Source organism: Canis lupus, chromosome 10, assembly GCF_003254725.2.
Source record: "Canis lupus dingo isolate Sandy chromosome 10, ASM325472v2, whole genome shotgun sequence".
NCBI classification, from domain to species: Eukaryota; Metazoa; Chordata; class Mammalia; order Carnivora; family Canidae; genus Canis; species Canis lupus.
The window spans coordinates 10,055,355-10,199,533 of record NC_064252.1 but is presented as its reverse complement, the minus strand read 5'-3'; the positions used below and the strand labels follow the sequence as shown (position 1 = coordinate 10,199,533).

The 144,179-nt window shown below is 44.7% G+C and overlaps 1 long non-coding RNA gene across 2 annotated transcripts; it reads right to left on the bottom strand.

Annotated features, from left to right (window-relative positions):
- Positions 1-62,838: 62,838 nt before the first annotated feature.
- Positions 62,839-128,720, bottom strand: LOC112677895 (uncharacterized). Of its 2 annotated transcripts, none has more exons than XR_003147269.3 (3): positions 128,486-128,720; positions 88,903-89,018; positions 62,839-67,397 (listed from the first exon to the last, which is right to left on the bottom strand). It is a non-coding gene; the product is annotated as an uncharacterized LOC112677895 (long non-coding RNA). The 2 variants fall into 2 exon arrangements; XR_004803204.2 differs by lacking the exon at positions 62,839-67,397 and adding an exon at positions 85,098-86,178.
- Positions 128,721-144,179: the final 15,459 nt, after the last annotated feature.

Sequence of the window (144,179 nt, the reverse complement as noted above, 5' to 3'; positions counted from 1 at the left end):
TGAGGAATATTCCATTGGATACATAGACCACAGCTTCTTTATCCGTTCATCTGTAGATACATGTCCTACTCCCTTTAGCGATTCCCATGGTGCTCTAAACACCCGGAGGCAGTGAGGCTACAGTTTTCTGTGCTGGGAAGCAGAGGCATGAGGCCACCTCTAGGCGCTGGCCGTCGGGAGCCTCTCTCCTGCGGACCCGCTTTACCTGCTTCCAGCCGGCGGTCGACCCTGGAAAACCCTACTCCCACCTGGAGCCCATCTCCAGCCTGCTTTGCAGGCATCATCCACTATGCCCCTTCCAGATCAGAGGGTGCAAATAAGTGAGTTCGTTCTGTGTGTTTCTTCAAGTGTTTCTTTTTAGTGGCAGTGTTTGCTTGTGTTAGATTAGGCCTGGGGTCACCAGTGACCTCATACCTACCTTCCTGTGGCTTCTCACCCTTTTATGTTGCTTCCTCAGAAAATGTTTTATTTTTTATTTTTTTATTTTTTTTCAGAAAATGTTTTGATTAGTTTTGGTTTTCAGTTTTAGCCCACGGTTCTCATTTTACTTCTCTCTTTCTCCTTAAGCCCCGTCCCTCCGCTCTCACTCCTACGCTCTTGCTCCTTCTCTCCTTGCCATCGCCTATTAAATAAATAAATAAATAAATAAATAAATAAATAAATAAATAAATAAATAAATGTAAATAAAGCATCTTTACCTGTCACGATCCCTCTACGTAGCCTAACAACAAACACACACACGTGTGCACACACCTTGCTGTGGATTTCTCCTTTGCCGCGAGGCTGCAGAGCTGGGTAGCTACCCTCCCTCACCAGTGGAGTGAGTTATGTGGCAAGAGTACATTTGGGAGGCCTGGATTCTTTCACATGGTAGCTGTGTGATTAGAGGTAAGTCCACCTCTCTCTATTTTTTTCATCTATAACGAGATGCTCCGCTCCCTGGCTTCTTAGCAGTTTTTTTTTCTTTCTTTTTTTTTTTTTACAAAGATCAAATAAAGGAATGCTCTTGAATTCTCTTTGTGAAGTATAAGCGGCTATGTAAATGTTGTTTCATTATTGCAATCGCTTTGCAAATCTGGTCCCCCCCTTCCCCCCCCCCCCCCCCCACTGGAAGGTGCTAATTATACTGCAGGAGGATCTGATCGCCCTTTGAGGCACCTGGCCAAAGAATGACAGCTTCTAGGCCATGCCTATCCCAAGTAATTCTCACTTATCTGGAATCCTCTTCATCATTCCCAAGAATGTTGCCTGATTTCCTGACATTAACCACAACACAGGCGCTCAGGCGGGAGAAGCTGGTGGGGCCCCTTCAGTCGAGGCAGCAGGATCACCATCAGCAGCGTGCCTCCCGCATTACTCAGGGACTTTTATCTTTGTCATCCGTAATCTTCTTGTGGGTGCAGGTCAGAGATCTCCAGATGCCTTCCAGCTAATTGCAGACAAGACTGTGGAAGAAAAATGTGCTTCCAATGTGGGGATTTCTGTTTGACAGCCTTGTATTTGTATCTCAGTTAAAACTTCTTTGCAAAAAAAAAAAAAAAAAAAACTTCTTTGCAGCTGCATCTGATTTGCCTGATGGATATTAAAGACAACTGGTGGTCTGGCTTAAGAAACTGATAAATTATCAGTGCTATACTGGTTGGGAGCACTTCCCTAAAAATCCCCTCCATGCTTCTACTGTAAAAAATGATTTGCATTGAAAACTCAATGGAAAAAAAAATCAATGAATATTAACATGATGTGTTAGGAGACGACACCCAACTAAAGGCTCAAGTATCACACAATACGATCCATTCCTATTTTCAATACAGTAGTTTCTTGTCAACCGTAGAAATTTAGTTCTGAGAATCCCCAGGGTAGAATTTATAGTCAAGGGGAAAAAAAAGATTGTTCAGAAACAAAACCAGAAAAACAAAACAGGGCTAGTAGGACTAAAGTGCACGTCAACCTTAAAACATTCTTATGAATGTATTTCAATTTCCATGAAACAAAGGCAGCACATTCCATAAAGAGAGAATCAATGAGATGATGAAGTTTTCACTGCTTGAAATTCGTGATGGTGTGCAGAGTGCTTTACCTCCCTCTCCAGAAGGGTTGTGGCAGGAGGTAGGAAAGTATTGCTGAGCAGCAGGGATACAGGCCGGGTGAGTGGGACCAGCTCGGGCTGGGTGCCCTTACCTTAGGCTGGGGCTGCTGCTCATCCTCATGGGTTCTGCTTAAGGACGCAGCCTCGGAGCGGGGCTTGCACGTCTGGAGCCTTGGTGTTCTTTCAACATGTATTTGTAACATGGGCAGAAGAACACCCCTGTGATGTATTGTTGACACACATTGGCCTTGCCCATCTGGCACCATTGTTCCAAGTGGCACAGATCAGACCTCCGGCACCAGAGGAAATCCCATGGGGGGGTGGGGTGACAAGGAGGTCTGGCCCAAGTCCCATCCCCTTTTGCCTTATCCGTGGCCTCAAATCTCAAATCCCTGCTGTCACCACTGCCACCTATGGCTCTGAGGGATATGGCTCCTCGTCTCCCATCCAGGTGTGATGGGTCCTGCTCCCTGGGTCCTGCTTCCTGGGTCCCTTTCAAATGTCTGTTGTCTAGGACCCAAGAACCCAAGAACAAATAAAGTCACAATTGGGCAGTGGAAAAAAAAAAAAAAAAAAAAGCTTGGCCACGAGAGGCGGGAATGGGACAGAAGGCAAGCTGCTTGTCTTTAACGTCCAGCCAGGCTGCCGGAGACCAGGGTGCAAATACCCAAGTGATGCCCTGAAGTGCTAAAGGGAAAGCAGGCAAGGATGTCCCAAATAGAGCAATCCAGGTCATGGCACGTGGGGTGGAGAACAGGGCGGGTTATCAAAGCAGAGGCTTCGAGCCCAGCAGAGAGCTCAGGAAGGAGAGAACGGAGCCAGAACAGCAATGGTGCAGTGCGCGGTCCAGGTCGCGTTGGAGTGAGGCCTCTGCCGCCCTGGGAGCTCCTGCAAACGGGGGAAACCAGCTGCCAAAGGAGTGGGATTTGGGCCTTTCCTGCGTGCACAGCCAAAGAAGTTGAAATCCCTGAGGATGGCATGCCTCTTGAGGAGGGAGGGCAGCCCACAGGGCAGGGAATTCCCCACAATGGACCCGAACTTTCCTTCAACAGTCTGCTCCCCTTGCCCCGCATCCTGTCCTCATCGGCTGCTTTGTAGGTAACATCAGGGCTTTCACGTAGCCTGTGCTTGCAACCAACCTACACCTACTGCCCTCTAGACCCTTCTTAGAGCTCCTTTCCAGAAACCTCTTTCCAGTCTCACCTCTCCTGCTGTTACAGTATACAGCATTTCTTTAATAAACAGCCTCAATATTTTCAGTGTCTCAGCAAGTTCTGATGCAACTTCGTTCATATCTGCCGCTTAGTAACCCAGTTTCCTGCTAGTCCTAATCTGTTCTCGCCTCAATTTGTTACTGAAGTGCCTTAGGTTTATTATTAGTCTGTTTATTTTCTTCTTCAACAAATTCAAAGCTGGAGAAATTAGTTGTCAAGAGAATCTTCTTGGATCTGTCAGACAACTCCCTGATAATTCAGGATAAAGACGGTTTCTTTCTTTCTTTCTTTTTTTAAATTTTATTTATTGATTCATGAGAGACACAAAGAGAGAGGCAGAGACATAGGCAGAGGGAGAAGCAGGCTCCCTGCGGGGAGCCCGACGTGGGACTCGATCCCAGGACCCCAGGATCACGCCCTGGGCCAAAGGCAGGTGCTAAACTGCTGAGCCACCCGGGCCACCCAAAGGCAGTTTCTTAATGCACCTTCTCTGAGGTTTCCACCATGGGAGCTTTAAATGTTCAGAGTAATCTTTAAGGCAAAAAACTAGACGCCTGTCGGTATTAGCCAGCTGGGGAGGCTAGACCAAAATACCATGGACTGGGTGGCTTAAAATGGCAGAAATTTACTTTTTCTCAGTTATGGTGACTGGAAATTCGAGATCAAAGTAGCAGCACGGTCAGTTTCTGTTGAAAACTTCCTCCCTAATTTGCAGACAGCTCCCTTCCCCATATGTTTTCAAATGGCAGAGGAAGAGTGAGCAAGTTCTTGGTGGTTCTTCCTCCTCCTCCTCCTCCTCCTCCTCCTCCTCCTCCTCCTCCTCCTCCTCCTCTTCTTCTTCTTCTTCTTCTTCTTCTTCTTCTTCTTCTTCTTCTTCTTCTTCTTCTTCTTCTTCATCATTGTCTTCTTTGTCTTCTTCTCTTAAAGATTTATTTATTTATTAGAGAGAGAGTGTGCACAGTAGGGAGGGGGAGAGGAAGAGAGAAATCCAAGCAGACGACACACTCAGCAGGGGGCCTGATGCCGGGGACTCCATCTCATGACCCCGAGATCAGACCGTAGCTGAAACCAAGAGTTGGAAACTTAACTGATGGGACCACCCAGGCGCACCACTGGTGTGTCTTCTTTTAATCCCATCCTGAAGGCCCCACCTTCATGACCTCATCCAAATCTGATTATCTCCCCAAAGCCTCATTTCCAAATAACATCACATTAGGGCTTAGAGCTTCAGCATATGAATTTTGAGAGGATGCAATTCTGTTGATGGACCATCCAAAGAGCAGATAGGGTGTATCGCCAGGATTACAACAGAGCTTCCCTTATGCTTTCCATACCAGCCCAAGAGCAGATGTCGCACACAGTAGTTGTTCAGTGATCCTTGTTGAACAAATTGAAGCATGATCAAATGCCTAGACCTATCCTTCTAATATCATGATGCCACATAGCGAGAATCAGTATTCATTTGTTCAGCAAATAAATATATTAATGAATTAATATCTTGTACCCACAAACTCTACCATTGGAGACCAACCCTGAGCTATAGTTTGTTAGCTGGGTGGATCTCATTCCCTGAAGCCGACCTTCCTTCCTGCTCACTGTTCACTGGGTTCTTATTTCCATCGTAGCCATTGGTGGTGACCTGCCCCTGCAAGAAAGAATGACAGGGTAGGGTTTGAATGAAGCGTAGCTGGATTCCAATCCCACAGCAACCATTTTATATTTGGGTGAAAATGAGCATGTCACTGAATAGCCTTAATAACCATAATCTCCCTGGGGATGCAGTTGCTTTCAAAGGAAAAGTTAGAATTAAACGATTTTAAACAAAATTATATTTCATCAGCCTGAAGAAGCAGCATCTCAATAAATGTCTATTCTCTTCTGAGAGTGGGCAATTTCCATTTTCTACAAATCTTGTTTCTTCTGGGAAAGTTTTCTACCTAAAGTTGTGTTCAGTCTTGGGTGACACTGGTCATCCAGGTACTCTGCCCTCTGGAAGAGGTCCTGAGATTTGTTCTGACTCAATCTTATTCCCACTGCCTCAGTGCGTCTGCAGGGAAGGCATGTGTCCCAAGCTCAGCCAGTCAGCCTTTCTCTTAGGACTTTGCTGAAAAGAATGATGTGAAGACAAAAGAAACTTTTAAAAGCTCATGCATTCCAGCAGCTACACCTTTAACAATCATGAAACTTTTATCCTGGTTCTTACCTCATTTCCCAGCCTGATTTTCTGGTCTTCCTTTCAACTATGTGAATTCCCCAATGCCTTTCTGATACATGATTAAGTTAGCCACAGCCTGATTCTCTAGTTTGCCACCACAAAATGCTAACTAAAATTCTATTGTTAAAACTTAAAAAAAAAAAATCACTTAAGGGCATAATGGGAGCCAAATAAAAAGAAATAATTATCTTGTTTGTAGTCAGAAGGATTTGATACTTTAATGATAAAAAAAATTTTCTATAAAATCAATATGATAGTAAACCACCAAAAGGCTTGTTCCCAACTAAAATTTAAAAAGAAAAAAAAGAATAACTCTACTAGATATTGAAAGGCATTATTATACCCCAAGATGTCCAACTGCAGTAGTGGATTATTTAACTAAGGATACATCGATAACTATTTTGGGGGAAAAAAACCCTTCATATATCAAAAGAAATTCTAGAGAGATAGAAGATGTAAGTGTGAAAAATAATCATAAAAATTTTAAGAGAAAATAATATATTAATGTACTTATGTTCTTGGAGTGGGAAAAGCCTTTTCAAGTATGAATCAAAAATTAAAAGTCATAAGGGAAAAGACTGATTAATTTGACTAAATATGTTTTAAAAATTCTCTGTAGAGCAAAAATACCAAACACATGACCCCTCAACTGAATTGATTCCCAGTCTTCCCCCAGCCCTATAATATCACTAGCAATTTGCCATGTTATCACTTTAGTCATTTCTTTTTAAATCATAGGAAAGATACCATACCAGTGCTTAGTTATGTAATATTGATCCAGATTCAGGAATCTGGTGACAGCCACCTTGAACTGAACCACGTGCATTATTGAAATCTGTGTGAAATAATGAAGGCAGTGTTTTAAAATACATATTATATAAAAAAATACATATTATATGTCAAGGCAAGTGCTTTGCATCTATTGTCTCATTAAGCCTAATAAATCTGCAAAGTAAGTACCGCTATTATACCCATTTTACAGGTGAAAAAATCGAGTTGAAGAAATAAAATCACAGGCATAGTTATTAAAATGGCAGAGTGAAGACTTGCACTCAGGTCTATGAACCGAATGTGTGTTCTTAATACCTTTTGGTCCCACTGTTGATGAAATGGAAATATGACGTATCTCTATTTGGGAGGCTCAGTGAGCCTAAGACCAGGTGCTTCCCCTTGTTCTCCTCTTCTGAATAAAAAGCAAGCTTCGCTGCACACAAACACACATTTACTCATTCAAAAACCTTTACTGAGTACCTATTATGTGCCAGGTAGAAGTTGCAGCAGTTAGCGAACAAATCAGTGAACAAATCAAAGTGTCTGCTCTTAAGAGAGGAAGTAGATGGTACAAGACAAACACGTAATATGCTGGATGGCAATAAATGCTATTTAAAAAAGCAATTAAGGAGAATAGAGGGTGATAGAAGGCAGGGTGGGTGATTTATTATAATGGACGATCAGGGAAAGCTTCTCTATTAAGGGGACATTGGAGCGGCTACTTGGGGCATTAGGCAACCAAGCAGATATTGAAGAACAGAGTAATGAGCGTGAGATTTTCAAATGCAAAGGCATGTGCACTCCGGACATGCTCGAGGAGCATGGGGTGGTGGTGGCCAATGAGGTCAGGCACAGAGCAGAGGCTAGAACACCTGGGAAAACGTCCTCCTGCCACATTCACAAACAACCCCCTGTAGGGTCAGTGTCTGCGAGACAGCGCTCGGCTGACTTTCAAGCCGAAGAGTGTTTTATACCGTCACGCTCTGGGAAGAGCTGCACGAACTGATGGCAGACTTGAGTCACCTACCCTGCTGTACCCAACCAGAGAGACACACTGTCCCTTAGAGAATGGGAAGCCAGGAGGTGTTTATGATTAGCGTACACGTCTGCTAGGTAATCTTTCCCATCAGTGTTTTTATCAAGCGGAGTAGACTAAACAGTTGAAATGATCAAGTAGCTTAATTGCACTTGGGGCCTTGACCCCTACCGTGAAATGAATTCTCTCCACTTGGACTAGGTTCTGCATTTGAGATTTACATGTGCTAGTGCTACTGTCATTTGGGTTTAGAATTACTCTGATTGTCCTCCTTGTGGGTTCCTGTTAAAAAGGCGACTCACTTAACTCTCGATAGTTAACACATATTGAGTGGAAGTGATGCCACGGATTCTGTATTTTGTTTCTGAATTCAGTTTGGCTGTCATGAGATGTCCTATAAAAGCTTGTGTTTAGACCCCAAGTCTGATCAAAAATCAATGTCAAAAGATGAATTTCACCAAAACAAGAGTAAGGGATTGAGAAGATAACCTTTAAAAGAGAAGATTGTTTTCACTGCAGTTGAGTTACTGTACTAAGACATGAAATTCCTAAGGAGCAAGGATTGGCAAAAAAAATGTATTTTTTTTTTCATATAAAAGGCCAGAGAGTAACTATTTTAGGCTTTGTGGACCATGCAAATGTCTTTTATAACTTCTCAACTCAGTGTGAAAATAGTATGCAAGTATGCGTAATGGAAATGCATATTTCCATTTCATGCATAGTATGCAATAGAGTGCGGCAGGGCTTGTTCCAATAAAACTTTATTTACAAAAAGCAGGTGGCAGGCCGGATTTAGCTCACAGGACATAGCTTGCAGGCTCCTGTCATAGAGCCTCTGGTTATTTATTTTTACAAGTGCTTAGGAAAACAGGTAGGTAGACAGAAAAGTAGCACAAGTTCTTTCTTTGGTCTCCTGGCTCATGCATATCCAAATTAAATGTAATTTTCAAAAGAAATCCAATCAAGCTAAAACTAAAATAAATACCAAATAGAAATAATAAGTGGGGCTCAGGGGACAGATGACCTTTGCAGTCTTAGGACCATGGAAAATATTTTGGTGCCTAACCATGGCAGGGAGCACCCTACTTTTGCAATGGGTCATAGCAACTGTCTTGTTAAGAAAGGTCTCCGGTCCTATGTCCCCTCCCTCCTTTGTTGTGTGTGTGTGTGGAATTTGATGAAGATTTGGGAGCATGGCTATGGCACTTGCATCAACCTTCTGACCGTCACAGACTTTTCTGTCTAGGGCAGGCCAAACGTACTGGCTTTCTCCGGGCTCTAGCCGTGGAGACCCTCCTGGCTGTCTCCCCAGTCCCATTGTGGCCGCCTTCCTCGGGCTTTCCAGGACTTCTGCACACAGCATATGCAGCAAGTCCCATGAGTCTGAGGCGAGGCCCAGGTCACCAGGAGGGTGCTCCTCCAGAAAGAGGAAAGAGACAGAGGCAGTCCTGTCTCCTATATCTGCTCAACTCAACTATAAACCCTTAGAAGGTCAAGGTTGTAGGGTATATTCCTCCCCTCTGCCCTTTGAGCAGAGGCTGACATGGACCTGCCTACAGAGAGGGTGCCCCATGAGTGCCGGCTGGAAGGAGATGCCCGACACCGGCTGCCACATATCTATTGATCACTCGGGGCCTTTTGAGGTCTTAACACTCAGCAGCCTTCACCGGCCTTTCCCTCCTCTCGCCCCACATATTGCTTCACACGCCAGCCAGGAAATAAGCCTGGAAGTGAGATGCTTTACATGCTGGGAAATCTCAGAATTTTGCTTTAATGGCCCATCGAAGACACATTTAGGATTCTGTACCATGAAATCACACGAGTCCTCATTGACAGTGGTGGTGGAAAACCCAAGCACAGAAATAGAGAAGATGTGGGCAGTCTGGTGGGACCTTTGAAAGGTGCATGTTCTCCTTCACCACTAGTTTTTTGTTTTCCTTTTAAGGTTACAGTCACAGATTGTTCTCAGAAAAAGGCACAGGTTACCCGGGGCGCTGGAGGCTCTGTTGTCAGCAGCATCGCCACCCGTCTAGGGCTGCTCCCTTCTCTGCGTGGTCCAGGTGAGAGTTTGCCCGTGAGAGCAACTCAGGATGTTGGGAACACAGAAGTGAAGCCGAGAAGTGGTTGTCGGCAGATGTGGGGGCAGAGAGGAGATTCCCAGCTGCTTCCAGAGAGTTCTCGAGAACCATCGGCTTCGCTGCAGCAGACTGAGGCTGTTGAAGCTCCTCTGAGGTTCCTAAGAATTGCAGTAGCTTCCAGGCAGGCTTCTGAGAAGCCACCTGCTTAGGTGGTGCTGCCTGAGATCACCAGTGCGACAACCGTGATCTCCAGCGACAGCTTCCCTGATTTCTGCGTCCTCAGAGTCCCCATGAAAACCCCTAATTCCATGTTGAACCCTTTATCTAGCCTGAGCCCTCTATCACCGCAGGTAAAGACAGGGTAGCACATGGGTCACATCACCCTAGCACTTACTTTCCTGTTGGAAATTCCTGGGTGTCACGGAGAGCGGCCCCCGGGAACCAAGTGCTGGATCCCATGGAGTCTAAGATGTGCTTGACTTTGAGCCATACAGGCGCCAACAAGAAGGGAAACGGCCCCGGATCCGGAGGCCCACAGGAAGCCCCTCCATGAAGCAGGGAGAGCAAGCAGCTCTACCTGCGGTGCAGGCATAGACAAGAAATGAACACACCTGACGCCAAAGGAGGGGGAGTCACTGCAAAGGGGGGGGACGCAAATCCCCCCCAGGGGGGAATCTCCCCTGCATGCTGCTCATGTAGTTTTTGCATTCACAACGTCCCCTGCCCCAGCACCCCCCCCAGCCTGGGGCATCCCCCGTGGCTGGCCTCCCCCCACCCCGAGATGGCCCTCCGTCCAGGTGCAGGGACTATTCCAACAACTGGAAGATGCCCTCTGATGGCAGAGACTTGGATCGTGGAGGAAGAACCCTGTGGGTCTTAGGATTACAGAAGACGCTGGAAGCGCTGCCTCCTGGCTGGGTTCTGCAGCTTCCCACCAAGACAAGGCTGGGGGGGGGTCCCCTTTGGATGAGCCACAGAGTCAGCAGGCTCTGCTCTGGGCCCAGACCATCTCCCCTGTCCCCCACCCTCTGAGCCACCCTCCCCGGTCCCCTCCAGCTCCCCAGGCCCCTGAGCCATCACCACCTTGGAGCTTCAGCACCCATCAAGGGATCTGCTCTGGGGTGCCCCCTGCCCCCCCCCGGGGTGAGCCCTTCCCCGGGGAAGCTTTCCCTGGAACCTCGGCTCCGGGGCACCTGCCCTGTGCTTGCACAGCACCTGCCCCGTAGGGGCTGCAGGGCGGCTCCGTGGTTTGCGGAAGCAGAGCCTCAGTGAAGGGCTGGGCCCAGCGGATCACCCTTCTCCCTCCTCGGGCCGCAGTGTCCCGCTCAGGCCAGCAGGCCACTGTCCCCAAGTATGCTGGCCACGGCGCCCCGGCAACAGGCAGGAATAAAACACGGTCCCCGCCCGCGAATGACAGTCCTCAGAGAGAAGAGCAAAGAAAGTCAGCAGGGTGGCCTGACTTGAGCTTGAGAGGCCCAGGAAGGGGTCCCAGGGCTGAGTATCTGAAGAGCCCACCCCCCCTCACCCCCCACCCCACGAGACCCAGTTACCACCAGCCTGGTGGTGCAGGAGGTAGAAACTCATGAACAGAGACACAGGGGCGTGAGAAGAGAGCTCTAAGGAGGGAGGGGCAGGTGCCCCAGAGACCCGGCCTGGCTGCTGGGGGGAGGGAAAGAAGGAAGGGGTGGAAGGGAGGGGGAGGGAGGGGGAAGAAGGGAAGGGGAGGGAAGGGGAGGAGGAGAGGAGGGGAGAGGGTAATGGGGGAGGGAGGAAGGGAGGGAGAGGGGAAGAAGGGGGAGGGGGAGGAGGGGAAGAGGGGGAGGGAAGGGGGAGGAAGGGAGGGGGAGAAAGGGGGAGGAAGGGAGGGGGAAAAACAGGGAGGAAGGGAGGGGGAAGGGGGAGGAGGAGGAGGGGAGGGGGAGGAAAGGAGGGGGAAGGGGAAGAGGCAAGAAGGGGAGAGGAGATGGGGAGGGGAAGGGGGAGGAAGGGAGGGGGAGGAAGGGACAGGGGAGGAAGGGAGGGGGAGGAGGGGGGAGGAAGGGGGACAAGGGGGAAGTGAAAGGAGAGGAAGGGGGAGGAGGGGGGAGGAAGAGAGAGGAAGGGGGATTAGAAGGGAGAGGGGAGGAGGGGGAGAGGAGGGGGGAGGAAGTGAGGGGGGAGGAGGGGAGGAAGGGGGAGGGGGTAGGCGCAGAGGCTGTCTTGCTTTTAATCATCAGCTGGTCATGGGCGGGAGCACCTGTGCTTAGTCACCAAGCACCTAAACCAGGAAGGAGGGAGACGGAGGAAAAAAAAAAAAAGAAGCTAGAAAAGGAGGGGAGGATTTTAAAAATTTTTTGGTCGTTGTTGTCTCATACTCTTGATCTTACGCTCATTTTCTTTAAATTAAACCTAAGCTTCCAGGGTGCCCATCAACCCCAAGGAGACGCCCCCCGCCCCGCGCCCCAGAGCAAGGGCCCGCGTGGCTTCCACGTTGGCAGCTATTTGACAAGCGGCTCCGGCGGGGGGGCAGGTGGGGAGGCGGGAAGGTCTCGGGGGCACAGGTGCAGCCCCCACCTGAGCAGCGCGGTGCGGCGGGTCCTCGGCCTGGGCCACGGCAGGCTGCGCGGGACCCACGGCCTGGCTGCCTCCCCCCACCCAGCGGGGCCTGGTCAGCGCAGGACGCTCAGTAGGAGGCTGGCAGGGACCCAACTCCGGCCGCAGGGAGACCTTCGGGAGGCCCCCTTTTTGCAGGGGGGGCGCACCTCCCAGCACCTGGGGGGGTCACGGAGGTTTGTGGGGGAGGGGGCCGCCCCTCTCTGCACCCCAGGGGGTCATGGGGTTTGGGGGCTGCACCTCTCTGCACCCCGGGGGGTCACGGGGTTTGGGGGCTTCACCTCTCTGCACCCCGGGGGGTCACGGGGTTTGGGGGCTTCACCTCTCTGCACCCCGGGGGGTCACGGGGTTTGGGGGCTTCACCTCTCTGCACCCCGGGGGGTCACGGGGTTTGCAGGGGGTGCTTCACCTCTCTGCACCCCGGGGGTCACGGGGTTTGCAGGGGGGGCCCGGAGGTGGCTGGGACAGAAGGCCTGGCAGGAATGCGGACCCTCCCGAAGGCTCTGCTGCCCTGGGGGTGAATCTGAAGTCCGACCCCCAACCCCTTCCCGCCACCCCAAGAGGCCAGAAGGCAGGGCGCCTGCGCAGCTCCGCGGCTGAGCATCCGCCTTCCGTCCTGGGGTCGAGTCCCGCGTCGGGAAGCCTGCTTCTGTCTCTGCTTCTGTGACTCTCAAGATGAAATAAATTTAAAATCTTAAAAATAAAAAAAAAATAAAAAAAAAAAAAAAAAAAAAAAAAATCTTAAAAATAAAAGCGAGCAAGCCAGAAGGCAGCTGTGTCGCCCTCGCTCTGGCCGGATACTGCGCAGAGCTGAACACCCAGGGGACCCCCGGGAACCTGCGCTGGGTGGCGGCGGGGGGCCAAGCCCCCACGGGGCGGGGGGGGGAGGCCGGGAGGGAGGCTGATCACCAGGACCGCGTCCGAAATACTCGGGAGCATCCAGGGCCACTGGGCGCGTGAAGGTGGCGTGGAGGATGCCCAGGGGAGCGCAGAGGCCGGTGGGCGGAGGAGAGCCTGGGCTCCCGATCAGAAATGGCCAAGGGAGGCGGGGCCTTGCGTCTTGCCCGGTCCTCCTTCCTCTTATCAGCTGGGAGAGGATGCGGAGTGGGCGCAGAGCGTGGGAGGGCAACAAAGCAGTTCTCTGTAGTAAAGCAAACAGGAGGCTGTGGTTCCCCTGCAGAAAGCTGAGATCTCTCCTCCTTCCCCGGGCAAACGGGGCCCCCTCACCCCAGCCAACACTCCCTGGGTGGGATCAGAGTTCAGGCGGTCGTAAAAACGCCCAGAAGACACATCCACGCACAAAAAAAGACTTGCACAGGGATGTTCAGAGCAGCGTTGCTTAAAATAGCCAGAAGGTGGAAACAACCCAAATACCCATCAACTGATTAATGAGTAAACAAAATATGTTATATGCAGACAATGGGGCAGGGGAGCCTAGAAACAGGAGGGCAGTACTAATATATCCTGCCATAGGGTGGGCTCTCGGAGACCTTATGCTAGGTGAAGGGAGCCAGCCGCGGGACCCTGTAGGACCACATGATTCCATTCCTGTGAAATGTGCACAACCGGAAATCTAGGAGCTAGACATTCAATTTATGGTCACCCAGGACTGAGGGTAGGTGGGGGGGTTGGGGGCGGAAGAGGGTGGTTGCTAAGGAATACTGGACTGCCTCTGGGGACGATGGAAATGGTCTCAAATTGGACATGTTGGTGGTTCTACATCTCTATGAACATCCTAAAAACCATTCAATTGTACTCCCTAAATGGGTGAATTCTGTGTCACATAAATTATATCTCAATGAAGCTGTGTTTTTGAAGGCCTGATGGAAGCCGGTGTTTGAAGTCTGACCCCCCGGGCCTCAGTGCCTCCTCCGTGGTACCGTGGTCAAAGCATGGCCTCCTGCAGCCACACCTGCTCAGCTACGGGTGTAGGCCTCTTGCAACACTGAAGCAATGGACAATCAAAGCAAAGAAGAACACACCTAAAATAAGAGATTTAAGGTAAACAGAGCGTGCAGCTGTCACCTCTCCAGTCACCCAGTCCAAGTGCCCAGGAGTCATGCTTGGCACCTCCTTGACCCTCGTCCTCCACATCAGGTCCGTCATTGAGTCTGTAGACGGTGTCGCCCAAACACTTCAAATCTGTCCCCTTGTCCCCTTCTCCGCTGCTGAGCCCTGGTCCGAGTTATCACCTGAGCCCTCTGAGAGCATCCTACCTGGCTCCCTGCTTCCACTCCTGCCCCTTCTGGCTCATGCTCCATTCCACAGAGCAAACTTCCGAAACCCAAATATAACCAAGTCACAATCCCCAGTAACTTCCCACGGCTCTTAGGAAAAAGAAAGATCCTTAAGCTCGCCCACAAAGTCCTGTGGCCCCCAGCCCCTACCTTACCTGCTAGCCACGTGTTGCAAGAGCCTCCCCCTTGCTTTCACGCGCCAGCCACACCGGCTCTCCCTCGTGGTCCTTCAGAGGAACCGTGCTTCCTGATCCCACAGGCCCTTTGCACCTGCTGTTCTCTTGAACAGAAAGACCAATCACTGCCAACTCACTTGGGTCCTTTTTATCCTTCAAATTTTAACCCAAGTATCCCTCCAGTGGCTTCCCGTTACCAAAAGCGCCTGTGCCCCGTCTCCTACCCTCAGTCGTGCAGTCTGTTCATCCCTTCATAGCATTAGCACAGTCTGCCCTGGATTGAGTATTTATTAATTCTCTCCTGGAATGCAAGTCTCCTGATCGTGTCCCAGACTTCCCAGTCTCCCCCACACACCCGTGCCAGCTCCGCGCACAGAACAAAAGCTCAGTGTAAATGTAAGGAATGTGAAGTCCATCTTCAGACTCTTCACAAGTGTTTGTTGTTGTTGTTGTTGTTTGTTTTGTTTTTTGTTTTTTTCCCAGCTCTGCTATTCCCCAGGGCCCTATATCTTCTGGCTGCCCTGGGGCCTCCAGGCATATCCTCTAACCTGGCCTGGCCTATCCGGGAAAAACCACCTTCAGCCTTCCTACTGCCCCTTCCTCATCCCTGCTGCTGCTGCCCTCAACTACAGCATAAAAAGAAATCCCTCCTGGGCGGCTCAGTCGGTTCAGTGTCTGCCTCTTGATTTCGGCTCAGGTCACCACTCAGGGTCGTGAGATCGAGCCCGGTGTTAGGCTTTGTGCTGGGCGTGGAGCCTGTTTCCCTCTTCCCCTACCCTTCCTTCAAATTCCCACTTGCCTGCTCTCTCTAAAAAGGAAGAAATCTATATCCAACCTAATTAACTTCACCAAAGTGAAAACATGGCTAGCCCCTTAAACAGTTGTGGGAGTGATGTTTCTAGAGGAGCATCAGTGCGAGGGCCCCATCTACAGAGAGGGCAGAGGTATGTGAGGGTTTGGCCGGGTGCTAATTACCCCGCTTCCCCAGGGACGACTGTCCTCAGCTGTCCTGGCCTTTCACTGCCCTTCTCCTGCAGTCTCCACGGGGTCAGCAGCTCCCAGATGAGGACAGGGGAAGAGGCGGACACAGCTTCGACTATTTGTACGTGGGGGCATCCTTAAGGCCAGGCTCTGGATTTGGGGAGAGCCTATATCACAGTCCTAATGAACATATTTTTGTTTAATTTTTCCTGAACTCCGCGTCCAAAACTTACCCAGATCGTTGGCTCGTGTCACATCAGATGTTTTATGGTAGAACCGAAAAAAGAAACCACTCTAAACAGCCAACTCCATGCCTAAATTAATCTAGATCAAAGGACTCCAGATTTGGGGGGTTTGCTGGCCTTTGGGTCGGGTCATAAGCTCAGGCTAGGTCTCACCACGCGTGTGTCCTCTGGGCAGAGCTTCCCAAGGTCTCTTCACTCAAGAACCGTTTGGGACACTTATTACAAAGGCATTTTCTCAAGCTGCCAGCTTGCTGAATTATAAGCTTTAGGGCAGGGACCACTAGGTCTCTAGATTTGTTAGAGGTTATGGGGCATCTCCTCCAGGAGAGGCGGTGACTAGAGCAGCAGCGGTGCTTTTGTCCTTGGTGGTTACGTGCCTGTAAAACCCTTGTGGGAGTCCTACTGCTGGAATTGCCAATCCAGCAAGGTGGGACCCATGAAAGTGAATTCCTACCAAGGTCCTGGGTGATGCTGATGCTGCTGGTCCGGGCCCCACACTTTGAGAACCACGGTTTTAGAGCAAAATTCTTTGAAAGAATTGTCTGTGTTTGCTGCCCCCACCTCTCCCTTGCCATGGCCTCCTGAACCCACTCCATTTGGGTTGGACTCCCTTTCACTGTGGTCATCAGTGACCTACTCATTGCTAAGTCCAGTCTTCCTTCATCCTCCTTGGCCTATTCAACATGCCTCATTTCTCCCTCAACTGCGAAATATTTCCTCACCAGATGCCCAAAACACTCCTCTCTCTCACTTTCCTGGTTTCCCTTCTATGTCATTGTCTGCTCCTTCTCAGTCTCCTTGGGTTGGGGACCTCCTTCCTTTATTCTCTATACTCACTCCCTACAAAATCCAACCTATAGCTTTAAATGCCACCTGTATGCTATGGGTTCTCAAATGTACACCTCAAACCCGGCTATCTCTCTAGAACTATGTATGAATTGTATATATTTTCATTTATCCGATTGCCTGGTTAACACTTCTGCCCATTTCCAGATCTCAAACTTACACTCCCATGCGCCTTGCCTCCACCATCCTACTCCTCTCCCCATCTCAATAAATGGCAACCCCATCCTTTTCATTGCTTAGGCCAAAATTATTCGAGTCATCCTCAACTCCTCCCCTTTTTTCACAACTTATACCCAATCTATTAAAAACCTTATTGGACTTCAAGGCTCATCAGCAGTCACCACCTTCACTACCACCACACTGGCCCAAGTGACTCTTGTTTCTTTCCTGGATTCTTGCAGCCACCTCCGAGCTGGACCCCTGGCTTCTGTTCTTGCCTGGCTTTGGTCTACCCTCCATGCAGCAGTCAGAGTGATCCTGCAACACGAAGGGATCAAAAATCATCTTTAGAGTGACCTGCAAAGCCTGTGCAATATGTGCATCCTCTTTGTCCCACGTTGTCATCTGTCACACTCTGCTCACCCATGCAGGTGCGGCTCTATTGGGGTCGCTCAAATATGCAGGACACCTCAAGTCTTAGCACTTGCTGGTCCCCCTGCCCAGAATGCTCTTCCCTTACATGTCTGCACAGCTCACCACTCTTCTCCTTCCAGGCCTTGCTCAAATGTCATCTTCTTGGAGAAGCCTTCTCTGACCAGGCTCTTTCAAATTGTTTAAGAACTCCACCTCTCATTCCCTGTCCCCTCTCATTTTTTTTCAGAGGACTCCTTCACTTAATTCTCTTATGTTATTTATTGCTTTATTCCCTCCACTGGATTGTAGGTCGATAAAGACACAGATTTTGTACATTTTATTGATGTATCCCTAGGCACATAACTGGCATTGAAAAACATTTGTTGAATGCACCAATGAGATCTGATTTTTATACCAGGTGCTCTGTGTAAGTCATCTTACTTATCCCCACTTCCCAGCTGAAGAAACTAAGGTTAATTGCATATGTAATTTGTTTAAGGTCAGTACAACCTTCAGGGTGAGCCCTTATTTGTCCGTGGCCTTGAAGGGTGATGCCAGAACTTTCTGACTGACTCTCATTGGATACTGGAACCTGTCCCCAAATGATGGGTCATTCTCAGTCATAAGTACAGCTGGACGTGCACAAACAGGTCTGTTTGGCTCTAAAACCCCCTGATTTTTCCACAGTGCTACCAAACCCCTACAGTTTCCATGATAGCCACTGAATATATTTAGTTAACTAAAAGCATTCTTTTTTTTTAGCACTTTTTATTTAAATTCCAGTCAGTTAACATAGTGTAATATTAGTTTCAGGTGTACAATTTAGTGATTCAGCACTTCCATGCATCACCCAGTGCTCATCACAAGTACCCTTTAATCCCCATCTCCTATTTCCCCCATCCCCCCACCACCTCCTCTCTGTTCTCTGTAGTTAAGAGTCTGTTTCTTGGTTTGCCTGTCTCTTTTTCCCCTATGCTTATTCGCAGCTGAAAGCATTCTTCATTGATTGCACACTAACTGGTCACTCAGTCCAGTTCTCTGTCCCAACGCTCAATGCTTTCCAGATTTCCTACCTGCAGATTGTTTATTCCCACCCAGAGGCTTGCTGAGCCACTTCTCGATTTTGAGCCTGGAGTGGGGTTTGACTGGAGACAGAGCCTGCTCCTTCAGCCAGTAGGGAAACGGGTCCACACAACAGGGCCACTTCCAGCTTCCTTCTCTAAATGTCTCCTGGTCTTGCTTTCCACCGGGTCCACATGAGGATCTTCATAAAATAAAAGGAAGCCTCATTTTATAAGAAAACACAACCAAAACAAAACGTTTTCCAGGGAAGTTGGCTCTCTCCCTATCTGCCCCCATCTTCTTTTCTGCTTCCTCTTGTGGGGTCTTCTCAGTCTCTACCGAAGTAGTGCTTTGGCCCCATCGACAAGGAAGCCTCAGTTGTGAGACTTGGGATGACTTCTCCTGCGATTCCTTTGCTTTTCCAAAACTGCCTTGCAAAACCTCTACTTCTCCGTCCTTCTTTTTAGCTTTCCAGCTTTCCAACTCTCTAGTCTCCCTTCTTAAATGATTCTTCTTAACAAGAATGCCTCGAATTCCATTACGAGTCAATTAAAAGCCTCGAAATGCCTAAAACTATAGAGAGAATTTAACTTGTCTTAGGAGACCTGCTGGAGGAGGTGTTGCTGGTCCTTGTCACTAAGAATTGCAGTGATTCGGTGACGAATTACATCTATTGCTTAAGCAATGAATCAGAGGATGTTGGCGACACCCTCTTAGATATGGACAAATAAGGAATATTCCCTTGAGGAAGGGTGTACCCGGGCAATGTTCAGAGGAGAGACAAAGGTCAAGCTCCAGATAATCCCCAGGAGCATTGGTCAGCACTGCTGCTGTCCAACAATCAGAACTGGGGTTACTTAGAGCCATTTTCTGAGAAGGCCCCATCTACTATCTTCTGCACCTGGGAAGGCCCTGGGTGAAAATAGGGAAAATACATACAAAAAGAGCAGGGTCTCTGCTCAGAGAGCACATCTGGGCCTCTCTTAGAAACCTTCCCATCATGGCTCCAAGCATGGAGTAACTTTCTAACTTTGTCCTCTTGTCTGTCAACATGATCGAAAGTACCAAATAAGAATGCACCAGGAAATAGCAAATAGGTGGTCTTTCCAGTGCAAGATGCATGACAACTGACCATTGTAGTCAAGGGGCCTGTCTCAGGAGGAGAAGGTCCAAGGAGGGACTAATTACGATTTATAGAGGCCCTAAGCATTAAGAAGGATACAGTGCTCTCCTCCTCGTAAAGTAAATGTTTAAATACAAAATGCAAGCCATAAAATAAATATAATACAGTCTATTTTCCCCCATGATATCAAGTAATTTGAAAAGAAAAAAATACCGTGCCTCTGACGTCCTGGTGCCCTAAAACCACGCACAGGCTTGGAATAACACAGCCGTTCAAGGTAGAGGTTTTCCCCATAGAGGAACTCGCCTGACGGTAGGAGACATTTATCCAGATTCATCTATCCCTTATTAAGTACCAGCTCTCTGCCAGATGCTACACTCAGCAATTTTGCATAGTTCATTTCCTAATCCCAGCAATACAATTTTATGGCAATCTGGGGACAAATTCCATCCATTCTATCCAAATGAGAGTAAACCAAGGAGTTTGGTAACACCTTCCCAAACTGTGGACCGTGTTTCACAAACAAGAGAACTAAGTGTGTTGGTGAATCTACTAAGCATCGAGGTGCCAAAATAGGGTAGACATGTAAGTGATTTCTGAAGGAAAAAACAGGAATAGGCAGGGAGAGCCTCAGACATGATGCAGGCCCAGCCCTGGAGAAAGGGGGTGGGTCAAGGAGGAAGATTTGAGGGCTGCAGCACAGATCTAGGAAGGGCACAGCCAGGCTCAGGGCGTCCTCAAGCCAAAGGTGCTCATTGGAGGAGTCACGGACGTGTCCAGAATGGGTCTGCCTTGACGTCCCACCGTGCATCACTGGTGGGGAAGAGGCCTCAGGAAGTTTGGCTGGGGTGGATCCAGTGACTGGGGAAGGGTTGAGGGAACAGGGCATCTGTCAATTATGTCCCTGCAGCAAGAGAGCTGAGAGATGTTTCCTCAGTTGCCACACTGAGGGATTAGAGAATTAAAATAAGTTTTCCTGTTCCCCTAGCTTGTTTCGGGGTGAAACTGTGATTCACATCCAGGCTTTTTGGATCCATGTTCCAGATTTTTCTCACTATACCAAGCAGATCCCTTATTTAAGATGATGTGGAATTGTGGAATTTTAGGTTATCTGAATTTATCTGTTAAATGTTTTTGTTTGTTTTTAAAGGTCTCCTTTCGACGTGTTGCAGTCTGCTGGCTTCCAAGTTGGGGAGTTTTGCCAACTACCAGGTTGCCCTGTGTAGAATTCTATCCAGGTTTCTGGGTATAAGCTGGAGTCAAGAGAAAACACGACACCCTTGAAAAGTAACCGAGCATCATTGTACCTCAGGCACCTCTGAAATAGAACTTGCATTCTTGTTGGAGACACGGCATCCTGCCCTATAAAACATCTTTTCTGCAGGCTGATGCCATAAGATAATGAGCAGACACATCAGCTTCTAGCTGTGACAAAGATAGGCTTTTCTGGCACGTTCGAGCTCCTCTTTCTCTCCTGCTAAGGAAGAGGTTTGGTAGCACAATAAGCCATCAACGTTGTGTTGTCAATGATAGCGAGAGAAAGGTTTGCTAGGTGGATGCCATTCTCTGAGGAATTCATTCGTTCCACAAATATTTACCGAATGCCCACTATGTCCCAGAAACTGGAAACGTGGTGACGAACATGGGGACAGACAAGGCCCTGTTATGAAATTTTCCCTCTGGTGGGAAGACAATAAACCACAAACAAACAATACCGAATAGTAGTAACTGCTGTGAAGAATATAAAAGATTACAAGAGGCTCAAGAGGAGTGGGGGAAGCTGGGGGTGCTTACGTAATGAGCCAGAGAAGGCTTCTGAGCATGGAAAGGTATGGATGGAGTCATCCACGTGAAGATGCAGGGGGGGAGCATCCCGGGAACAAAGAACCCTGGGGAGGAAGGACAGCACTGGAAGGCAGGCACATGCATCCTCATTTGAAGCCATGGAATGGGGGTCTGTATGGCTGAAGCCGGGAAGGTATGCGGGGTGGGGGCAGAGGGTTCATGGATCAGAGAGTTAGATGGGGGCCAGGTCACACTTTTGTACTTGGAAGCCACTAGAGATTTCTAAGCAAGTAGTGTTAGAAGCTGATTTAGAGTCGTGGGGAAAATGCGTGTGGGAGGCCAGAGTAGAAGTGGAGAGGCCATTTGGCTGGGATTGCGAGGGTCCAGAGGGAGATAATGGTGGCCATGGTGGAGGCGAGGTGTGACCAGGCTCTAAATGCCATTGGCCTGCTCCTGCACAAGCCTCTTGGGACCCAAGCTCATCTACTCAGGATGGAGACTGAAATAATGGTCTCTTGGCCCTGAACACAAAACATGTCATCTGAGATGTCAGTAGGATGCAGTGTAGACCTGGGGTGAGACAGAGGATCTTAACCGAAGACAGAGAAGGAAGCCAAAGGCACGGTCCCAACTCGCCTGTGCATGATTGAAAGGGGATCAGATTCAAAAAGCAAAAAACCTATTAAATTCTATATTTTGGGACTTGGGGTGCATTTGGGATCCACTGTTGCTTCTGGGCATGGCGTGTGGCTGCATAGCCCTGGAGACGCACGGGCGAGTTACGTGCTGCCAGGAGTAGCTACCAATTATACAGCGCTCACTAGGCAGCGGGTGCCAGCTGCTTTGCCTCTCTCATCTTATTTAATTCTCGGAGCAATTCTGTACTGTAAGCTCATTATCCTTACTTCATAGATGAGGAAACTGAGGCACACAGAGGGTAGTATATCAAACCTGATTACTCGGACTTTGATGGGTCTCTTCTGCTAAATATGAGTGGGGCTCCAATGACTCCAAGGACATGGGACCTCAGCCTGCCAACCACAGCTGTCCTGCACTTAAGTGCACCGGGGCCATTTTGAGGGGCATCTTCTAAGACCTGGAGCTGCGGTGCCACAATCACGGAAGTGAATTTTCCCACTAAGGGTGTTGCCAATAGACCCTGGCTATCAGACCCAATAGAAGACCTTAGAAAAGGGTGCTGAGGTCTCAACAATCAGAAATTGTTGGTCCCCGATGTCATGGCCCAGCTCTAACCAAGGTACTGTTGATTCTCATGGGGACGCTTAGCAACGAATTCATTTAGCGATTATTTACTGACCTACTAAACGCTGGGCACGGTGCTAGACACCCAAGGTGATGGGGGAATAAGACCACTCTGCCTTCAAGGTTGTTGCAGGTTAGTAGGAATACCAACCCGGTAGCCCGCCTAACGTTCACAAAACAAGAGAATTAACAACATAAAATATGTGTGTAAATATTTAACCAGAAAACCACGGGACATAGAAGAGAAATGTGTTAGCTGAACAGAAATTAGGATCTAGAATCCATGTGGGTCGGGGCAGGCAGGGAGAGAGGGATTTAAAAGAAGAAAGGGGAAGATTACTAAGGTCACAATGGAGGAATTTGCAGTACATCTAAGGATGCCAGACATTTCACTGAAAAAGGTAGCATCTGGCTGTATTTCTGCCTGAGGCCACTGTCCTCCTTTGAGGCTGAAAGCGCTTGCCATCTGCTGGGTAATGCTAATGTTAATACAAGAAGATTTTGCTTATGACTTGTATTCTGCCCAGGAGAGGTGGATGGCAAATCTAATAACACGTGGAATGGAGGGAAATATGTTCTTGGGAAGCTCCCAGGCTAAAATCCGACTGCTCTTAAGACCTCTTCATGAGACCAAGGGCAAGGTTTGCTCAGGGATCTTTTACCAATAATTTTTGTATTGGGAAAAACACAGATCTGCAGCAGAAGGACAAAAGTTGGGACTTTGAGAATTCTGGGGCTCTAATTACCCTTCTCCCTCAACCATCCCACTCGCTCAGACGAGTGAAAGAGTCACTTGGGTAAAGAGAAGAGGAAAACAGGGAAGGTTCTGGGGAAGGTCCCACCCTTGCTTCTGAGCTAGAATTGCTCATCTGGGTCGTATTACAGAGGTGGGGACAAAGTTTCCAGAGGGCTTCATTAAAATATTTTCTGGGAAAGGGAATTGGAGGCTTCTTTCTTCATTTTGTTGGCATGGATTATTAGTTCTTTGACACTTGGGAAAGAACACTGAGTCTGGGGCTTTGAGAAAGAGAAGGCTGTTCTGGGTAGAGTGCCTCCTCCTGACACCAGCCTCTAGAACAACCATCTGGAACATACCTCTTCATCTTTGCGATGAGTAAGAACTCTCCCACCAGTCATAATACTGGATTTTTGCTATTTAAATTACAAATACTTTTATCTTATTCATCTATATTTATTCTTTTTTTCATCTATATTTATTCTAATTCTTTAGCACTAATCTGTTCTACTTTTATGTATAACTTGAGATAATGATTTAATTTAATTTTTCCACCTGATTAATTTTTCCAGGACCACCTGGTTTTTTTTTTGTCCATTCCTTCAGTAATATGAAATACATCTTCATCATACACTAAATATTTTATATACTTAGGTGTGATAGATTGCAGTACCACAGAACCACAATCCTGACAAATATTTCAGAGCCCCTTCTTATGGTGCCCTGCCTACAGGAAGGGAAGACATATGAATTCAGGGATAGCCATATAACTTGTGTTGGTCAGTGAAACACAAGCAGGATTGACATGTGTCACTTATATACAGGGACTTTGAGAGCCAGTGAGTGGCCCTTCATGGTTTTTTCCCCCTTTGTAACAATACCATTACTGTTTCCAGACAGATACTGCTCCATCAGCCCACGTCCTGGACAAAAGCAGCATGGGAGAGGATAAGTACTCGGGGGGAAAGCTAAAGAGTTGGATTAAAATTGTCTTGTACACATTTAGTTTTGGAGTTTAGGTATTATCTTTCCTCCACTATCACAAGAGCCTTGGCAACACAATGGGTTCTCACGTGATTGTCTGCATCACCATCTCATAGATGACCATCTCTCTCTCTGCCAATTCCTCCATTTGGGCCTGACTCAGAGCTCCATTGTGAAATGGTAACATTGGGCTGCCAGAAATGATGTGGGAAAGTGAAGAATGGAATTTACCTGGGGAAATGCTGAAAGGTAAGGGAGGTAGGAAGCCAGTAAAAATTGGTCAAAATCCCATTTCTTCTAGTCACGGATGCTGTTTATTCCTCACGAACTCAAGAGTGTTTAGAGAAGTTGCTGTGGCAGTCACTCTGTAAGGCATGGAACTTTCTGAAAGGTGGCAGTGTAATTTAAGCACCACCGGGTCTGGAATGGTTGGATGCAGAAGCTGGAGGGGTTTTCAGGGGCAGGAGTTCTTTAATGCTCTCCCTCCATCTCAAAGTCACTTGCCCATCTCCCAAAGGACTGAGTGCAAATCCTTGCACCAGCAACTCAGGGGACATGACACTGAGGCTCTGGAGAATGTTCAGGTTTGCATTTTTCCAACTTCAAAACCTCTTCACAGCCTCAGACTGAGCCAGTAAGAGCTGATGGATTCTAGTCAGAATCACGTCTGAATGTAGTTAAGACCTAATTCTGCACCTTTGCCTAAATTTTGACATTGAATGGCAGCCAAAATGTGACTCTCTTTTGAGCCTGGAGTCAGGGTAAACTGTACTGTTTCAAAGAGCATTCCTACTCCAACCCCCCTCCACAGCCACCTCCACAACTTCGTAGAGATTCGCAGACGTATAAATCAGAGTTGGCTCAGTGTAGAGGAGGATGGAGAACTGGACACCACCCAAACAGAGAAGTCATACCCAGAACAATTAGTTACCAGCAACGTACATTCCAAACAGCACATCACAGAAACAGGAATCCCTAAGTTCAGGGCAATTAAGAACAGAAGCAGCTGGAAAAACAGGGGGAAAAATGGGTAACGATCCTAACATAAGGCTACATTTTTTCTGTTGACTGATTATTTCTGTGTCCTCTAAATTCATATGTTGAAACCTAATCCCTCCAAATGTGCTAGTATTTGGAGGTGGGGCCTTTCGAAGGTACTTAGATCGTGAGAGCAGATCCCTCACGAGTGCAATTAGTGCCCTTATGAAAGAGACCCCAGAGACCACCATTTCCCTCACCCCTTCCACCATGTGAGGATACAACAGACCACAGCCATCTATGGATTAAGAGGCAGGTGTTCAGCAGACACTGAATCTGCTAGCACTTTGATCTTAGACTTCCTAGCCTCCAGAACTGAGAGCCATGAATGTTGTTGTTTATAGGCACCCAGTCTCTGGTATTTTGTTATAGCAGCCTCAACAGACTAAAACAACTTTGAACAGTAAAATGAAGAAACAGAATTCTCTCCAGCTATTACAGGAAGCCCTACTTGAGAAAAGGACATTCAAAAACTGCACTGGGTGCAAGAAAAGTGCATCAGTGAATTAGATTATAGAAAGCCAAAAAAAAAAAAAAAAGAGTACAAACAGGACCAAATCAAAGATATTCTCATTTAGCTCCTTCCTGAGAAGAGGTCCAAAGGAACATGTTACACCTGATAGGGTAGTGGTTATTGGTACCGTCCTACTGATGGGGATGTAGACTCAATGTGGTTCTTACTCCCTAGCTGAGGCTTAGTCATTCTGAATTAATAAAAAATAGCTTTCTTCATAAATTATTAAGGTAAATAATCTCATGAGGCTTTCTCTAGATGGGTATCTGAAGTAGGTAGACCCCACTACCAAATGAGGTCAGAATTCCAGTCCCCAGACTGGACAGCCCAGACAATCAGCACCCTTACAGAACTGCAGCAGAGCAAGGCTTAGTCCTGCCTGGGTGTACTACAAATTACACTTCCCGTCTCTAAACTCCTTTCATCCTCACAACACTGTCACAAGGCAAGCCGGGTCGATATTTTACAGATTAGGAAACAGAGGCACAGTAAAACCTGGGTCACAAAGTTGGCAAATGGCAATGCTTTACCATTGAAACGAACTCTCATGTCCTTTTAGCTAGCCCCTGCCACCCAACTGGGAAGATCTTCCAAAACAAGGTTGCAAATAGTCAATGTTCAAGCCAACAAGGAAAGATGTGTCCTAGACACTTTTGAGGATGGTGTCCAAGATTCTTTGGGATCACCCCTGAGCCCAGGGGTGGGACCTCAGCAGCCATACCTAAAACATGAGATCTTATGGCACCCTGGCCATGGCTGATGGATCCAAGTGGATGCTTGATCTAATGTAGGACATTTTGAATGTGTCGAAAGAAAGAAGAAGAAGAAAGAAAGAAAGAAAGAAAGAAAGAAAGAAAGAAAGAAAGAAAGAAAGAAAGAAAGAAAAGGAACCATGAGAAATCCAGAGAGAGGGAGTCATGGAAGCTAGATTTTATTAGGGGCAACTCTTTCAAACAATTTTTCCTGGATGCTGTAAGATACTTCAGTATCTCCATTCAACTTTTTGGAAAATATAATTTAATCTTTAAGATATTTTGCCTAACTAATCATTTCTTGTGACTAAAGAGTCATAGTTAATAAACACAATTTTCCCAGTCTCTCCCACTCCAGATCTTAAACTTATCTTTCCATGTAACACCTGTTGCTTTTATCCAAACGCAGTTCTCTCTTCACTGATTATTTTCTCTGCGTTTGTCTGACAATTGGAAAGTTGGGGTACTTTCTATTTAGGCCACATTTTCCTTGGACTCACCAACTATTGACCTTCTCAGATGATCATGAAAAAAATTAGAGGCTAGAAGAGAAAAAAACACACTTACGTACTTAGGAGGAATGAGTGGACCGGCAGGAAGCCAATGGGATTGTGAAATCCCTGTTAAATTAATAAACTCCCTGTCAACTTGCCTCAGTTCCTCTGAACACTGAGAAGACACTAGCAGTCTGTCTCGGGCCCACCAGAACCAGCTAGTTGACTCACATTGCAGGTTAGGTCAGTTCAGTATCCTTAAATCACCTCCCTTTTGAGTCAAGTTTGCAGTTCACGTAATACCAGATCAGCAGGCCGGTAGGTAAAACGACACTTCGAAGAGTATTATGAGCTCTAAGCTTGCAAGTGGAGTTATATTAAAAAAAAAATCATCAATTTAAAACTTAATCCCTCTTTGCTTGGACTCAGGGAGACAAGGACAAACTTTGGGCGGCTCTTCTATTTGATAAGGCTGAGTGCAGTGGCTATAAATTAGAAAATAACAAATGGAGTGTTAAGGAGGCACTTGCGGTGCCCTAGAACCTTCCCACTTTTCCAGAGTCCTGCAGGATTATGGGAAAGACAGATTGGGCAGAGACACCAGAAGGGAGAGGCCTGTACAAGCGCCTGAAGGACTTCACACGGAGGCCTTTGCATCTGTAGGTGGTGCCAAGCATGGGTAACCAAGAGTGCATGTTATGAGCCTCCGGTGTCTACTTCAGCATGGCTAAAGGTGCTCTTAATTGGTTTTCTATCCAGAGGCATTAAATTAACTTTAAAAATATTGCTTACTTAGTTCAACGAAGGAAAATTGGATTTAGATTTAAGAGTTGCTGTGCAGATGCAAAATAAGCTCTAAACCTTCACATTTTTTACCACAGCATATGGGCAAAGCAAACTGCAAATGATTTTGCAATTCTTGATTTGAATGTAAGTACTTTTGCGTCTGACACCAGCATACTTTTTCACTCATTCAGGTTGATATTGGGGGGAAAGAGGAGTGTTAGGGAAATAAAGTCAGATTTGGACTCTGCTAAGTTGTTAGTCACCATGCATGGCTAAACCATCTCATTTAGGGTGGGCCGATATCAGAGTCAAACAGATCAGGGCCTTGCTATTTTTTTATTTATTTATTTATTTATTTATTTATTTATTTATTTATTTATTTATTTATTTTTAAAGATTTTATTTATTTATTGAGAGAGAGCATGAGCAGCAGAGGGCAGGGAGATGAGGGTGGAGAGTGAGAGCAGAGGGAGAAGGCAAAGACCAGGTGCTTTGGGGCTTGATCCCACAACCCTGAGATCATGACCTGAGCCAAAATCAAGAGTTGGACACCTAACTGACTGAGCCACCCAGGTGCCCCAGGCCTCGCTCTTTTTGTCAGATATATTCAGATACAGAGAGCACTGAGCAGAGAGCTGGGAGACTCAAGTCCAAAGCTACACTTTGACAAGCCAACTGAAATAAGCTCATGGGTGAGCCTTGAAAAGAACGGCTCTGGAGACCAGAGTGTCTTTAAATCTCCTTCCAAGTCTATATCAGGCTTCTAAATGGCCAATTTCATCATTATTTCTCATTACCCTAAAATTTGGATGACATTTTATCTTCGAAAGTTTTGCACAAAATCCAACCATAGTAAACTCTTATTTCTTAATCCTCAGATGGATTTCCTGGTTGTTCAAAATAGTTCGATGTTGATCTGTGTTCAAGGGACGAGGCAAGCTCCGCCATCTTAACTTCTCCCCCTTAATAAACTCTTATTTATCTAAAATCGAAACACCCCTGGAATTCAAATAATCAGAATAGTTTTAGTCAGACCAAATAATATTCACAACAATGGTTAGTCACTATGTTGTATATCATAAGTCAGCTTCAGAATCACAAAGAAAAGAGTTTGGTTTTATGAAATGTGTTGTATTTCTCTTCGAGGGAAATTCTCAGGAAATGAGAAACCAATCAGAGTAGCTCAGAAGAGACAAAATATCTTCCATTAATCTACCAGCTTCTCTAAACCTCAGTAGTGAAGCTGTGGTTTGCATTGATTTTTTTTCCCTCTTGTAAGTAAATCTCCTTTCATTTTGCACTTGCCTCATTTCCATCAGTTATTCTTGGCATCCAGAAAAGACATAATGCTTTTGGTTTTGTTTTTTTACTGAAATTAGAATCCTGCCAGGCCAGCAACACCAAGAAAAGAGTCACAGTCAGCTTTATTTCCTCGGATCTTGAAAAGAATTGACCCAACTTGAATGAACAGTTCCTTTAAATCCAAAATCACGTTAGAGGAAACTTGTTTTTGTTTGACAATAGAGAGTTAAGTGCAGCATTTAAAATGTTTCTCTCTTCCTGGAGGGAACACAGTTACTCAGGAAAGATGCTCAGACTGGGCCACAGGCTGGTCCCTTACTGGATACTGACGACAGGCTGTTCACCAAGATGCTCTCCCATGTCCGAGGCCACACAGCCTCTCTGGGGACCCAGGGGGGTTCACCCGGGGAAGCCTCTGTCTCCCATAAGCACAACGTGCCATGGAGCAGAGAAAGGATTGGAGGAGACACCTCCTGAGCATTATTTGCCTTCAGGGAAAACATCAGAAGGGGTTTTACTTTAGGGGCACCCGGGTGGCTCAGTGGTCAAGCGTCTGCCTTTGGTCCAGGTCGTGATCCCTGGGTCCTGGGATCGAGTCCTGCCTTGGGCTCCCCACGGAAAGCCTGCTTTTTGCTCTCTGCCTGTGTCTCTGCCTCTCTCTGTGTCTCTCATGAATAAATAAATAAAAATCTTTAATAAAACAAAAAGAAGGGGTTTACTTTAGTTTTCCTTTTCACTCTTTTTTCTTAATTATTATTTTTTAAGGTACTATGTAAAAGTGGCCAAGTCAATCAGACTCCAGAGCTGGACAGGCTGGTTTCAAACCCCGGTTTGGCCACTTACTAGCTGTGTGACCCTGGGCAAGCTATTGAACCTCTCTGTGCTTCCTTTTTCCCTCATAAGATTCCTGTTTCTTAGTGTTGTCTTAAAGATTAATGTGTTCAGACCCATGGCTGGCAGGTAGTAAAGGGTTGCTTATAGATTCTGAAAGATCCTAAAAGTTTTTGGTTGTAATGAATCACCCACTTAACTTCAGTTAAACAACCTCAGTGCTTTCACATACGTCAGAGAATGTGAAATGGCAAGCTCTCCGAAGGGCTGGCTTGGTTTCTAAGCCACCTGGCCCCAATCTACCTTTCCCATCTCTTTGCTCACAGCTCCCCCACCCCTCCCCTCCCTCCCTCCTGCCCTTCCTCCCCACCCCCTAGCCCCCCATCCTTTCAGTGCTCCAGTCACCTTCCTCTTCCCCATCAGAGACCCCTGATCTCCTCAGGCTGCATTGCTTCTCCCTGGGGTGCTCCTGGGAACATCCTACTACTCTTAGGATACTTTTCCGCCTACTAAGTTTCGTCATTAGTATTTTAATGCTTCTTTTCATCTCCTAGCCTTCCTAGACTGGTCAGTCCTTGAAGACAAGGCTACGTGCTACTCATTTTAGTAACTCCAACAGTTCTGCTTCACACAGTCAGTCTCAAATTAGCTTTTGTCAATAAATATACAAAGTAAAAGTACACAAGCAAAAACCACGGCAAACAGAAGTGAAGTAGACAGTGGGCTCCGGAGTCAGAAAGACTTTAATTCTGTCTCCGTCCATATCTACCGGAGAACCTTGGACAGTAATTCTGTTTCCCATCTCCTTATCAATAAAGAGGAGATAATCAAGGTTACTTCTCTTAAAGGGCTGCTGTAGGATGAAATGAAACAATGTGTAAAAGGACCTAGAAGCGCACCTGGAACTTAATAAGAAGTCAGTAACTATCAACTATAGTTGTTGCTGCTATGGTCTCATGACTTCCCTCGTTTTTATAATTAGCCTGGGGCTCTTTTGTTTATATGGAAGCATCCTTCCACCCACCAAATGACTCCTAAGGAGAAAAATGTATTCTGATGCAGTACGATCATTAAGGGTAAAAATTATGATTCTGAGCTAATAAAAAAGAATTCTTAATATGTTAAGCATATCTGTTTAAAAATTCAAGGAAGTAAGTTTGGTATTTTAGAAACATGTCCATCAAACTAAGAGTATAAAATGTCAGCACTTCAGAAGACTTCCCATCTATGAATCACATTGTTAATATGATCTATAGTTCACCTGTATTCAGGTGTGTAAAGGTCACCTGGCTACTTTCCCTTGGTACAGTTAAAGAGAAATGAGGCACAGAGAAATGTTTGGCTCCAGGATAACAGAATTAGTTGCGTTAGCTTATCCAAAAAAATCTATTCATTCTCAAGTCCTTGTCCAAATACCAACCGCAGAACCAACTCTCATTTAGCTGTTTTAAGCATGCCTTTTAAGGCGTATCGTTAAACTGAACCTTCTAAGATCCAAATCTACAAACAATTAAGACGATGTGATTCAAATATATAGCATTCTGGTGGTCTTGCTTGCTGAAAGACCCAGCTTCAATTAATTTATCAATCCAAACGCAGTCAGGAGACACAAGCTACTCTGGTGATTTTAACAGAGAGGAGGTAATAGAAAAATATTGTTATCTAGGTACTGAAACACTGAGAAGACAAACAGATGCTGTGGTGGAAGCAGCAGGGCAGGAAGAGCTACCCTCCTAGGCCTTGGAGGAACAAGGAGAAGATGTGGGGCCATGGGGCCCAGTATGGACATCTCAGAAGGGCCTCTGTGTGGTGGGTTCTGGTTTCTCTGAGCTCCGATGGAGGATGGCTCCATGGGCCTGGGGCCCCTACCTGGCAGCCCTGGGCTGCTGCTCACACCTCTGATTGTGAGCCTGGGGAACCTCCAGCTTGGAGTCCCCCGCTGCTACCAGAATGACGTGAGCCGGTGGGACCAAGAAGCTTGGCGTGGGTGATCCCACAACAACAGGAGACAAATGGCAAGAAGGAAGGCCCTGCTCCCTCCTTTGGGTCTCTATCTAGCACCTGCAATTGGCAGAGGTGAACCACACAGCAGCTGGCAAAGCGGGAAGAGCTTTGCGGAGACAGCCTGCCCTGGTTGGCATCACAGTAAAGAAAAAGGTGGGTTGGGGCTCAGAGGTAGTAACTGAAGTGGTACAAGTGCCCAGGGGAGGAGCAAATTAAAAATACTTTGCTTTGCTTTATCATTGTTTATATACCCAATCTAGTGATCTGTCTTCTATACTTTTCTTGGCTCCTATTTGCATACTTTAAAAAAAATCATAATTGAGGTAAAGAAAGTTGACCTCCCAATCCAAACATGTGTTTTTATTAAAACCTTAGATTTAAAAAAGGGGTGATTTTCTAAAGCCTAACACCAGAGTTTTCACCCGGAAGCCCTACAAAATTATGATTTATCCACCGTGCTTATTTTCGTAAATGTTATTTATCTTCAAGGAAAGAATATATATGAATCTGTAATTTTAAATGATTGAAAGGTAATGACCCTAATGGACTATAACGCATCAGTAAATAATTATAATGGATGACTTTATGTAGTTATTATTAACCATATACATATAGTAATGAGAATCACTAATGGAACCCCCCCCATAACTAGAAAATTCTCCATGTTTTTATCATTACTGTCTTTGTTAGAAATGTTACAAAGGATGAATTGTCCAACACAAGTCATTCCTAACCAAACCTATTACAACTTGATTTCATTTTACTCAAAAGTAACTAAGATGTTGCATTCAGACTCAATGGAGATCAAATCTGAAATACCTGGTCGGAGAATAGTACTCCTCTCCATTGAGGAGTACTATTGATTCAAAAAGCATTCTTGGGGTGGCTATTGCATGTCGTCACTGAACATGACTTTGTAGGTTAGGGTTAAAACAAGGTCTCTAATTCAAGAAGCTGATTGAAATATCGGCTTTAATTGAAAAAATGCTCCTAACACATCTCAATGGGCCCGATGCAGGTGACTGATCACCTCATGGCCATGGGGCATTTGGAAGCTCAGCTGTGGCGCATCTCCCAACATCCCCTCAGCAACCTGTGACTCTGTGATTCATTTCCCTCCGTGGACTGTGACAGAGTTGGGATGCCTGGGTCATACAATAGTCTACACGTGTCTCTCCATGTTTGTCCCTTGCCTTGGGGTTCGATGACACAGACGATGACTAGCGTGACATGAGAGGCCACGTGTGGAGACAAACAGAGTGACATCACTCTTGAGTTTCTACAGATCAGAGACAACCCTCTCGCATCTCCCCCACCGCCAGCCTGGACCTTCTTCCCTGGACTCTAATAGGAGAAACACACCTTGACTACACTTAAGCTAATATACTCTGAGTCTATTTGTCATCAGGGTTTAGCCCACTCTAATACATAGTTGAAGACCAATCCACTGAATAGAAGAATTTCAAGTAGTAGGGTTTGAGTTCCTAGAAGGGATAAAACCTAATCTGGGTGTTAACTAATTACAACCTCAGTTGATTTAGAGCCTTGCTGTGCCAACGACAGTCCCGAGAACTGACAAGTACTGCTAGCTGTCACAACAGCCCTTCGTGTTACGTCTTCTTAAACCTCACTTTGTAGAGGAAAAAATAGAAGTTCAGAGTAGTCGGGGTTCTTCCTCGAAGTCATAAAGCTATAATGAATGGTAGGCCTATAATCTGAGCACAGGTATTTCTTTTTTTCAAATTTAAATTCTATTAATTAACATATAACGTATTATTGGTTTCAGAGGTAGAGCTCAGTGATTCATCAGTCTTCTATAATAGCCAGTTTAGCACAGGTATTTCTGCCTTCAAAACAGCGCACTGGAGTGACAATAGCTGTGGCACTTTTGCTTTCCAGTATTAACCTCATTAAAAAAAAAGTCCACCTTGCTTTCCTGTTCTTCAAACCCATCATGACTTCTGAAATCTGAACCACAGTGCTCTTTTTGTCATCGATGCTACAGCATTGGGAAAGCCCAGAATAAATAATCAAGGCATCTAGGGCTGAAAAGGAAGCAACAACAAAAAAAAACCTCAGCCATCAAGGCCATCCCTAAGCTGCAGCCCAGTGTATCTGAAAGAGGAATAGAATGGACACCAGGGAGCAATAAAGTGAGTGACCCTTCGTACTTATAAGGAGTCCCAGGAGGATGAGAAGGGTGAGAGGCAGGGACCTTGGCCACAGAATAGGAGAAGAAACCCAATCAAAGGCAAATACACATTGCTCAAGATCACCAGCATTTGCATAGATAATCAAGAGCTAACTGTAAGTCATTTGTTTTTGGCATCTGGATGGCCCCAGAGGAATTCAAGGCAAATAAACAAATGTAGGCCTGGGATGTCTACACAAAACCACACCCAAGAGCTCCTGGGCCTTGGGAAACTATTCTGAGCTTTGGATAGGAGAGGTGGGCATGCAGGGGGCTTATGGACAGTATTTCTCATGTTGTCTTTGAGCTGACATGTTTAAAGTGTTAGAACTGGTAGTGGGTTTTTTTTTTTTTTTAATTTTTAATGGAGCACATTTATAAGTCATTTATACTGCAGATGGTCCAGTAGCCCAGATTGCCATGAAATAGCTAAATAGAGCCTTATGTTCAGCCTGCCGTACTCTAAGACACTCTGGAAGCCCTTCCCAGAAGCCTGCAGTTCTCCTTAACCAACAGTGACAGCCAGCAACCAACAAGGTGAAGGTCACTCCATCTGGGAGAGCCAAGTGCTTTCACTGCAGAAGCAGAACAGCCGCAGGAGCTGTGGACGTCCTCAGTCCTGTCCGCCCAGAGCGCCTGCACTATCTCCTAGGCACTGTCTTCACCCACGTCTTCCAGGCAGGGGGTCCAGTGTGTGACCATGTTGCAAATTCTGGCCAGGGAGTCGGGGACAGAAGTGACAGTGGCACTTCCAGCCCGGAGCATTTCACTGCTGGTGCCGGGCCTCCCACAATCCTGTTTCCTTGTGCCCACAGCAACGGGCAACATTTGAGATGGTGGCTGCTCCAGGAGGGACGCAGGTCTGCAGCAAAAAAGGCACATGTCATTTGAAGCCTCTGGGAGTTTGCACTTGATTGTCACTGCAGCATGATTGCGACTTTCATAGCTGGTGCCAGTAATACAGTGTCCCTGAGTGCTCCAGTCAGGGCGCTTCACCCATTGTCCCTTCATTCTCAGGGCACCCGCTTGAGATGACACCTATTGTATCCTCACTGCATGGATGAAATGGGGAGGGACAGAGGAGTCGGAGAAGTGAGGGTGGCACAACCAAAACACAGGGCCGGAGACTTGACCCCGGGGCTGGGCTGCCTCCTGCCCAGGTATCATGTGTTTGCACACCATCGCCGTGACAACACGTGATAAAACTGCGTGTCATCGTCGAGCACATACATGTTAAAACCTGCAGGAAGGACACGGCGACACATCAAAGTCACCATATGCTACCATCGAGTTTAACTCTTGTTTGCGGTGCGCTGCAATTATTTTATGGGGAAGGAAGAAAAACAGAATCCGAAGTAATTGCACCCCAGATGTCACTACGCCAGTCGCCACGTGGCCTGGCAATTTTTAAAAAGCAGTTGCTGGCACACGAAATAAATAACCTGTGATCGTGGAGGCCGCTCAAGATCGGGGTCTACGCCCTTGAACCTGGGCTTCCTGAGTCACAGTAATACCTTAAAAAAAAGAAAAAAAGAAAGAAAATCCAGGAACTGCGAACATTATCTATTTAGCATGTTTCGTTTTAGATTAAACAGATTTTACTCCCTGTTCCCTGGTAATTATATATAATTAAAAAGCACGGAGGAATGTGCGTAAAAGCACAATGAAGTAATAACCATGTGAACAGCGGCTTATTTTAACTCGCCGCCAAGGGGAAGCTGCTTTTATTCAGATTAATTTGTGAAAGGGCTGATGAGAACATGACAGGGAGGCAGAAGGGAGCGTGTTCTTCCAAGTGGCTTGGCTCGGAAAACGCGATTCACCAAACGCGTCTAATTGCACGCGTGTCCACAAGGCATTGCCACTGAACCTGCCTTGGAGGTCACACCCCTGAGGGACGGCAATCCCTTAGGGAGACCCACCCTAGAGAGGTTCTGGGACCTTCCAGAAGCCAGATTGGCTGGGACCACGGTCCTGCAGCAAGACCTGGTGAAGCGCTCCACCTGCCGGGGGTCGGGGCCTGGGCCTGCCCCCCTCACCCCAGCTCCCGCGCATCTTCCAGAAACGAGATCCATCTGCAGACCCTGACTCTGCTCATCAAGGCATTTCCTTGCTAAGGAGCAAGGCGTCGGGCCTCTGCCTGCAGCCAGGAGCTGGGCTGGGCACCTGGGCCTGCAGAGCCTGAGGCAGGAGCTCCCACCCCACAGCACTATCTTTAGAGCAGCTGGGAAATAAGGCTTAAGCTAAGGGATCCGGAGCGCTCTCCCCTGATTCTAAGTGTGAAGACGGAAAATACAGCATGGAAGGAAGGTGGGAAGGGCTGGGGCTCTATCACGCTTTTATTTAGTTAGTTTTTTTAAGATTGATTGATTGATGGATTCATGAGAGCCGCAGAGACACGGGTAGAGGGAGAAACAGGCTCCCTGCGGGGAGCCAGATGTGGGATTCGATCCCGAGACCCCAGGATTGAGCCAAAGACAGATGCTCAAACACTGAGCCACCCAGGAGCTCCCCCATATCATGTTTTTATTTTTTATTTAAGTTTTTTTTTAAGATTTTATTTATTCATGAGAATACACAGAGAGAGAGAGAGGCAGAGACACAGGCAGAGGGAGCAGCAGGCTCCATGCAGGGAGCCCGACGTGGGACTCGATCCTGGGACCCCAGGATCAGGCCCTGGGCTGAAGGCGGCGCTAAACCACTGGGCCACCCGGGCTGCCCTATATCATGTTTTTAAACAGGGTGGCAAGAGAATGTCACTAGAAAGTGACCTATGAATAAAGCCTGAAAGAGAGTGAAGAGGAAGGCCCAGAGCTCCTGGGGGAGGGCGCTGCCAACCCAGAGGACTTGAGGTGGCAAGACCGGAAGGCACAGCAGGAAGGCATGTGTGGCTAGAGCCAGGAGGGAAGTGGTAGGGGGTTGGTCTCTGCGGAAGAGGGCCCGAGTATGGAGGGTCACATAGGTCGCTGAGAAATGACAGCGACGGGGCAAGTCCTCGAAGCATGCTGAGCATGGGAGGGTCATGACCTGACAACGACAGAATCAGTTTGGCTGCCGTGTTGAGAACAGACCCCAGGCCAGCAAAAGAGCAGGGAGGCTGGTGCCCAGGCTAGTGCAACCCGTCAGGCACAGGGTGACAGCGGTCTGGGCCAGGGTGGCAACCCTGGAAGGTAGGGGAAGAGGCCAGATTCTGGATATGCTGTATCTTAAAAGTGGGAACGACAGGATGTGTGAGAGATCAGATGGGGAGTGTCCGAGATGGCGGGGCTGCAGATGGCCCCCCGCCCTTGGCCTGGCACCTGGAAGCATGGAGTAGTCAACAACTAAGGTGAGAGAGACAGAGGAGCCACCTTGGGAGCCCAGTTTGGGGCATTTAAATTTGAAATAACTATCAGATGACCAAGTAGAAATGTCCAAGAGACTAATAGTACTGGGCCAAAGGGATCTAACAGCTAGAAAGACACGCTTAAGCCTCATTAGCATAAACCTAGTATTTAAAGTCAAGGGAGTGAATGAGGCCACCAAGAGGAGTGTAGAGGAAAGGTGCTCGAAGCCTGGATCCTGGGTCACGCTCACGTTCCAGGTGTGGAAGATGAAGAGGAACCAGCAAAGGGCATCTGAGAGAGCCCCACCAAAGCAGGCAGAAAGCCCAGACCGCTGATCTGGGAGTCAACTAGCCAGAGAGAATCACATGATTGCAGCTCTGCCTACTTCGGTGGTGTTTTGAACTACAATGAGAGGACAAATGTGAAACTCTTTAAAAAAAAAAAAAAAGGTCATAATCCTGTATGTCTCTAAGATCCTCAAGAGCGTCCCAAGTATGTATGCAAACTATGCAGATTGACTTGAAAAATAAGTATACACACCCTTATTCTATTGATTTAAAATGCATGAGTTCAAATGAATCAATCAACCAAAGTTTGGGAGGTGGGGCTCTAGGAGTCATAATACATTAAAAAAATATATGCAACGAGTTATAAAAGCCACCAAGATTCATAAACATTGTTGAGTCTCTCTGCATCCTCCAGCCATCCCACCAATCTTTCCGTGGCTGCAGCAGCTTAAATAAGAGAAAAATATTTGCCGTTTATGGGATCAGTGTCACTGTGGGATTTAACTTCCAGTTCTCTACCAGAGGCTACAGAGCTGTCTCTGGAGAGTTAAGAACCAAGGATGAGCCTGTGTCCCCATTTCCCCTAAAGACAATGACATCCTACATCTCGCAACTCTTAACCTTGTGTGGTACCTGTCATATATTTAAGACCTATTTGTAGGATCGTGCTATTTGTTTTTATTGGACTTTGAGCTTATAATGAGCTTATGAGTCTTTAGGTGATGGTGATGACAGATGCTCCTTCACTTATTCGGCAGAAATGCTAGAGAGGCAACATAAAGCTCTTGCTTGGGGCGCAGGCTCTGGCTTCAGACCCCCCAGTTCAGATCCTAACTGCGCATCTATAAAATAGAGGTAAGCCTTGGACCTGCCTCATGGGCTTTTTGTGAGGATCCCATGAGCTGGTATTTTATAAAGCTCTCAGGACGGTGTCTGGCTTGTGGTCAGTGCTACAGGATGGCTGGTTTTATGCGAGGAAGTACTTCACACATGCCCACCATGCGCTCAATACCGACATCACAATGTCAGCCCTGAGGAGACGATGGAGGATAATACAAGATCCATACATGGGTGGTGGTGGGAGGGCAGAAAATAAGCAAGGAGATAGATGAGTGGGGGTGTGAGATAGATAAATGGTAAATAAATAACACGGAGTGTGTAAAGTGCTAAACACAGACATGCAGCGGGCAGCGAGTGGCTAGGAGCAGGGGCAGGTGAGGGAAGGCCTCTTTGAGCAGGAGAAATCTGAACCAAGGCCTGAGCACTGCCGGGCACCGGGCACGTAGAGGAGCCAGGGCTGAGAGGACTCCCAGCAGACCCAACCACAAAAGCAAAGAGATACAGCCATGAAGACGAAATAACCAACTTGATCTCAGAAAATACACCGTCTAATTAAAGGTGGGGAAGGCGGATGAGTCAGACATGCAGCGCCAGATGAAGCCGTCCATTCAGGAATGGGCAGGAAACCTACCCACGGGGAAACTTCCACCCTCATGGGCAAGTCTCAGGATGTCCTGATGAAGCATTGATCAAGCTCGATGCAAGAGCTCTGACGTGATTCACCAGCGCCTTTCTACAGGATTCAGAAGTACGCGTCCTCCTTGTGCCCCCCGCTCATCCCCTCATTGATATGTTCCTATCATCTTTTTTTTTTTTTAAAGATTTTATTTATTTAGTCATGAGAAACAGAGAGGAGAGAGAGACAGAGGCACAGGCAGAGGGAGAAGCAGGCTCCATGCAGGGAGCCTGACATGGGACTCGATCCCGGGTCTCCAGGATCATGCCCTGGGCTGAGGGCGGCACTAAACCGCTGAACCACCCGGGCTGCCCTCATCTTTTGGATGTGTGCTTTGAGCCAAGGCAGGACAAGGGAGAGGCCAGCTCTTTCCTGGGATGAAATGGCTGATTTTGCCCACCTCTAGCTGCTGCTTCACGTCCTTCCTGCCTTCAGGAATGGCATGAATTCAGATAAAAGGGTTACCTGGTCCAACCTTCCCTGTCCAGGACTGTCCTCGAATGCTATCACTCGGGAAGGAAGGCTTTCAGCCTCCCTTTCTGCTGCGCGTTCTGGCGAATGAGCTTGGATCTTCCTGCCATCCCCAGCCCATGGCTTCGCTTTATTTTTGACAGCTATGGACCTCTCAGAGGAGCCAGACAGGTTTGCAAACCAGTTTAGTCCCAGCAGACCGACACAGCGGGAGCTCACCTCTACACCCGGGGATCTGGGGCAGGGCCCGCCCCGCCTGGACTCTAGGAAGTCGGCCCAGGCTCCCAGAGAGCCCTAGGCATCCCGTCTAAACAGATACATCAAGCTGCTCACTCAGAGAATAAAGCTGGCTCTCCCAATATAATTACAGGGCGGCTGATTTATTATTCTGAACTTTGGTGCATGGCAGGGGGAGTGTTATTTGTGCCAGTTTATAGTATTGGGCCAAAAGATGAAACAACACGCTCGTCTGATTGGTTCCAAGAATCCATTTGCACAAACAGAGCTCCTGCTTATGCCAATGTGTGCTCAGGGATTATGCCACGTGGCCTGGTCTCTTTGGCAAAGCCTCTTGGAGAAGGAAATTACAAGTCTCCATATATTCAGAACCATTTAATAGCTGGCAGGCTACTGCCAACCACCTGAGCTACTGCCAAATCTCCTAAAATATCCTAAAGCGTCCATCCTTGTCAGGTTAGCTTTATACATAAATAAATACACCACAAATGACAGCTGCTACATTTTCTCTAAAGGAAAAAAAAAAAAAAACAACCAAGCATTTATCTCTAGCCCTGGTCCCTGTCAGGGTAAACATGCTAAACCCCGGATGGGGAAAGAACTCTTTGTAAAAGATTGTGGGAGGCCCTAGGAGGCCACTGGGGAACCGACCAGGGAATGGCAAAGACCAAGATTAGAATTACAGCCCTTCCACCCAACAGCTTCGCATCCTTCGGCAAGTTTCATGACCTCTACAGACCTCAGTCAACTCATCTGTGAAGTGGGAATTAAAATGTTGTCGTGGTGAGTGATTGGTTCTAGATAAGTCACCTGTACAAGAAAGGTATCCGATAAACGTGTCTCAAAATGGTAGGGGTCTGATGACAAATCTCCTATATTTGGAAGTTCTCTATGAAGCATTTTTATTTTTTTTAATTTATTTGTTTTCTATGAAGCATTTTTGCATTTATGTTTACCTTTCCATCGTAGTTTCAAAATTACTGTAGCCAAATTCTAGATGAGTTGGAAGACCCACCTGGATTAGACTTTAGAGCTCAGTTTGGAATCTGTGCTCGTGATTAGATGGGCACCAAGTAGTACTACTTGATCTGCCGTGAGCTAGAGTGAATAGGAGAAAAGAGAGTCGCTGTAAGGGAAGCATCCAGACCAAGTAAAGGTTCATGATCCCATGCGGGTTGTGTGCATAAAGGTTCTAAGGATTCAGAACAGAGAAAAGTGGTGGGAGAACCAAGTGACCCCAGCCCTGGCCCTATAGACACGAACAAGGTAACATATTCACACCATAGCAGTGAGTTCTAGTTTGTCAGGCTTCATTAATATTATTATTTTGATTATTAAAGGTTGTGTAGGCTTGTTTCTAACATGAAAAGTCGTTTTGATTTCAGGGTTGTTTGTAAGGAGTAAAGACATTAATACCTGATTTTAGGCTTCACATATTTAAGTCAAAATAGAATCAGTTCTTATCGAGAGTGGATATTTACTCAAAATTTTCCCATAGAACGGGTTCACAGATTACTCGATTTTCTGAAACCTGGTAATATCTCATTCACCGTTACTCTAATTATTATGAGGGAAATGAAGAAAATGCAAGGAATAAATGGACTTATGCCATTTTAAGTGAGACACGCAGGCGAAGTGACAAAGCAGGTCGTAACACGGCACATATACTAATGATTGACACGGTGTCGAAAAAATTTTGTCCAGGAAGGACAACATGATGGAGTATCTCAAATAGTAATTATTACGTTCAGGTGATGAGACTATGGATGACAGTGTTTTCTATTAAAAATTTTTCATTTGTCTTTAGTAAAGATGAATTTTATAGTCTTAAAACAAGTGTCTCAAATGCAAAGAGCCCCTGCAGGGAGGGGGTGGGCTTGCGGCTGGTAGAGGCTGATTCCAGGTCAGCTGCTGCAGGAGGTGGGGGGAGCCCCTTCCTCCCCAGCATTTACATTGCCCCCCGCCCCCTGGTTTCAGGAGATTCCTGTACCACGCTCTTCAGATCTTTAAATGCTCCCCTGGTGGCTTCAACAGATGTGATTTACAGGGCAAGTTTCTCGCTTAAAACACCTTTCTGGGAACTCGCATTCTTTTTCGTACTGGTAAGTTCCAGGAACTGTCTATGCAGCTGTGAAGGTGGTCCCCCTCCTCCAGTGTCCTCCCCTGGCGTGTCTCCCTGGCTCACTCCCGGCAAATGAGCAATAGGCCCGCTGGTGCTGCCTCTCTAGCACGACCCTGGTCACCTTAGCCTTCTTTCTGGCGTCCTTCCCCAGGCATTAGTCACTGCACCACGCCTGTGCCAGACCTTCCCCAGCTGGGCTTCCAGTGTCCTGCACCCCTTCCTCCTCCGCACTTGCTTTAGACTGGCATGGTGGGAACCCTGCCTATGCCAGCTGCTCTCTTTACGCGCCTGAGGCTAATGGGGTTACACACACACACACACACACACACACACACACGTATTTATGTCCTTGTTTGTTTGTATTTTAAATACCCCACCACCCCGAAGCACAGGACTCAGTGTCTTCGAAGCTGGCCCTGACATTGGGGATTCCAATGTCCAGCCAAAGTTGGGAACCACCTGATTCCAAAACCTCCCAAAGCAGAGGCAGGACCCTAAAGGACTGAGGACACACACCCTGAAACCAACAGCCTGAAATGAATCATGTCTCCACTGGGAATCTGCTAGCTGTATAACCTTGGGCAATTTATATCCCTTAGTCCATCATTTCCTCATTGGTAAAGTGGAGAAGATGCTGAGAGTGCTACCTGCCTGGTAGGTCGGGGCAAGGATTCAGTGCAATAAGGCTGTGAAGTACTTAGCCCAGCATACGGGGGGTGCTTGGCGCAGGCTGGGTCCTCCTGGTGATGATTGTTACTACTCAGTATCCCGTCATCACATGACTCAGGGGGACCCAGGACGGCAACTTCAGGAATAAAGGAAGAGGAGAGAGGCACCCAGGTGGCTCAGGGGGTTAAGTCTGTCTTTGGCTCAGGTCATGATCTTAAGGGCTTGGGATGAGCCCCATTTCGGGCTCCCTCTCCCCCTATGCTCGCTCTGTTTCTCAAGTAAATAAAATCTTAAAAAAAAACAAAACAAACAAACAAAAAAAGACAAGAAGGTTTTAAAGGAAGAGGAAACTTGGATCTGCTCTGTTGGATCCGGAGGGAAGGCCAAGGCCGAGGCAGGTCCTGCTTTTTCTCGGAAACAAGGTCGGATGAGTGCTCTTGTCCTGAACAGATCTCTGCCGGCCGCCAGGCCCTGCCAGGTGCTGCTGAGAGGGATTCTGGGGAGACCTGAGCATTGGCCACACCCGTCTGGGCCTCCTAAGAGAGGCCCCCCGGAGCTTTAAGAAGCACCTGGTGGGAGCTTTTCATATCTGCAAGATGCCATTTCTGTGACCCTCTCACAAATCGGCCTGATTTTCGGGGAGGCATGTGTGCTGCAGCCCTCCCCAGTCTTGGGCAACCCTCAGGGCACCCGAGACTGGTGAGGCATGGAGGGGTGTGTGCGGCCCTATCCAGCCAGGGCTTACGCCCCCTCCAGTGTACTAACCCTCACCTCAGGATAAATGCCCTCCCACGCTCCGTGCACAGCACACCTGCCAGTGTTTGTTTTCAACTGACAGTGTTGATTGAGCGTGAGGCCCAGTAGGGGATGTGGTTACAGGGTGATAAGGGCTCTGAGCAGCTCAGCGCACAAGAGGAAAATCCCAAGCTGGGTCATGAAAACTGAATAGCCCCCTGCGCCTCTGGCTTAAAAATATCTTTACTGAAATTATGAAAGTGCCACAATAACAATAAAGCACCAAATGTCCCTCTCTCCAAGAGCTGAGTTTCCTTTCGCCACACTCCACCAGCCTGCAAAGCAGTGTGGCTTGGCGTGACACTCAGGGGAGGGCACCCTGTGTTTCTTAGAGACCTTGCAGGTCTCCCTGGGGGGCGTGTGCGCAGAGTTCACTTGGCCGCGAGCCTCCTTCTCTTTCCTCCGCTACAGAGAGGATGATTTGCATGCACGATCTCTCCCATTCCTCCCAGGGAGCCCATCACCTGCCTATCCTGGTGGTGAATTCACTGATGCATCCTGTGTTCAATTCCTGAGCATGAATGACGTGTCAGGCGGTGTGGGAAACCGGGGAGTGGGGTGGGGGACACTGTCCCTGGAAGCCAGTGTGTGAACAACCAGGCACAGCCAAGGAAGGGTACACTCTGGCAGTGACGTATGTTTAGGGGAAAGGAGATTTTCACAAACCAGATCGATTTTTCATAAAGAAGATGACTCTTGAAATGGAGTGTTGAGTGATGAAGAGGTGCTTGCCAAGGTGGGGTGGGGTGACAAGGGTGATGTTACAGGCGAAGTCTTGGCAAAAAGTGAGCTGCAAAAGAGTCTGGTGGGGTGGGGAATTGCTTGCAATTCTGACCCTTTAGGGGGTCTGAACCTAGATTGTGGTGCATGTGAGGGGGCGCGGGGCTGGGGAGAGAGGAGAGACCGAAGCCATTAGAGAACAATGCTTTTGGCTACCAGAGGGGATGAAGAGTGGGTGCATCAGAGCTGTATGATATAAAGGAATTCAGAGTTTAACCTACAAACATAGAGGAATCAACACTGTACTACCAGTTTTAAGCAAAACTCAATCAAATTTGGTCCAAAAGAGTTATTTGTGCAATTAGGAGATGAGAATAGGTGATTTCATCATTTGCTACTTTTTTTTTTTTTTCTTAAACAGCGTTAGATAACAGATGTGCAAGCCCTGGGTACAATCCCATTTCCTTGTTTGCTTCTTAAAGCAGCAGTGCTTGAGGCTTCCGGACATAAGTCGTTGGCTTTAACTGGCAGCCTTCTTCTTAACACCTCTTCCATTTAGACAATACAGATTGGAAAATTATCACTTGCCAAAAGCTTGCTTTCTTTCTTTCTTTCTTTCTTTCTTTCTTTCTTTCTTTCTTTCTTTCTTTTTCTTACTGGCATCTCTATTAAGCTTTGATAAACACGCACCTGGGGTTATGTTGTCTCTCTCTTTTCCCTTGGGCTATGACTTTCTAAAAGCTTTCAAGATTTATTCTGTTGTACTCTTACCACTCCCTTACTTTCCTTTCTCCCTCTATTGTGCATTTTTCTTCTTTTCTTTTTTCTTTTTCTTTTCTCTCTCTCTCTCTCTCTCTCTCTCTCTCTCTCTTTTTTGTGTGGACCTTGGTTATCATCTGGCAAACAGAGATTATATCATGAATATTTTATAACCCCACCGTGCCAGCATAGAAGATACTATTAATAGCTGACTGGCTTAAAAGAATATTTCCACACGCCTAGCACATGCCTGGCATGGAGCAGGTGCAGCATTAGAGGAAAACACATTAGCTGTAGAATCAGAAAGTACAGGAGTTCAGCCCTTGGCTAAGTCATTTAGTCATTAGTGGTCCTGAGCAAGTCATTTTACACTGAGCCTCAATATCCTCATCTGTAAGGTGGAATTAATAATATCATGGAAGGATATTTTTAAAGAAAAGAGAAAATCATGACTCCCCTAGAGAGATCAAATGAACACACGCTAAAGATTTTATTTAACAGATCAATGTTAAATTGGCTCAAAGGCGAAATGAAAGAAGCACAAACTTATACGGTGTAAAGCAATGTCGGAGTGACTTTACAAATAGACAGAAACTGGCTTTTCCAATGAGGGGTTGAGCAGATGTCAGTATATATTTGTATATCTGCAGACAAGAGTCATTTGCATTGCTCTCGGTTGCCTATTACCTACAGAGCAGTAAAATCGCCTAAAGACAATGAAAGGCTCAGAGACCTGAATCAGATCATTTGAAAGAGTGTGCACTAAAACAATGTGTGGTCCTCTACGGAAGCATAAACTTTGTTCTGTAACACCTAGCTGGCATCCTGTGGTCACCAACGATTAGATCTCACATAGGTGGAACACCTTGCATAGGTCCAAGAATATACCAGATGCCCAGCAAATGATAACTGGTTTTATTACTATTATTATAAGTTATAAAAGAAAATTGCTTCTTTGGTAAGTTTTTGCTCATCTAACCAGAATGTGTGCTCTTCCATCACTATTATCTAAAGGCATCCAAGAGGGTGCCCGGGTTAGTACTCAGTTGGTTATATGAAGGATAATATTCCAATGAACTGTGAAATAGAATTTGAAAACAATTGATGATTAATCTTGTGAGTTAAGAGAGATGGTAAAGGAACCTAAATGACTCCTGCCATCAAGCTCTCTTTCTGAAAGTCAGTGGACCTTGGGGCCCAGTCATGTAAAATGAGGGTGGTTAAACAGTCCGACTCGACTCTGCTGGAGGCCAGTGTGAGTTCAGTTGAAATGAGCATTTGCTTTACCCTGGGTCTAAGTCCTTATTCAAACACAGATCTCATTGATGCCAGCCTCGATTTCCCATGTGCCTGCTGTGACATCCAGTAGCATCTTCTTCAAGGCACCAAACCCAGAGGAAGATGGCACCACTGCTGCTGGCAGTTCGGTTCTTGTGGGAAGCAAACTTAGAACAAACAAACTCTGTTTCCTGAACTTACTCATTTTAAATGATAAGGAAGCAGAGACAGAAGGGGAGCTCTGTAGGGTGAGTGTGTATGTGTGTGTGTATGCATGTGATTAAACAGTAATAAATAAAACAGCCATCCCAAATTTAAAACCATGTTCCTTGCATAAAGCTAAAATAATTCTCCGGTGATAAGGAGGAATGTGGGGGTGGGATATGAATAAAAATTGGGTGTATTTTAGAACCGTCTCTGATTTTAGTGATTTGGACCCCAAAGTGGTTTCACTTTTCTGTTCCTTCTTTTTCTTTTTGAAAGCCTTTCATGTTAGAATGGTAATAAGGAATCATCCAATTTGTACTCAACATTGGACTTGGCTTCTAATAATTTTTGGGAGTTAAAGAAAGAAATTTTTCTTTAAGCCCAACAGAGTTTCTGGAGCCCCAGCCCTCCTTGAACACCTTCCAGCACCCTACTTGGACTGTGGAGGAACGCTGACCTAAAGACAAACTTAACCTGTGCTACCCTGATTCCCATAGCTGCTCATAACTCTTCCGTGGATACAAAGAGCTCTTTGACCAGAAGGAAAACTGTTGTGGGAACAGGTAGGGGCCAGGGTGGTGGGAAAGGAATGTTGGCTTTAATCAGGAATACAACCCTCAACTGTGGGTAAAGACAGGGCTGGTCTTTTGATTTTAGGGTTATCTACAATTATTGCATGAGTTCCTGAGAAAGATCCATTCTGCCAAAAATAACTCCACTTTGCAAGAGAATGCCAGAAAATCCACAATTTTGAGTTTTAGTTCAGTGACTCAACCATCTGTTACTTTGCAAGGATGCTTGTCTCCATTTCTTCCTTGGATTTTCAGGGAAAGAAACGGCCATCTAATCTAGTGATTCTTAACTTTTTTTTTTTTTTTTTTTGGATGATGGATGCCTTTGGAACCATCTCTGATTTTAGTGGTTTGAATCCCAAAGTGGTTCCACTTGTCTGTTCTTTATTTTTTCTTTTTGAAAGCCTTTCATGTTAATGGTAATAAGGAATCATCCAATTCCTTCTTTTTTCTTTTTGAAAGCCTTTCATGTTAGAATGGTAATATGGTAATAAGGAATCATCCAATTTGTGAAATGGAGTGGGAGGGGAAATAGATCTAGAAAGCTTTGGGATCTAGAAATCAGGAACTAATTCCTAGTGGGGGTGATTTCTTCTGTGCTGCCTGTGAAATGAATCAGATTTCCCCCCCTTGTTACAAGGAAGATTTCCCAAGAGGAAAACTGGCCTACATTAGAGCCTTTTCCACATCCCCAACCCTCACCTATGGCTAAAAGAAGTGAAGCTTATTACCTGGCAGTACCACCAAGATAGAACACTATGCAGAGGGGATCAAGGTTCTGAAGGGTAATTCGAGTCTTGATGCTACTGAGAGAGAAGAGTAATTTGAGTCTTGATGCTGGGCAGGCTAAAACTACCACTAAACACACTTCTACATAGACATCTGCATATCATGTGAGTGGGGGAGCCATGGACCCTTGGTCTAGACCCCAGCTCTGAAAACCCTATGATCAATATTTAAATATTTAATTCTCTAACATACTCCATCTCCTGAGAGTATGGCTGTTGTTAGAGGACCTAAAACCCAAGAAAAAATAGGGTACCTGACAGAAAAAATAACAATGAAGATACCAAGAAGTGATAAGAAGCAAATAAAGAAGGCGGGAAGAGTAAAACCAAGTTTTTCCCAGGCCTGATCCTAGTAGTCTCTATGTAGAGATGTATCTACTCTGTCACAGACTCTTATATCACAGATCTCCTGGACATGCACTGACCCAGTGGTAATATTACACTATCTAGAGTTTCAGTGAAGATGATCATGAGAGATCTACTGTATGCAGAATAGTGTCCTGGAGTGGGCAGTGCTAAGCCCAGCCTCTGGTCTTGACTTTTGATCTTGCTGGTATAGGTACAGCTCCAGAGAAATTCATGGTGGGAGGGAGTCTTTCATCCATCTTAGCAGGGAAGGGGCATGAACCTGGCCTTGTAGTGGCCTAGGACACATACCTTGAAGACAATGGACACAGTGCATATCTCTAAAACTGCTTGTTCTGTACATAGCTGTGGCCATTAGGGTAAAATGAGATTCTCTTAAGTGACTTCACCATTTCAGACCTTTATAACTCTACTTCTGAATAGGTGGTACAGGTACCCTATGAGGCCCAGTGTGATTTTTGCTCCTGCCTACTTCTCCAGATGTGTCTCAAGCTCCTCTCACTCTCACATACTAATCTTCAGCTACATTGGCTTCCCTCTAAATTTTTCATCTTCCATAAGACCTTCCATAAGGCCCCATCACATGTGGTACCCATGGCATGTACCATACTGGTAAAGTATGTGTGTGCTAATCTATTATACTCCTGCCTCCCTAACCTAATAAATTCTGGAAGGGTACAGACCACACCTGTCTCATTCACTGCTATAACTCCAGTGCCAGGCACATGGTAGGTGATCACTGAATATTTGTAGAATGAAAATTGTACAGTATTACACTGAATGGGAGGAGCTATCAAAGGCAAGTAGTAGAAAGGAAAATTAGTTAAGATAGTAAATCTAGAGAATGATATACATGCTAATAAGTGTGGAGGTGGAAACAGATATAAAGCATGAGATGCTAGCAGAATTGTGAATTATCTTCCATTCTTTCAACCTTAGGAATGAAGGGAGCTGAGAAAGCATATGGAATGTAGCCAAAGAGAATTAAAGTTTTAGTTAAAGCTAAAAGCTCCCATATCACATTTGGATGTTGTCCTGGCAACAGAACTACCATCTTATGATAATGATATTATAATATGATAAAGCAAATACAAATAATTTAACAATTTATCAGTAATGGAGAAATAAATGAACTAGTTGGCTTCACCATTGGGGATAATCTCAGAGGAAAGCTTGGAGGGGTCTCCATGTTGCAAAGGATGCTCTCCTAGAACTTGAGTTATGTACAAAAGGGTTAAACCAAGTCATGGAATCTGACACCGATTTTAAAATCTCTGTGGGGAAGCACATAAAGCTATGATCAACAAAGATGGTTTTAAATAATGAAACAAAATATGAGACGTGCTCTGGATATCAGTTATCTTCTAGCACAATTATGTTGTGGAACCCACAACTACAAAACCTCAGTGGCCTAACACAAAAAACATTCATTTTAGCTCACAAGTTCATGGATCGATGAACAGTTTTGGTGGTCCAAGCCCTGTGTGGCTATTTTGGCTAAGCTCACTCACAAGGGCAGCTGGTGAGTTGACTGAGCACTGGCTGGTCTAAGCTGGTCTCAGCTTGGATTGATGCTACCCTGTACCACGTCATCTCTCATCTTTCAGCACACTAGCCTGAGCTTATTCTCATAGTGAAGGCAAAATTCCAAAAGAGGAATGGAAGCACACAACGTCTTTGGAGGCCTAAGTTTGGCACACTGTCACTTCCACTACATTTTAGGGGCCAAAGCAAGTAGCAAGTCCAGTTCCGATTTAAAGAGTGTAGAAATGGAATCAACTTCTTGATGCAATGACCTGCAAAGGTATACTGCTAAGGATACAAATACAAAGAGGCTATTGATTATGCCCATTACTACAATTAACCTACCATACCAGAAATCAACTTATTATAAGGCTATAGTAACTAATTCTGCATGATACTGGTGAAGAAGTATATAAACAGAATAATTATATAGTATTATGATCCAAAAGAAACTCATATGATAATATCATGACAGAGGTGGCATTGAAGATTCTCGATGGGGAAAATTATATACTTTTCAACAAATGATGCTATGACAATAGGCTATTCAATAGGGGGAAAAATGGATCTTTACCTCACATCATACACAAAAATCAGTTCCAAGTTCATTAAAAATCTAAACGTAAAAAGCAAACTTTAACACTTTTAGAAGAAAATATAGGAAAATATCTCTATGGCTTGAATGTTGAGAAGGATTTCTTAAACAAGACTCAAAAGGTACGAACCATAATAAAAATGTAGGTAAATTTGATTACATTTTAATTTATAACTTCACAATGAGTTATCACTTTACACCTGTCAGAATGGTTAAAATCAAGATCACAAGAAATAACAAGTGTTGGAGAGGGATATGGAGAAAACCGAACCAACGTGTACTGTTATTGGGAATACAAATTTGTGCAGCCAATGTGGAAAACATTGTATGGAGTATGGAGTTTCCTCAAAGAATCAAAAATAAATTTACCATATGGTCCAGTAATTCCGCAACTGAGTATTTACCCAAAGAAAATGAAAACACTAATTTGAAAAGATATATGCAGCCCTATGTTTATTGAAGCACTATTTACAATAGTTAAGATGAGGAAGCACCCAAGTGTCCATCCGTAGATGGATGGATAAAGACAATGTGGTATATATATTCAATGGAATAGTACTCGACCATAAAAAATAATGAGATCTTGACATTTGCAACAACATGGATGGACGTAGAGGGTATAATGCTAAGTGAAATAAATCAGTCAGAAAAAGACAAATACGATATGACTTCACTCATATGTGGAATTTAAGAAATAAAACAAGTGAACAAAGAAAAAAGAGACCAAAAACAGACTCTTTTTTAAAAATTATTTATTTTTTTTATTGGAGTTCAATTTGCCAACATATAGCATAACACCCAGTGCTCATCCCATCAAGTGCCCCCCTCTGTGCCCATCACCCAGTTACCCCCACCCCCCACCCACCTTCCCTTCCACCCCCCCCCCAGTTTGTTTCCCAGAGTTAGGAGTCTCTCATGGTCTGTCTCCCTCTCTGATATTTCCCACTCATTTTATCTCCTTTCCCCTTTATTCCCTTTCACTATTTTTTATATTCCCCAAATGAATGAGACCATATAATGTTTGTCCTTCTCTGATTGACTTACTTCACTCAGCATAATACCCTCCAGGTCCATCCACATCAAAGCAAATGGTGGGTATTCGTTGTTTCTAATGGCTGAGGAATATTCCATTGTATACAGACCACATCTTCTTTATCCATCATCTTTCAATGGACACTGAGGCTCCTTCCACAGTTTGGCTCTTGTGGACATTGCTGCTATAAACATCAGGGTACAGGTGTCTCGGCATTTTACTGCATCTGTATCTTTGGGGTCAATCCCCAACAGTGTAATTGCTGGGTCGTAGGGCAGATCTATTTTTAACTCTTTGAAGAACCTCCACACAGTTTTCCAGAGTGGCTGCACCAGTTCACATTCCCACCAGCAGTGCAAGAGGGTTCCCCTTTCTCCACAGCCTCTCCAAAATTTGTTGTTTCCTGTCTTGTTAATTTTCCCCATTCTCACAGGGGTTAAGTGAGATCTCATTGTGGGTTGATGTGTATTTCCCTGTTGGCCAGTGATGCGGAGCATTTTCTCATGTGCATGTTGGCCATGTCTATGTCTTCCTCTGTGAGATTTCTGTTCATGTCTTTTGCCCATTTCAGGATTGGATTGTTTGTTTCTTTGCTGTTGAGTTTAATAAGTTCTTTATAGATCTTGGATACTAGCCCTTTATCTGATAGGTCATTTGCAAATATCTTCTCCCATTCTGTAGGTTGTCTTTTAGTTTTGTTGACTGTTTCTTTTGCTGTGCAGAAGCTTCTTATCTTGATGAAGTCCCAATAATTCATTTTTGCTTTTGTTTCTCTTGCCTTCATGGATGTATCTTACAAGCACTTACTATGGCCAAGTTCAAAAAGGGTGTTGCTTGTGTTCTCCTCTAGGATTTTGATGGAATCTTGTCTCACATTTAGATCTTTCATCCATTTTGAGTTTATCTTTGTGTATGGTGCAAGAGAATGGTCTAGTTTCATTCTTCTGCATGTGGATGTCCAATTTTCCCAGCACCATTTATTGAAGAGACTGTCTTTTTTCCAGTGGATAGTTTCCTGCTTTGTCGAATATTAGTTGACCATAAAGTTGAGGGTCCACTTCTGTATTCTCTATTCTGTTCCATTGATCTATGTGTCTGCAAAAAACAGACTCTTAATACAGAAAACAAACTGGTGATTGCCAGAGCAGAAGTGCATGGGAGGTGGGGTGAAATAGATAAAGGGATTAAGAATACACTTAAATTGATGGACACCAAGAAATATATAGAATTGTCGAATCATTATACTATCCACCTGAAACTAATATAACACTGTATGTTAATTATACTATCATGTAAAAATAAATAAGGTGTTAAAATATAAAGTTGACTACATTATAATTTGCAACTTCTCTGCAAAGAAACCTCTAAAAAGTTGAGGAGAAAAGCCGTAGTCTTCAGGAAGATATTTATAGAGCAAATAATGGAGAAAAGGTTATAGTATTGGGAACTAATAAAGAACTTTCCAAAATCAATGGGAAAAACATAAGTCAATAGGAAAAAAATGAGTGAAAATTAATAAATGAAGAAAGAGGTAATTCATAGAAGAAGAGACCTGAATGGCCAATAAGCATATAATAAAGGGACTGACCTCATCGGTAAATGGGCAAAGACAAATTGGAACAATGATGAAGTATCATTTCACAACCATTAATTTGGTGAGGATGGTGTAGGCTACTACCAAGGGTTAATGTCAAACCACTAGAAGTCTTACAGTGGAGTGGGTTGGAACTGCACTCAGCATCACTCTGTGGACAGCAACTTGGCAATATCTAGTAAAACTGAGTATGCATATATGACCCAACAATAGATATACCAGAAAGTTTCTCATATTTTACTCAACTTATGCATGAAAATATTCATCATAGGATTATTTGTAATAGAGAATGGGAAACATCCTAAATGTCTACAAATAAGAATATGGATCACTATGTGTTGACTTATTCGCCTAGTAGAATATGGTACTACCATAAAAACAAATGAACTAGAGGAAATATATTAACGTGGAAAAAGCTCACAAGCATCAGATTGAACAAAAAAGCAAGCCCCTGCAAGATGTTTACAATATAATAGTTATATCAAGTTTAAAGACATGTTGAACCCCACATGTTTGCTGTTTAGGAATACATACATATGTAGTAAAAGTTTGAAGATAGGCGTATGAATGATACATAAGACATTAGGATAGTACTGGTAGGTAGTTACCTCTGGGGAGCAGGTGAGGTTATAAAGAAGAGACTGTCCTTGGGAAAGATACAAGGAGGTTTCAACTGTGTCGATAATGTCATATATCTTTTTTTCTTTACATTTTATTTTTAAGTAACCTCTACAGCCGACATGGGGCTCGAATTCAGGATCCCACGATCAAGAGTCACATCATCTACAGACTGAGCCATTCAGAGGCCCCCATGATGTGACATTTCTTAAGCTGAGTGATGTTAACATGAGTGGTTTCTTTTAAAATATTGTTCTCCATATGCTACTTGTGTGTCTGATATATAACTTAAAAAAATCAGTAGATATCTAAGAGTCTTGCCATGAAAGAGAAAAAGAGATGATGGGAAGAAGAAGAACTCACCTGATGTCAGAGCTTTAACTTCTATGTGTCTTTGGGTCTCCTTGCCCCAGCTTCTCTCTCTGGCCCACAGAACTTGCCCTGTAATGTTAGAGAAATACAGTAGTAAAAAGATTCCATGCTTAAGGAAGTTTTTAAAAGTGCTGGGTTAAATAAAGTTAAATAGAGTTGTTTTCAGCAAAACTTGCCAGAGTATTTAAAATGCTAGTGGGTGCCATGAGTCTCTGAGCGGGAGATAGAGTGATCCTTCCTTCCTCCTTCCTTCCTTCCTTCCTTCCTTCCTTCCTTCCTTCCTTCCTTCCTTCCTTCCTTTCTTTCTTTCTTTCTTCTTCTTTCTTTCTTTCTTTCTTTCTTCTCTTTCTTTCTTTCTTTCTTTCTATTTATTTATTCATTTGAGAGAGAGAGAGAGCAAAAACAGGGGGAGAGGTAGACAGACAAGCAGACTCCCCTCTGAGTGGGGGGCCTGACGTGAGGCTTGATCCCAGGATCTTGAGATCATGACCTGAGCTGAAGGCAGACACTTACCTGACTGACGCACCCAGGCACCGCACTGGCACCATTTTTTCTTGTAGGACATCAGGGCAACAGTTTCTATGAACTCTATTTTGGGAAATGTGCCCCCAAAAGTTTCCTTTCCTGGTCATCTGCCTCTATCCCCATGTCTCAGTCTGCCCCCCAAATAATTCCACTTCTTTTTCCACACCTGTGCCTTTTTCATTTCATAGCCACTTCTCCATACCACTCTCCCACATTTTTGTCTCCCTTTCATGGAGGCAGCAGGGCACCATGAAAAGAACACTCAGCTTGAAATCCTGGGCCCTGTGAGACAGGGGAACACTAGTTTCTGTGCCTTGTTCTCTGTCCACAAGATGGGGAGATTAATCAAATCCCTCCTAATAGGAAGACTTGAAAGTATGAACTAGATGCTTTTTTGAACTTACTGTTGACTCTTACTTATAAGAGAGGGGGAAAATAATAGTTTACCTGTCTTACGAGACAGTATTATTATTTTTGGAGACAGTGTTCATTTCCTAGGACTGCCATCACCTGAATGGCATAAGCCCTAGAAACTTACTGTCTCCCAGTCCTGGAGGCTAGAAGTCCGAGATGAAGCTATGGGCAGGGTTGGTTCCTTCCTTCTAAGGATGGAGAAATCTGTTCCAAGCCTCCTGCCTGGCTTCTGAAGGTTTGCTGGCAGTCTTCAGTGTTCCTTGGCTTCCGTTGCACCACCCTGCTCTCTGCCTTCATCTTCACACAGTGTTCTCCACGAGCACAGGTCTCTTTCCAGATTTCTCCTTTTTCTAAGGACACCAGGCATATTGCATGCATATTGCACTCTAGTCATCCAGCATGACTTCATCTTAGCTAATTACATTCACAATGACCATTTTTAAAATGTGGTCACATTCTGAGATGCTGGGGGTTAGGATTTCGACATAGGAATTTTTCAGGGGACACAACTCAGCCCCTAACAGAGACCAATGAAAATAATATCTATGAAAGTACGATAACATTCTTGTAAGGGGTTGCAAACTGTAAGAGTCTGTGTTTGTCACAAATGATCACATCCTAAAGCACCTAGTAAACTACGAGGTTGCAGCACACGGCCAGAACTTGGCTTGGCACAGCTTAGACAGTTTTGGGATGAACAATGTTAACAGAGCTTATCCAGGGACTCTTTAAAGCAAGTGCTCTGTTGGGTTCTAAATCTATCCTCAGTAATTGATTGCTTTACCTCAGCTAACGGAGAAAAATCCATTCTGCGAAGTTACTAGATCCATGGAGTTTATATATAAAAGGAGCTACAGCAGTATGTGGAGAGATTAAATAATTGCTTGGAGGCAGGGATTCGAAGAAATTTCCCAAATTAGCCAGGCTGTTTCATCATTAAACTAAACAGAGAATCCAGCTCTTTTTTAAATGCAGCCTTGTGCCTCACCCGCTGACCCCAGATGCGTGTACTTTCTTAATGGGTGACTTCTACAACATCGTTTACCCTACATAGGAATTCAGAATGACATTAGGGCCACCTTGAACCTAGTGAGACTGTTCGTGACCAAATGACCTTGTTGTTAAGGTGAAACAACATAGCATGGCGGTAAAAAGCATGAATCCTCAAGTTCAGCTGCCTGGGTTTATGTCCTGGATCTACCTGGGAGGCCTCAGGCAAGAGATTTCTGTGACCTTCACCAAATAACCTTACTGGCTTGATAGGGCTATGATGAGGATTAAACCCGACAATCCATGAAACAGAACAGTATCTAGAACATAGACTATGTTTAGTAAATGATGGTTATTCTTACTTGATGATAAAACCTCAGAAAAATCACTTTGAGATCATCTGGCCCTTTTAAATTGTGGATGGTAAAAATACTGATACCAATCATCTCAACCGTCATTTCTGCATATCATCTCGAAGTTCCCAGGACACTTAGAGTGAGATATAATTTTGTGTCGTGCTGTTTAAATATAAGCAGTTTCTGGGTTCCTACATAGTTGTCCGAAATGGTGGTATAAGATTCCATTGAACTGATACAGCAGACCTTACCCAGCAGTTTTCTTATAGTTAAGCATTCGGAATTTTTTGGTTTTGTTACTGTACGTGCCACTGACTAATATCACTTTGTACAAACCTATCATTTTTTCTCATTAAGACAGATTAACCAGGACAATCTCCCTTAAGCTTCTACCTAAGGGCCTTTGCTTCCGTTGACTCCTCCTCCATACTATTGTGACCTAAATTACCTTCCTTATAATTTACTCCCTCAAGCTCCCCAAACTCTAGTTACAATAGCTAAATCTCCATTATTGTTTCTTATTCTCCCTCTACAGATTGCTGGCTCCCCATGCCGCTCCTTGCTCTGTCATGTACCAGAGACACTCATCCTCCCTCCCTCTCTTCCCAGAGCTCACATTCCACTTCCAGGGGCATCAAGTAGGAGGACCTCAGGTTAGGGCCACTTGCTATACCTTAGCCTCCCCCTTCTCACACTGGGCATGTACTCAAAGTCTAAAAGGGAAATAATGTAATTCTTCCTAAAGCATCCTTCCTCCTGTTCTGTGTCTGCCAAACTCCTACTCATCCTTTAGCACTCATCTCAAATGCACCAACCCCCAGGCATAGCTCACTGCTCCATCCTTACTGTTCCCAGGGCACTTGCTACGTATCTTGGTGTTCTCAACAACCAACAGTGATTGCACTGTTGTAGATGCTCAAAAATGCTCAAAGAACAGTGACTATACATTATAGATGAATAAGTCAGTTAAAAACAGATCTGTGTATAAGAAGTTAGAAACTGCTTAAATTGCCTGTCTTGACAGGATTGAAGTATAGTGGCTGATAGAAAAGATTTTGAAATCAGATAGATCTGGGGACGTCTGGGTGGCTCAGCAGTTGAGTGTCTGCCTTGGACTCAGGGTGTGACCCTGGGGTCCCGGGATCAAGTCCCGCATCGGGCTCCCTGCATGGAGCCTGCTTCTCACTCTGCCTGTGTCTCTGCCTCTCTCTGTGTGTCTCTCATGAATAAATAAATAAAATCTTTTTTAAAAAAAGAAAAGAAATTAGATAGATCTTGATTTGAATAGTAACACTGCAATCTAAGTAGGAAGCCTTGAGAAATGTAAACCAAGTTCTCTGAGTCTCAGTCTCCTCATCTGCAAAACAGGATCATTTCTGTCAACCTTCTTGGAGAGGTAATATGCAGATTAAGTGGATTAAGAGACGCAAAGTCCACAACAAACACATGGCTTAAGTGGCAGCTATTAAGACTAGCAAATAAGATGCTGGAAAGTCAAGCTGGCCCAAAGTATTGTTCCCCACTGGATTTTGTCAGTAGACCCCAGGCTCTCATTTCTTAAAATACAAATGGGGGCAGTACCATTAGCTTACCAGGAGGACTAAATAACACATGTTTTCAGTGAGGTTCTGGCATTAGCATTGGTGGGTACATTCTGCTCTGGTCTCTTACTATTTTTTGCTCTTTCTTATCAGGGATCCTCATTTAACATAAAGTGTTGCTAAAGGCATACTCCATCCCGGCCTGTCCAACTCCAGCCCACCTTCAAGCCTTTTCCACAGCTGATTCGTTGTCTGAGATCCATCTCATTTTTGTCTTTTCTTTGAATTCAAAATTGTTTTTAGCCAGTCTGGCCAAACGTGTGAATTCAATTTGTGATCTGGAAGGATCGACATTATCAAGTCACAAACAATCATGACTCATGGGTTACAACCAATAACTATAGGTAATTTAATAAAAGATTAGTGACCCTAAAGAAAGTGGAATTGTTACTAATAGATGAGGAGCAAGCATAGTGAGAAAATGGGGGTCTGAATGGCACACCCAAAATATGGCCCTGAGCAGCAATAAGATAACAGACTGTGGGCATCTCTTGGGGAAGGAGAGGAGCATACACAATGGGGAAGAAGGGAAAAGAAGGAAATCCAAGGGAAGAGTGGTAGCCCACTTCAGGTTTTGTCAGGGATTAGCCTTCCTGTGCCTATTGACAGCCAACACTCACTTGCTAGGTTGGTAAATGGGCTGCTGGCTTAGGGAAGCCAATGCCACCAAGATTGGATCAAGCCTGCAGGCCTTGGTACCACTGGCCTAGTGCCTGGTAGTGCCAGGCATGCTTACTATAAGCTATCAGAACATCCAGGGGCTTGCTGGCCCTAGGAAGGCTCTTTAAAAACTCAAAGCTTTGCATTTGATTAAGGTGCACAAGATACAAGACAGAGTATTAAAATGTAAAAGTCTGCTAAGGAATAAAACCAAAGCAATGCCAAAGAATTTAATCTAAATGCAGACACATAATAAAATCATAACTCTGCATGGCCCAGATGCCTGAAGCATCTTGAAAGAAGGCACATTTCTGCACCTGAGTAATGTTAATCTTGGGTTTAGGAGGACTTGAGGTGAATGTGGAAAACTTTGAGACTGTTAAAAAAAAATCACTTCGGGTTACAATTAGGTCTGCTAGTAAATCAACCAAATATTTATTAGAAAATTGCAATGTAGAAGACATTGCAAAAATGTCTTTTTTTTTTTTTTTTGCAACGATGATGACAACAACCAATCTTTATTATGGTACTTTATAGTTAACACCAAGCTTTTTACATGGTGGAGGATGCTCATTGATCTCCAAATAATATGCATGTGTGCAATCTGGTATGAGGCATGATTTTCGCCCCTAAAAAGCTTACGGTCCAGCAATAAAAGAAAGACGTGACCACAATGTAATATAATACAAGCTGGATGATGATTAAAGCTATAATAAAGATAATAAATTATGATTTCAAGGACTCAGCTACATAAAGGAAGTATAATTTAAAATGTACTTTGAACTTTTGATAGGTAGAGGTGTGAGACAGGCATTTCGAGTAAAGAAAACATCACGTACAAGGGCAGGAAATGGAAAATTGCAGCATGTGTTCAAAGAATGATAGGAAACGCAGGAAGAGTAGGTTGTGGTGGACATCTGTTACTTTTGCCTACTCAATATCCATTCTTTATTCTCTTGACAGTGGTAAATATTTCCTTTGGGGAAACCTATCCATTCTCTATTCTCTTCAGAGTGGTAAATATTTCCTTTGGGGAAACCCATCTACTCTTGGTAACTAATGAGTGGAGTTGACCCTACTGTTGGAGTCAGGACAGTCTAGTGATCATCACTTGACCAATCACTACCTTCCATCTCCCTGAATATAACAATTACTTCAAAGCTGGGCACACATCTCAAGTTATCCAATGTCTCAAGACTAAATCTCAGAAATTTTGTTGGAAGTTTAAGAAAGAGATAGTCTCTTTCCATGAGATTGGTAGCCATAAAGAATAATGAAAAACTAGAATTTCCAATGGTCTCTCTGAGGAGAGTGACTGCCATAGAGAAAAGGCATCACATTTATACACTTGGATCTTGTCACATCTAAAACAATCTGCTCCTTGACTTTTCCAATACAGGAGATAACACTTTCCCCCATGGGTTTAGCCAGTTTGCATTTTTTTTATGCAATGCCAAGCTGAAAACAGAGAGGGCCTTGAGTGCCCCCATCATGGGAGTTCATTCTCTGGTCGACAAAAGTCACAGGATGTTTTGGAAGAGTGATGGATTTTGTATTCCATGCCAAAAAACAGTTGGATGCAGTGTTGCAGATGAGAAAACCAAGAAAGTGACTTCCACAGAGGCAAAGCCAGTGGCAGGAATTGTTGGCTCTTTGTGCACTCCCTGTGTGAGTTCCATGGAATCATCATTGCCTCCATTTCTGAAGCTTAAGGTGTGTTAGCATTTTTCTACGCACTTGCACACATGTTAACTCACATGATGTTCACCCCAATCCTATGAGAAAGGTCCAGTGATGATCATTTAACACTCACACCAACTTTATGAGGAATGTCCAGCTATCATCTCCATTTCTCAGAAGATGGAATTGACACATAGGGAGGTTAGCAAACCTCCAAGTTTCCGCAAATGACCAAATGGCAAAAAGTAAGATTTGGACCTTGGGAATCAGGTCTCAGAACCTGTCTTCAAAGAAGATTGCCAACACCGTAAAGGCTTGGAAGTGCCAAATTATCTTCCCCAGTCGTCTATCCTTTCCTCCCACTAGCCTGAATGCCCAAATTTAGAATCACTTTTTTGACCTAGCGAATGCAGTTGGAGGTGTCGCTTCAAGAACACTCCAATTACACTGTTACTTGAGTAGGAGAATAGGATGCTGGCCTTTTCACATCAAAACAGCAGACCTTTAAGGGAGACAGGTAAGTTTTGAAGAGAAAAATGTGGATGTTGGGGTACTATTTGGGGAAATGTCCATTTTCCCTGGTGCTGGTAGAAGGGCAAATGGTGTGCAGGTGAGCAAAGAAGTGGAGTGGGGGGACAGAGAGAGAGAGAGACTCGGCCTCCTAGCAAAAATGCCATACCTCCTTCAAAATGCAGATTTTTGTCAAAATTCCCAAAAGCACATTCTTGCAATGTTATGCTCACTTCCATAAATGGCCCTTGTCTGTGTTGTTTCAGTCAGTCCCTGGATACGAGGAGATGAAGTCAGGCCTCCCAAGTACTGTCACTGTCAAGTACTTTCTCTCTGCCAGACCTTCCCACAGCCCCAGATGGTCTAGCTTCTCCTTCCCTGTCATTTCCTGAGGGGGTGGGAGAGAGGCAAGAGTTAGAGAAGAGGCAAGAAGTATAGAATTTGCCAGTACCAGCCCTGGCTCTCACGCAACCCACCCAGCAGGGTGGGTTTCAAACAGACCATTGGTTGGGAAGTGGTTGAAGCTTGGCCCTGTGCCCACGCCTCCCTGCCTACCCACATTCCCCTGCAGGAAGTACCACCCACTTCCTTCTCACCTCAGGCTCTCCATTATCATAAGGATTCTCATTACATTTTCATCACACTGATACAAATGATTAATTATGCACAGAAGTCATAGCTTCCTAGGTCACTGGGGTGATCACATCAATGGGAGCATTTTGGAGGAGAACCTGGAGAAGACATCATGCTTCCAGAGTCCTTTGTTTATTCACTCATTAAACAGATATTTACCACGAACCTATAATATACCGGGAGAACTCTCGATGCTGGAGATAGAGGGGTGAATTTTCACAGAATTTTATTCTTGTAAGTATATAAGCTTGTGTCAGGTGGTAACAAGTGCTATGAAAAAGAAATAGAGTCTGGGGTTTTAATTTAGGAAAAGGAGGAGTCCACACAGAGGGGGAAGCACTGAGATCCTGGGCTGAGTGAAAATCAGAGTGAAGATCGTGTCAGGCTGAAGGAAAGGAAGGAGGCAGAGCCATTGCTGAGGACAAGAAGGCTTGTGTGGCTAGAGCACAATGACCAAGTGGAATAGTCATTGGGAAGGAAGGTGGAGAAGGAGCCATGGATCAGATGAGAATTTTGTATTATATTCTTAAAGTAATAGGGAGCCATGGAAACATTTTGCTCAGAAGAGTGATGTGATGTACTTTCAGGGACGCTTGAGGCAAAAAAAAAGAATGTAAGACAAGGAAGCAGGAAGACCAGCTGGGAGGCTGTGTAAAGGCTCAGGAGAGAGACGAAGGTGGCCTGAACCAGGGTGATAATGGTGAAGGTGGGGAGAAGTGCTAAAGTTCAAGACATGCTTTGAACCTAGACACCTCAATCTCACTTTGTGGCTGTGTGGCGGAAACCTCTGGTGACTGTTACTTACCTTTGACTCACGTCTGATTTCAGCTGTGGCTGTGGTGGACAGTTCCCAGGAGCTCGCTCTCACCTGGTGTTACCTCTCCAGTACTGAAGGGGTCCTCTCTACCTGTAGGCAGGCTGGGTGGGGGGTGGGGTGCAGGGCAACCCTCAGCCAACAGGAAACTGGAGTCATATAAACGCTCCAGCTGTTTTTCAGGTAGAAGTTTCTAGAAGGCATTCTATAGACTTCTCAGAGGTCCGCCTGTATCGGTGACCTCGAACACACACCTTCATGTTAACTGGTCCTTTTTCCCTTGCTCCCCCTGCTTTCTCACTCCTGCCTCCTAGGATCCCCTCCCAAATAAACTGCCGTCACTCAATTCCTTGCTGCAGTCACTGCTTTGGGGGAGCTCAAACTAAGGTAGCAAATTTGCCTTCTCTACCTATCTCTCATTTGCCAACAAGTCCAGACATCTATAGTTCTCTCTCCATGCTCAAGGCTCTAGAGAAGAACATCCAGGAGATACGAACCTCAACCTCATAGTCTAGTTTCTAGTTTTCTTCCAGGGATCTGTGAAGTTTGCAAGCAGAAACAGAGCTTTTCCTCAGCTCCTTCAAAACCCCCATCATCCATCCCCACTTCAAAGGTCAACATCTAGAGCCCACCTTGTGGAAATTTAATGCGAAAGCAATTGCGCATTATAGGGAAAAATAATCAGGAATGTCTTCCAGCTGAGAGAATATGGGATACTGTAAGGAAGACATAGTCTTAAAATATGTAAATGACTTTGTAATGGACCTGAATGGACACACTGCCAAGTTTATAAATGATAAAAGGACAGGGATATGGTTGAGTGATAATTCGGCCGAGAGATAAAGTGTTTAAATGAGAGTTGGCAAGAATCACTTAAAGCGCTTTGGCTGGTAGGTTCTGAACATTCTTTATTAGAAATGACTATAGATTAAAGAGATATGAGACAAGTAAGTAATACAAAGCAGAAGAAATCCTTAAATCAAAATAGACATTTTAATAACTATGCTTTAAATAAATCCCCCGTCTGAAGTCTTCTAATGTTTAACAGCTGCAAATAAATATGACACCAGGAGAATCTAATCAAATAGTTTAATAATGCAGGAAACAAAAAGAGCAAAAGGGAAACTGAAACAACCCATTTTCAGTCCCTCCAGGATTTCAATTTCTCTCTTTGGCTCTCCCACCCAGCCTCCCAACACCCTACGGGTTGGGCAGCCTCCTGGTTGAGAGCTGTGGAGCCAGCCAGCCAGACTGGGTTTGAATCTCAGTTCTGTCCTGTTTCACCTCTGTGTGCCTGGGCAAGAAATTTAACCAGCCAAGCCTTAGTGATCATGTCCACAAAATGGGACCAAACTACCTGATAGGGTCGTTCCAAGAGTCAATTGGGCTCCAACCTGTGAAGACAGAGTCATTAGTGGATGAGGTATCAGCTATTGCTTTATGACTACCACGTTGCTCAAAAATAGTTCAAAAAAGAGGGACTAGAGGAAAAGAAAGAGAGAATGAAAGGCAGACAGAGAAGACAACGGATGAGAAGTGTGCCCTGAAGGCACTGAGTCTGCCATCCAAGTAGGGCCAATATTCGGGCAGAGCACCTTGGCAGGCTGACCAGCTGGCCTCAGTTTAAGTCAGTACCAATGCTCCAACGAGTTGATAAATTTTGACTATCATCCCTGCCTTGGCTCGCACATTATTCATCCATAAGATACAAACCTTTAGCATCCTTTAAGAAATCAATACGGTGACACGTATTGATTGTGAGATTGTTAAAGCTTTGCCCCACTCATGGGAATTTATTCAAATACCAAGGAAGAATAAGCTACAGACCCACCGAGGCCTAGGGAGAGGTTATCTACGAAGGCAAAACACCACAAGCAGTGCTAACTTCCAGCAGTTATTGTCACTCCTGACGTCAGTGAAAACCATGTAGCATTAAAATTATAATTGTGAAACTCAGAAACCCACAGGGAACGTGAGGTGCTTATAGTATAATAGTAAAAAAAAAAAAGGTAGCATAAAAATTGTGAATATATTCCAAGGGAACACATAAGTTACACATGGATGGGACGCACAGAATGTGCAAGGATAACCGTGTCCTTCCTTTGTTCAAAACTGTTTAGTATGTTTGTTATAATATTTTAACAATTAAAAAGGGGCTGGGATTTGGGCTTTCTCTTCCCCAAACCCCATGCTCAGAGGCAAGGAATAATATCTGCAGAGCACGGGCCAGAGTTCCTCTCCCAGAGACACTATTATCCCATTCGGGGGGCTTTTGTGCAAATGAGGAAAAGCAGCCCCTCTCATGAAAACCCTCCCTAGAATGCGGACTTTTCTTTCATACTGAGGTCTGTTCCGAGCCTCACCATCCTCCACTGGAGGCTAGTGAAATAGGCTTCTTCCAGGAATGTGTTGGCAGGATTACCAAGGGGTGGGGGACGCTACCGCAGACCCAGAGATTAATTATTTTCGGCGGCCTGCAGGTGAGAATTAGGACGATGGTGGCTGAGTGAACAAACACGAGGGGGATAGAACTGAATTAGATGGTATAGAAGTCAGATCTGCCTCCCCTTGACACCAGCAAGTTGGGTACTTTCTAAGCATTCCTCTCCTGCCTACTGAAGATTATATTTAGACCAACCCAGGAAAGATTGCACCCGAGATCCCACAAAAAGCTGGTGATGTGAGTCCCAGATGTAGAAGGAAGCGAATTTGCCACCCCGGGCTGTCTGCACCTTCAGAGGCAGCGCCGTTCCAGGTCTCCGGCGAAGGGGTGAGGACAGGTGTCCCCGGGGTGGGGGGAGGCACCGGACCCGGGGTCCCGAGTCCACCGGTGAGGGCCTTGGTAGCACTCTCTGCTCCACAGGCATCCAAGGGGCACAGCGTGGATCCCGGGCACCCAGCCCCCCCACCCCGGATGGCTGGTGTCTTTCCAGGGAGACCTCGAATGTGTAAACACGTCCAGGAGCACATCACACAGTTTCTGTCAAAGGGAGCTCTTCAACGCTCAGCAACCCGGGGTCAAGGACTGGGTCTTTGGAGCCATGCCCCCCCCCTCAAATATCTGAACGACATGACCACTCAGGCGTCCTGAAGAGAAGCAGGAGAATGCAGCTGATGCTCCGGGTGAAGAACAAGCGAGAAAGTTCTTGCTCCCCTCCTTGGTGCCTCTACCCACCGGTCCCATCAGACTCTGCGGGCAGTTGACCTTGCCACAGGCGTGGAACCACTTTCACTAGAAGTTTGGATGGAATCGGTTTGGGACTGAGGCACACGGTTATGTGAGGTCCCTGGGCTCGGCGCACAGAGTCCTGCACCTCGAATGTTCTTTTCACATTCTCCTGCAGGGGTGTGTTGAGGCAATGACCCCACTGACCTGGCCCGGCAGCTGTGATTCCTCCCTGGTGACTTGAAGTTCATGCCCGACCAAGCCCCAGGAGGCATGAGGCAGGGTGGCACTGCCCGGGGGTGGCACTACCCTCACTCCTGAAACCTATAATTCGGGATCTTGCAACTACAGGGCTTGCCTCGGGCCTGCTGGCCTCCAGCTTGTGGCTCCTGATGGCACAAGTACTCGCCAACAGGGAGAGCCTCCTGTGTGCCCGGACAGTCTGAGCAGACCTGCCCGGAGCCCCAGCGATCGGGCCACTGGGTGCTGGGACCGGGGGCCAGGCGACAGGGCTGTGGCCAGCAGCCCCAGGACACGCCTGCCAGGCCAGGCCGTGCTCTGCCCTTCGCACGCGTGTGCTCTTAAGTTCTCTGGAACAGTTCCCCACTTCGTGCTGTGCTGGGGTAAACAGGAGGCCGTCATCGGGAAGGTACTAGTACAAATGTCACTGTGCACGTCACTGCCCCCAAAGCAACAGCAGCCTCCTCGAACGCCAAAGGATGTCGAGAAACGGGTGAGGAGGCGCTGGAGACAGAAGCCTAGCTTTTCTTTTCCTGGTCGTGCAGCAGACAGCTTCTCGTCCTGGCAGCCCTCCAGCTCCGCTTTCCCTTCTAGAAGTTCTAGGTCCTGGTGGCCTGCTCCCGGGAAGCACAGTCACAGCCTGCTTTGAAGAGGCCGGCCGTGGGTACAGCGCCCAGGGGAGCCCCGGGCAGGCTTCGCCCCGCTCGCTGCACTTTCTCAAAAGAGGGAGCCACCTTCTGAGACGTGCTGGTGGCTGGCAGTTCAACTTTCAGTGTGTCACCGCCTACGAGCCACAGGCTTTCAGCTGGGTGACCTCTGCCTAAGGCAGATCTGAGAAGGAGCTTCCAGAACGGCAACATGTCCGCGATCCACTGGCTGGATCCACCCAGCTGGGGAAAGGTGTGCTAACATTAGTTAGAGCAAGCTGTGCCGTCCTCTCCGCCTTGCCTTGGGCTTCCTCTGCCCCCGGAGGATGGCCACCCATGGTCACGGCCAACTCCCAACTCTCCAAGATTCAGATCATACCCTTCCATTCAACAAACAGGGGTTAAGCACCCGCTCTTGTGCCATCGCTCAACTCAGCCTCCCAGGAAAGATGACAGTTAAAGACTGTTGTGTGCACCTCTGGGGGCTCTATCTGTTAGGGGAGTAACTTCACTTGGATGGGGTTGGGGGATCACAGAAGGATATCACCTCCTCCCCCAGATCCTTCCTGGCTCTCCCAAGGCCATCCTTGCTTATTTGCTCCCATGTCTTTCCAAAGGCACGTATCATCCCATCAGGCCACTGCATGGGATTTCCACGTGACGCCTCTCCCACACCTGCCATCCTGCCATTGCATCGAGGGGTCTTCAAGGTCATGGGTTATCTCAGTTACCTGGTGAAATGGCCAGTGAGTGAAATAAATTCTCTACAAAAGTAACTGTTGTCTACCCACCCCCAAGTGTGATCACTCCACTTAAACATCTTTGTTAGGGCCATCTCACAGGTGACCATGTATTTTACTCTTTGGAACGGGAACGTGTAGACGAGTGTGACTGAGCAGGTGAGCGAAGGCTCAGTTAGGTAGGTAGTAGGGGCGGGTGAACGGAGCCACTGACACGAGGGAAAGAGCAGGGAGTGCCTAGAGCGGCTGCTGAATGGGGGTGGGGGTGAGGGGGGCATGCCAGCTGCCAGCAAGGGCGAGGACAGAGGCCAAGGAAAGGCAGGTGTCACACAGGTACTTCTGAGTCATTCACGTCCCAACTACTAAAAATGTGTGAAAGTTATCTCAATGCCAGGGAGACGTGTGGAATCTTATTAACCTCTTTGCACACGTGCCAAACGCTACAGCTTGATAGTAATTAGCCAACCCAGGGCGGTAACGGAACAATCGGGTGAGAATGCCCTAGAACAGTGCTGCTCCGACATCAACGTGTCCGTTAGCTGAGTAGCCTGATAAAATTCAGATTCTGACGTAGAAGTCAGGCGAGGCAGAGAGTGTGTATTTGGAATAGGTTTCCAGCTTCTGTTGGTCCACGGTTCTCACGTTGAGCAGTCAGTTCTAAAAGATGAAGAAGGACAAGCTGTGAAGTCAACAAATGACACTATTACTCTTCTTTTTACATTTTCACTATTTATTGAAATTTTTCTGATAGTGGAATTAATACACAGTGTGATGGTAAATTTGGAAACCATGCAATGTGCAAAGAAAAAAAAAACAAACCCCGAGTCACCTTCAATCTCGTCATCCAGAGATAAGCTATACAGCTTATTTTGATGTTTCCGTCTCATCTCTTTTTTTCTGTTTTTACATCATACCCTCCTTACATTTTTTAATCTCAATTTTATTTTCTTTTGCAGTTGTGAGGGTAATATGCAGTTAGGTTATTTGAAAACATATTTTATAGGAAGCCACTCCACAAGTATTGTGAAGGGCTCCAGGCACTCTTCTAGGCACTCAGGGTACAGCAGTTGAAGAAAGAGTCCCTGCTCTTGTTTTATAGTGAGGGGAAACAATCTGATAATAAATAAGATTAAATGGATACAATTCTCAGTTTTTAAAAAAATTTTATTTATTTATTCATGAGAGACACAGAGAGAGAGAGGGGCAGAGACACAGGCAGCGGGAGAAGCAGGCTCCATGCAGGGAACCCAATGTGGGACTTGATCCCGGGTCTCCAGGATCAGGCCCTGGACCAAAGGCAGGCACAAAACCACCGAACTACCCGGGCTGCCCAACAATTCTCATTTTAAATGACTGCATTATATTTTATGTTACAGCTGGTCACAATATAGTTAACCTCTTTCAGAGATGTAATTTCCTTTCTTTTTTTTTTTTATTTTATTTATGATAGTCACAGAGAGAGAGAGAGAGAGAGAGAGAGAGAGGCAGAGACACAGGCAGAGGGAGAAGCAGGCTCCATGCACCGGGAGCCTGACGTGGGATTCGATCCCGGGTCTCCAGGATCGCGCCCTGGGCCAAAGGCAGGCGCCAAACCGCTGCGCCACCCAGGGATCCCTGTAATTTCCTTTCTTTTACTAGTGTGTGTGTGTGTGTGTGTGTGTGTGTGTGTGATATACTATATATAGTATCCTAGTATCCTGATTTCCTTCAGGTAAATTCTTTTTAAGTGGAATTTCTGAGTCACTGAGTATGTGCAATTTTTAAGTTTTTAATACATGTTGCCAAGTGGAACCCCGGCAATGTTGCACCACATACACCCCTACCAGCAATCAGGACGGTGCCCAAAAAGCTTCGCCACATCTTTTCCAGTATTTGTTGTTACTTATTTTATATTTGTCATGTTATTTAAATTCCCCTTATACCTATGAGGTTAAGCATTTTCACATGTGCATAAGCCATTTGCTGTTTTCTTTTGGTCAGGTATCTTTTCCCTTTGCCCACTTTGGCTCCGAGGTATTGCTCTTTTCTCCTTATTAATTTGTAACTGTTCTTTATATATTAAAGATATTAACCCTTTGCTCTACATTTTGTAAATATTTTTCTAGTTTATTATTTATCTTTTTACTTTGTTTCTGTTTTTTAAGAAAACATGTTATTTAGAAGTATGTTGCTTGATCTCCACATTTTAGGATTTTCCAGTTATCTTTGTTATTGATTTCTAATTTAATTCTGTGGTCTTAGAGCAGGCATTGCATGATTTATATTCCTTTAGACTTGTCAAGGTGTGTTTTATGGCCCAGAATGTCATCTATCTTGGTGAGTGTTCCATGTGAACTTGGGAAGAATGTGTATTTTGCTGTTGTTGGATGAAGTAGTCTATAAACGCCCATTATATCCAGTTGATTGATGGTGCTGTTGAGTTCAACTAAGTCCTTGCTGATTTTTTGCTGGCTAGATCTGTCCATTTCTGAGAGAGGGTTGTTGAAGTCTTCAACTGTGTTAAAGGATTCCCATATCTCTCCTTGCAGTTCTATCATTCTATCAGGTTTCGCCTCACATGATTTGACACTCATTGGTTAGGCCCCTACTTCTTGGATAATTGACCCCTTCATTATATGTAATTCCCTCCTTTGTCCATGATAACTTTCCATGCTTTGAAATCTATATGAAATTAATATTTCTACTTTTGCTTTCCTTCAATTAGCAATTGCATGATATAGTTTTCTCCAACCACTTGCTTTTAATATATTGGTGCCTTTATAGTCAAAGTGGGTTTCTTATAAAAATATGCGGTTGACTTGTTTTTTATTTTTTTTATTTTTTTTAATTTATTTTTTATTGCTGTTCAATTTACTAACATACAGAATAACCCCCAGTGCCCGTCACCCATTCACTCCCACCCCCCGCCCTTCTCCCCTTCTACCACCCCTAGTTCGTTTCCCAGAGTTAGCAGTCTTTACGTTCTGTCTCCCTTTCTGATATTTCCCACACATTTCTTCTCCCTTCCCTTATATTCCCTTTCACTATTATTTATATTCCCCAAATGAATGAGAACATATAATGTTTGTCCTTCTCCGACTGACTTACTTCACTCAGCATAATACCCTCCAGTTCCATCCACGTTGAAGCAAATGGTGGGTATTTGTCATTTCTTTTTTTTTTTTAAATTTTTTATTGGTGTTCAATTTACTAACATACAGAATAACCCCCAGTGCCCGTCACCCATTCACTCCCACCCCCCACCCTCCTCCCCTTCCAACACCCCTAGTTCGTTTCCCAGAGTTAGCAGTCTTTACGTTCTGTCTCCCTTTCTGATATTTCCCACACATTCCTTCCCCCTTCCCTTATATTCCCTTTCACTATTATTTATATTCCCCAAATGAATGAGAACATATAATGTTTGTCCTTCTCCGACTGGCTTACTTCACTCAGCATAATACCTTCCAGTTCCATCCACGTTGAAGCAAATGGTGGGTATTTGTCATTTCTAATAGCTGAGTAATATTCCATTGTATACATAAACCACATCTTCTTTATCCATTCATCTTTCGTTGGACACCGAGGCTCCTTCCACAGTTTGGCTATCGTGGCCATTGCTGCTATAAACATCGGGGGGCAGGTGTCCCGGCGTTTCATTGCATTTGTATCTTTGGGGTCAATCCCCAACAGTGCAATTGCTGGGTCGTAGGGCAGGTCTATTTTTAACTCTTTGAGGAACCTCCACACAGTTTTCCAGAGTGGCTGCACCAGTTCACATTCCCACCAACAGTGTAAGAGGGTTCCCTTTTCTCCACATCCTCTCCAACATTTGTTGTTTCCTGCCTTGTTAATTTGCCCCATTCTCGCTGGTGTGAGGTGGTATCTCGTTGTGGTTTTGATTTGTATTTCCCTGATGGCAAGTGATGCAGAGCATTTTCTCATATGCATGTTGGCCATGTCTATGTCTTCCTCTGTGAGATTTCTGTTCATGTCTTTTGCCCATTTCATGATTGGATTGTTTGTTTCTTTGGTGTTGAGTTTAATAAGTTCTTTATAGATCTTGGAAACTAGCCCTTTATCTGATATGTCATTTGCAAATATCTTCTCCCATTCTGTAGGTTGTCTTTTAGTTTTGTTGACTGTATCCTTTGCTGTGCAAAAGCTTCTTATCTTGATGAAGTCCCAATAGTTCATTCTTGCTTTTGTTTCTTTTGCCTTCGTGGATGTATCTTGCAAGAAGTTACTATGGCCGAGTTCAAAAAGGGTGTTGCCTGTGTTCTTCTCTAGGATTTTGATGGAATCTTGTCTCACATTTAGATCTTTCATCCATTTTGAGTTTATCTTTGTGTATGGTGAAAGAGAGTGGTCTAGTTTCATTCTTCTGCATGTGGATGTCCAATTTTCCCAGCACCATTTATTGAAGAGACTGTCTTTCTTCCAATGGATAGTCTTTCCTCCTTTATTGAATATTAGTTGACCATAAAGTTCAGGGTCCACTTCTGGATTCTCTATTCTGTTCCACTGATCTATGTGTCTGTTTTTGTGCCAGTACCACACTGTCTTGATGACCACAGCTTTGTAGTACAACCTGAAATCTGGCATTGTGATGCCCACAGCAAATATCATTCTCAATGGGGAAGCACTGGGAGCCTTTCCCCTAAGATCAGGAACAAGACAGGGATGTCCACTCTCACCACTGCTGTTCAACATAGTACTGGAAGTCCTAGCCTCAGCAATCAGACAACAAAAAGACATTAAAGGCATTCAAATTGGCAAAGAAGAAGTCAAACTCTCCCTCTTCGCCGATGACATGATACTCTACATAGAAAACCCAAAAGTCTCCACCCCAATATTGCTAGAACTCATACAGCAATTCGGTAGCGTGGCAGGATACAAAATCAATGCCCAGAAATCAGTGGCATTTCTATACACTAACAATGAGACTGAAGAAAGAGAAATTAAGGAGTCAATCCCATTTACAATTGCACCCAAAAGCATAAGATACCTAGGAATAAACCTAACCAAAGATGTAAAGGATCTATACCCTCAAAACTATAGAACACTTCTGAAAGAAATTGAGGAAGACACAAAGAGATGGAAAAATATTCCATGCTCATGGATTGGCAGAATTAATATTGTGAAAATGTCAATGTTACCCAGGACTTGTTTTTTAATTCACTCTGACGATCTCTGTTGGTGTATTTAGGTCATTGATGTTCAAAGTGATTATTGAGGGCAGCCCAGGGTCGCTCAGCAGTTTAGCACCTGCCTTCAGCCCAGGGCATGATCCTGGAGACCCAGGATCGAGTCCCACATCGGGCTCCCTGCATGGAGCCTGCTTCTGCCTCTCTCTCTCTCTCTCTCTCTCTCTCTCTCTCTCTGTGTCTGTCATGAATAAATAAATAAAATCTAAAAAAAAATCCTCTATTAAAAAAACAAAGTGATTATTGATACAGTAAGATTAACATACACCCTACTTGTTACTGTTTTCTGCTTCTCTGTTCTTTGTTCCTATTTTTGTCTTCCATTCTTTTTTTGCCTTTGTGGTTCTAACTGAGCATTTCATAAGATTCCATTTTCCCTCTTTTCTTAGAATATCAGTTATATTTTTACCTCTTTTAGTGGTTGCCTTAGAACTTACAATACATACTTAACAACTAATCCAAGTCCACTTTCAAATAACACTATGCCACTTCATGGATAGTATAAACACCTTATCATAACAAAATAATCCTAATTCTTCCCTTCTGTCCCTTGTATCTTTGTTGTCATTCATTTTACTTATGTATAAGTATGCATATATATATATACATATGTATGCTTGAATATATGAGCATACACAATAGAATACATTGTTGCTATTATTTCAAATAAACTGTTATCTGTTAGACCAATTAAAAATTAGAAAAATAAGTGTTTTATTTACCTTCACTTATTTCTTCTTATTGTCCTGCCTTTCTTTATGTAGATCTGAGTTTCTGGCCTATATTATTTTCCTTCTCTCTAAACAACTTCTTTTAACACTTATTGCAAGTAGTAACAAATTCCCTCAATTTTTGTTTGTCTGAGAAAGTCTTTATTTCTCCTTCAATTTTGAAGGACAATTTCATGGGGTACTGAATTCTAGGTTAGTGGGGTTTTTCTTTCTCTTAAAGAAATACTCTTTTAAATACTTCACTCTCTTTTTGTTTTCATGGTTTCTAAGTAGAAGTCAGCATAACTCTTGTTCCTCTATAGGTAAGGTGTTAGTTTTTTCTTGATTCCTTCAAGATTTTTTTTTATCTTTTATTTTCTGTACTTTGAAAATGATATGTCTAGGCGTTGGATTATTTTTGCTTCGTTTTGTTTTTTTTTTTTTTTTCTTGGCATTTATATTGTTTGGTGTCCTCTGAGTTTCTTGGATCTATGGTTTGGTGTCTGACTTTAGTTGAAGAGTAATTCTCAAGTCATCGTTTCAAATATTTCTCCTGTTCCTTTCTTTTTTTCCCCTTGTGGTATTCTCATTATGCATATGTTACATCTTTTGTAGTTGTCCCATAGTCCTTGGATATTCTGGTGTGTTTTTTTTGTTTGTTTTTTTCAGGCTCTTCTCTTTGCTTTTCAGTTCTGGAGGTTTCTACTGAGATATCCTTAAGTATAGAGATTCTTCCCTCAGCTGTGTGCAATCTACTAATAAGCCCATCAAAGGAATTCTTTATTTCTGTTAGAGTGTTTTTGATCTCTAGCATTTCTTTTTGGTTCTTCCTTAAAATTCCCATCTCGCTGCTTACATTGCCCATCTGTTCTTGCATGCTGTCTACTTTATCCATTAGTGCTCCTGGCATATTAATCATAGTTATTTTAAATAATTCCAACACCCCTGACATGTCTGGTTCTGATGTCTCCTCTGTCTCTTCAAAGTGTGTTTTTTTGCTTTTTGGTATGCCTTGTAATTTTTTCTTCATAGCTGGACATGATAGACTGGGTAAATTGAACTGCTATAAATAGGGGGCGTGGGATGGGAAGAGAAGCATTCTATGGTCCTATGATTAGATCTCAGTCTTTTAGTGAGTGTATGCTTATAGACTGTGAACTTCACAAGTGTTCCTCAGTTTTTTCTCTTCATCAGGTGTGACAGGATGGCTAGATTGGGCTGAAGTTGGGTATTTTCCTTCCCCTACGTGGAAGGTTGGGGCCAGCTGGAATGTGGTGTTTCTCTTCTCCTGGGGTTAATTAGATTCTAACAATATTCCAACAGGTTCAGAATTGGCTAACTTGTTTCTGCTGAGGGAAGGCCTTATTAAGAAGAATGGAGTGCTCTAGCAGTATTTTAAAATGGCTCGTTTCTCCTCAGCCTGATGGAAGCACATCAAAGGTTTTTTTTTTATATTTACTGTGAGAATTGGTCAATCTCCTAGAGGTAAATCCCACAAAACAGTGGGGGCCCCCTCTATGATGGGATCTCCCTAGAGTTTTTGATTCTCAGAGTTGCCTACACTGGGCCTCCAAAAATTTATCAGTTTAAGTGTTCATACCCTGGCTCTGCTTCCCATGGCGTTTCCATCATGATTCTCCACTCTGGTAAGCCACAGCTCCCTGTTTTAGCCTGTTTGTTTTTCTAATCTTGGGGGCAGCAGTTTGCCCTGTGTCCTCCCCTTTCTTAGGAATCCAAGGAGAGTCATTGACTTTTCAGTTAGTTCAGATTTGTACTTGTTTGGGTTGAGTGGCAACTTCCAAGCTACTTATATGTGGGACCAGGAACTGGAAATCTGTTTCTGTTTTTTAAAAGCCTATATACCTTGTGAATTTTTAGGTAAATCCTAGCTATTAATCTTGTCCACTGCGAATTTGGTGTTTATTTTTATATTTGGAATAGCCTTGCCCACAGCAAGGTGGGAAAAATACAGATCCATGTTTCTAGTTCTGTAAAAGCGTCTTATATTATCGGTATATGGGAAGCTTAGAAGACAGTGTCGCAAAGACATTCTCCTCTCCTGTGACATGGTTTTTTAAACATTGGTTGTGCAATGGGTTTCTTATTAGAGAACCAGGAACAGGGAAACACTGAAAGTTGACATGTTTCAGGATAGTAAGAGGCGTTGAGAGGCCAGCTGCCCTTTGTTCCATGCATGCTTCTCCACAGGAGGGATATGATGGGGTCTTTCATCTATGCTTGGTATATGGTAGACGGAGTAATACTCTCCCACAACGTGCATATCCTAATCCCCGAAACCTGTGACTATGTTACCTTCCATGGAAAAGTACTTTGCAAATGAGATTAAGTTGAGGAACTTGAAATCGATCCCCCTCCCCCCGCCCCAGGGCCCAAAGCAATCACAAAGGTCCTTTAAAAGGGGAGACAAATGGAATATTACTCAGCCATTAGAAACGACAAATACCCACCATTTGCTTCAATGTGGATGGAACTGGAGGGTATTATGCTGAGTGAAGTAAGTCAATCGGAGAAGGACAAACATTGTATGTTCCCATTCATTTGGGGAATATAAATAATAGTAAAAGGGAATATAAGGGAAGGGAGAAGAAATGTGTGGGAAATATCAGAAAGGGAGACAGAACATAAAGACTCCTAACTCTGGGAAACGAACTAGGGGTTGTGGAAGGGGAGGAGGGCGGGGGGTGGGGGTGAATGGGTGACGGGCACTGAGGGGGGCACTTGACGGGATGAGCACTGGGTGTTATTCTGTATGTTGGTAAATTGAACACCAATAAAAAATAAATTTATTATAAAAAAAATAAAAAGGGAGACAAAGAGAATCAGAAAAGGCAATGAACAATATAAGCAGAGGTCGGAGAGAAAGAAAGAGAGTCTGCTAACTTTCAACATAGAGGAAGGGGCCAAGAGCCAAGAAATGCAGGTGACTTTTTAGGGACTGGAGAAGTCAAGGAAGTGGATTCTCCACTAGAGCTTCCAAAAGGAATGCAGCTATGCCAATACCTTGGTTTTAGGGCTTCGAACCTTCATAACTGTAAAATAATAAACCTGTGTTGTTTAGGCCATTAAGTTTGTAGTAATTTGTCACAGTAGCAATAGGAAATTAATATAGGATTGTCAGAGTACAGGTCAAGTACAGGCCCAAGCCCCGCAGTGGTTTCCGAATACCGTTGCTTCCTAGCCCCTGTCCAATTTAGTTGGCTACTGCCAGGATAGTAGAATGGATTTCACCAACATTGCATGGTCTTAGAACACTGGTATCTTACCCAGAAAGAGCTGGTTGGAGTCAGGTGCCTCAGAGTAAAAGGGCAGGACCTTGAGGCTTTTGGTTCTTGCCCTTGAATTAGCCCAGAACATTCCTATAAGTCATCAGAATATTTCATTCTGATTGGTTTCTGACAGAGACAAAAATTTCTCACCTTTTAGGATTCCCGTGAGGATGCAGTGAGTTAGTACATACCCGTGTGCCCCTTAAACCATTGCCTGGTACCTTTTAATGTTTTTAGTAGGTGTTAGCTGTTATTTGTGTCAGAGTTCTCCAGAGAAACAGAACCAATAAGATGGGTGTGTATATTCTGTATGGAGGTTTATTTTTAGAGAGTGACACAGTTGTGGAGTCTGACAAATCTGAGATCTGCAGGGCAGGCCAACAGGCTGGAGATCTAGGGAGTAATATTTTTTTAAAGATTTTATTTATTAATGAAAGACACAGAGGGAGGCAGAGACCTAGAGGGAGCAGGCTCCTTGCAGGGAGCCCCACATGAGACTCAATCCTAGGACCCCAGGATCATGCCCTGAGCCGAAGGCAGACGCTCAACCACTGAGTCACCCAGGCATCTCTAGGGAGTAATTAATGAAGTCTGGAATTCAAAGGCAGTCTGGAAGCAGAATTTGTCCTCCCTTGGGGACTTCAGGCTTTTTCTTTTATGGCCTTCCAATGATTGGAAGGTGTCCATCCACAGTATGGAGGGCAATCTGCTTTATTCAAAGGCTATGGATTTAAAAGTTAATCACATCTCAAAAAAATCCTCACAGCAACATCTAAACTGCTATTTAACCAAGCCTCTCAGTGCCATAGCCTAGCCAAGGTGACATAGAAAATTAGCCATCATGTGGTTATTTGTTTCCTATCTTATTTCAGTGGCTAAGACTTCCAGTAAAATATCAAATGGTAAAAGCAATACTGGGCATCCTTGTCCTATTTCCAGTTCTAACAAGAATGCTATATGAGGTCTTCATTTGCTATCTCAACTAAGTACAACTAAGAAACTATTCTCTAACCCCACTTTAGTATATTTTTAATCCTAAATGGGTACCATCTGCTAAGATGATTATATAATTTTTCTCTTTTGACTTATTGAAATGATGTTTTATTTATAGATTTCCTATTAATAAACCATTCCTTGCATTCCTATGGCAAATCTTGGTCAGACTGTAGTCTTTTCAGATGCTGCTGAGTGCGATTTCTTTGTATTTCAGTTCATTTTCGACTTGTATTCCCAAGTCCTTGTCAGTTGTCTGAATGGTTTTATTTTTATTTTTTATTTTTTTTATTTTTTTTATTTTTTTATTTTTTTTTTTTTTGGTTTTATTTTTAATGGTTTGAGGTGGAGGGTCTGTTTGGGTGATCTTTGTTAAAATTTGGTGTTTTCGTTGTTCTCTCTTCATAAAGTGGGTTGGTAAGGGTTCCATGTTTCTCTGTGCCATGTAGCCATTCATAAAACACAGGACTAAATGTGTTCTTGTGGCAAGATACATAGATTATCTCATAACAAAAGTAATTTAGTTCCCCCCCACCTGGCAAATTCCTTTCCGTTGACTCTGTATTAACATATTAATTCAATATTACATTAAACATCAATTTAATATTTTTCAATGTAAATTTCCCTTACAAAAACATGACCTTTTTTTTTTTTTTTTTTTTTTTTTTTTTTTTTTTTTAAACTGTCTTTTGGATCACCTACATTCTGGAATTCTCTATAAACCTCCCAACTTAAAAAAAAAAAAAAATCCCTAGTAAGAATAGCCAGCTGTTATTCAAGAGGGGTGGCCATCCAAACCCTGGTCTCCTTGTGAATCATCCTACTTTAGGAGTCAATCCTATATTCTTTGACAAATGGTAATTTTCCTCTTCAAAAGCATCACTGTGTGGAGCTTCTCCTACACTGAGACCAGCATAGGCTGACTCGTTTTACACTTCATGTGGTTTCCTACAAAACAAACTCAAACAAACAAAAGTATAAAATACGTGTGGCCATTCCTGGCTTTTAAAAAAAGCCAAGGTTTGGCCTGGGTGGTCTTAGTATCATGCAGAACTCGAGGCTTTTCTTTAGGGGACTCGGCTGCCACTGAGAGGTCTGGGTGACTTTTGTTTAAAAGTGAAGCCAGCAGTTGGAACAGTAAATTCTGATTCAGAATTTAAAAGCCAGCCCTGCCACCCTGCATGCTGCCCTCTTCCCAGCAGATGGCTCAGATGATGATCTCCAGCGAGGCCAAGAGCCAACTGCAACATTGGTCCAATATTCACTGAGGCCAGGCTTTATACTTAAGCTGCTTTATATTTAACTCTTATTTGCTTTCTGGTGATGCATTTTTTTAACTAGTCACACAACTGAAAATTGTTTTCACAAACCGGCATCATTCAAACAGTGTCCTGGGGCACACTAGGGAGGTCAGTGGGTGTTCGAAGAGGGGGAAAAAAAGATTCTCCAAATAAACTTGGGACACGCTGGGTTAAACAAAACTCTACTGACTTGGCTGCACAACTCCACAGAGTCATGAGTACACTGATATTTTCTGTGACCTCTGAAACTTTTCTCCTGCAGTACACCTAATAACATTTCCAAGGACGCTGTTACTGGGCTGAATATATTTTGAGGAATATTATCCTGAGTAATTACAGTTGTTATCATCTACACTGAATGCTTACTAGATACTAAGTACCGTGTTGGGGATTGTACATGGCATATCTCACTTAACCCTTACAACATCCCTAGGAGATGGGCATTATTCTATTCATTGCACAGTGGTGTCCTGGTTAAGTAGTTGGCCCACAGTGATGGTACCAGTGCATCACAAACCCTAATTTGCATCCAGGTCTGTCTGATTCCAAAGTCTATGTGCTTAACTGGTAAGCTACATTTGTCTTTGCGCTACTACTCTTTGAAATAGCCGCCTCATAAATTACTATATTGCATTACATTAGCATTTGCTTTCTCTCATACTCTGAGAACTAGCCTCATCCTCATGCCCTGAGAGCCAGCCTGGCAGATCCTTGGGTCAGTGAGCACCTTCCCACCATGCTGCAGCCACTCAACCGATGAGCGCTGCATCAAGCCTATTGGGAATGTACGGTGGTTTCTGCCTCTGTCTGACATTAATGTGTGTCAAGAGGTGTATAAACGATGTCACCAGGCCTTCTACAAAGAAACACCCAAGGACACCAAGTTGGATATTAAAGTTTGATAGCATCTTCAAGGACATAGTAGAGGAAAGAGAGGGTAAAGCTTAGTGGGTAATTAGGGGTTGGTGGAAATTCTTTGGCAAATGAAGAGCACCACACCGCTGTGGTCTGGGAGGAGTGACCAGCCATTGTGTGAAGCTCTGGCTGGAGGCTTGCCCATAACCTCAGGATTTAAAGAGGAGAGAAAAGTGAATGCCAAAGAACTTGCTGGAAACACCTCTCTGCAGGAATCATTCCATGCACTGCCATGATTGCTCCCATTTAAAGATCCCATCCCTGGTGCTAATGGGATAGCCTTGTGCTGCCTCTTTTAATAGCTTCCATATTTCTCTATCCAGTGGCCAGCCTTCTTCCACACTGCCCTACACGGTCTTCCCCACACAGAGGTAAAAAATTTACAATGATATAATTTTATATATCAAAGAACTACTCTGTGAGGGCCATGGCAACATGTTCTATGGGAAGAATGCCCAGTTTAGAAATCTCCTATCTCAGGAAATCTGGGGGTGAAAATTGCTAGACTTGGAATATGTAGCTTAAGGGAACCCTCCTCCTACAATCTTCACTCTTAAGGTGTCTCCTCACCTTCCCTATTAAAAAAGGTGAGGTCTTTTCCACACATAGGAGTTAGCGATTGTTATGTAATAAGCCACCCCTACTGCTAGTGGCTTAAAATTGCTCGTACTTGTCACATAGGACGAGTCTACAGATTGGTTGGGGAGTTCTGCCTGGGGCTTGACTTAACTGATCTTAGCTTGGCATACACAGGCATCTGTGGTTGGTTGGTTAATCAGGGGGCTGGCTGGTCTAGGACGGCCTGAGCTAGGAACACTCCCCTCTGCTCTCTCTACCTCATCCTCCAGCAGGCTAGCCTGGGTTCATTCTCATGGTAATTATAGGGGTTGAGAAGAGGAAAAAAGCAAACTCCCACATATAAGAAGTTTTTAAGCCTCCGGTTGTGGTACATTTGCTAACATTCCATGGGCTAAAGCAAGTCTTAGGATGAGCTCAAGCGGAATGGAAGGAAAGAGCAAAGCCATAGGGGGAAGGCCAGGGTAGGCACTCTGGTACATCAAATGGATCTCTTGACTTGAATTCAAATCATATGCTAATAGAATGATAAAAGTGGCTAGGTATATAGCAAAGAACTATATTAACCTTGGCCCTACGGCGACTCACAATTCTAGAATTAACCTAAGATCTAATTCAGACCCAATTCAGAATACTGGATTGACCTCTTTGTATAACTTTGACAACTGACAGAGATCAGGACATGCCACCCCAAAATATACCATTTTGGTGTAAGTATTATTTTAAACTGAAGACATTTTAAATTCAACAGAGACAGAAAGGCAGCTTTGTGGTGCTTTCCTTATCTGACTAAAAGCAGAAATTCCTGGGAAATCAGTCTACCATAAATTCCCTTGTTGGGGTGGTTCTGTTCCCAGGACAGAGACCAAGAGTAAACCTAATGTAAATCCTCTCTCCAGGGCAATTTTATGGCCTTGAAACACATGAAAACACACATACCACTATAGACAAGCATCACAAACTTCTGTATCTCCTTTTCTCCTAAAATTTCATTTCATTCCTTAAAAAAATTTCCCTGTAGAAGCCATTTCTCCCCTCTCTTTCCCCTACTAATTTAGGCATATAAGCCCTAAATCTACCCACCTCTTTAAGTAACTCATCATTGAGCACTCCTGCATATATGTATCTAGATGTGTAAATAATAGATGTGTATTAGATGTGTAAATAAATGTTTTCCTCTGTTAATCTGCCTTTGGTCAATTTAATTTGTAGGACTCAGTCACTCAACATAAGCAGGTACAAGAAAAGTTTCCCTCTCCCATACAGTACCAATTCTATGACCCACCCAGGTCAGGAACCATACCCTAAAAATTCCTTGCTATTTAAACTGCTTAAATTGGAGTCTTCTGTTGTTCATAGCTAATAATATCCTTTTTTTTTTTGGAAGATTTTATTTATTCATGAGAAACACACGTAGAAAGGCAAAGACACAGGCTGAGGAGAGAAGCGGGCTTCCTGTGAGAAGCCTGATGCAGGACTCAATACAAGGATTCACAATCCTGGGATCACAACCAGAGCCAAAGGCAGACACTCAACCACTGAGCTATCCAGATGCCCTTAATAATATCCTATCTAATTGGATATTGTGTTGGAATTGCCTGTTGAACAGCTGAAGGGAGATATCAAGGAAACAAATGCACGTGTGAATCTATATTTGAAAATAGACATAAGGGTAGGAGATAGAAATTTGGAGGTCCTAGGCACGTAGATGTCATTTAGAGCCATGTGACTAGATGAAATCCCATTGGAAGGAATGGAAAAAGAGCAGAGAAAATAGCTCAGAACTGAGTCTTGGGGAACTCTAACATTTAGAGTTTGAGTAGGGGGCAAAGAGACTCAGTAACCAAGGAGGTAGGAGGAGATCAGAATGGTTGATACAGAAGCTCAAGGGGAAAGAAAGGATCTTGAGTAAAGCGGACTTGGATTATGTTGAACCCTTGTGAGAAGTCCTGCTCTAAAGTCTTTCTGCATCTACAGAATTTCATCTCTTCTAGAACCCACACCCTTGCCCTCTATGCTCCAAGTTACTGGACTTCCTTTTCTTCTGTCTCCCATCTCCCAGCCATGCTCTCCTTACCTCTGTGGCTTCACCTGTGATTAAACCTCCACATAAAACATGCCCCCTCTTTACCTCTCCTCTCCAACTCCTGCTGCTCTTCTGGGTCTCCGCTCAGATGCCACTGCTCTGGATCTGGCCTCAGGTCTCCTGCAAGATGCTTCCAAAGAGCTCCACGCTTCCCCTGTTGAGTTAGTCTGCTTGGGCTGCCTTAACAATACTACAGATGAGGAGGCTGAAGCAACAGAAGTTTATTTTCTCCCAGTTCTGGAGGCTATCCATCCGATATCAAGGTGCTATCACTGCTGGTTTCCAGTTAGGACTCTCTCCTTGGCTTACAGGTGGCTGGCTGCCTTCTCACCATGTCCTTGCATGGCCTTTCCTCTGTGTGTGTGTGGAGGTTGCTCTGCTGCCTCCCTTCTTAGGAGGACATCAGTCCTGCAGGGTTAGGGCCCTACTCTTATGTCTTCATTCAACTTCAATCACCTCCTTAAAGGACTTAGCTCAAAAAAACAGTCAATTGGGCTTTAAGACTTCCACATGAAAATTGGTGGGACACGATTCAGTTGCTAACACTCCTCAAACATGTATTGGAAGACAATGTCTCTCTTCTCTATTTGACTATAAGTGCTGTGAGGCCAAGTCCAGGCAATGTGTACGGTAGGTATTCTATTCTCTCCACATAGCACAGTGCCTCATGGTGCTAGAAATATTTATGGACCGAATGAATGAGCTCAGGGATGCGGGGTCTTCATCTTCTATGCCATCTGGCTACCCCACAGAGCTAGCCAACGCTGCACCCTAGCTGGGAATGCTCCTACCACGAGTGTCCCATTTTCCATGCTCCACAAAATCTCACCCATTTGGAATAAATGGAGGGAAGCCTCGTGTGAATTAGGGGGAAATTATAGAATTTTAAAAGAAGTTTTGGCATTCTCAAGTAAGCTCAAAAAAACAAAAACTTCATATCTGAAGTTCTCCTTTGCAACGCATTCACTAATCTTTTGCCTTCGAACAAATGATGTTGAAATGGTTTAAAATGTGATGAAGAAGCTCTTTCTTCAATAAATGAAGCAATCCTCCTGAAAGAGGTCTTTTGATCCCTTTATTTGGTAAATTCTACTTCTACCATACAGATAGGCTAGAAGTAAACTGAATCCGGCCTCGAGGAAAAGAGGAAAAAAAAAAAAAAGTTCCCAGCTGAGGATTCCGAAGGTCTCCACATGTTAGGAGAGCTAAAAATGATGAGAAAAGGGGGTTGCAGAGAGGCTCAGAACTGCAGTGTTTCAAAACTCTTTTGCTATATAAAGTCAAAGTAGTGAGTTTGATTTATAGATATTAGGATACTATCTTTAGAAATAGGAAGTCAGCAGTGGTATATATATTCTTCTTCTCCCTTGAAGATTACACACACACACACATTTTTTTTTTTTTTTGAAGATTCAAAGATGATTTGGGAGCATAGAAACTGGCTTTTTTTAGGCTATTTCATTTCTAGGTTTTCCAAAACTCTAAAATATGTTAGGGGCAGGGAAGGAAAAAAAAGTCTCTCAACAAGTTCCCAATGGTTCACTGGTGTTTAACCCTTCACTGTGTGCCTTTTTCCTTTCTAAAAAAATAGAATGTGTTTTGGTAAAGGCTGACTTGGGATGTAAATGCCTAGTTGCAGTGAGAGAGAGACAGAGAAAAGGCGCTCAACCCCCCGAGGGTTCCAGCTTTCTCTGTGGGGCTGGATTAGGGCTATTATCCCAGTGGTTTCGCAGTGAGGCTCAGGGACATGTGACAAACAAGCTGACTTGCAGCCGTGCTGACACAGACTGTACTAACAATAACACCCGAGCTGACACACCCAGCCTGTCCTCTCCCTCCGACCACAGGCCTATCAAGTGGAAAAATGCCTCTGAGAGGCAGCACAGACAATACCTCTGGCTTTAAGGACATCACCAGAAGCCAATTTTCTTTTCTTTTCTCTTCTTTTCTCCTCTTCCCTTTTTTCTTTTTCCTTTCCTTTATTTTCCTTATTTATTCATGAGGCCAGAGAGAGGCAGAGACACAGGCTGAGGGAGAAGCAGGCTCCCCACGGGGAGCCCAAAGCAGGACTCGATCCCAGGACCCTGGGATCACAACCTGAGTCAAAGGCAGATGCTCAACCACGGAGCCACCCAGGTGCCCCAAGAGCCAATTTCTTAAACAACCATACAGCGTAGCAGTGAAGGGCCAGAGGCAGGGAAAGGAGTACTACACTTGTCTATTTTAGCACAGCCCAAGAGCAACACTACTTCGACTCCTTGGGCCCTTGACATAAATGCAGATTTGTGGATATTTTCTGTGATGTGGGTCCGTTCTTGTGATATTATAGAGAGGAACAAGTATGGCCCAGAGATCTGAAGAGCTTGCCCCGAATCAGTAATACCCAAAAGGAAAAAGCACAGTGGGCACATGTGCCATGGGCTAGCTCAGGTGTGGCCTGTTTCTTTAGATCTATTAAAAGCCACCTCTAACATTTTTCTCATTGGCCCACAGGCAGGTCTGCAGGGTGATTGCAGCCTGTAGGCCCTGAGTCATTAGAGGCTTTACTTCTGTCACAGTGCAGAGTCTGGAGGTAAGCAGAGTGCCGTGCGTGAATTCAGAGACTGTGAGGCCTGGGGGAAGACAACTGGAAAGATGTGCTGGGTCATGTGTAGGTGAAGGCTCTAGCTTAAATGTCTGGAAGCTCTTGGCAAAGTCCAATTTGGCTCCAGGAAAGGATTATGGGCCTCTCTCCAGCACAGAATTTGAGACCACAAGATGTACACTCTGGTCCTGGCAATAACCCACTGAGAAAATTGCCTTTGCTTGCCTTGATGGGATAAGAAGGACCTCAGCACCTTTCAGACCCTCATAGGCAGCCGCGGTGACATCCGCACACACACATGCCAGCCTACAGGCTACAGGGGGTAGTGACCCAGACCAGTAACAGCAGCAATCCTTGCCCTCCTTTGGCCCGGGATTTCCTCTGTCCTCACTGAATCTCCTCCCGGTCAGGAAGGTTATTAAACTTACTTTGTTCATATCTGATAAGTCAAAACTCTCTGGAGAGGAGCCTGCCCAATTAGCTTCGCCTTCTGAAATGGAATGTCAGTCCTCAGCCAGACTATATTCACAAATGCCCCTAGGATTGACTTGGCTTTCATCGTTTCATGACTTTGGGCCTTAGTTTTTTCATCTGTGCGGGGCATTACAACGACCTACTCACAGAATTGTTATGAGGCTTGAATGAGAGGAAACAATGTATGTGATAGAGCTTTGTAAACTAGGGGGTTGTGGGGAGCAGGGGAAGTAACAGTCATTAATAAGATCCGTTGATCAAAGCCAAATTTATTCGTGTAGCTGTAAGTCGGGGATTCTGGGAGCATGCATTCTTTGCCATTTTCTAGCAGTGTGAACTTGAACAAGCTAATTAAATTCTTACAGGCTAACTGTTCTTCCCTATATTATTAGGAAAACAATGTCAATTTGTATCAAGCTGTTATAAGAGTTCAAAGTATACCCTCTTCCCCTAAGTGGGATGGGAGCACAGAGCAGATGCTTTCTAAATGGCAGCAATGGCTGTTGGGTTAACCCAAAAAACATATGTGCAGGGTACTTCTTTCCTCCCTAACTGGCTAGTATTCTTTCCCACTCAAGAATTGAATCTTGACCCCTGTTATTGTTACGAGCATGCAAGACTGTGGCCCATGAGGCTGATGTCTGGGGCGTGAAGGTAAATAATTCATAGACTGTGAACACCTTGCACACATTTACATGAAGATTAGTATTTCAGTTTCTTAGACTGAAAACAGAAAAGGTACCAAGGAACTTAAAAAAAAAAAAAAGGGAAAAAAGATAGGGGAAGGGTGCAAACCAAAGCAATTAATGAAGCTTCCTGGGACAGCTTGGTAAATTTTCTATCAATTTAGCCAGTGTTGGGATCTTTACCGACTCAAAGGTGAGGTGAGGGAAAGTCGCTAGGCCTCCCAACTGATAAACTGTAACCTTCAACTTCTAAATCAAGTAAAGGGAAAAAGACACTAAATTGTTTCCATATATAAGGTAGCTTTCAGAGCCATATTACGGTCTGTCAAAAGAGAAAAGAGGAGGAAGCAGATGAGCTAGAGAGGGTGTAGTCTTCCATCACTCAGGATGCCATCTTAGGACCTCAGGGTACAGCCATGTCCCACATTTGCTCTCAGGTGCTCACATAAGGATATCTTGTCCCTTTTCTCACTGGAGTAACTTGAGACAAGTTCCACGACAACACAAGTCATATGACGAAGTTAAGTACATTCCTGCTGTCATTCAGGATCCAAAAGGAGCTCACGGGTCCCGGAGTCAGCATCAGCCGTGGATGGCTGGCGCTAGATTCTAGTATATCCTCCAAAGAAAAGAGAAGCTAGTTCTGGGGTGAAATCACAGAAAGCAAGGAGGCAGCAGTCAGAATTGCAGTGACTGGGGGAAATAAACCCAAAACCCTGTGTATCTCACCCATTCCCCAGGCTTCAAGTGTCTCTCTGCCTCCTTCTGTCTCTGCACACCAGGTGATCCCAACTCACTCTTGCCAGGATAGTCCCATTTCGGTGCCATTTGCGTGAGTGCAGATACCATGGCAATGCAGCCTGGGGCTGCTGCCAAACTTTGTCCAGGAATGAAGTAACCTGATGCCCGGTTAAGGAGTTTCTATTTTAACTCTGAATAGAGCTTTCTTATTTTATCACTTGCAAACAAACACATTGAGAAGACCAAAAACCACTTGCAGAGCCTGCAGATAGATCTCCCCGCTCACCCCAACCCTGATCAGTCTGATTCCTGTGTAGAGCATGGCTCTGAGACCATTCTCCTGGCTGCAAGTGGTATGATTGTGAGCCTCTGCTCACCGAGGGCTCCGAACGTGGTGGGGGGGGTGCTGTGAGATGTATTTGCCATCTCCGGGCTACAGCTGTAGACTGTACAGACCAGTCTAGACATGCAAACCAGTCCCCTGCATGTAACACTAGCATTAGCATCTCCCATACAGGGCAGCCCGGGTGGCTTCGTGGTTTAGTGCCACCTTTGGCCTAGGGCGTGATCCCGGAGACCCGGGATTGAATCCCCCATTGGGCTCCCTGCATGGAGCCTGCTTCTCCCTCTGCCTGTGTCTCTGCCTCTCTCTGTGTGTCTCTCATGAATAAATAAAGTCTTTAAAAAAAAAAAGAGAAATCAGCATCACCCACACGTTGCTATCCTCTGCAGCATGTTGGTCTTCAGGGATCAGTGGTTCCTTCAAACACCCTCACCCCACCTTCCAGAAAGGTATGGCCTTTCTCACACCAGCCCTGCACGCAGCGGAGTTTCTATGCTACCTGGCTTGGGTGTTTCTGCTTCTATAAATTTTCCATCTCTCAGCCTTTGTATTTGCAAATCCCACCTGAATTGTACTGCTGGGCTGGAGAAACACCTCCGGCTAGTTATGGAAATCAGTGACTCTCTTTGTTTTAATCTGCACTTGGTCCTTGAGAGCTTTCACTTAGGCTCAGGGGGCTCCCTTTATCCTGGGCAACCCTAACCTTATAAGGTGTGCTCACTAATCCGTGCCCCTAACCGTGTTCCTTTTTTGCATCTATTTCCCAAGGTAGCGATTTTTCTTTGGCACCTGCTCCCCTAAACTAAGTCTAAGGTCTTCGGGTCCTTTAAGACCACAAGCTTGCCCAAACGACTACCAAACGAATGACCTCACCGACTATGGAGTAATGGACCCAGGCTCCAATAACCACAGCCTCGGGCCATCAGTAATGCTCTGTGTGTTATTGTTTCAGTTCTGCTTCCCAGGAGGGGCTACCCCATGGTGTGGGGGCAGGAAAGACCAGCTTCTAGGCAAACTGCCAATAAAAGTTCTTAAGAAACAGACCCATTTCAAAAACTTCCCCCTCCCTGATTAAAATGGCTGCTACCTCTACAGAAAAAGTCCTTTGAACCTTAAAGACCCTTTTAGAGTCTTGCCTAACTTTGGGCAGGTGACAGACGATGGCATCACCTTTCAGGGCACCCACAAGTGCAAGGAGGTAAAGAGGACACAGAAGAGGAATTTCATAGGTGACAAAAAACATTCATTCCCTGCCCCCCCCCCCCCAAAAAAAACTAGACTTGCTTTCCATCAGCCGTGGTTCTCTTTGGTCTCAAGTGCCAACCCACACTGTCCTATGCAAGCAGGTAGCCCAAAGGGGGGCAGAAATCCTTCTTCATAGTGGGGAGAAAGTAGATAGAGCTTGTTAGCCTGAAGGGGGAGAAGTACAAATAAAATAGTTCTGTGACAGTCACCTGCCCCTTTGTAGATACCTCTGGCTACTTGGGGACACCCCTTCAGACGCTTTCTGGATATCTTATTCTACTTATTGACAGCAACCACCTGATGATCTCGTTGCTACCAAAAAAAAAGTTCATGAAAATTCATGAATGAAAAATAGATTCTGAAGTAAAAATTAAGAGTGCATTTAGAGATAAATCGGGAAGAGTAGCTCCTGGTTCCCCCATATTATTAAATTGATAAAGGACGGTCAGAATGGAAGAGAGAGGTGATTAATTTGAGTCAGGGAAAAATGAAGGTATATTTCTCACATTAGATTTACCTTCCAGTCTTCCATGTGGGAAAAAGATTTTCTTTCATTTTTCAGCCACTCATGACAAGTACACCATCTCGAATTCCCATGATTGGATTAAACCACTATAAATAGACCTTGGAAACTCCACTCTGACTTTTAGACCCTGCCATTTAGGTTCAGGAATTTCCCCCTCTCCTTCCTGATATTTAAAAAGGAAAAAAAAAAAACTTTTCTATGCTTTTTTGGTCTGTGAGTTTCTCTTCCACAGGATTTCCATACCAAGTGATGAAAAGCCTGCAAGAGGAGAGAGAATACAGAACTGTGTATACTTTGTTAAAGTGAACAGAAGCCTTGGAATAAATGCCTATGTGTGAGCCTTAGAGCTAGTTAATAATTCTAGGCACCAGCAGGAAGTAAACACAAATTTGATAATCTGAGAAAATCCTATTCTACAACTGGCCTATTTAAATTAATTTACAGTGTGCTTAGTTGTGCTTAAATCATACATTCTATTCAAGTGAAAACACAAATAAATATATAATGCTCACCAGATCTCCAAAGATGGGTTCCTGTGGCTCTTACCCTCTCAGAGGAGGGAGCTGTGGGTTTGTTGGAAGGATAACTTGCCCTGAGTTACGCAGATGGCCGCAAAGACACATTGTTCCTATGGGAAGGGATGCGATATAAAAAAAGAAAAATACCAGTTCGTTGTAATCTGCTTTTAATGGGCTCCCATCTATCTTGAAGGGAAGAATGAGATTCACAAGAGACATAACTATTACACCAGACTTTATATCCTGAAACTTGAGTTTTAATAAAAGAGGGGCTATGCCATTTCTCTAAGTTGGCAATGGACATTATTTTTATTTCAAGGGATTAAGCTTTTACTGCTTCCGCTTGGTAATCTTAGCCTAAGAAACTCTGCCATTGACATTCACATGTATGGACTGTAAGTAGAGGTAGGATGCTCTCCTACTCTTCCTCTACTCAGGGCCACAGTGAGAGTGTTTAATCCCGATTGTTTGGCACTAATTTGTTAGGCTAAATAAATTGTTGTCGATAGTTGTATGCTATGTGATAAGCCCCCTGCAGGTAAAATATAATTCATATACAATCTGGAGGTATTTATTATCTTTGGTGACGATGATGGTTGGAATGTCTTCAACATTTTATTAGTGACTCCCATCAAAAGCTTTAAAACAGTTGCCAGGATAGGGTTTTAAATTTTGAGATGGGACTTCTTAAAAATTTTGACAAGGTTAGTAGAAAAATCCTCAAAGCCAGAAAATGGAAAGAGCCCTGGATTCAGCAGTCAAGACAGGAAGCTATGTCATGGGGATGATGTAAAGTGATTCCTATAGGCCCAGTGACACACAAGGCCAAAGATGGGGATGAAGAAAGCCTGAGTGGAATTTTGCAATGAGGTTAGACTCCAGGATGGATATAAAAATTCTTTCTGTGTCTGAAATGAGCATGGGCATGAGGTGGTATTGTTCTTCAGGGTACTCTGGGATAAGGAAAGAAATGTTTGTGTGTAGATGCAGAAGGAAGAATGCTGCTGGTTCCCTGGCACCCAGAAGCCTAGAGAGATTAACTGGACCAGTAAAGCCCCATCAACAGCATAGAACCCATGAACACAGATGTCACTACTGCCAAGGCCTCCTGACGTCCGAGCTCGTGAGGCCTATGCCTGCATGTTTTCTAAATAGGATGGGGCTGCCCTCTGACTGGTATCTTCAGATCGGGCCAGCAAAGGCACACCGGTGTCTGGCACACAGAGGAGGCAAGCCGAGCTCTAGCTCTTTACCACCAATCGGTCTTTCAGCTCCGAGTGACTTAGGAAAGTGGGTAGTAGATCCTCTTGGCACATCTTGCTGAATAAGAAAAATAAGTCAAACCAAATAATGACTTCTCTTTCAGTAACTTTTTTTTTTTTTAAGTATTCACTTCAAAGGCACCAAAGCATCCTTCCCTGGCTCCCTCCCATTCCTGTTCCAACCACAGTGGTTGCCTGTCTACAGAAATAACCCTGAAGGAGGGGTTGGGAAGGGAGTATGATGGCTGCCATTGTGGGTGAGTGGTGCTCATTCAGTCCCCACGCTTTGGAAAGTCTTGGTTGTGCAAAAGTTTCTGACCAGTCTTGTGGATTATATTGCTGCTCAGTGTTCTCTTTAGAGACCTCGTTGGTACTCCATCCCTCAGTAAAGAAGAGTGTCCTTCTCTCTGCTACCATCGCATCATTCCTGAGGTCTGACCCTCAAGCCTCACTTAATATTTCATCCCAGTGACCACATTGTAGGGATTCAACGTTCTGAAATTTAATTGTAAATAATATTTCCAGGCACCCAAACAGTGAGTCAGGTAGGTCTAACCTTTACCAGATACATTCACCACCACCTAGAAAACGAACAAGACATAAATACCCTAACGGCTCAATTTTGTCAGATGGAGCTTTTTTTTTTTTTAATGGAAAAAATTTGTTCATAACACCCAATATAAAGTATTTAACTACTTCAGATATTTCTTAAAAGAATAGCATTCATGCCAGAATGGATATAAAAAAATTGCATGACCCTTCATTGCTTAGATAAGAAAACAGACATGAAGAGGCTAAGTTACTTGCTCAGGGTAACTGTATAGTCCCAAATTCCTTTTATGTCATTTAATAAGAGTTTAATACACTTAGATATCCCACATCCCTGTATACACTTTATCAATAAGCCTGTGAAAACCACACTATATATATTCAGGGGTCCTTTCTGCTGAGGACGCTCTTGCTCTCCTTTATCCAGGAGAAGGCGGGTGAGTGGAGCAGACGCTGCCCACAGATGGTCATGGGGTGGGATTTTCCTGCTGCATACAGAGAACTTGTAGATCCAGGGGAAGGATTCCTCCCTGATCAAGGCTTCCTGGAAAATTTCACTTTAATCCGAGAATCAGAGAAAAACTGGAGGCAAGCCCAGTCCTCAAGCAGAACGGTTCTTAGCCCCGGCTCTGTATGCCGGCCCTGCCTCTGCTAACAGACATGGTCTTGCTCAAAAGGGTTCCTGCTCTGCCCCTGTGCTCTCCTGGTCCTGCCAGGCCGGGGGGGGGGGGGGGGCGGGGGGCTTCAGGGAGGAAGAGAACCAGAGTGCTGAGCCTTAAGTTTTCTGGGAGCCCTGAACAGGAAGAGCAGGGAGGAGTGCCACAGTGGCCACCCCTATCCCCACCATCCCCACCCCTAGAGCCTCGCTGCCATTCTTTGGTTTCCTAAGTTAACATCCTTCAGGAGGCCTGGCTGGTTTCCTCAGGAGAGCCTCCGACCTCTGATGTCCGGGTTGTAAGTTCGAGCCCCATGTTGGAAATAGAGGTTCCTTAAAAACAACAAACAAACAAACAAAAAACTAAAAAAAAAAAGTGCAGAGGTAAATAAAATACCATCATCCAGAGAAATCCCCAGGGAGGCCCCACACCCCCAATTATCTCGATTTTTTTTTTCCTCTTGCCTTCCCAGCAGCTACACAGAAGTAAGAAAAGGCTTTCACTGCAGTGTGGAAGATAAGATCTTGAAATATTAATCATCGTGTTTTCTTTTTTTCCGGCACTTCCTGACCTTTCCCTTAGTGGGCAGAAGCACCTACTTTGCAGAATAATTCGTGTTGCTGTGACTAGACGACTGAGGGAAAGGAAGGGTCAGCTTTCCGAGGTTGCATTTCCACCCAAGGGCAGATCAGGGCATTGGTGCAACCACACAGATTTGCGGGGGGGGGGGGGGGGGGGGGTGAGAATCCCTGCAGGCCACCTGTGCCCTGTACCACCCCCCGGCCTCCCACTGGTCTCTGCCCTACCCTGACAGGTCCCCACACCTCAGTCACCCCTGTGATCCTCCCCTGACCCGAGCCATGGGCCGCGTGGACAGTGCTGTGTCCAACAGTGCTTGGGGCTGGACTCTCAGAGTGACCAAGGGCACTGGTTCCAGAAGGGAAAGGCCCAGCTGGGTGTGTCAGTGGACCCAGGGGTGGGGCAGACAAATTGACCCCTGCACCCCAGCAAGCAGTGGTGCTAATGGAAGAATATTTTGAAACAATGTACAAAAAAAGGTTTCTGAGGCCAGCCTCTCCCAAATACCTAAGGGTTCTGCAGAGATGCTTGCTAAGGGGATTGTGACCCTGCAGGGGTGATGGTGGTATTTCTTGCCGGCCTCCGTTAATTGGCCTGTGCCAAGCCAGCAGTGTGTACTCGCAAAACATTATTTTATTTCATTTTTTTTATGACCAGCCAGGGGAGTAAATATTCTTTTATGGATGAAGAAACAGACTCCAAGGCTTCTGGCCCTTTTTTTTTTTTAAGATTTTACTTATTTGTTCATGAGAGACAGAGGCAGAGACCCAGGCAGAGGGAGAAGCAGGCTCCATGCAGGGAGCCTGATGTGGGACTCCTGATGTGGGACTCATACCCCAGGGGCACGACCTAGGGCAAAGGCAGAAGCTCAACCGCTGAGCCACCCAGGTGTCCCTCAGGGCCTCTGCCCTTAACCAGTGGACTGTACCACCTCCTAATGAAACTAGAAGATAGAGAATAAAGGTAATACTTCCCTCCCCCCGAATATTCTACTTCCTAAAATATATTTTTATGATATATTCTAAGTACAGGAAACTACCCTTTTCATTGGTACCTGGAAGTTCCCCCACTGAGTAAACTAAAATTTGGCCTACTGGATGGTTTAAGACTCAGCCCCGAAGTGAGCTAATACATTAATTTAATCCAAATTTGTACAAGGAAGGGTCTCCTCGGCCACTCACAGGAGGGTGTAGGCATCAAAAGCAATTCTTTAAGGGCCTCGGATGGGAGGGTGACCTCCCCTTCAGGGCGTGGAGGGCCCACTAGCTTGCCCCCTGCAACAAACTGGTGGTGTCACCGGGCCGCAGGCACCCCCTTCAAGCACCCTGAGAGGCGGTAAGCCTTTGGAGAGTTTGGCCAATGGTGGGAGAGTACCAGAGGAGATGGGTTCCCTGCTAGTGTTCCCATCCTGTCCCTTCCAGGGGAATCTGAGGGGGAACCCCCTTCCACCTCCCACTTCCCTTCCCCATACAGCTTAGCACAACAGAACAAGTGGGTAAACACCCATCCAATCTTAAAGCTCATTTCAGGAGGTTTGGGGTTATTTGCAAATGAGGTCCTTCAAATCATTTTTGCCGGTGTATGTAAAGCAACATATTTCTGCACCATTTAAGAGAAAAGAAAATTAGTGTGAGCTGCCAACAGCTGGCTGACAGCCTCGAGCCCTGGGTGTGTTGGCCATGCTCCAGCTTTCACATAAGGAGTTCATTTTTGGTTCGTCAAAAAAGGGAAGGAGTTGGCCGAGATCCTGTTCCACAGATTCAGGAACAAGGATTCGCAATTCCCTTCAGAAATTGCTGGAGGGTGGCTCTGCAGGTCCCCTTGTTTCTCTACCTGCTGCAGGGAGAACCGTTTAGCCATCCAGGTTTGTCCTCCGATGACTCAGTGATTCGGGGCAGCGATTAAACCCAGCGAAGGTTAATTCCCCCTTTTCTCCAAATCCCTTTTATAAAGATCTACTATTTCTGCAGATTCCAGATTTTTTTTTTAAGCTGCTTTTTCTTCCTCATGAATCCCACTCCCCCTCACTTTGAATTTAGCTTTTTAGACGGGGGCCACGTTTACTAGAGTAATAAAGAACTCAGTTATTTGTCAGAGAAGGAAATCCTCTTATTTTCCTAATCTGTGCCTCACCGTTGCAGAGTAATAAAAATTTCATGTTTCAGAATGGCAATAACCATTTTTATTTTCAGAGCAACAAGTAATCAATGTACAAAATGTAGGCAATGCCAGAAGGGGGAAAGAGAAAAAAATTAAAAATCATTCTAAATCCCACCACTGGAGATAACTAACCACAATTATTAGCCTTTTAATGTATATGATTTTATATCCATTTTTTTCCTTTCACAAACGAAATGACAAATTTAATTTGACATTTTTCTGCATTTTGGATGTTGTTAGATGAAAACCGAATAGACCAAGGTCACTATTTTTAAAAGGGGCAGTATACTGCAGACTATGAATGTGCTTTAACTTATCTATAGAAATAGATATTCTTTGCTCATAAATACGGCTGCAGTGAACTCCTTGTACATCCATCCTTGCTCACTAGGCTAATTATTCCTTACAATAAATTCCTATGAACAAACTTTGCTAGATCAAATAATACTCTTTTTTTCTGATACATATGCCAAATTGCCTCTCCTCTCAGAAAGCTTGTCCTCATTTTCAACCTCACTACCTTCATTAGAGTGCATTTTTAAATCAAACACTCACAAATACTAAATATGGCAAGCCCTTTTAAGATCTTTGCTTGTTTGAGAAAAAATGGTACCTCCAAATTAGTTTTTTTATTCTTTAAAAAAAACAACAAAACTTTAATTCCAGTATAATGAACAGTGTTGCATTAGTTGCAGGTGTATAATACAGCGTTTCAACAATTCTATACATTAATTACTGCTCATCATGAAAGTACACTTTTATTCCCCTCCACCTATTTCATTCATCCCCCCACCCACCTCCCCAGTGGTAACCATCAGTTTCCTCTCTATGGTTAAAAGTCTGTTTTTTGGTTTGTCCCTTTTTTCTTTGTTTTGTTTCTTAAATTCTACATGAGTGAAATCATATATTGTCTTTCTCTGACTTCTTCATTTAGTATTATCCCTCTAGATCTGCCCATGTTGTTGCAAATGGCAAGATTTCATCTGTTATGACTGAGCAAATATCCATTGTATGTGCACCACATCTTATTTATCAGTTCATCTATGGACGGATCCTTAGGCTACTTTCATAATCTGGCTATTGTTAACAATGCTGCAATAAATATAGAGGGGCATGTATCTTTTTGACTTAGTGTCCTCATATTCTTTGGGTAAATACTCAGCAGTGGAATTACTGGATCATGTGGTAATTTTACCTTTAATTTTTTGAGGAACCCCCATACTGTTTTCTACAGTTGCTGCACCACTTTGCATTCCCACCAACAGCGTGGGAGGATTCCTTTTCCTCCACGTCCTTGCCAACACTTGTTGCTTTGTGTCATTTTGATTTTAGCCACTCTGACAGGTGTGAGGTAATATCTCATGGCAGTTTTGATTTGCATTTCCCTGATCAGTGATGTTGTGCCTCTCTTCATGCGTCTGTTGGCCATCAGTATGTCTCCGTTGGAGAAATGTCTGTTCATGTCTTCTGCCCATTTTAAAATTGGATTTGTGTGTATATGTGTGTTGAGTTCTAGAAGTTCTTTATATACTTTTTATACTAACCCTTTATCTGATATGTCATTTGCAAATATCTTCTCCCATTCAGTATAGGTTGTCTTTTAGTTTTATTGATTTTTTTTTCCTTTGCTATGCAGAAGCTTTTTATTTTGACATAGTCTGAATAGTTTATGTTTGCTTTTGTTTCCCTTGCCTCAGGAGACATATCTAGAAAAATGCTGCTCCAGCCAATGTCAAAGAGATTACTGCCTGTGCCCTCTTTAGGATTTTTATCAGGACTTTTCAGGTCTCACAATTAGGCCCTTAATCCATTGCAAGTTTATTTTTGTGTGTGATGTAAGAAAGTGGTCCAGTTTCATTCTTCTGCATCTGGCTGTCCAGTTTTCCCAACACCATTTGTTGAAGAGATGGTCTTTCCCCCCTTCTCATTTATGACTCCTTTATAAAAGATTAATTTTTTAAAAGATTTTATTTAATCATGAGAGACACACAGAGGCAGAGACACAGGCAGAGGGAGAAGCAGGCTCCCTGAAGGGAGCCCGAAGTGGAACTCAATCCCAGGGTCCCGGGATCACGACCTGAGCCAAAGGCAGATGCCCAACCACTGGGGCCCCAGGTGTCCCTATCAAAGATTAATTGACCGTACAATCATGAATTGATTTCTCGGCTCTCTTCTGTTCCATTGATATATGTATCTATTTTTGGCTAGTGCCATACTGTTTGGATTACTACAGTTTTATAGTATATAGTATATAGTATAGTATATCATGAAGTCGGCGATTGTGATACCTCCAGTTTTTTGCCCCCCCCCCCTTTTTTTCTGAGATTGCTTTGGCTATCCAGGGTCTTTTGCAGTTCCATGCAAATTTAAGGTTATTTGTTCTAGTTCTACGAAAAATGCTATTGGTGTTTTGACAGGGATTACCTTAAATCTATAGATTGCTTTATGTTGTGTAGACATTTTAACAATATTCTCCCAATCCATGAACATGGACTATCTTTCCATTGGTTTTTTCATCTTCCATTTCTTTCATCAATGTTTTGTAGTTCTCAGAATACAGGTCTTTCACTTTCTTGGTTGATTCCTAGGTATTATTTTTGGTGCAATTGTAAATGGGACTTTTTTCTTAAATTCTCTTTCTGCTATTTCCTTAATAATGTATAGAAATGCAATGGATTTCTGTATATTTTGTATCTCGCAACTTTATTGAATTCATTTATCAGTTTTGGTAGTTTTTTTGGTGGACTATTTAGGGTTTTTAGGTATAGTAACATGTCATCTGCAAATAGTAAAGGTTTTATTTCTTCCTTACCAATTTGGTAAGGATGGCTTTTTTTCCTGTCTGATTTCTGTGGCTAGGACTTCTAGAACTATACTGAATTAAAGTGGTGAGAGCGAAAAAATAAGATACTATGTTGAGGCATCTTCCCTCTAAACCTACTTTGTTGAGGGTTTTTATCATGAATGGATGTAGTATTCTGTCAAATGGTTTTCTGCATCTATTGAAATGATCATATAGTTTTAAATTAAAAAAAAAGAAATGATCATATGGTTTTTATCCTTTCTCTTGGTGATGTGATGTATCACATTGATTGATTTGCACATATCAAACCCACTTGCATCCCAAAAATAAATCCCACTAGACTGTGGCAAATAATTTTTTTAGGTATTAATTGAGCTTGGTTTGCTACTATTTTGTTGAGGATTTTTGTGTCTATGTTCATCAGAGATATTGGTCTGTAGTTCTATTTTTTTTTTGTAATGTCTTTGTCTGTCTTTGGTATCAAAGTAATGCTAGCCTCACAGAATGAATCTGGAAGCTTTCCTTCCACTTCTATTTTTGAGACTAATTTGAGAAGAATACATATTCTTCTTTAAATGTTTGGTAGAATTCACCTGTGAAGCCATCTGGTTCTGGACTTTTATTTTTGGGGAATTTTCTTATTACTGATTCAATTTCATTGCTGGTAATCAGTCTGATCAAATTTTCTATTTCTTTCTGATTCAGTTTTGGGAGATTATATGTTTCTAAGAATATCTATTTCTTCTAGGTTCTTAGCATATGGTTTTTCATAATATTCTCTAACAATTCTTTGTATTTCTGTGGTGCTACTTGTTACTTCTCTTTCATTTCTGATTTTGTTTATTTGAGCTCTCTGTGTGGGTATGTCTTTTTTTATGAGTCTGGCTAAAGTTTTATCAGTTTTTCTGATCTTTTCAAATAACAGCCCCTAGTTTCAGTGATTTTTTTTTTTTTTTTTTTTGGTTTTTGGGGAGTTTTTTGTTTTGTTTTGTTTTTTTTAGTTTCTGTGTCATTTATTTCTGCTCTAATCTTTATTATTTCCTTCCTTCTGCTCACTTGGGGTTTTGTTTGTTTTTCTTTTCTGAGCTCCTTTTAGAGTAAGGTTAGGTTGTTTATTTGAGATTTTTCTTGTTTCTTGAGGTAGATCTGTATTGCTATAAACTTCCCTTTCAGAACAGCTTTTGCTGCATTCCAAAGATTTTTGACTATTGTGTTTTCATTTGTTTCCATGTATTTTTAAATTTTTGATTTCTTGATTGATCCATTCATTGTTACTAAACAACTAATCATGTTATTTAACTTCCATGTATTTGTGTTCTTTCTATATTTTTTTTTCTTGTAGTTGATTTCTAATTTCATGGCATTGTGGTCAGAAAAGTTGCTTGGCATGACTTCTATTTTATTTTTCATTTGTTGAGACTTATTTGTGGCCTAACATCTGGTCTGTTCTGGAAAACGTTTAATGTGCACTTGAAAAGAATGTGTATTCTGCTGTTCTAGAAGGGAATGTTCTGAATATATTGGTTACATCCATCTGGTCCAATGTGTCATTCAAATTCACTATTTCCTTGTTGACTTTCTGTTTGAATGATCTATCCATTAATGTAAGTGGGGAATTAAAGTCTCCTACTATATTTTTGTATTACTATCAATATCAATTTTATTAGCTGCTTGATGTATTCAGGTGCTCCAATACTGGGTGCATAAATATTTACAATTATATTTTATTGGATTGTTTCCTTTATTATTATGTACTGTCTTTAACTCTTGTTACAGTCTGCTTTAAAGTCTATTTTGTTTATGTAAGTATTGCTACTCTAGCTTTTTACTTACATTTGCATAATAAATGCTTTTTTGGTCTGTTCACTTACAATCTGCGTGTGTTTTTAGGTGTGCAATGAGTCTCTTGTAGACAGCATATAGATGGGTCTTGTTTATCCATTCTGTCACCCTATGTCTTTTGATTGAAGCACTTAGTCCATTCACATTCAGTAATGACTGATAGGTATGTACTTACTGCCATTTTGTTACTTGTTCTATGGTTGTTTTTGTAGTTGCTCTCTGTTCCTTCTTGTGCTCTCTTCTCTCATGGTTTGCTGGCTTTCTTTAGTGATATATTTGGATTCCTTTCTCTTTATTTTTTGCATATCTGTTACCAGGTTTTTATTTGTGATTACTATTAAGTTTATATATAACACCTTCTGCATGTATCAGTCTATATTAAGTTGATGGTCACCAGGTAGTTATTCCTCTCACCTCCCAGGTTTTATGTACCATACTTTGCATTCTTTTATTTTGTGAATCCCTTGACTGATTTTTGTAAATGTAGTTAAATATACTTAATTTGACTGCTTTTATGCACCCTACTTTTCTTACTCCTGCTTATGGTCTTTCCTTTCCACTCAGAGTCCCCTTTAACATTGTTTGTAAGACTGGCTAGTGGTCATGAATTCTCTTTAAGTTTTGTTTGGAAAACTATCTCTTCTTTTACTCTGAATGATAGCCTCAATGGATAGAGTATTGGTTGCAGGTTTTGTTGTTGTTGTTGTTGTTGTTGTTTGTTTGTTTCAGCACTTTGAATGTATCATGCCACTCTCTTCTGGCCTGCAAAGTTTCTGCTGAAAAATCATCTGATAGCCTTATGGAATTCCCCTTGTATGTGACCATTTCCTCTTCTCTTGCTTTTTTTTTTTTTTTAATCTTTTTTTAAATTTTTTTTTATTTATTTATGATAGTCACAGAGAGAGAGGCAGAGACATAGGCAGAGGGAGAAGCAGGCTCCATGCACTTGGGAGCCCGATGTGGGATTCGATCCCAGGTCTCCAGGATCGTGCCCTGGGCCAAAGGCAGGCGCTAAACCGCTGCATCACCCAGGGATCCCCTTCTCTTGCTTCTTTTAAATTTCTCTCTTTATCACTATTTTTTTGTCTTTTTAATTACTGTGAGTCTTTGTGAGGACTTCCTGGAATTGATTTTATTGAGGGCTGTCTGTGCTTCCTAGATCCAGGTTTCTGTTTCCTTCCACAGATTCAGGAAAATTTCAGCTACTACTCCTTCAAATAAATTTTCTGCCCTTTCTCTATCTCTTCTCTTTCTGGGGTCCCTCTACTGCAAATGTTGTTATTCTTCATGGTGGTGCTAAGCAACTTTAGTCTATTTTCATTTTTTATTATTTTTTTTCTCTCCTCTTCAGCTTGATTGTTTTCTACCAGGTTGCTGATCCATTCTTCTGCCTCCTTTAGTCTAGTCTTGATTCCCTCTAGTGTAGTTTAAATTTAGGTTATTGAGTTCTTCATCTCTAATTGACTCATTTTTTATGTTTTTTCTTCTCTTTCATGTTTCTCTCCTCTTTGTTGAGGATCTCACTGACAGTCTCCACTCTTTCTTCAAGTCCAGTGACAGTGTCTTTATGACTATTACTCTAAATTCTCTATTGAGCATATTACTTATCTTCATTTAAACACTCTTGTGATTTTTATCCTATTCTTTCATTTGGGACATATTCCACTTTGTCTCACTCTGTCTGTTTCTTTTATCTTTTTTAAGATTTTTTATTTATTCATGAGAGACTCAGAGAGAGAGAGAGAGAGAGAAAGAGAGAGAGGCAGAGACACAAGCAGAGGGAGAAGCTGGCTCCATGCAGGGAGCCCAACTTGGGACTTGATTCCCAGGCCCCCAGGATCACACCCTAGGCTGAAAGTGGCACTAAATCACTGAGCTACCCGGTCTGCCCTCTATGTCTGTTTCTATGTGTTAGGAAAGTCAGCTACATCTCCTGCTCTTGGAAGTAGTGTGTGGCCTTATGAAGAAGAGGTCCTGTAGCGCCTTGCAGCACAATGTCCCCTGTTCACCAGAACCTGGCACTTCAGGGGTGTCTCCTATGTGTGTTGCATGTACTCTACTGCATGTAGTATACATACAGCTGAGCTGTGTTTGCCTTCAGTCTAATTGTCTGCAGTGACTCTTTGCTTATTGTGGGCAGAGTTTGGTCCCTGTGTCAGTGGGCCAGGATGGGGCTGTCTCGGGCTTGAGTTAAATCAGACCAGGCATTTGCCAGCGCTAGGCACTTTCCCCATGTTGTTGCCTGAGAAGCTTTCATTGGTGGGCATGGCCTGTGGTCAGTCCAGATGTCTACCCCCAGGCCATCATTGGGGACACAGTTGGACTGGTATGTGTGGTTATCTTCCCCTCTCCCCTCCAAGTTGGTGGTGATTCCTGTCAAGGCTGCTTACACACTGCCAGGCTTGTAGCACCACTTTGGATAGATTCCTGCCAAGGGCATTTGGAAGGAAAAAGCTGGGGGCAGGGTATGTGGTGCCAGCAAGATTCATGCTGGTCTGTTGTGAGAGAGGTTCTGCAGTCACCCAGGAAAACTGCTGAGGCTGAGATGGAGGGGGCCAGTCTGCAGGAGAACACAGGGGCAGGGCATGCTCTAGGTGGAGAGGGTTTGTGCTAAACTGGTTCCCACAAGTGTCTGTATATCTAGGTTTGAGAGGGAAATGGCACCCTCCAGCTCCTTTGTTCTTAGGTCTTCCAAGGATCCCTGCTCCTCCAGCACCAGCTCTTAGTCTAGTAAGCAAATCTCTCTCCCATACACCCCAGGTGTTTTCAAACTGCTTCTTCCAAGCAGTATCTCCATGGGGCTGTTTGTTGTGCCATCTTTGTAAGGGCAGAGACTCAGTTTCCTCTCACCCTCCCTAGTCTCCCAGAGCCAAGCCTGCTCATTTTCAAAGTTCCAGGTGTTAAGTCACACTAATTATAAGAACTCAAGTTAAGCAACCCTCTGGTTTTGATTGCCACATGTTAGGGGGATTCGTTTTCCCCATGCAGGTTCCCGGTGCCTGGGGTCTGCTCCTCTCCCTTCTCCCCGCCCCCCCGCCCCACCCCAGCATTCCTCTCTCCAGCAGACAGTCCCACAGATCCGTTTAGCTTTCAACTGAATCTCCATTCTTCCTACCCTCTTTGATGTGGCCTCTTCTCTACATTTTGCCATGGAGAATCTGTTCTGAGAGTGTTTGGGTTGTTTTCTGGATTATTTACACTGATGTGGGTATTATATAAATTGCATCCATAGGACAAGGTGATTTTAGGGTCCTCCTATACTGCCATCTTCCCTATGCTCTGTTTGTTTTGTTTATTCTTAACAAGGTTGATTATGTATTCATATGCTAATAACTATTGGTACTTTCTTTTCTTTTTTGCATTGTCTGTTCTCTTGTGCTCATTTTTCTATTGAGGTATTAATCGTTTCTTTCCTGATTGCAGGAACTCATTACACTTAAGTGACATTTTCTAGACTGTCATTCAGGGAACTTTATTACACTTTGAGATATTAATAGGTGTGTTGAAGGGAGGAAAAGATTTCCATGGTCAGATTTAACACATCATTTCCTAAGCTTAATTGACCATCAAACCTTTTTTGCTTTATTTCTTTTCTTCCTTTGTTTCTTTTCTTTCTTTCTCCCCCCCCCACCCCCCTCCCCCCACAAAGAGCACCCTCTAGCATCATTCAGGATGTGAGAGTTCTGGGCAATAACATTTGAGAAAATATTCTATAAAGGATATTAATACTTTATATGTTACATATGTAGCATGATTTTTCCCCATTACCATTTGTCTTTACTCTACTTTTTTCCATACAGCATTCAGTTCATGTATTGAAATCTCTCATTATTTTCCTTTGCAGTTAAGTAATCTAGAATATGAATCCTGAAGTCATATTTGTTTGCTTTGAATCCTGGCACCATCGCTTGTGGGGACCCTAGGAAAATTACTTAGAATTTTATCTCCAGAAAATGGGAGAGGTATTTGAATATAAGAACCTATAAAGTTGTGGGGATTAAATTACTTAATACGGGTAAAGCACTAGAATTGTGTTTGACCCAGTGTCAGATATTTATGATGGGTTATTTTTTGGATGATACAAAAAGTCTTTCCCCATTATCCATGTTGTAAAAAAAAATTTTTTTCTTCTAGTATTTTTGTGGAAATTAATTTTGCTATTAGCTATAGAGCAAAGAGTCTACTGTTTCCCCAATGGTTAGGTAAGTTTTTCCAACACCACTTATTAATTATTTCTCCCTTTATCATTTACTATTACTTTATTTTTCTAGATTTTTCTCTCCTGCTTGATCTGTTCTGATACCAAGACCCCTACTTTCCTATTTCCTTTCAGAAGAGTCACAGCCATGTTTGCCTATACATATTGGATTCCCTGTTAGAGTTATCCCATGAGATACTTGGTCAGGATGAGGACTTTGAAAATGGGGTTTGGATTTTTAAATACAGGTGGGAAATATAGATCCCACAGGCTTTCGATTTTAACTGTTACTATGCCTGTCAGTACTCATGCTGCTGAGTCTAGATGGGATTATAGCTTGTGGATTCCCTCAGGAATGTTTGAACCCTAGTGTTCACTGTATCGCAGGAAAATTAATGTCTTTGAATTCCATCTGGCCTCTCTCCTTCCTTTTACATCAGCCACATAACCTCTAAATAGCTGGGAAAGATGTGAGAGGGAAGGGGTAGTAACCTGATTCATCTCAGGTTGTGGGGGGAAAGCCAAATGGTCATAGTTGAGAGGAAGATGTGATACTGGGAGGCTTCATAGAGGTGGGGCCAGAAGAGAGTTGAGGACATTTCATTCAGAGCTGAGGGAAAACCAAAGTCCTGAGAAATATCCCCAAGGCCCAACACAACATTCTCCTTCTCTGCACCCCACTATCTCTTGTTCACCTTGTTCCCAGCAGCCTCTTTGCTATTCCTTAAACATTGCTCCCACTTTGAAGCATTTGCATGTGCTGATCTCCCTGAAAGGTTTTTTTTCCCCCCCAGGACCTATATTGCTTGTTTTGGAGTTAGTATGAGCCCTTTGCTCAAATGTCAACTTGGTGAGGCCATCCCAATGAGACATTTTACTTTTTGTTTGTTGTCTACCTCCCCATCCTAGAATAGGAACTTCCTAAGAAGTTTGGTTCTTTTGTTCTTTAATTTCTCTCAATACCTAGAACAGTGCCTGATGTACATAGGACTCCATGATTGATTGAAGGTGAATGAACAGAGGAGTGTTGTACCAGCCAGTGTCACTTGCACAATAATTTGGAATGTGTCTGTTAACAATAACATATTTCCTCAGGATGTAGCTGCCTGAAGGACTCTGGATTTTCAAGCTCACCTCTAAAAACAAATTGTTTCTAAAGTGGGGGGTAAAAGATTGCATCTCTGGAAAGTTAGAACAGGCACATGTCTATGGTGGCTTCTTTCATTAAATGCCCGAACTTCATACCTGATGCTGCCACAAAGCCAGGCAAGGTGAAATGCAAGTTAAAACCACAGTGAGATACCATCACACCCCCACCACTATGGCTAAAATAAGCATACAGAAAATGCCAAATGTGGCAAGATTGGGAAGGAAAGAATTCTCACACATGTTGAAAAACTGTTGAGTAGCATATAGTAAACACATACCCGTGACTTAGCATTTCCACACCTATGTAGACCTAACAGGTAAAACTAATCCATTACGCTAGTGAGTCTGGAGAGACTAGAAAAGAACATGAGTGGTGCTCTGCGCTTCCGATAGCATTATGCTCTTTGATCTGTGTGCTGGTTATGCAGGAATATTCAGCTTTTGAAAATTCATCAAGCTGCATATTTACATGTTTACTGTATGCAAAATTTCCTGAAAACCATCAATTAGAGATGCAGGTCACTCATTTGCTAAAGCTACTTGTTACTTAGTACAAACTGAAACTATTTCAGGAAGCACTGCTCCAGCACCTGGTGTAGGGGTAGAGTAAGGTCAAGTGGAGGGTTTGGAGAGGGTTGGGAGGACAATTTCCAAAGGTGGCAGGAACACACCTCTAACATGATGCAAGAATGAAAACGGGCAGGAGCCAGGTGGGGTGGGGAGGAGGCAGCTGGTAGAAAGCCTTGAGTGCCTGTTTGAGGTCACTTATGGCCTCAAGGCAAACCCTGCCTCTGCTCAGGGGCAGAATGGGGAAAACTCTCCAGGCAGCCTCTGGGAGAGCAGCTATAGGCCATGCAGGTCAGTTTCCTAACCAGATATTGAGGAAAGAGAATATCCTCTGCTCATAAGTTGAATGTAGAAATTTTGTTTTAGAAGGCAGCAGAAAAGGGGCACCTGGGTGGCTCAGTGGTTGAGTGTCTACCTTTGGCTCAGGTCATGATCCTGGGTCCTGGGATCAAGTCCTGCATCGGGCTCCCCAGAAGGGAGCCTGTTTCTTCCTTCTTCCTCTGCCTGTATCTCTGCCTCTGTGTGTGTGTGTCTCATGAATAAATAAATAAAATTCTTTTTTTAAAAAAAGAGTAGAAAGACAGCAAAAAATATATAAGGCAGGTCTTTAGTAATTTCTGAAGAGCAAGCTGCAGCAGAAACTGGCTGGTAGAGATAGCCCCACATTTCTTTCAATTAATGAAACTAGGAAAAGAAGGACCAGAACATACAAGAACTCCAAGGCCCCATTGGGGTGCTGATGGCTCCCCCTACACCAGATCTACACACTTTGGAGCATGCAGTGCAATGGCTCTGGCAAGGCTTTAAGGATCCCACTGCTAACATTGAAATGTGGGCATGGGAGGAAGACAGGACCTGAAGAAAGTAAAAGACCATCCCATTAACATTCAATTGCTGTGGAAAGGAAGGGAACCAACAAAAATCTATAGTTGAAAGAGAACCCCTCTTCAGTATTCCAGGGTTAGGCCTCTTGGAGAAGGTTGGAAAATGGTGGCTCAACGGTTTAGCACCGCCTTCAGCTCAGGGCGTGATCCTGGAGTCCCAGGATCGCGTCCCATGACAGCTCCCTGCATGGAGCCTGCTTCTCTCTCTGCCTGTGTGTGTGTCTCTCTGTCTCTCATGAATAAATAAATAAAATCTTAAATAAAAAGAAAATGGTAAATTGGCCAAGGATTTGCATTGTTTCCAGCCTTCCAGGAGCAGGTTCTTGCTAGAGAAAACCTCTAGCCCTCCCTCTCCGGGATCTGAAAAGGCCCAGCAGAAGCTGCGAAGAGAGGAGAGATTGGGAGCTCAGTGTTGCTAGTTAGAGAGTCTTTAATGATACTCGAGAGCCAGAACCTGCACCATCATCTGGCTTCCCTGTGGCCACAGTGTGGAAGCCTCCCAGCACTTGTACGTGTGAGAGGCAGGGAGGAAGTGGGAGTGGGTGGTGGGAGTTGAAGAAGTACAGGGCAAACCCAAGAGGTTTGCAAGAGGGAGATGGGTGCATAGGGCCAGCTCTGGCATGCTTACTGTGCATGTCCAGGCGTATATGCAGCATATTTGGGCAGTTAGTATGGGTATCGAGCCTTGAGTATGCACCATGTGCAGAAAGCTACACGAACAGAAAATATTCAAGCACTGGCTTGTCCCATTTCCTCTCTCAAGAATGTCCCAAACAGATCCCTCAGAGGTGGAAAGTTCCAGTTTTGTACCTGAGGAGATGCAGATAAGTCTAAGAAGGATGTTCAAGGTCAAGTCAACTGAACTTCTAAGTGCGGTGTTCTCTGTTTATGGGCTGAGAGCAACCTAGAGTAGACATGTGAAAGTCCTGACCATTTAGGGAAAGTCTATGTGAATTGTACTTCCTGTGAATAACCATTTAAGAGATTGGAGCTACTATCTTTAAGCCTCATAGCATGTGCATTGCGAAGAATAAAAATTCAGATAAAGGGCAGCCCCAGTGGCTCAGTGGTTTAGCGCTGCCTTCAGTCCAGGATGTGATCCTGGAGACCGGGTATCAAGTCCACGTCGGGCTCCCTGCATGGAGCCTGCTTCTCCCTCCTCTCTCTCTCTCTCTCTCTCTCTCTCTCTCTCTGTCTCATGAATAAATAAATAAAATCTTTAAAAAATTTTTTCAGATAAAACTTAGATTTGGATAGACTACTGCTTTCTAAATAGACACCAAAAGAGACCCAAACCCAAAACCTAGGTTCGGAAGGCCCAACACTGCTTTCCAGAGACATTTTTTAGAGCCAGTTTTTAGGAGCAAATCGTATCAGACCCAGTTGCCACCAAGGACAAGGAGAAGACAATTTTGCTGCATGGTGGGTTCTCTCAGTTTTCAGCAATGTGCACAAGACATCTTGGGCCCTCCTGGTACTTTCCGGTAGCTGATAGAAAGAATGATTGTAGATATGAAATATGTGGAGGTACTAATTTCTTTAGATAATAAAACTGTATTTTACAAGGCCTCAGAGGCACAGGAATTCTGATCCTCAAAATTCAGAATTGCCTGGAAGGCTCAGGGTTGACGTTCTTCATTTTCAAATACAAGTTCCACTAGATGTATAGCATCGGAACAAGGGAGGGGCATATCCAAAATAGATCTTTCCTAGCTTTCATTGACCATTTCCCACAAATCTTAGAGAATCAAAGACCCATAGGCTTAGGGCATATTATAGGAGATTTGAGGATAACCATCCATTAGGACAAACCCTTTCTCTGACCTGACCCAGGCATATCAGGCCAGAGCTAAAAAGAAAACGGGCCAGAAGAGGCATCCATGGAAAAAGAGAAGCCAGGGTCCTCTATCTTGTCGAACCTTTTGTAAACTGGTAAGGAAAAACTGTAAACAGATGCTCAAAGCCTTAGTGACCTGTTTCAACCAGGTTCTTATACACGTATTAGTTGTTCACAACCTGGTTTTAAATCCCTTAGATACACACCTCTATGGAGGGCATCAGAGCTGTGCTACAGCAGGAAGAGGCTGGGAACAGGGCTGAATTTTGCTCCAGAAGCTTGGACCATGTGAGATCCAATATCCTGTTAGCAAATCACAACTTTTGGCTCGACGTTAGGCAGTGAGATACAGGTTCTAGGAAGTGTGCATGTGAGGTATGGGGATGGTCAACAAAACCCCCTCACCTCTGGGCACGCCAAGGCCAAGCAATATCTGACAGAGCAATAGGGGTGGTAGTCTTGGTTGACTGTTTTTAGGGCTGATGTTCTCTTGCAGTTTCACCCACAAGATGCCACATCTCTTGAAGGCATCAGAGTCCTAGGAGATCCCCAGGCTCTAGAGAGATGCGGTATTCTTTATGCCAGAAAGGCTAGGGCTTTCCAAGTTGGGGTCACTGCCCACTGGTGATTCTCACCACTGGGGCTCTGCTGAATCTAACTACTCCAGCAGGGAGGGACCAAGGGAACTCAGAATAGCTGATGGCCAAGGAAAGAGAGACCCAGTCCTGTTGGACTAGATTTTATATAAATTTTATATAAATTTTTATTTATTTATGATAGTCACACACACACACACACACACACACACACACACACACACACACACACACAGGCAGAGACATAGGCAGAGGGAGAAGCAGGCTCCATGCACTGGGAGCCCGACGTGGGATTCGATTCCGGGTCTCCAGGATCGCGCCCTGGGCCAAAGGCAGGCACCAAACCACTGCGCCACCCAGGGATCCCTAGACCAGTTTTCTATAAGTGAATTTGAATTTGGCATTGAGAGTAGTAGAAATCACAATTGTTTAATAGTATATCATTAAAATGAGTACTGGAATGTCCCCCGTGAAGACACTTTTTCCCCCAAGAGTCTTGCAGTTTGGTTCTGAAAGACTGACAGAGCTTTGAATGGAATATTTGAAAGTTGGAAAGCTTTACACCTGTGGAAATCTTTAACGAGGGAGCAGAACTCTGATGAGTGTTCCACTTAGAAGTCCTACCCTGAAACTTTTGATGATACTTAAAATAATAAAATTTAAAATCACATTCAGTTCTCCAAAATCTTAAAAATTTTATTGCTATGAGTATTATCCCCAGAATTCTTTCCTGTTTTCTCCTGGGAGTCACAATAGGGGTCTCTCTCTCTCTCTCTCTCTCTCTCTCTCTCTCTCTTTTCAGATAAAGTTAGAGCCATTGATTCTTGGTCTCTAGCTCTGCCCTCAGCACTTACCTTTGATTCCCATAAACTTTCACTTTAGAGGTGCCTTCACCTGATCAGTGAGTTTCTTGCCTGACATCTTTCAAGACCTCCTGGAAATATCTTGCCAGAAACCTACTGTTCCATTATTTACAAATGGTTAGCTAACTCTTCATTTTCCATATTCTTCTTTTGATTCCAAGGGTAGCAATACCAACCAAAGGGTACATAACCTGTTTTTTCTAAAGCCTCTCCAGCCTGGGGTTTATTAAACTCTTAATTACTCCTCTTTGCTTCCTCTGTCTTCCATGCCAGTGTGCCTACAGAGGGATCGTGGAGGGGCATGACTCGCAATCAAGGAGCCACTCCCTTGCTGGCATGAGGCTCTCCTAACCTACTATGACCAGTTAGTCCCAGTCCTAGCTTTCAAATACAATTACCTGGGGAATTAAAAAAAAAAAAAATACTACTGCTGGGTTCTATCCCACATCAAGTAAATCGAACTCTTAGTATGAAACACTAGCATCAGTATTTTTTGAAACCCTGCAAATGTGCACCCAGAGTTGTGAAGAACCACCGGGAGCCATGGTTAGCCACGAGCCTTTGCTGAGCATCTGTTTGTATCCCGGTGTCAGCCCGTGCAATCACAGCACAGAGAAGTAGCACAAGGACTCTCCAAGTTGATCAAATTCTCCCACTCACTGCTTTTTGCCTTTTTTTTTTTTTTTTTTGCCTTTCCCACTCTTCAAAGGGGCGCTTCTGTCATTTAAATGACTTCTGAGAACACAAGGGTGCTCTCTGCCTCTTTCATGAACTCCTCTGCAAATTTCGAAGCAGTTAGCACTTCAATCACTATTATTCATTCAGAAAATGTAAATCACCTTTTTGCTTTGAATTAATCATTTTCCATTTTCCCAAGGTGATTCAGAAATCCAGAGCTCACCAACAGTGAGTGAGCAGGTGTGTGGGCCCAGAGACACACCTCACCGTTCCATTAACAGCAGAATTACACCCTGAGAGGTAGCTGACGGTGCCAACCACAATAAAAATCAGTTTCTGTCCAGTTATGGTAAACTAAAGAGACCTGTCTTTGAAAACACATTTTGATTTCTCTAGATTTCAGGCAGTGTTAAAATACATAATTAGTTCTAACCTTGTTTGCATTAATCTTCTTTACAGAAATTGCACATTTGCTTTCAAAGCACTGGGTTGGAGCATTTTGCTGCTATGTGGAAACCATATCAACAATCATCCTCAGGACATGAACTGCACCTGCACATAGAGCCCATGCAATTTTAATAATGTCTGCTAACCTATTGATAAGCACACAGGCAGGAACATACAAGACTAGACTAGAGAACCATCAAGCCAGCAAATGTTTGCTTTCTAAGAATCCTCACTTTCTGTGACATCTCATCAGAGGTTTAAGTCATTCATTCACTCACTCATTCTTCAAGAAACATTTTCCTAGATGTCTATTATGTACCAGGTCCTGTGCTTTGAGTTGGGATTGGACTATTGAACAAAACGTAGCCTCCGCCTCCAAAGTCTATGGTCTACAGCTAATCACATCAGCAGACAATGACCTTTGCAAACTCTTTTCTTCTCTCTCCCTGATAATGTTCTTCTCCCATATCTTTGTTTGGCCCAATTCTATTCAACTCTTTAGATCTTGACAAGGTATTACTTCATCTGGAAAACTCTCCTTAGTGCGTCTTGTCAGGGTTTGGTACCTTTTCTATGTACATCCATATGCTCATATCCTAGGACTTGGCATTTTGTATTATAGGGACTTGTTTACATATCTGTACACCCTTAATGAGCAAGTTAGGGACAAGAGCCATGCCATGTCCCCTTTTGTGTCTTTAATGATGAGCACATAACAGGAACTCAAAAGATAATTGAATGCGTGATGGAGGAATTCACAGGGTATTATGAGAATGCAGAGGAGATACACCAAAAGAGACTTTCTGGAAGAGGTGGCTGTTAGGGGAAGCCATAAATGATAAGTCTGAATTACCCAGACTGGGGCTCATTAGAGGGTGGAAGCAGAAGGGCAACATGGACTATGCCAGAAAACTCCCAGCACAGTGGTGTTGATAGGAAGCAACATGTGAGGTAGGGTGAGAGGAGAGAACAAGTTGAGGCAGCTAGAGTAAGGTCATGGGGGGCGGGGATAGGGGGCTCTGACCAAACCAGACTCAAACTCCATTTTCCCTTTGGTTCTCATCTAAATGAATGAGCACACAGATTCAAGGAGTCCCAGGATCTGATCTCCAGGGGTTACACATTCGTTCCCAGCATAGACAAGAATCCCTGAGACACAAAATATACTAAAAACTCTTCTCTGATATAAGAACCATTTCATATACTGCCCCATGAGATTCAGTACATGGGAGGAGGGGAGCTCCATAGGGGAGCTGCCCCTTACTGCAAGTTATGGGTAAAACACCTTATCAAGTGTGATGGATGCATCTTTGCTCAGTGTCTTCCTAAAACCCAGCTCTTCTTGTTTGACCTGGGCAGACCTGGGAAGAGCGTATGCCCTAATTTCTCCTTACTCGATTGTGTTTTTAATATACATTTCAGGAAAATTTACAGTCAATGCAACCCATTTAAGGTAATCCCAGGCCTTTAGAAAACCTTCTGTTTTAGGATCAGCTGATAGGATTCAGTCATTAATTAATTCAACAACCGTTTAATGAGTACTTTGTGCCAGACACGAGGCTGGAGTCTGGAGTCTGGTGATTCGAAAATGAATGAGGCATGGTCCCCACACTGCTCACAGCCTAGTGGAAGAAGCTCTAGGATATGGAAGTTGCTCCATGCAGGCAGTGTTGAGGCCATAGTTGACCTACAGAAGCCGGTGCTTCTTGAAATGTCACCTGGGAACTGCCTAGAAAAGCACAACCTGTGGTGTCTAAATGTGGTGTCTCTCCCGATCAGATGGGGGGGCCCCAAATATGGGCAATGATCAGATGGAAGCCAGTGGTGTGGGAGGTGAAAAATTTACTCAAGACAGAACAAAGGAGATCGAAGTTGACTGAATAAACTCCAAGGGAGCTGCTGGTAGGACCTGGAGGGAGCCAGTGGGTAGAGGCTATATTTCAAGGGGAAGGTGAGGAGGTATGAGAACATATGGAATCTTCCCTTTTTTGGCAACTGTGCCTGGTTGTAAGAAGCCCATTGGTCAGTTAGGGCCTCTGGATATTTGGAGGTGGGTCCCCTGACAGGCCTGTCTGTATCCAGCCAGGGGGGCGCTGTGGGCCCCTTCTACATCCCATCACTCAAGCCTGTGTGCCTAAAAGCAGCCTCTACACAACCTTGGGCCCCTTTTCCAGATCTACTGAATCAGAATTCAGGGGATGGGGCCCAGCCATCTGGGTGTCAGCAGACCCTGCAGATGATGCCAAAGCTCATTTTTGTTTGGGAAAGTCTGGTATGAGATTGAGTCCTACCAGGCCATGGTGGAGGATCCATTAGCCTTTCCCAGCCTTCCTCTCCACAACTCCCCTTCTTAGCAAACTCCTGCTGATCCTAGAAAACACCAATCCAGAAGGATACTCCTCCAAAATGAAGTAAACGCTAAGTTATCATGAAATGGCAACCCCAGACCCTTCTAGCTAGAATCACAGGGATGGAGAGCTTCATGAATATCAGTGTGGCACGGACTGGACGGGCCAGAGTCATTTCAGTGTCGACAGACAAGGAATCCGAGGGGGTGATGTCATCCTTGTCTCCATTCCGCTCCCTGCCACTTGAGGGTGGGGAAGATTTTTTTTTATTATTTAAATTTCACTTTTAAAATGTGTTTTAAAGAAACTATCAGCTTGGCTATTCAAACCAACCAACCAGCCAACCAACCAACCGACCAACTGACCAACCAGGAGCTTCAGAGTTATTTCAGAGCATGGGAATAGACACAGGGTAAATTGAAACAATAAAATAAGCAACTTGAATGCTTCGGAAAATAAAGGAAGAGGGAATGAGGTCACAATCGGAGCATGTGAGTTTTGTAATCTTATGGTGGCTCTAAACAAATTCAAGCAGATTGCTTGCTTTCTGGAGTTCCAGTAAAATGGATCTTGCCACCAGTGGACGGTTCAAAGCTCCTGGCTGGGGTTTTCTGGCTTATTGCCTTGTGTTATTAGTGACCTATTTTCACTGCAGTGAGATCAGCCATGTCTGCGGGCCTTGAATCAGCAGTTTCCCCTCCACTCACTGGCTCCAGGCTGGCAAAGCTGACACTAGTTTTCACAGAAAGCACCACCCCTGCGCTCTCCCTGGAAGTGGGGAGAGCACCGTTTTGTCATAAAGATGTTGGCTTTGACCAGAGGCTGCCCTGACAGCCAGCTGTCATGTCTCCTTCAAATAAGCTGCTAAACTTGGAATTAGCGTGGCCTAATAATTAAGCAGGACTAAAAATAGCCCCAAACTGCCTGAGCTTTGCTTAAATCCTACCCAGGTGGGAGAGGTGGTTTAAAAAAAAAATCTAACTGCAAAACCATATTTTGTAAGGCTTTGCATGAAAATATGGAAATAACTGCCCAATATGCAAGCTGGGGAGACGATTCAGGTCATCTGATTCTCAAAAAACAACCTTTTGAATTGCACACTGATTTGAGATGATCAGTCCTTGGTGGTTATTGTCTTGGTGGACACTGAAAGCAGCCAGGAGCTGTACTCCGAATATGCTGAGAATACCCTCCCACACATTTCACGGAGAGAAAGTAGCTATTGGTTTAGGGCTACAGAGAGCCTGTTGCCAGGCAGATGAGACGATGAGCAGAGTTCCACGAGAGGGCGCGCTCGCCACTGTGCCTCGGAGCCCAGTGGCCTGCATTCCCCGCGGTGGCAGCTCTGTGCCCCCTGCAGGGTGCCCCTAAGAGCCAGTGCTCTGTGTCCTGACTGCCTTCTGGCTGAGATCAGCAGGCAGATGCGCTCTCTGCGACATCAGAGAAGCAACTTCAAAGGAGGGGAAATCAAGCAAAACATTAAAAATAAAAGGGAAAAAAGTCCCCAAATACATCTAGAGTAACTTTTCTCTGTAGTGATTGGCCTTTGGGTGTTCACTTCTTGATGCTCTAACGGTAGGAATATGATAAAAGGAAAGTACGCTTATCACAGTTACCCGTGTCTAGCCCAAAGTCAGAGACAGCCATGGCCCCAACAAAACAGGGACAATGGGCAGGGCGGGGGGTATTTCAGGATACCCTTCACTCTCATTGGCATTTCCCCCCTCCCACTAAGACACCTTGGCCTCACACTAAGCTAGCCCCCCCTCCCCTGCCCCAGGGCCATTTCTTCCTGCTCTAACTACCCTGGCCTCCACTCATACTCCCTCTCTCCCAGTTCAAAACTCACCTCCTCAAAGGCATCCAGGGAGGGCCAGCTGATGAATGGAAGGATAGATTTGCTTCATCTAGCCACCAGGGAAGAAATGGAACAATGGAGAGAGCAATGATGCAAGATGGAGGACTTGGACTCAGCGTGACATACCTGACAGGCAGCAGGGTTTTGCAAAAAGACCTCTGCCCCCACCTCCACCTCCACCCCACCCTCCACATATCTGGATTCAGAAACCAAGACTCCACCATGTACCAGCGGCAGAAACTAGAGGAGTCACTCATCCTTTCTAAGCTCAGCCTTCTCATCTGAAAAAAAAAATGATAATCAAAATATCTGTTCTATTCTATAGGTTATTCTGAGACTAAAATAAAATACTGTAGGTGAGACTCTTTGTGCATCATAAGGAGCTTTATAAATATAGTGAATACCTAACCCTGAAGCTGTTCAAGCATTAATAAATTGACAGGCGTAGCTGAGAAAGGAAGGAAAATTTGAATTAGGTCATATCATCATCACCACCATCATCATTTCACATTTCAGAAAAAAAAAAAAAAGCATCACTAAGTTTCTTCTTGAAGAGAATCTCTGATGCTATGAATCTGTCTCTTGTCATAGATTACTCAGGGTAGGGACTGGGAGTTTGAGTCACCCCAGAATTCATATGTTCAAACCCTACTCCACAGTGGGAGGATATTAGGAGGTAGAGGTCTTGGGGAAGTAATTAGATGAGGTCATGAGAGCAGAGCCCTCATGAATGGGATCAGGGCCCTTGTTAGAGTCACAAGAGTTACTGCTCTCTGCCCTCTTCCATGTGAGTATGCCATGGGAAGTAGATAGGCTGCAACCCGGAAAAGGGTTTTCACCAGAACTCAGCCACGCTGGTACTCTGATCTTGAACTATGAGAAATAAATTTGTTGTTTATAAGCCACCCAGACTGTGGTATTTGTTACAGCAGCCAAAATGAGCTAAAACATCCAAACTGCCTTGACTCAGAGAAGTGTTCCTAAAGATAAATATCTAGAGACTCCTTGCAAAGATTTTTACTGTGAGAAATGTTTATTATAGACTTGTGCAAAATTGGAAACTCTATCCCACATGGAGTGGTTTAATTAAACCTCTCTTCAGAATGAATTATTATGCATCCATTAAAATGACACAGAACAACATGTAATGATATTTTAGAAAGAGTCCATAATAAGGAATTAGTGGGGGGAAAATAAACAACACGTATCATAGACTGACACTGAAATTGTGTGCACAAATGCATGTAGAAAGCATACCGAAGAGTTCAATAGAATATATGTCAACATGCATGCTTATAATCTGAGAAGGCGGGAATTAAGAATTTCTCTAATTTTATACTTTTGGTTTGGATTTATTTTTTACTGTCCTATAAAGAACATAATATTATTTGGGTAATACAAAAAAAAAATCCCTAGTAATCATTACATATAAAATAAACAATTCTGAGCTCTGGAGAAGATCAATGGGAGACTTTTGAAGCCAGGAGCTCTCCGAGGGCACTTAGTACTTCTCTGGAAGAAGAGGCACCCAGACCAGACCCCTGCCCCTCTGGAGCCTTAGTATCTAAGATGACTCAGGACCTCATCTGGGATTGCTGCTCAACTACCTCTATTGTGTTCGCTTATCGGATGAGGCCTGAGAGGGGGAGTTTGCCCCTAAAGTCTGTGTGAAGAAAGAAATAACACCAAAACCTAATGAATATTTAGTCTCAAGCCAATGGGTGACCAATGGGTGACTTAGCAACATAATGATTCTATAAAAGGAAGAGGGTCCCTGGAATACAGCAAAGGTATGAACTCCTGGTTCATTGCCTTTGACATGGGCTGGGTAAGAATCACAAGGAATAAGAGAACAGCTGTAGTAATTGGCACAGAAATCTACACTGTTCATCTTGAAAGATCTCTCTCCTCGAAGTATCTAATAGACTTTATTGATGCACTTTTTTCTATTTAGTGTATAGTCAGTCGATATGTAGAAAGAATGCTAAAGGTCACAGCTTATATTATTAAAATTCTAGCAAGTACACCAGGTCCTGGGCTTGCAAATGCATGCAAATCTCCTCATTTTAACAGCTGATTTATTATTGTTAGTTCTACCCTGTATCATCTGGTTAGAGATCAGGTCTAATGAAGCCTCAGGAGCTGATTTTATTCCCATACAGGCTTGTTAGCTTCAGAGAGAGAATTTTCCCCATAGCCACAAAACCCTTCTCCTAAGCCCTTAACCTAGATATGTCAGAAGGAGCATGAGGCATCATAAGTCCTGGGAAAACAACCCTAAATCCTTGTCTCACTGAGACAGTAGTCCCGTGTTCCTAGGAACAGGAAACCGCTGGTCATTTGTTGTGGGGTGGCCAGAGGAGGCTAGGAGGGAAGCTTGGTTTGGCAAAAATGATGCAGAGAAGGGACTTGCCAGACAGGAAAGGTAAAAAGATGATGTCTTCAGGCTAGCTGTGTGGCTGAGAGTCAACCAGTTGGGCAGTGATGACTTGCAGCCTGTCGCTCTACAGAGCCAGGTAGGAAGAAGAAAAGGCAATGGAAGTACCTAGAAGAAGAGACTGGCAAAAGCAGAGAGAGATTTTTCTGCCCCTCTTCAAAACACTAGCATCCTTCCCTTCTCTCCTCTGTGGTCCCCATACCTCCTGTTTTATTCCTCCAGAGTACTCGTCGCCCCATGTCACTCTTGCCTATTTGTCTATGCTCCTTAGTGAACTTCAAGCTTCCTGTGGGCAGAAGCCATGTTTACTTATCCACAATGGGGAAGAGGCTGGTAGCCTCCAAGCCCTCCACACCGCAGGCTCATAGTAAATGCTTAATAAGTACAAATCAGTGAATGATGTGTGCCAAAAGCCCTGTCCTGAGGCAGGGGTGATCAACACATCCTCACGAAGAGGAGCACAACACAGAACTTGGAGATTGAAGTCAGCCCCTTGGGTGGACTTCAGGGACACGTTGTTTCTATTGATTTAAATTCAATTAGCCAACATATAGCACATCATTAGCTGCAGATGTAGAGGTCTGCTATTCACCAGTTGCATATAACACCCAGTGTCTAATACATCATGTGCCCTCCTTAATGCCCATCACCTAGTTACCCCACTCACCACCTCCTCCCCTCTTCCAACCCTCAGTTTGTTTCCTGTAATTAAGAGTCTCATGGTTTGTCTCTCTCTCAGATTTCTTCCCAGTTTTCCCTTCCTTCCCCTATGATCCTCTGTGTTGTTTCTTATATTCCCCATATGAGTGAAACCATATCACTGTCTTTCTCTGACTTATTTCACTCAGCATAATACCCTCCAGTTCCGCCCATGTCAATTTAAATGGTAAGATCTCATCCTTTTTGATGGCTAATATTCCTGTGTGTGTGTGCATACACACACACACACACACACACACACACACACTACATCATATCCATTCAGGGACAAGTTTTAAACAAGGAGGCAGGAAGAACTCTGACATTCCTTGTTGATGAGAAGAATGAGACTCTGGAGTTGAAATGGCCTAGAAATCTTGTATGCTTGCTATACCCACTTTGATATGAGTTGTAGAATATTTTCTTTGGTTCCTTATACCTTTTAATTTAATTATGTGGGGAAAAGTGGTTGCTATGCATTTCAAATACTCCCAGGACTGATGGGCACATAAACAGAAAAAGGGTGGAGAGGAGCCACGTCACCAGGCAATTTCTTCTAGGCATCTGGGGAGACTTGTGTAAAATGCTCTCATGGGGTGTTACCTTGCACGTAAAATAGTCCTTAACATCTAGTAAGTGCTTTTCCTCTCTGAGGGCTGCTTCTCTTTCTCCTACATCATTGATTTATAAAGGGAGTTGTTCCACTCCCCATTCTTCTTAGTGGTACAAACCAGGAGACTGGTCTATTCACAGGTGCCCTTTCTTAAATGGGCATTCTTTTTATTTTTTAAGCATTTATTTATTTATTTGAGAGTGAGCATGAGCACGGGGAGGAGCAGGGAGAGAGGGACAATCAGACTCTGCACTGAGCATGCAGCCCTACGGAGGGCTCGATCTCATGACTTTGAGACCATAACCTGAGCCAGAACCAAGAGTCAGACACTCAACTGACTGAGCCACATAGGTGCCCTAAATGGGGATTCTTACAACCCATTATAAGTTCGCAGACTGACGACTGTGTCTGAAGATTAAGGATCAGAATTTCTAGCAGAGGAGAAGGTGGAGGAGGAGTTAGGAATAATTGTGTACCAATTCTGGCTTCAGTCAGCATTATAGAAGGAGATCTCTGCCAAGGTTTAGGGGGCCTACCTAGAAATAGGGGTAATTGAGGAAAGGGAGTAATCTGAACTAGCACTCTTTGCTAGAAAGAGCCAGCAATAAGGGGGAAAATCAGCAGAGAAGCAGATAGCCTATATTCTTAAGCCTGTGGGCACCCACTAGTGACATGGTTTAGGGAGCAGAAAACTGGCCTGGGAATCTGGACACCCAGCTGTTCTGAGTGTCAGCAAAGCAAACATTGGCTCCTCAGCAAGCGAGATGGGCCTTCTCCACCCTCACACTTGATGCTTCCCCTCACACGGAATGCTCTGTCCCAGATCCCCTTGTCTTCGGGTCTCAGCTCAAATGCACTTCCTCAGAGAGGCCTTCCTAGATATCTCTCCCCTCACTTCGTGGCCATTCTCTGCCAAGTCACCCTATGTCATTCGCTGTCTGAAGCTGTTCTGTACACATTCTTGTTTGTTCTATTTACTGTGTCCTCTCACTGCCTATATAAGCTCCATGAAGGAAGGGACTCTCTCTTTTGTTCACTACTTTATTTCAAGCACTTAGAACAGTGGTACCTAGTAGGCCCTCGATTTATAAATGAATAAGTGAATGAATGAATGGAATAGCCTGCATATGAGGTTCAAGATAGCAATGGGAAAGTACTTTCCATTACCAACAGGATAGGTCTCTTCCCTTGAAAAGGAAATGTGCATTTCCTGAAGGTAAGGACCAGAGTACAAAGTGGTGTTTACATCACAGGGAAAGCCTTTATTTCCATACTGAAGCACTAACATTTCCTCCCCAATATGCATGTGTGCATGTGGGTGGACACACCAGAAGGCAGCTGTGAAGCTGGGGTGGGCCGGGGCCAGTAGGCAGGACAGAACTAACAAACTAACCAAGTTATCACTGTGATGTAGAGGAGATTGTTTACATACAGCTCCCAGAAGGCAGAGGATGGCTTTGTCTTACTATTTGGGTACAGTGACAAAATATAATTTAAAAAATCCCCAGGAACTTGTTTCATTCTCTTGAACAGCTGCTGCCCATGGGCAGGTGCTCAGGGAAGGGACACCAGCAAGCTTAGACAGCTCTCATTTGGTTGTTTTCCATCTATCCACACCGCTCAGAAGACGAAAGAGAAACAGGCCTTCCCATCATGTCCCCTCTGCCCACTGTGTGTACCTCGGATCTGGGCTTCCAGGAGTGGTGGTAGCCTGGCCCTGCCCAGAGGGGGCCGTGCTCCAGCCTCATTCTCTCTAAGGACCTTTTTCTGGTAGAATGAGGGAGGACATTCACTATTGAACAGTATGGAGCTAATGCCTTCTTTATTAATCACTTCATTTATAGAAGATGTCCTAATGAGAGGAGTGGGGGAAGGGTATGCTGAGAACAATAACCCCCCCATATGTTGGTATTTGATACAGTTGATCGCTTTCACATAGTCCATCTTGTGTTCCTTTTAGTCCTCATCAGTGCCCTTCATGTAAAAAAAAGAGCAGGTATTTTTCCATCATCATTTTACAGAGGAAAAATCTGAGTTCAAAAGAGGTGAATGACTTGCTCTAGGTCATGGAGGACTCAGTCTCCTCATCCCCACATGCAGTATCCAAAGGCAAATTTCTAGGGAATGAAACAAGACTGACAGTCTCTTTTGTCCCAACCAGATTCTCTCTGTATAAAATTTTATGCAGATACAAGAAGAACCTATTTTATAATTTATAATTTTGTTGTGTCAGACAGGCTTAGCATGGTGCCTGGTGCACAAGGTAATTCTTGAACGGTGGAAAGAAGAGAGTTCTTCTGTTTTAGGGAATGAGATTGGCTACCCGGTACACCAAAACCCTCCTTATGAGAATAGCATTAGGGCAGAAGCCCAGTACAGCTGACTGCAACTCAGTATATAGGAACTGACTAAATAGAATTTTGGAAGTAACAGAGACCCTAGAGGTCATGAAGAGCCACGAAGCTTTGTTGCTGGTTACTTAGGCTCCTCTGCAGCTGCTTGTCTGTTCCTGACAATCAGCTGATCTGAACTCACATTCCGTACACCAACATTTAAAGCAAATACTTCCTGGACTAAAAATAAAGTACACATAAAAGTCTGTTTAAATGAATCATTCTTCTTTTGGAAGCTAAAAAGGGGAGGGAAAGGAACAGTTGATATGCTCTGGGACTAGCAGCTATGAACAGCTTTGATCCTCTGAGAATTTCCAAGTTGAAAACACCATGTGAGATGATTCCTTCCCTTGGGATATGGGCTGCATCTGACCTTGTCCTGTGAGTGTTAGTTTTGACTCTCTCTCTATCTCTTTTTCTCTCTACCCCTCCCCTTGCCCCTCCCCCTTCCCCTCCCTCACTCCTTCCCTCGCCCTCGCCCAGCCTGTAAATGACTTACTCAGTAAGAAACTTGGGGCTGACGAGATAAGAGAGGCTGGAATGTGTCCTAGCCTGGAGTCAAACAAGGAACCTTATTATTTAGAATAATGTTAGAAGTTGGCCACCAGTTCTGGGGAATGGCCTTCCTTTTCCTTTTGTCTTCCATCACATGTTCATTCACTCATTTCTTCATTGATGGTCCTATAAACATTCATTCATTGTTCCACAGATGGGTACAAATATGAATAAGAGATCATCTCTACTGTCAAGGAGCTCTAGTCAAGTGGGAAGGTGCAGGAATGAGGCTGAAGTGTGGTAGAGACAAGACACAAAGGACCTTGTGTGTTGTTCTAAGGAGTTTGCATGTGATCCCACAGGTCAGTATTTCCTGAACTTGGGGTGGAAAACTGTCTGGGTCAATTTTATTAGAAAGAATTTATTAAATATCGTTAGTATTGACAACTTGTTTTTATTACAACATAAACCAGGTAATATAATCCCAACATTTACAATCCTTGTACAATAATAAAACCAAAACAAATTTATATAAGGTAAAACCCAATCTAATGCAAATTAACAAAATTCACTTAATGCAATGGATGTTACTGTTTAACTGAAACCAAATGGCTCCTGGCGTGTGACTGTGCACTCACAGAAAGCGTGTACGTACATTATTTTAAATTCAATATGCCTAAATGACCATGCGCTAAGTAATGACTCAACTCATCCAATCCTTCTTTCAAATCAAACTAGCATGAAACTGCCATCCAAAGAGACTGTGGTGATGTCACATAGCCATCACATCCCTTACCTAGGTGTCCCTTTCATTTATTTTCTCAATAGCCCAGGACAATAAAAATAAGGCTGCTTGGCTCCTGGTCACAAGAGTCCATCAAATGACCCAGAAGATGCATCTATTTAAATTTTAAATGTTCTTAAAATTAAAAAAGGATTTTTACAAACGTCTAAGAGACCCCATCAGCCGCAAGAGGACAAGGCCAAAGACCATAGCCTGATATTTGAGGAGATATTACATAAGTGCTTGGGGCCCGCTGCTGACAGATTTTGAACAAGAAAGTGAGGTAATCGGATTTCCCTATCAGGGCAATTATACACCAGGGGCAGCAATGATGGCACACGAGAGGAAAGAGAAACCAGGAATGAGGAGTTCACTTCGGAGATAACTATGATCCTGTAGGCGATTGATGATGAATGACCCAGCGAAGGCAGGATGAGTAATGAGGTGTAAGAGAATAGATTTTTAAAAAAATGAGAGAATAGATCAGAAAGGTCTGCAAAAGGCAAGATGCATAGAACTCGGGGACTGACGACATGTGACAGGTGAAGGAGAAGGGACATTTCTAGCTCAGGTGACATTATTAAACCAGAGTGACAATGTAAAGAAGGTGAATTTAGGCCACTTAGGCAGGGGGCTGTGAACTACTGGGATGAAGATAGGCAAATACTGTGGGCTAGAACTTTAAAGAAAAGGCTTCTAGAGATGAGGCTGGTGTGCTAGGATGGCCAAGTGGTCACCATCCTGCAAAATGTAACTTCAACATCCAAGAGTGGCTCAGTGCCCACTCCCCCAACACCCAAATACAATGATTCTCCTGCCTCCCCGTTGCTACCCAAAGTCCCACCCCAAATGACCACAGCTGCAATAATCTAACTTAATACTCTGATATTGAATATATATTTAAAGTGAAAAATCTGAAGAGACTGGCCATCGATGATAGATGGCCTGAATCCCAGAATGTGATGGAGCAACTACAAACATGGCATTTGTAATCACTCAGACCATGGCTCTAATTCCTGGTCCACCACTTGCTTGTGATGAAATCTCGGCAAGTCACTTATCCTCTGGTCTTCCTTTTTGCAAATCGGGGTTATAGAATCTGAGTACAAAAGCTAATTAGGAGCATTAAGTAAAATACTGCCTATGGTGTCTAGCACAGTGCCTTCAACGTCCTGGTCAACGAATCTGTCCCATTCTCCTAATATAACAATCAAGAGCATGAACAAAACCAGACTTCCTGGATCTAAACCGTGATCTACCACATTCTAATGACATGACCTTGGATAAGTAAACTAACTTCTCTGTAACCCAGAGGGATAACTCTATTCTCTAGTGCAGCGAATTATTGGAGTCAACTCATTGAGTTAACGTTCACAAAACTCTGAGCACCATGTGCCTTGCACATAGTATGCACTATCTAAGTGTAAGCTGTTATCAACATCATAATTACTCCACCATTCTTCCAGTAATTAAATTTGAGATTCTTTCTTGGTCATCGTTTTGGTGGAAGAGGATGGACATACAGTGTGGTGCTGGGCAAATAAGCCACTGAGTGCAAAGCCCCATGTAGAGAGGAGGAAAAGAAGGTTGACAGTCTTCAGGGTATGCTTTGCCCATCTCTCAATTTTGTCCAAGACAGGCTGGTGGCTGCAGGGCCTCAGGAGTGAGATGGAGAATAACTGAAGTCCAAAGTCCGGTGATGAAATGGGAAGACTGTCATCGTCAGATGTTTGCCTGAGAAGGAGGCACCTGGATGGAAGTTCTGTGGGTGCTTCTGAGATATGACAACACTTATTGTTTTCAGTGAACTTTACTTTTCACTTAATGGTAGTTAAATGCTACAATTATGCTGGATTTTGTCCCAAAGTAGGAAGAGAAGCAGAAAGCAAACACACACACACACACACACACACACACACACACATACACACACACAACCTTCAAACCAACATGCATTTCCCAAGGGTTAAATCCAGAAAAGTTAGAAGCCCAGTTAGGAACATGGGCCAGTGAACAAACATAGATTTTTCTGACATATTCAGCATTATCATGTCAAGTTTCTGACCCTAATCAACCAAGGTCATGAACAGACTAGTCCTTTTAAAAATTCTATGAAAGAAACTGCTGTGCGTTTTTCTCTCTGGACTCTGGACTCTCTCACTTGGAATACAAATGTGGCCTGGCTCTTTGCTGAAAGGACTTTAAGCCTGAGCTGAGTTCTCAGTGATTTGCTGCCTCCATCAGGATCAGAGAAGAATATTCCTTAATGCATTTCAATCTGTTTAACCCTGAGAGGATGCAATGACTTTGGGTGAAAATGAAGCAGAAGGGTCTATTGGAGACGGAGACATTGTTTATCTGGGTACAGATTTTAATTAGACTTTTTCCCATATTAAAAAAAAAAAAGATGCCTAGGAGTATAATGTAGAGAGAGTGCTTTGGGGTGAGGCAGATATTAGATCCAATTCCCACTCTGCTACCCACTCTGTGTGATCCCGGGCACATCACTTAACCCCCTGAGCTCACTGGCCTCACCTGTAAGACAGCAGTGGGACCTGCCTTATAGGTGGATTATAAAGCCCATCAAACTCTGTCCCTGACTCCTGCCTCTGCCTTCTAGCCATTTCCTGCCAGCACAGCCCTCGTTAGGCATATCGGGCCTCTCAGGGCTCCCTTTTTGTCTCTTGTTATTAAAAAAAAAAAGATTTTATTTATTCATTCACGAGAGACACAGAGAGAGAGGCAGAGACACAGGCAGAAGGAGAAGCAGGCTCCCTACAGGGGAGCCCAATGTGGGACTTGATCCCGGGACTCCGGGATCATGACCTGAGCTGAAGGCAGATGCTCAACCACTGAGCCACCCAGGTGCCCTTGTCTCTCATTCTTATTCGAGTCAAGATTCATCTGCTTGAAACAATCTCCCCCACCCCAATTTTCCAGGCTGATAGCCATTCATCCTCCAGACGTCCCTATGGATGCCACTTCCTCCAGGACGTCGTCATCTTTAACACCCCACCCCCACCCCAGTTAAAGTTTAGTTTGTGTGTCCTATGAGCCCAGAGCACTTGTGCTTATCCCATCAAAGCACCTAAAATGCTACCCTGTTGATTTTATCAGATCATCCCCATGGACTGTGAGCTCTGTGCAAGCAGAAATCCTGTCCTTCTAATGGAGCAGTATCTCCAGGGCTTAGTGCAAGACAAGACACACATGAAGCATCCAATATATATATTTGCAAAGTGAATGAAAAAAATAAGTGAACGAAGACTGGCAAATATTATTGTGTTGCTCTTTGTATGATCCTGAGATGAAAGTTAGTGCGTGAGAAGTCACACTCTTAGAGCATACTCCGGGGTATTTTTCCATGTTGCAGCGCCTAATATTTGCAGTAGTCCCCAGGGCCAGACCACCCCCTTGAGCTCAGACTCCACCTTCCTTTGAAGCTGAGACTGCTGGCTTTCCTTGTGCACACCTTCTATTTCCTGTGAGTGCCGCCCACCTATGGCACTCCAGCCAGGACCTTCAACAAAGCTTGAGGCCCAATCTCCTGCCCTTGCTGATCTAGCATGTCCTTCGATCCCATTTCTGCCCAGTCCCATGCGAAGGGTTACACAAGATTCGCTCTGACTTGCTATCTTTGAAACTATGTGACCAAGTAACAGTCCTATTGATCTTTAATGAAGAAAGATCTAACCCAAGTATTGTCCTTTCTTCCTCTCCCATAGGTCAGATTTTCTAAGAACATACTAGAAGGGGGAAATCTACCTCACATCACTTTTCTCCTTGGAACTCGCTTCTTAGTGCCCTATTCTCCTTCCCATTCTGCCATAGGCTCCCACTCTTCCTCACTGGTCATCACTGGGAACTCCCAGTCAACCCCCATTAATCAGTTCTTCTCCCCTCTCATGGATTCAGACAAGAGGTTGATGCGGGGCTGACCACATCCCTGTCAAGTGCCTGGACCTTTCATTCTACATTGTGTCAACACAAAGGGGTAGAGATGTTTCGGTCTTGTCTAAACAACTAGGGTAATTCAAGAAACAAACAACATATTTTCCTCTTAACTTAAATCTGCACACTGCCCATGAATCTTCCTATGGCCTAAGGAAGAATATCAAAAAAGTAGACTTTTCTCGTGCAGTTTCCATCAGGGTACAAACCCATTCCCAAAGAGGCTCTCACTTCTCAAATACCTTATCCTTCCCACTCGGCAGAAAAATGACATCAAAGTGAAAATCTAACTCACTACCCAAAAGACCTGCTCCTGACCCAGAAGCCATCACCTTCCCAGTGCTACATTTCTCTAAGTCTGGGTTATTCAGCCTAAGGAAACTCAGGAGCACTCCTTGGCAATGGGGGAACACCCTGATCTCAGTGAAGTCTGGACCCCAAAGTAAAAGAGCTATGCGACTACAAGCTGGATCTCTAGATCCAGGTGACAAAGGCTTGAATACAGCTCTAATTTTCCCAGCTGTGTGACCTTGGTCATGTTTCTTAACCTCTCTGTGCCTCAGCCAATTATTTGTGATATGGTGGTAATAACAGTGAGGCTATACAAGGACTGAGGCTTTAAAGAGTGAAAACACTTACAGAACAGAGCTCAGCAAGGAAGATGTACTCAATACATTTTATCTACAGCCATATATATATATAGTTCCCCACTGATATAGACATGTCTATTACCTTTTCTGTTTGTCTAGCAAATAATTGTTGAAGCAGACATAAATATACTCATAAGCATTTTCTGAGAACAAACACTAATTCCCAGAGATAGTGCAATCTGGAAATATTTTTCTGAATGACTCGTGAGGAAGTCTCAAAATGGATCCAGTACAGAAAGTTCACTCCTTATGAACTTTCAACTTACAGATGCCCATTAGGTGCAAATGGAACTTTTCCTGCTGTCTGCATTTTGGCTGAAGCCCCTAAAGGGAAGGTAATAAGTAGCATGCACCTCCCTCCTCAACTCCTCAATCCTATAGGGACCTGTTGGATACCAAAACTCACTAAAAGGTAGCCCAACTAGACTATATATATAGACTATATAAATGGAGACTAATCTAGTCTAGAGAGACTAGAAAGGAAGATGAGAGGTGCTTTGAGTTCTGATAATATTCTGCTTCTTGATCTGGGTGCTTAAATCTTGAAATTCCCAAAGGGAGCTCACTGAAGGGAATCCCCAAGACTAAAGATCATTCAGTTATTCTCATCACAGGAGAGTGTGACACATGCCCTCGAAGGCTTGAGGACATAGTAGTTGAACGTAGTTGAACAGAGACCAAAGCCTGCCTCATGGACAGACCATTTCTGAAGGCAGGAGCCTGCCTCAAGCTGCCCAATAGGGCAGTTGAAGACAGAAGCAGCAAGGGAGTATGCTTTCAGCATGGTGGAGCATGACTGCATGAGTCCTTGTGAGCCTTGTGGACACCATAGAAGATGTATTGAAACATTGTAAAAGGACCCCACCTTACAGAGTGGTCTGCAAGAGCAATGAAACCCCCATAGTAAGAGGCTAGAGATAGGACCACTGGGATGGGATTTGAGATGGACGGAGGAAAGTGGGTCACAAGAGGTCAGCTGAAGAAGGCATCAGCCATATCAGGAACCAGTACAAAGTCCCAAAATGGAGGAGCCACAGATGCACATTGTGCAAAGGGGTATCAAAGGGCCTAATACCGTGGCAGTGCCAGCCAAGAGAGAATCCAAAAGAGCACCAACTACATGAAAAGACTATTTGCCCTTCTTTCCCTTTTGCCCCACTCCCTAACCCTGGAGAAGCCCTAGGCAGCAAAGCAAATTGAGGAGGAAGAGTGAGTCAGAAAGAACATTGCCCAAGCAGAGCCCAAGATCAACCCTCCTTCCCCATTTCAGGACCCCCAGCCAAGGGTCAGCTCCATGCTATGGAAATGAGAGAAGTTTTAAATTGGATCTGAGATCAAAGATTTGATTTAGACTCCACTGAGTCTTTTAATACTCAAAGAGTCACAATTATCAAAGTAAGACTTGGGGTTTGTTTTTTGTTCTTTCATATAAAAATGACCAGGCTACAGAAGGGGACAAGAGAAGAAAATGCAGCAGCGTACATTTTCAAGGTGGTCATAGTGGGGGAAATTTGGCAGTTTCCTGTGTGTAGGTGTTGGACCCAGTGCATTCACAAGACATCAGTTAAAATAGGACAAAACAAAACATATGTCAAGCAAAAATCTCATCAGTCATGCCTTCTCCCACCAGACGGTTCTGAGCTATTGCTCGCCTGGGCTTGTCATAAATTGACCTGATCCTTGGCAAAAAGGTCTTTCTCCTTAAGATTGTTATGAAGGACCTAGATCCTTCCTTTCTTTTACCCTTTTTTCCTCTAACCTGCTGGGCAGAGGACAGTATGCCCTTCAACCACTCCTTGAATCCACAAACACCTACCCCAAGGACAGAAAGCACTGATCCTACTGACATCATTAGATTCGAAATCAAAGCCCTGTCTCAATTTCTCTCTAGGGAAAGAGATGCAGCATGTTTATTTTTCTGGCTACAAAGATATTGGGTATTTAATTTGGGATGGGGAAAGAGAGGTATGATTTAGTTGGGGAGAAAAGTAATTTAAGGACCTTTCCCAAGACATGAAAACTTTCTCTGAAAGAAGCAAATTTAGAAACTCCAAATGACTTCCAAGAGGGCTCACGAATGGACTGGAATGATCTTCCTTTTCTCAAAACAATAAAACAAAAGCAAACAAACCACAACCAAAAGCCCACACCATGCCAGTAATGCCAGTAAACATCAAGAACTCAGCCAGGCATTGGACATCCCCCTTCCTTCCCCTTCCCCCTTTTCTACTCTCTTTCCTTCAGGACAGACTTAAGTCATTTCTCATCACATATCCCACCTTATTATTGGTTCCACCATTCTTTGAAAGCGAGCCCCTTGGTCAGCCATATCTTCCTTTCACACTCAGGGAAGCCAATACAAATTCCACATGGAAACCAGGAGAGCCCAGAGGAAAGTGCTGGTCACTTTCTCTCGATTTTCTACTCTCCTGAAAGCTTATGGTCTAGTAGAAATTCTGAATTTTCTTGAAGCGTCTAGAAGAAGCACAGCTGGAACAGCAGTATCTAAATAAAAATGCTGCTGACCTGCTGATATTAACTAGTCTAAAAATACCATGAAGCATGTGGTTTTCGTTAGAGCAACAAAGCAACTATAGTATGACAAGCAGCCTGCCTTCCAAGATTACCCTCATTTACATGATATTATGTTACACGTGGAGCTGGACCCTTGGGTTTAAAGAAAAACACGAGTTCAGCAGCAAGAGGTGAAACGAAGAGCCAGGCGCTCGGCCAAAGGTTTGAGACTACCCAGGAACGACTGAGCTCACAGTCACATGGCCCCACTCCACTCAACACTCTAGTCACACGTCATTTGTTCTACTCATTTGGAACTTCTCACATATGGCTCTTATCGCAGGTAATGGTACATAAGATCAGGGCAGAGCCTGCTTCTTGATCAAGACCACATCCTGCAGAGCATTTTCCACATGGGCTTTAGCACCTATGGAGCTGATGGGCAGCAATCCCATGTAGCTAGATAAGGTATGGGTGGAAAGCACACAGACTTTGGTGTCCTGGAGCTGTGTTTCAAGCCTCAATGGTTTCTTTTTTTTTTTTTTTTTAAGATTTTATTTATTTATGTGAGAGAGCAGAGCACACAAGCAGGGAGGGGAGGGGAGAGGCAGACTCCCCACTGAGCAGGGAGTCCAATGTAGGGCTCAATCCCAGAACCCCGAGATCATGATCTGAGCTGAGGACAGATGCTTAATCAGGTGAGCCCCCCCAGGTGCCCCATGATAGCCTCTTTAAAGCTCTTTAATCTTGGACAAGTTTTCTACTTTCCCAAGTCTCAGTTTGCTCATCTATAAAAAGAATATTAGCACAAAGGGGGATTAATGTTACTACATTCAAAGCTCATATTCATCGCGTGCTTACAACACACCAAGGATTCCACTTCATGTTGCTATAATGCACTATTCTAGTCAATGTCCATCGACACCTCGTGAGGAAAGTAGTAGTAGTATCCGCATTGAGAGATAAGGATGCTGTGGACCAAAGAAGTCACATAACTTACAGATGACACAATAAGTTAGTGGCTGAGCTGGGATTCAAACCCAGGTCTGACTCATGTCTTGCGTGGCTTGTGTTCTCATCCACAGAGTTTAAAGTCAACACCTAACCTGACTACAACAGGCAAAGAACTAAGTGGTTAAAGGCAAAGACTCTGGGTTCTTCCTCGCTGATCCTTGTGTGAACTTCAGTTTCCTCCTCTGTAAAATGGGGACAACGGGGCCTACCTCATAGTAGGGCTGTAAGATTACACGGCATAATATGCATATGGCTTTGGGAACATTCCTGCCACGTGGAAGTGACTCTGCTATGTTTACTGGTTTTATTATGCTAACACAACCGACAGGTCAATGATGATGGGGGCTGGAATAAGGGCATATGAGAGAGGATGAGCATGGGAGGCCACCAGGTGACTGCTCTGTGGCACCTGTAAAACCCCCATGGGAAACTTGCAGGGTGACTAGGAACAATTTCAAGGATACTGAGTCCGTACTTATGCAGATAGAGGAATCCGGAGATTTTACGATATTTATAAGACTTGAGCTGGTGAAACCAGGAGACATCTGGATAGGAAATGTGATGCTAAGCAGATAGATGTACACCTCAGGCATGGCCCCACAGCTGAGGGCTGGGGAGTCAGGTTGGGGAAGTTCACTGCTGGCTTGGTCCAGGGTGCGCCCCCCCTCCCCAGGTACCCCTGCTGTCTGATGATGTCACTATGTGAAGTCACACGTGATCCGGGGGATGCCTAGTGATGGAGCTGACTTGTCTGGCTCATCAACCCCATAAAATCATTTTCAGATCATGCCTATTTTGAAAGACTAGAAGTATAGCCAGTGGGAGGCCTCCATGATGATAAGATGTTCCAATACTGACTTGGGAACTTCTTAGCAAACTGTGCAAACAAGGAAAAAAAAAAAAAAAAACAACCTCTCTCCAAGATGCGATGTGAGGCAGGACTACATGATCAAGTAGAAAATGCAAACTGCTTTCAAGTAATTTATGGAATTGCTGTCAACAGTGAAGCTGTGGATATTGACCAATTCACGTCTCAAAGAGGATCTGAAGGAAGAGCGTTTACGTCTCAAGGGATAAATGGGAGACCAAGAAAGAACCTTTACGATACAAACCCAGAAACCACTTCATCTTGGACTGTGTTCCTGGATTTTGGTTCTGGGTGTGAATTTCTGGCTGTAACAAAAATAATAAGTAAGCAAGCACTCTACCTCTTTCCAACTCTTTTTTGCACATATCAGATGGAACCTCAGGTCTATTGTTTTAATTTTAATATCCACCACCAGCTAACTGTGTCCTGGAAATAAAGGCTTATCTTACAAAAAAAAAATCTGAAGAAAATGATGACAAGGCTGTTTATGGGAAAGGATCTCAGCCTTAGGAGGCAATATGTAGAAATGAGCAAAGAAGATGGAAAAACAGGAACATAAAATCCGGCCATCCTGAAGTCTTCTCTCTCCTTACTCAGTGATTTTCAAATTATAGCTTTATTTTGGCAATACTATAAAAGTAATGCTGATAAGCTAGTTACTAAAATCTGGGTATGACATATTTTAATATAGCAAGGAAATAAAGTTTTATTTTTAAAGCTGTTGATGAAATTTCTCTTAAGGAGAAAGCATCTTTTGCTTAGCAAAATGTCTTGAGGAGCCACTTGGTTGTGGAAAAGTAGGCTCTGGAAATATTGTTCAAAGGAAGACCATTAAGCCAAAGAAAGATCTATTTCTCTGCCTAATAATAGAAGAAAAAATAGGTTTCCAAGGGCAGATTGAAATGGCGGGGACAGAATAAGCTGATAGAGAGGTAGGTGGAGACACAAGGGAGGAGGGAGAGAGTCCAGGAAAATGAAATCTGGAGGGTCCAGGAGAAGAGAGCTCAAGAGAAATTCTCACACTGGTAGAAAAAGCTGGGAATGTGTCAGTCTAGAAATCAAGAGATCTCTCACATTTAGTTTTAAAGAACTGGCCGTGCTCCGAGGCAATACAATCCCCACTGTCTCGAACTCTGTAAAAATGGGCTACACACGAATGACATCAAAGGAAAAAGCAACTGTGCTCACGATTGGGATGAAAAGAACCCCATGAAGCAAGAGAGAAGTAAGATTGAGAATTTAGTAGGAGCAGAAAGCCTAGAAGAATCAGCCCAGCCCCTGAGGATTTGCACAGTGTCTAGAAATGCATGCTGGCTTTCCCTGTATGTGCATGTGATGGGGCCCCAAGCCATCTTTCTTTGAATACCGATGGTTGGGGTGATCCAGGAGTTGGAATTGGGGAACACCCCGAGAGACCGTATCTGGATTAAGTAAGTGTCATCTCGCTTGGGATGCAGAAATCTCCCTTGCTAAAGGAAGACAGCGCAGCACCACTACGTAGCCCGCAGCTGGTGCCACTGCCAAACTGTTCTAATCGTTAGGGAGGCCGCTGGTGACACGCAAGTCCAGCCGTTACAGCTGGGCGAGTGGCTCTGGCTCTAAGGTGATTGTTCGGGATGCAGCTGCCAGAGCACGATCCCTTTATGTACGGAGCAAACGTTCCCGTGAGCTTTTGGGGTGGCAATGGAAGGAGTGAACCTATGGGCCTAGAAGTCTGCGTGACTTGGACCAAGACATGACTTTGGGGGGTGGGAGTCGAGCTCTTCCTCGTGTCCACCCTTCTCCTCCGGAGGTGATGTCCTCTGCACTCGGTGTATTTTCAAGATCTGAGAGGCACTAGTCAGGGAACCTGGCTACGCATCGCACAGTGCCCAGTGGGGTATTAGTTCTCCTAAGTTTTCTATGACCCTGATGGTGATTTTTTTTTTAAGAACTTTAAAAAAAAAAAAAAAGAACTAGAGGGTATTACGCTAAGTGACAGTGATTAGAAAGTCCTGACAGTGATGGTGCGTCGAACTGTTGCATCCTGGTCCCTGCAGAGGGGTGTAAAGAATATGCACCTGGCCTCTTCCCTCGGGTGCCTCCAGGGGTCCTCACCCCTACCTTGCACCCTTGCTCCCCATGCTCCCCCAGCGGCTCTTCCCAAGGCCAATGGTGACCAGCTAAGGGAGACCGGAGTGGCCTCCCTGCGTCCTTCCGGCCTCTGGTACCCTCTCAGGTGAGCGGTGACGTAAGGCTGCCCAGGGCTGAACTGACCAGCAGGTGAGGTACTTCAGCCTCGGGAACCCCAAGGGCTCTGGGGATCTCTTCTGCTCCCGCTCAGGAACCGTCGTTGATGAGGCTCTCCTTTGCCCGAACTTGGGGGGCTCTTCTAAGTGGCCCCCTCGGTCCTGAGCTCACTTAGTCAGGTTTGGACAAGAACCTGCTGTGTCAGTTCAGCAAGAATCCCTCACCCTTGGTATCTGAGCGACCCCCGACATCTGAGCCAATCCCCCCCATGTGTGCTCCCCGCACCGGCCTGCCTCCCGTCGAGTCCTGGGACACAGCCTTAGCCAGGGCCCCAGGCTGGATGGTTTCTCTCTGCTCCGTGGCTGTGCATTTCCACTTTTCCTTGTGGTCTCTGAAATCCCGCTCAATCCCCATCCACCCCACTGGGAGGCACCTGTTGCAGTAGTTTCTCTGGATAGAGTCTTCCTTTTGGTCTTCTTCTTCTTCTTTTTTTTTTTTTTTTTAAGATGCATTTATTTATTCATGAGACACAGAGAGAGAGGCAGAGACACGGGCAGAGGGAGAAGCAGGCTCCCTGCAGGGAGCCCGATGGGACTCGATCCTGAGGCCCCAGGATCACACCCTGGGCTGAAGGCAGGTGCTCAACCGCTGACCCCCCAGGGGCCCCCCTTTGGTCTTTAACAAGTAGCTGAATGCTTTCTCTTTCACGCCATCCGAGAGGCTGGTTCCACAGTGCTCTTCTGGAAAAGCCGCCCTTGCGATCCTCCTCACTCCCCCAGGGCCCTGAACCCCAGATCCGCTCTCTGAGGCTGCCTCCAAACCTCTCCTCCGTCCCCGCTGCTGGTCCCTTGGGCCGCACCGTGGGCTCCTGTGTGCCCACGGGACTGCTGTTGTCTCTGGCCTCCTAATGCTCTCACTGCTGCTTCCCAGATCTCTCCACTCGCGTACACTCACACCCCGTCCTTCCTCCCCACCGATGTCACAGTAACCTAAGCACGGCTCTGGCCTTACTCCCTTGGCATCGCTCCGCCGGCCTCTCCCCATGCACACCTACATACAACCTTGTGTCGCATTCTCCAAGTCTTTTTCGCTATTCTCCTGGCTCCAGGAGCCCGCCCTCCTGAGCCTGAGGCTTCCCCCACCGGGACCACCCCTTCCCCTCCCTCTGCCTTTCTAATGCTCTCCGAAAGTCAGCGTAGCCACCACCTCCTCCGGGAAGGCCTCCCTGACCCTGCCCAGGGTGAAGCGGGGTGGCCTCCTGCGCTGCCTGTCCCAGGCCTTCCTCCCCACAGGGCCACGCTGCAAAAAGGAGGACAGGACGTGGCCGGTGGACAGGGATTCTCAGTGTCCCCTGCAACTCAGGAAGGCCCACCCAGCTTGGTGGCGGGCTGCGGGCATCCGAGTGGGGCACCGTCCCCAAAGTCCAACGTGATTACCTTCGGTGGCTTGGCACCCAGCCCATATGGAGCCACACCTCCCCGAGCCTCCAGGTGCCCCAGGCTCACCATTATCACCCTGCTATCGGCTGCGCAGGCCCCGGGCACCTGCACGGTGGCCACCATGCACTGTTGTCTCCACTGTCGCCAGACCTCAAGGGACTGAGAACTGCAGGTGCCGGAGGCTACGGCCACATTCTCGCGGAATCCTAGGTGATCGGACGTGTCAGACACACGCGAATCTACTGCAGCATTTGGTGGCCCCAGAGTCACAGTAGTTGCATCGCTTGTCAAGCAAGCTGCAAAGTCCTTGTGAGCAGGGACGTGTCTCCTTCAACTTCACATCTCCAGGAATCCTGGTTGATAAGCAGTCGCTGAACGTTGGTGGAGGGAAGGAGGAAGGAAATGGAGCCGGGAGCTCCCGAGGGCTCACCCAGGGCCAGCACTTAGGACACTGGTGTTCTTAGGGAGGAGTCTCCAAAGTTAAAGATTTGCAGATAAAAAAAAATTAAATAAAGATTTGCGGGTGTACATGCTGACATTTTTCACGCGGTGCTTATGCTAGATTTACGATATACGCAGCATTGCAAAAATCCTGAGCTATCCCATTACCCCCCAAGCTGCTGCCCCAGCAGGGGTTGTATCAGTCCGGTGTAGAAGTGCTGCTTTTAGCCAACGACAAGTTGTTCTGATTCGTGGCTTTTCATATATTTATTCCGTACAGCGAAAACAAACCCGTCATTATTTAGGATGATGCTTTGGTAAGCAGAATTGGTCACATGCAAGAAGAAAAAGAAGAGATGTTCTCGGTGCCCAGTGCTTCGAGAGCCAGCGTAGTGCAACTCAGTTGTGAAGAATGAGACGTCACTAGTATTTACTTTTAGCAAAAACTGTGGTCAGAACAACGGCGTCCTCAGTTATGCGGGTGTGGCCTACACGAGGTAGAAGAAGAAGAATCGGGAGACTGAGTAAAACATTCAGCTGCTCCATGTGGATGGAGAAAAGCAGGAACAAAGCAGAGGCTTCATTTGTTCCTGGTTGGTGCCAAGAGACAATTCACCGGCCCTCATGAGATCCTCCCTGGAAGAGGACTGGTATGGAGGGTAAGTGAATCCTATTTGTTCACTTTCTATTTGACCAGAAATTCCTGCATATGTTGTATTAGCACACTGGTCAATTTCAAATGACACGTATCCAATTCAAATCCGTTTGGCCCTAATGTCCATTTATTCATTCTCACAGTTGAAACGATGAGGAGGACCAGGTTGGAGTTCAGGCATGGCTGGATCCAGGACATCACATTGTGTCCTGAAGATGCAGTTGCTGCATCTCCGCCTTTAAGCTCTGCTCCATTCCTCCTTAAGCAGGTTTTCGCTACTTGGCAGCACAGATTATTCAGTAGCTACAGACTTAAACGGCTCTTTGCTTTTGCCATCTCTAGAGGGAGCGAACTTCTGTTAGGCCCTACCACGGCTCTGAATGGCTCTGCTGGATGAGATGTCCACCTCAAGACACATTAGTGAGTTCGAGAGATGGGGTATGCTTGTCTGGTCTGGCTCAGATGCCCAACCCTCAGGAAAATCTCTGTGTGACGGACAGACCAACAAAAGTCTCTAGAAGGGGAATTTCCCAACAGAAAGAAGAGTTGCCTACATACTAAGAGTAAGATCTGTGTGGAGCATCTCCTCTGCCATCCTGTCCACAACCTCCCCACATATGACCTAATCCTATTTTTTTTTTTCCTGAAAGGCCTGAAAAATTTCCTCCTAGGTCTCGTGCAAAACAAAGCAAAGCAAAACAAAACAAGACAAAAACTATTTGAGGTTGGAAAAGCCATGACTTTCCAGGCACCGTACTAGGATGGAAGGCTTCGAATGCTCAGCTTCTAACAAGTACTTGCTCAACCTTGATGCCTCGGCTTCAGTAAAAAAGTACCTGTTCTTTACAACAGATTTACCTCTTCGGCCGAGATGGAGATGCTAAGACAGGATAATTTAAAAGCTGGAAGAAGCCAAATAACAGTTTTCATCAGGGGAATAAAATAGCATCAATTCTCTGGATTGGACACCACCCAAGAAAAGCCATTATCCAGCAGTGACACATGAAAGATCTGCTTTGATTTCATGCAGGAGGGTATTTAGCAGTGTCAAGACAAAACACGCCAACTCCCATGGGCTGTCAAAAAAAAAAAAAAATGCCATTAGAAGCACAACCCTGAAAAAAACAAATCCACTCCCATTGCAAATGTCACCAAGCTTTTGATGGGAAATGGATGCATTTGGCTGGAAAGAGTGAAAGAAGTGGGGGTAGCAGGGGACGAATGAATGAAGAAGGAGAGAGACAGTGGGAGAAAAGTGACCTTTTATCTACTCCAGATGTACGTGAAAGTGGAATGCTCAAGAATACAGACTTTGACCAGAAACAGGAAGACAAATACTGTGACGATCTCACTCACATAATAATAAAGTGGTCAAATAATAAAATAGTCAAGTAATAAAATAGTCAAATAATAAAATAGTCAAATATTAAAATAGTCAAGTAATAAAATAGCCAAATAATGAAATAGTCAAAATAATAGTCAAACTCATAGAAGCAGAGGGGCTGGGGGGTCAGCGGGAAGTGGAGAGGGGATGGTCAAGGGTATACATTTTTTGTTTTGCACAGTGAATAAATTCTGGCTACGGGCTGCCTACCCAGCATAGTGCCTCAGAGCCAACAGTACTTAGAATTTGCTAGGTGGATACGTCTTATGTGAAGGGGTTTTACCACAGTAATAGTAATGATGACGGCGACGGTGATAGTAATAAAGGGGGCAGGGAGAAAGTTGGGGAGGCGACGGAGAATGTCTGTGGCCCCGATGGTGGGGATGGTCTCACGTTTGTGTACTTACCCTCCAACTCATCACCTGGTACACATTCAGTATGTACAGTTTGGTTTTTGATTTTTTTTTATATATATATCAATCATACCTCAACCAAGTGGTTTTTAAAAAAACTGATCACCTTAGTGATAGCTCAGGGGCTCAGGGTTCCTTTTTGGGGTGATAAAAAGGTTATAAAAGAGATCACAGTGATGGTTGCACAACTCCATAAATATAATAAATCACTGAATTGGACACTTTAAATGGATGAATTATATGTGGCTTAAATCTCAATCAAAAAAATAATATAAATAAATAAATAATAAGTTAATAAATAAAATAAAATAAAATAAAAAAATAAAAAGTAAATAAATCTCAATCAGGCTGTTTAAGAGGGCAGCCCGGGTGGCTCAGCGGTTTAGGCCCCGCCTTCAGCCCAGGGCCTGATCCTGGAGACCCGGGATCAAGTCCCACATCCGGCTCCCTGCAAGGAGCCTGCTTCTCCCTCTGCCTGTATCTCTGCCTCTCTCTCTCTCTCTCTCTGTCTCTCATGAATAAATAAATAAAATCTTTAAAATAAAAATCAATAAATAAAACCTATTTATAAAAAATAGGCTGCTTAAGAAAAAATATTTTTGAAAAAAATATTTTGATTAAGAAAGAAAAAAAGAGCGAGCACAGGCTTAGGACTCAGATGAGAGGTCAAGGTCAGGCCCTGCCACTTAATTGTTACCTAAGCTTGGTTACCCAACCTCCCGAGGTCTCTGATTCTTCATGTGAAAAACAGGAAGAAAAATAATAGTGCAGTTAAGGCTTAAAAGCAGCCATGCCCCAGTGGTGCTGAGCCAGGCCCGTGCAGGGCCCACACTGAGTCCTCGGTGAATCCGCGGCATTACAGGGTGGTGGGGACGGTGTATCCTGGCGCTCCATGGAAAACATTTCCAGAACAGAGAAGCTATTTAAATTCATCCACTTAAAAATACCGAGCTAGAAATCCCGGATAGGCTTTGCCTCTGTATGTCATGGATAGAACAGCAAAGTGTGAGTAAACACACTCCTGTTTGACAGCTGCACACTAGGAACCCGCATCTAAAGAACCTTCAGCATGATGGAGTTGGCCTTTTTTGCAGAACACTAGAGGTCCCTGTTGGCACTGAATCTTCCAGGCCTCGGGACTGAGAATTCAGAGTGACAGTTTTCTCCTTCGGCCCCACTAGATGTCTCTTCAACAAAGTTCTGGAACCCTCAGCGCCCTGGCACCAAGTGGGTTTGCCCAGAAACCTTCACACGGAAAGGTCTCAGCTTTATTTATTTTTATTTTTTTTATTTTTATTTTTTTTATTTTTATTTTTATTTATTTTTATTTTTTTGGTCCCAGCTTTAAATTACCAACTTGCCTTCATGTGGATACATCCTAGAAGCCACCTTTGTGCTGCCACACATGTGATCCTGATAGAAGGCGTTTGTTTTCCAGAAGCATTTTCTGGTATTAAGACATGAGGGAAGCAAAGAGGACAGTGACGATTAATTTAATTTGGGGTTAATTTGGAAATCACAGAGGGTACTTGGAAGCCAGAGGGGAAGTCCTCTCCAAGAAATTAAGAACAAGGTTGCTGTCTCAGAGCTAAATTGTCAACTCCGGGCAGCCCAGGTGGCTTAGTGGTTTAGCACCGCCTTCCGCCCAGGGTGGGATCCTGGAGACCCGGGATCGAGTCCCATGTCGGGGTCCCTGCATGGAGCCTGCTTCTCCCTCTGCCTGGGTCTCTGCCTCTCTCTCTCATTCTGTCCCTCATGGATAAATAAATAAAACCTTTAAAAAACATTTTTTTTTTTAATTGTCAACTCCACAGAGGCCTTAGGGATTCGCAGTTACCTTAACACACCAAAGCCGCTCACAGGCCAGAGCAAGACTTGGTTCTGTGTTGTTGGAAGGGGCTGATGCATCAAAAGAAAAACAGCGTTTGCTGGCAGCTGGGCATCCAGGGAGAGCTGGAGAGAGTGCCAGAGGCTTGCTAGGGTAATGTAGCAGAGAAAGGGGGCCCCTGGGCCTGGGTCTGCAGCAGAGCAAGCCCCAGTGAGGGACTGGACCCTCGAGTATTGAACCCTGAAGCGCCTGGGCAGTCACGTCATCAGAGTCCATCCTGACCAACAGGACCTCCAAGGTCCTGTGAGCTCCTGCGTCTGCCCACAGGGAGAGAAGGAGCTGCTGAAGGCCCACGGGGGAGAGTTCTGCTCCATGTGACATGCATTTCTCATTCTGAACCCTGCATCTGGCATATTCTTCAATGCCTTCCGAGTTTGGGAACGTGCACTGGCCTGTGCCAGCCTCCTGAGCTCTAGGACAGTCACAAGACTGAGGTTCCCACCCCGTAAGGCAGAGAGGGGGTCATGTGCTGGGTCGAGGTGTCTTCCCCAGTACTTCCACCTGGGAAGACCTCTCCGTGAGGCTGTGAGCTAGCTCCTGGAACGCATGGCTTCCTTATTCGGTGTCCAGTTCACATGGTCCTGAGTCTTACCTCGTGGTGAAGCCAGCTGTTCTCCAGCGTCCATAAAGGCCATGCACTGAGACAACGCCCTCCGCGACGGTACCGACGGCGGCGCTTTCCTAGGGGCAGAGGCTAAAGGATTGGGGAAGGCTCGCATCCTCTGGGCCTTCTTTCTTATTGACACAGGATGACAGCTCCAGTGAACCCCCGGCCGACACCAAGTTGAGTAGCCACGGCCCGGCTGACCGTGGGAATGTAGTCCCTCATTCAGCAAATAGCCCGTATGCACCTGCTGCCGCTGGATGCTGTCCCCAAGCCAGGGGTGCGCACTGAATTAAACCAAAACTTTCGCCCTGGGGGAGCTGTTCTTTATGGTCGCATAAACAGAACCAGGAAATAGGCACAGAACTGAAGTACAGAATGCGTCCCCACTGTGATGAGCACAGCGCAAAAATAATAAATAAAATAAAAACCCCACAAGGAAGAAACACCAGAATGGGAGGTGGCGAAAGTGATGGGGGTGAGGCTCCCTGAGGTAGACCTTGAAGAAGGCCGCCGGAGAAGCCTACTGCAGCCAAGTACAGCAAGTGCAAAGGGCCCGGGGCGAGAGTGTGTGAGGAACACCCATGTGGCTGGTCAGGAGTGGGGGTGGGGGTGGGGGGGGGTGGAGGGGGGGGAGAAGGTTATGTCGCAGACCTAAGGGTGGGAGGAGGAATTTGATCAAGCTGGGCGTTGGGAAATGTAAACATAACCCAGAATTTAAAATGCGCTGATAGGGGATCCCCGGGTGGCTCAGCGGTTTAGCGCTGCCTTTGGCCCAGGGTGTGACTTGAGTCCCGGGTTCGAATCCTACATCGGCCTCCCTACGTGAAGCCTGCTTCTCCCTCTGCCTGTGTCTCTGCCTCTCTCTCTCTCTCTCTCTCTCTCTGTTTCTCATGAATAAATACATAAAATTTAAAATGCGCTGATAATTTTCCTCATTTCACCATCAAGGCTGGGTTTTGCCACACGCACACGCACGCACATGCATTCAGAAAGTGTGCGGTTACTACTTTTTAACGGAACAACCCAAACCCGCAGCAGCCCACCGAGGGCACGGCTGTGTGCTGGCCTACGTCGCGCCCGCCTGCTGACACAACTACGGCTCTTCCCCACGCGGCTCCTTGCTTCACGTCCCCCGGGTGGCTCTTCGCACATAATTATGTGACTATCTGTCTACTGGTCTGTCTTCCCCTCAATTATGAATGACTTTAGGCCAAGAGCCTCACTCATTTTTGTGACTCCAGTGTGAGCGAACCACAGGGCACAAAATGGGAGCTCGATAATGACCTCATTTAAATTGAACTTGGGTTATATTTGGGCAGCAGCTGCTTGCTTCTTCAGGAGCCCTCAGTATATCGATTTTTAAAAAATTTTTAAATCCACATCTACTCTTAAGTGTAAATAACACAGTAGGGGCGCCTGGGTGGCTCAATTGTTTAAGCGTCTGACTCTTGATTTTGGCTCAGGTGGTGATCTCAGGGTCATGGGATCGAGCCCCTTGTCAGACTCTATGCTGGGTGCGGTGTCTGCTTGGGATTCTCGTCCTCTTCCTTGTCTTCCTCTCCTCCCCATTCATGCCCTTTCTCTTTCTTTCCCTCTCTGAAAGTAAACAAATAAATGTTAAAACACACACACACACACACACACACACACACACACACACACACAGTGAATCACTTCCATAAGCTCAACACATGTTGTTTCGATGTGGTAATAATATGTAATGGGGATGGTAGGCCTTGGATCAATGAATCGACCGAAATGTTGAAAATTGAAGTAGGAGCGCAGAAATTATCTGATTATTTTTCAGCACAGCTGATGACATTTCCACTACCCACTCAAGTACAATTAAACAAAAAGCCCTGCCCTCCGCCTTGGCCTGGGTGCAGTGCCTACGGTTCGCTGAAGTCAGGGCGGCACGGGTTCTACTCTCAGCTCTATTGTTTATTGGCCCGCTGACCTTGGGCAAGTTACTTAACCTCTCTGATCCTCAGTTTTCTCATTGATTAAAAAAAAAAAAATAGTACTATCCTCGGAAAGTTCTTAAGTGTAATACACGATATAATCAACGGAAAGCACCCAACATGATTCCTGACAAGGCACCCGCCTGGTGCTACTTGTCGTAACGCACAGAAAGCCAGTGTTCTGTATCTTATCGTGCTCCCCGGCTTTCATCTGGTTTTCCTGATTTTCATAATTGCCACTCTTTAAAAAAAAAAAAAAATCTGGGTCATGGAGCTCCACAGACCAAAATCTATAGTAACAGATCCTTGAGCAGCTCCATAAGGCCTTCCCTGCAATTCCAAGACACAGAAAGTCTTCAAAATTTGGAAACTCTTCACAGGTTCTTTGGAAGTGAAATCTGAGCTGACCTAAATCACGCGCTGGGCACCCTCACAGGGACTCGTGAGGAAACTGATGCAGCCTTTATTTATTGCACTTGACTGTGACTACTCACAGTTTTGCTGCAGACTTGTTCACGTATTTGGCGAAACGAGGCACGCCCCCGACTCTGCTGGTAGCGCATCACACGTGGTATGTGGTCCGTATTGCTTTTCTGAAATCTGGAAACATCTGGATTCTGCATCCGGCCACCAGGGTTTCAGGTAAGAGCCATGGGCCTGCCACCTGGCCGCACCGAGAGGCAGGCGCCTCGTGCCCAGGTGTCGGGCCAGGACCCACAAAGGTCCTCGTTTGCGCACACAGTGCCTGGGATGGCCCAGACCCCTCTGACCAGACCGGGCAGACGTCTGTTGACATCAGCTCGTGTTTCCTTTCCTAGGGTCCCCTGGGTCCCAGGCTGGCCCCGCTCGTCCCCAGCAGCAGACGGGCCGCGGCCTAGTGTTCCGGGCGTGATCCTTGCCACGCCGCAGCGCCAACCAGGTACTTATAAAAGCACTGTTTTGTCTCGCGTTGTACAAGCCTAAAAGCTCACAAGGTCACCTGCCCTTTATAACCAGCACTTACCTGCTCACCTGGACGGATGACGGGTTCCCCTTTGGGCATCATCGGGGACCGTGGATGTGTTTTGTGGCAAAGCCCAGTGGCTGCGACAGGACACGGATGGGAAACCACATGCTTGGGGTGGGGGTGGGTGTCTGATGCTCCAAGGACTCGGTAGCTGGTGTGGACCTGGGGCCACGGGTGACTTAGTCCACCACTGTGGTTCGAAGACATTCTAATTAAAATGCCTCAGGCCTGGCAATCGCCCTGGAGACCCCCCCATTCCTACCATAGCCTGTTGCCTCCTGTGGTCTTAGGCCTCGGCTACTTTGATGTTAAGCACCAGGCCCTGTCAGCTTGGGCCAGAGCTTTCTCTTGCAGGGGTGGGGGTGCAGAAGGCGGTGGTAGCGTACACGGTAATAAAATTACTGGGACAAGCCGAAAGCTGTGACTGCCATTTGTCGATTAAATGACACTATTACAACAAGGTCAACAGGCCGGTTTGGGTCCTTGTACTGTGATTAGGAAGAAGGTAATCTTATTTTTCAGAAACGCCCACTGAAGTGTATGGGAGTGAAGGGACAAGGTAAAAAAAAATCCAGACCTACAAAATGGGAATCCCAAAAGTGAAGCCCAGACACAGGCATTTGTAGAAAGTGGGCCGGGGCCTTTTCGGCCGCACTGACCTTTGAGAACCGAGGAAACCTAGCGCTGCTGCCCCAGGGGCGCTCCGCTCACTGCAGCCCCGGCCTCACCTGGCATCTCAGACCTCACGAAGACTGGCTGCACCTGGACCCATGTCCCTAATGCAATCCCCGGAGGTCCCTTGCACCTTCAAGTCTGAGAGGCCCTGATCCAGATGTATCACCCCCGATGGACACTTAGAGGTGGCAGGGCAGTCCTCGCCACGGAGCGGCAACTACAAGCTTAGTCGGATCCGGGGCAGGGCTAGTCCCCGTCCCAAAGACTCACTTAGCATTTCAGTAAAAGCACCTTATGAAATGGGCCTCGATGGTGACACAAAACAGAACAAAAACCTCCTCTTGCCTCAAAACGTGTGAAGCAGAACTGATCTTCCAGGACCGAGGATAAGGCTTCTCTAGTCCCTGTGAAGCCTTCTTTCCCAAAGAATATACCAAAGCACACTAGCCTAACGGATGCTCCTGGCGCAAAGGACCCCATCACTAAATAAGGAAACACTATCTTTGGGACACTGTAGCTGGAAATGCTATATTTTTGTTTCTCCTCCTAGAAACTGAAGATGTATATTAGTGTATTAAATGCTCTGAGAAGGCCTGCATTGAAAAAAAAAATCTTCTGACTCTGCCTAGCAGGGTTTTCCAGATGGATTCTTTGGTGGGATTCCTTTTACATCCAGTACCCATTAATATTTTCTAGAACTAATGCTTCAAGGGAAAACCCAAGGGAACATACAGCGGAGAACGTATACAGGGAGGAAGAACCCAACTCGTGCCATACCTGGAAAGTCAAAAGGAGACGGAATGGCAGCTGTGAAGCGCATCTAAAAATATTGACACCGGGCCTCAGCACGGGGGAACTGGCTTCCATTCCCTGCCGGGA